This window comes from Salmo trutta, chromosome 12 (genome assembly GCF_901001165.1).
Source record: "Salmo trutta chromosome 12, fSalTru1.1, whole genome shotgun sequence".
In the NCBI taxonomy this organism is placed as follows: domain Eukaryota; kingdom Metazoa; phylum Chordata; class Actinopteri; order Salmoniformes; family Salmonidae; genus Salmo; species Salmo trutta.
Window position 1 is genome coordinate 61,550,949 of NC_042968.1, and position 130,551 is coordinate 61,681,499.

A 130,551-nucleotide genomic window follows, 5' to 3' on the forward strand; every position below is an offset into this window, starting at 1 on the left:
TCCATACCTCGTCAATGAATATCCCATAGGCCTCTACATTATGGACGCCAGAGGATAAACCCATTGGTCCTGGGGCTCTGCTGGGAGTTTACCTCCTATTTGGATTTTTTTTAATCTGCTTTACACTAAAACCATAATAAACACTGAGAACTAAAATACTGTTATTGTTGTTATTGTAATGCGAATTATTGTTATTATTAATAATGAAATAGGGTTATTCAAAAAACTTATAGGGGTTCCCCCACAGTTTCAATTTGATACTCCAGGGACCTTTTCTTTTTAGTGCGCTTATATGCCCATATAAAGACACTCATGTGACCGGCAGTCATCTGATTGGTTACTGTCTAGGAAATTAAAAATATTCAACCTGGAAGACAGCGAAACAATATTGCGCGTGCATTTCCTCCTCAACACACGACATCTTGTGATTTGTTGCTTTTACATGAAATAAGCTAACTACATTACCTTTCTGAATCTTGCTTTCGACTGCCGTTCAGGCGTTGCAAATACTGTAGATATGTACCGCACGAGTACTTCCTTGTTGACACGAATAGTATAATTGATTTCGAAGTTCTTCGATTTGAGGAAGGGGGACAATGTTTCCTGTAACATTGAGTTGTAGGATTGCCACTGCAATTATCTTGCTGTCATGCCCTCTGTTTTTAGAGGGTAAACAGCCGCCGCACATAGTATTCATTCTAGCTGACGACTTCGGCTGGAACGATGTTGGATACCACGGTTCAGAGATCAAGACGCCGAATCTGGACAAACTGTCGGCTAAAGGTGTCCGGCTGGAGAATTACTACGTTCAACCTTTATGTACACCTTCCAGGAACCAACTTATGACCGGAAGATATCAGGTGAGATCCCTGTGTGTAGGCAGTGGTGTAAAATACTTCACTAAAAACGTTTACTCCAAAACATTCCTAAAAGTCATTTTTACTCCATACTTTCCCCTGACACCCAAAAGTAGGCCTACACCTTACGTGTTGAATGCTTAGCAGAACAGGAAAATGGTCCAATTCACGCATTTATCAAGAGAACATCCCTACTGCCTCTGGTGGACCCACTAAACACAAACGCTTCGTTTGTAAATTATGTCTGAGTGTTGGAGTGTGCCCCTGCCTGTCCGTAAATAAAAATGCACTTACTTGAGACATTTTATATTAAGGTATCTTTTATTTTACTCGAGTATAACAATGGGGTACTTTTTCCACCACTTTTTGTAGGCTACACTATGTTGGAAAGGCTGAGTTACTCAAATAAAATAGTATTCGTCACACACTTCGTAACAACAGGCCCCAGTTTCTCAAAAGCATCTTAATGCTACGTTTATTGTTAGAACCTTCGTACACTCTGAAAAGGTTCCTGGAGTATCCTTTAGGGGTTCTTCAAATTGAACTGTGGGGGAACCCCTATAAGTTCTTCAAAGAAACCCTTTTAATGGATCATCGAATAACCTTTTGAGGTACATTTTTGAACTACCCTCCCCCCTGATTATTATTATTAATAATAATAATAGCACAACAACAATTACACAATATGTTAGTTCTCAGTGTTTATTATGATTTTAGTGGCAAAGCAGAATTTAAAAATCTAAATATGAGGTAAACTCCCAGCAGAACCCCAAGTCCGATGGATATATCCTCTGGGGTGTTGATGTTCTCTGTATCCATAGCCAGAATGATTTTGCAGTGCATGGTGATCGAACAGGTTTCCTGTTATATTCATCAGAGGTGTAGGGAGGGTGAAGTCTGTGAATCCAAAAATAGTAATTATACAGATGATTAACAAAACATGCACACAACAGAATTCATACCTTGGTTTTTATGGTAAACTTTTTGATAATGGTTTTCATACACATACTATGTTGACAATGTAGAGGCCTATGGGATATTCATTGACGAGGTAAGTGAGGAGGATGGTAAATGTGATCTGCATAACATACCAATTGACATACCTTTGTATGCCTCCTTGTCTGTATACCTGCAGACACAAAAGTGAGCAGTTCAGTCATCTGCACCCAATACAGCTAGCCTTCAGCATATTCTTATAGCCTACATATTCTTACCTCTTTGTTGATTGATATCCATTGAATTGTGTCCATTTTCTGTTTTAGAAAGATTTGCACAAATATGAAAAGATAGATGGTATCATCACAAAACAATATCAATTTAGATCATACAAGGAACAAACCTTACCTTAAATTGAGGAGATAATTTACATTTTTCAGTTAAGTACCTGCACCTGCTGTCCTATCAAATTCAAATCCAAATGTTTCAGTTGGGCAGTTAGGTTCCTGCAAGAACCCCCACCAACTAAGGTTCCTCGATGAACCCCACCTTCTATGGGGTTCTTGGAAGAACCTTGTGGGGGCCCGTTTTCAGTGCCAAGAACCCTAAGGTTCTTCGAAGAACTTTGAGGATCTTAGAAGAACCCGTGTTGAACTCCTAATTTTTTGAGTTTAGGAGCATTGTTACATCTCTGAGCCGTTTCCCAAAACCATCCTTACACCTCAATCACACCGACAGTGTTATTGCATTTTGGTACACCAGAAGTACATTAATTTCCAATGGAACGCTACGTTTGCCTTGCAGCATTGCTTTGCAGAGGCAGTTGCAGTGCGTTCTGTGTGGTGCATACATTGGATGTATCTAACGTATGCATCAAACTGTATGCATATTACATTTACATTTAAGTCATTTAGCAGACGCTCTTATCCAGAGCGACTTACAAATATCTCCCTGGCATATTACATCATTTATGCAGAAGCATACAAGGCATTTTTGGACTCAACTTGTGCTGTGCTCACTTGAACTGGAAGGTGGTGTGGCGGTCCTTTGTGGGCAAACTTTGTCATCAAAGTCTGGCATTCTCTGGATTTAGGGTGCTTTCAAGACAACTGGGAACTCTGGAAGAAAAACAAGGTTGAATCATGATGACGTCAGTGTTCTCAGGTCGAAGCTCTAGAAAGAGGCCTGAGTTCTGGATTTACAATTCTGAGTTGGATGACCGTTCAAAACGTAGTTTCCCAGTTTTTCCAGAGTTCCCAGTTGTCTTGAACTCACTGAAATCAAATTTTGCAGTTCCGAGTTAACAGTTGTTTTGAATGCGGCACAAATCATGCTTCATTGACGGCATGGCCAATGTTGAATGTTTATAATTTTAAGCTTGGAAAAGAGACCCTTAATCCCAGACTTGGGACCACACACCCACTCCACTGAATAGCAGGCTAGTGATTGCTTTTCAGTGCTTGCAATTAGCCACTGATTCCTTCCAAACCACTCATTGTTGAATTTGCGATTTCCAACTTGTTGTGTAATATTTAATTCCAATGGCTGATGAGCAATGATACATTTTATCTATAATTTCTCTTCGTTATTTCTCTTCATATGACAAGAATTAAAAAGAATGTGCTGGTAGATAACTGCTAGATAAGATTTTGAAAGTATGATGTTGACATGATCAGTCCAATCAAAGCTACTGTAGATATAACGTGATTTGACATTTTACCTTGAGCCTTCTTGGATGGGCAAAGCAGTTAACAGTTATGCTAACAGTCATGTACCTCTATGGCAGCACCCAAGGGGCTTGAATTTTCGAGCTCTACCGTTAGACTTGGTGGTGACGTAGTGTCCCCATGAGTGACAGAACACTCAGCCAATCACGGCACAACTAGAGAACATTACCAACACCTACGCTCCATATTTTCCGCTGGCTGCCCCACCCCAACAGACAGAACTAGGCTGAAACACCTTCATTTTGCAGCTGCCTTACTCAAGACTGATATGTGACACGTATTAATGCCAAAATAACATGCAAAACACGGCTAAAAATGTGGGGCTCAAAACAGGTGCCCTGAATGACAGGTCGCCACTGGTTAAGGAAGGATCACATGATTTTATCCTGGTCATCAGGAGGGATCAGCCAATTAATTCTACTCGTGTGCAAACATTCCATAACTGCAGGTGGCAGAAAATCGCCAAACCTTATACCTATTCGAACAACCAGTGGTAGAAAAAGTACCCAATTGTCATACTTGAGTAAAATGGCTCAAGTGAAAGTGAAAGTTTACTTGAAATACTACTTGAGTAAAAGTACTTGGTTTAAAATGTACGTAAGTATCAAAAGTAAATGCAATTGCTCAAATACTTAAGTATCAAAAGTAAAAGTATAAATGTTTTCAAATTCCTTATATTAAGCAAACCAGACGACACCATTTTCTTTTCTTTTTTTATTTTGCGTATAGCCAGGGGCACACTCGAACATCGTTTACAAACGATGCATGTGTGTTTAGTGAGTCCGCCAGATCAGAGGCAGTAGGGATGACCAGGGATGTTCTCTTGATAAGTGAGTGAATTGGACCATTTCCTGTCCTGCTAAGCATTCAAAATGTAACAAGTACTTTTGGGTTTCAGGGAAAATGTATGGAGTAACAAGTACATTTATTTTCTTTAGGAATATAGTGAAGTAATTGTTACCCCAAAAAAAGACTTAGGTACAAATACTTTAAAGTACTACTTAAGTACTTTACGCCACTGCAAACAACACACTACAGGTGGCAGTATGCACCCTTTGAGTTTGTTTGCCAACTCATAGAAGTAGTAAAATAATAAAATGGACTACTTCAAAATGGAGATGGCCTCAATGGCACTGCCAAGCTCTCGCAGACGCCATAATAGAACAGATACAATAATGCAATGCCTATCTAAGTCTGTGGCTTTGATTGTCAGATCCACACAGGCATGCAGCACCAGATCATCTGGCCGTGCCAGCCCTATTGTGTTCCTCTGGATGAGAAGCTGCTGCCACAGCTGATGAGAGAGGCAGGCTATGCCACCCACATGGTGGGAAAGTGGCATCTGGGCATGTACCGCAAAGACTGCCTGCCAACACGCAGAGGGTTCGACTCCTATTTCGGTAGGTCGTCAGCTCACACACACACACACATACACACATATAGACCACGTTGCCTCTCTTAGTTATGCTACTGGGAATACGAAACACCGGTTGGTCATCAGTGATGAAAATTACTCTTGCGTACAAGTTCACTTTTGCACACAGTCGTGTGAGTCATTCTCCATTTCACTTCACTTACATCTCATGATCTGTTTTGTCTTCATCAGGATGTGGCTAGGGCTCGCTACATGTCTATGTGTAACATCAGATTCACACCATTACACACTTGAAAACACTGAGAACAGTTCAGGTACATCAAGATTGAACCATGTACTCAATATAGGGTATTTACTGTCTTACAGTATTTCAGATATCGGACTAAACCTGTCTGTCCCGCTCTCCCCCCTGTATCTGTCTCTCCGTCCCCACCAGGCTATCTGACAGGCAGTGAGGACTACTTCAGTCACCAGCGCTGCAGTTATGTCCCTCCCCTGAACGTGACCCGCTGTGCCCTGGACCTGAGAGAGGGGGAGGAGGTTGCTACGGGATACACAGGGACCTACTCCACTCAGCTGTTTACTGACCGGGTTACCAGCATCATCGCTAAACAAAACTCCAAAAAGGTAACAGTACACACGCGCTTGCCCACACACTCTGTCTGTCCTTCTTCCTCTGTGTAGCCTTGAAAAATGAAGCGAGACTAGAATAATGTTCATGGCCGGTGTGTGTTCTCCTCCTGTCCTGTCTTGCAGCCCCTCTTCCTCTACGTGGCTCTTCAAGCGGTCCACGCCCCTCTCCAGGTTCCAGAGCGCTACGTCGCCCCCTACAGTTTCATAAAGGACCCGAACCGCAGGCTGTATGCTGGTATGGTGTCAGCTATGGACGAGGCTGTGGGCAACATCACGCTGGCACTGCAGGAGACAGGCCTCTGGGACAACACTGTACTGGTCTTCTCTACAGGTACATAACAGCAGTTAGTGTGTGTACGGTTGAGTTCAGACAGAGACATTTTATAGAGCATAGTCCCTGAACCTTCCCACGCTTTAGTCAACAGCAAACAGTGCTTTGTGCTTACCTTGAAAACCCTATGGTGTGAAAGCAGGATTAATCCAGGACCCAGGAGGACGGAGTTAGAACGGTTAGGATTATCTGCCTCATATCCTGTGAATGAATGTTTATAGGTCTGCTGATGTCTCACTTATTCAGGCCCTCTCTCTTTCCCCATCGACTGTAACATGTTGTGTTGCTGGGGTGTGAGTGTTAATCGTTCCTCCTGAATGCCAGTTGTTGTTTTCCCCCAGTGTGTACCGTTTATCTTTTAGGCTGATTTCTTTTGCTTTGTGTGTGTGTGTGTGTGTGTGTGTGTGTGTGTGTGTGTCTCCACTCTCTGTAGTTTACATGTGGTTGTGGAACACTGGGTTTTTACGAAGTGTCAGATGTGAACAGATCCCAACTCTGTGAGCAGTTAAAGACGGAGCAATCACTCTTAATATCTCCGGGCAGGACACAGAGTTTTCCATCAGCACCACAGAGCCAGTTCACATGGAGGGACAGGAGTAGCTGGGAAGTTTGGCTTTAAAGTTAGTGGTTAAAGCCTACGTTTACTCTGTTTTCTGCACCGCGCTTCACAGCCAGTTGAACTAGCTACATAGCACTTTTTGATTCACCAGAGCAGACTTGTCACCATCGTCTGTGGTGGGTAATATTTCTAGAGTTCCAGCAGGTATTATTTTCATCGCTTCAAGTGACTCGCACCCTAAACTCATACCATGCTGATAGTCTGAACAATTTCAGTAATTTCCAGAGTATCCACTAGAGGTCAGCATGTCCTTGTATCTGACCGTGGTTGGTTCTGTGGCTGGGAGCCATTAGGAAACGGAAACAGTCCTGAGTTGAGCGGCTCCCAGCAGCCACAAATCCTCAAACAAGTGTGAGCAGAGGGGAAGTCAAGATGTGCTGAGGAGGCCTACTGTTAAAGGCAATGGTGTGTAATCAAAAATCCACCAACATTGACCTAATTTACCATTGTAGAGGCCCCCTTTAACATTATGTAGGAGGAGCACTTGTCAATACATACCACTGTTCCCAGCACTGGGTTTTGGTTAATAGGAAGATGGATCCATATAACAATCAATAGATGCTTGTGTCACCCATTGATTCTATGTTGCCATGATACAGCAGAGATGCTCTTTGGTTTCCTCTAAATCTGGGCCTGTTAATGGTTTGTGTCTGAAGCTTCTAGTCAGATGCAGCTTCGAAGGTGGAGGGGGGATAACGTTTGTTTTTCTTCGGAGTAGCATGGCTTTACAGACTAATTAGAAGTTAGGAACAATGCTATAAGGGTAGGGGAGAGGTTTGTGTCTGTGGTGGGCTCAAGTATGCGGCCTGCTTCGCTAGTTCGCATCTTAACCCTTACCATTAAACTCTGCTTGTTGGGCAAAGATTGTGACTGTCTTCTGTGTTTCCCCCCCAAAAGCTTTTACATATAAAGAATGACGTTGGTGAGGGAATCAAGGTGATAAAACCTGTATATTCATGGTTCTGCTCTTTAGTGTAGAATATACTGTGAATGAATCATTACTGTTTCATGCCCCATCAAGGCTTACTGCTTGCTGAGTCACAGTGTGTCTCACCCCAGCCCTGTTCAGACATAAACACACAGTTTAGAAAGGTTTGGAGGAGCACTCAGAGATTCCTTACCGATGAAACTCTCTGTTAGCTTACTGGCGCACTGGGGTCTTACTGTAAGAGAGAGCTGGGGAGAGAGAAAGGATAGGAGCGAGAGTGTGAGAGAGAACGGGAAAGAGAGGGAGAGAGAAAGGATAGGAGCGAGAGTGTGAGAGAGAACGGGAAAGAGAGGGAGAGAGAAAGGATAGGAGAGGATGTGTGAGTAAGAGCTGGGGCAAGAGAAGGAAAGAGGGAGAAAGCTGGCATAGAGGAGGAACAGAAACAGTTTGAAAATGAATTAGTGAAGAGAGGGCTCTTATTCGAGAACAGCCTGGAAGCTGCAGAGACTACTTCCTGAACTCACATGGCACTCCTCTCTTTTTCTTCCCCTCCTTTGCTCCCTCTTTCCTCTCCCTAGCGCAGGGAGAGCCCAGGGTGAATGGTCTATTTTGTTTATACTGGACTAGCCTCTAGGGAGGATGTCTGTCTGTCTGAGAAGCATAGACAAATGTAAAGACACAGGGAGAGGGAGAGAAATTAGTTCAAATATATATATATTTTTAAATGTATTTGTAAAGCTAGAACTTAGTCATCAAACACACTTTTGTGAATGGATCAGTTCCATTAACCCTAACCCCAAGAGCCATGGCCATTGGTCGAACAACCCACAATCACTCGCAGCTTCCAGGAAGTTCCTCAATCTAAGAAACGGTGGCCATGTTTCATCTCCACTTCCCTCCTGTCTCTCTGCCTTGAGGGAGTTCCTCTATGAGCGTTGTGCTTCAGAGGTCTAACCACTGTGTTGTTCATGGGATGAATCCACTTGGCATCGCTGTTAAGCCTCAGTATACGAATCCCCTCAGAACTCCTAGATCTAGTCATGGTGGTAAGTAGTGCTTATCAAGCATGCTGTACTCTCATGAATTTAATGTATCATCTTGAATTGATGTGTCATTTGTGCATCAGTCAGTGGAAAGGGACAGAACAAACAGTGTTTTTATGAGGAGGAGTTGAAAGGTATCTTTGGTTTGGCTCTCCAGTTACTTGACAATAACACCCGTAATCTGTTCCCCGCACGTGTCATCAGTAATAAAATGGCTGCCTTGCTCTAATCAGTGGAGAAGGATTCTTACCCTCTGTCAGTAATATGCAAACTTTCTATAAAATGCATTTACGTAAACACCATAATACTCTTTTAAGTAAAATTATGTCTCGCTCTCTCGCTCTCTCGCTCTCTCTCTCTAGATAACGGGGGTCAGACTCTGGCAGGGGGTTCTAACTGGCCTCTGAGAGGCAGGAAGTGGTCACTGTGGGAGGGTGGGGTTAGGGGCGTTGGCTTCGTGACTAGCCCGCTGCTGAAACAACCTGGGACCGTCAGCCGCCAACTCATACACATCTCTGATTGGCTGCCGACACTGGTGGGCCTGGCCGGGGGATCGACCAATGGGACGAAGCCACTGGACGGCTATAATGTGTGGAACGCTATCAGGTAAGCCTGGAGTGGGGGGTGTGTATGCGCACCTTGTCATCATTTCTGAGTTGTTTATGTGAGTCTGTCCTACACTGCTCTGGCCAGACACTTCAGGAGTTTCATACGTCTCAGATATCTAAAATATTTCCTTGTGTTTGACAGCCTCCCCGTCCTCTCTCCTCTCCCCTTTCCTCCTCTCTTTTTCCCCCCCTCCCTCCCCCCTGACCGATCTGTCTCTCTCTCTGGTCTTTCAATAAGCTCTTTGTTACCGGGATGATGGGACTTCAAAAAGAAGGAAATTCCATCACTCATTTTCACACAAATTTGGAGTTGCTCCTTTTTTCCTCTCTGTCTCTCTCTCCCCCACCTCCCTCCCTCTATAGCGCCTGTCCCTCTCTTACTCTGTCACTCCTGACTTATCGTACAAGTTTTGACGACCGTCTTGAAATCAACTGTGACTTCTCAATTTTTCTGCCTTGTATTAGCTGAGTGCTGGTACATTAAGTATTTTCAAGTGACTCTTTAAAGGCGGCGGTATCCAGGACAAGACTTACATAAGCTAGCCAGGAGCTTTCCAAATCACTAAGGCTATCATTGCCTTCATTCTGCATGAGTGACACATTAGATTCGTAAACTAAAAGCAGGCACAATGAAATGGGTTAAATTGAGGCCTGCAGCAGAAACCTACAGCCTGGGGTTACCCACAAACAACTGCTCTCAGTCCAGCCCTCTCTCCTATTGGCTGTGGCTGGCCACCTGACTGTTTCATTACCTTTTGTCTGGTGTGTTTTGACTGTACGTGTCGTAGTGTGTCCTGAGCCCTGTTGGCTACTGAAACACATTCCTGTTTGTTTGTTTCTCTTTTATGGTCCCAGTCTGCTTTGAGTGCTGTGTGATTTGTATTTGTTTGTGTGTGTGTGTGTGTGTGTGTGGGTGGGTGGGTGGGGGTTCTGGATCAAAAAAGGGGTGTAGGTGGTGGGCGTAGCAGGGGGTGTGGCCAACTTTCTCCATGGAACTGTGAGATTGTTGCATATTTCATGCCATTCTACATATTGTGCAATGGTGCTGAGAGAACATTTAGCCGTTTTAAAGCTAATTTCCTGCAATTCTATACATTTTGCAATGGCTAATCCTGTGTTCCTTTGCTCAAACGTAGTAACAAAATACATACTGCTTGTTTTTGGAATTTTGAATTCTCCCTGACTGGCTTTTATTTTGGTTCTCAAAGATGATCTTATTTAATTTTAGAGTAAGGCTGTAACGTAACAAAATGTCAAACAAGGGAAGGGGTTGGAATACCTTCTGAATGCACCGCAGAGCCAATATCTTTTCTACATACTTTATATCTGTTTTTTTTTTATTTTTTTAAGTTTACACTGGAAACATTTTACCCTCCCCGAAAGCTCAGCAACATGTGAATTGAGAAAGTTATTCTTGCTGTGTATTAGCAGACGCTGCGGTCACTCTGTGGTCCCGTGTGGTCAAAGCCTGTGACTGCTTTATGAACGTAGATGTCTGCTTTAGATTTCCAGACCCTTCTGGGGTAGTCGAGAGAAGGACTGAAAGTGTGTAGTGACTGTTGTTTCTTTGTGTTCCAGTAAAGGTTACGCGTCACCCAGACTGGAGCTGCTGCACAACATTGACCCTCTCTACGTTGACATCGCGCCATGTGAGTCACCCGCTCGATCGCCACCGCGTACCGTATGTTTTACTTTTACAGTCATTATGTTCACCTTCATCCAGTACACAGTGGTTCATATTGACTGGACAACGCAACTAAAGGCACAGAACACTGAATTCCTCTTTGAATACTGTTTCAGTGTCCGTTGCAGTAGTGTAAAGTACTTAAGTAAAAATACTTGAAGGTACTACTTAAGTAGGTTTTTGGGGTTTCTGTACTTTACTTTACTATTTATATTTTTGACAATTTTTGCTTTTACTTCATCACATTCCTAAAGAAAATGCTGTACTTTTTACTCCTTACATTTTTCCTGACGCCCAAAAGTATTCGTTACATTTTGAATGCTTAGCAGGACAGAAAAATATTTAAATTCACACACTTATCATGAAAACATCCCTGGTCATCCCTACTGTCTCTGATCTGGCAGACTCACTAAACACGTGCTTAGTTTCTAAATGATATCTCAGTGTTGGAGTGTGCCCCTGGCTATCCGTAACTTAAAAAAAACAAGAAAATGGTGCTGTCTGTTTGCTTAATGTAAGGAATTTGAATTGATTTATACTTTTACTTCTGATACTTAAGTATATTTGAGCAATTACATTTACTTTTGATACTTACGTACATTTTAAACCAAATACTTTTCCTCAAGTAGTATTTTACTGGGTGACTTTCACTTTTACTTGAGTCATTTTCTATGAAGTTATCTTTACTTTTACTCAAGTCTGCCAGTTGGGTACTTGCTGGTAATGAAGTCGTCAGCACTACTTTGTTTAGTTTCAAATGATTCATATTGGACCGTTACATTATGATTTCATATTCCACACAAAACACAGCCAAGACACACTCGCTCAGAAGTGTGTGTCCCGGTGCGTGAGCAGCACTGTGCATGCACACATGTACACACACACACACACGCCACTGGACTCTTTCAATCATTAAGGTCTGCTTGGTTCACAGAAAGATGATGTCATTCTCCTGTATGGCTGCCTGATTCCCTAACACAAAGCCCAAATCCCCTTCAGTGTGTGTGTGTGATGTCTATAAAAGTTGTGATTAATGCAGTGGTGAAAAGGCTCCGCTCCAGAGGGGGGGGGACAGAGAAGTCACACAATACATTCCCTCCGAGCCAGAACGTGTGTGTGTGTGTACGCGTGTGATTTCATGTTCGTTATGCGCCTGATTCAGTCTAACCTAACCTCTGGTCTGCTTCCACTCTGACTAATACATGATATATCCGTCCATGTCATTAGTGACAGCCGCGTTCCTATTTCCCAACACTGGAATCAAATCAACGTATCATCAGGGGGGAGATTGATCACTAGAGTAGCCACATCTCGACTCTGCTGCTCAGATCTGTAGATGATGTGTTGAGCATCAGTGAGTGATCAGGTGGGAGGAGTGACAGCCTTTAGAGTCTGTCTCACTCTCTTCTGGAGACAGACACTCAGTTCCATAAGCAGGACTAGGAAGTTGAATAGATGCTGATCTAGGGTCGGTTTTGTGTTTACTCCTCCTCATGGTAAAAGTTGGGGTGTGGGAGGGACAGCTGGTCCTAAATCTGTGCCTGAGGGCAATTTATACCTGGAGCCATAAGTCATCAGACAGACTCTGACAGCAACAAGACGATAAAACATGTTCAGACTGATGTATCACCTGGGAACTTAACTGCCCTCTCTCTCTCTGACTGGCCCCCTCTCTCTCTCTGATTCAGAGGGGTTGGGTTAAATGCGTAAGGCACATTTCAGTAGAATACATTGTTGTACAACTGACTAGGTATCCCCCTTTTCCCTTTCTGTATCTCGCTTTCTGCTCCCTTTCTCTCTCTCTGCCGTTGTCTCTCGTTGCCGCTGTCTCTCTCTCTCTCTCGCTTTCTTTCTTTCTCTCTCTCTCTCTCTTTTAGTGTGTTTGAGTATGTGTTGGAGATTGGTCAGTGTGTGTTCTGTGTCTATGTGAGGGGATATAGACTTCTGTTGTGTCCAGGTCTGGTCAGCATCACATTAGTGTGTGTTTATCATTGTTGCCCTTTTGTGTGTTTTCCACTCACTCACAACCAGTACCACCTAGTACCCAGTCACCACCAGTACCACCTAGTTTTTTTGTTTACTTTGTTTTGGATGCATGAATATTACATCTAGTCCTACTCCTAGTTGTTCCAGTTTCTGCTTCTATCTTTGAGTTTATTTTCTATGCATCATGATAAGCTGTAGACCATACTATTTACCAAGAGTTTATCTGTACCACCACAAACTGATGCTAGCATCAAGACTGCACTCAATGAGCTCTATAGAGCCATGTGCAAACAAGAAAATGCTCACCCAGAGGCGGCACTCCTAGTGGCCGGTGATTTTAATACAGGAAAACTGAAATCCGTCTTACCTCATTTCTACCAGCTTGTCATCTGTGCAACTAGAGGCGAAAAAACTCTAGATCACCTTTACTCCACACACAGAGACGCATACAAAGTTACAGGCAACATCCGCACTGAGCTAAAGGCTAGAGCTGCCAATTTCAAGGAGCGGGACATTAATCCGGACACTTATAAGAAATCCCGCTATGCCTTCAGACGAACCATCAAACAGGCAAAGCTTCAATACAGGACTAAGATAGAATCCTTCTACACTGGCTCTGACACTCGTTGGATGCAGCATGGCTTGCAAACTATCACCGATTTACAAAGGGAAACCTAGCCGTGAGCTGCTCAGTGACGTGAACCTACCAGATGAGCTAAATGCATTTATGCTTGCTTCGAGGCTAGCAACACTGAACCATGCATGTGAGCACCAGCTGTTCCGGACAACTGTGTGATCACGCTCTCCGTAGCTGATGTGAGTAAAACCTTTAAACAAGTTAACGTTCACAAGGCCGCAGGGCCCGACGGATTACCAGGAAGCGTACTCCGAGTATGCGCTGATCAGTTGGCAAGTGTCTTCACTGACATTTTCTCCCTGACCCAGTCTGTAATACCTACATGTTTCAAGCAGACAACCATAGTTTCTGTGCCCAAGAACACGAAGGTAACTTGTGTAAATGACTATCGCCCCGTAGCACTCACATCTGTGGCCATTAAATGTTTTGAAGGGCTGGTCATGGCTCACATCAACACCATCATCCCAGACACCCTGGACCCACTCCAATTTGCATACCGCCCCAACAGATCCACAGATGACGCAACCCGGGGACTGGAAACTTCCCTCTTTAACTCGATCCTGTACTTCCTGACGGGCCTCCCCCAGGTGTTGAGGGTAGGTAACAATGCATCTGTCACACTGTCCCTCAACACGGGGGCCTCTCAGGGGTGTGTGCTTAGTCCCATCCTGTACTCCCTGTTCACCTATGACTATGTGGCTGCGTAAGGCTCCAACACATTTGTTAAGTTTGCCGACGACATGATGGTGGTTGGCCAGATCCCAATGATGATGACCGCCTATATGATGACCGCCACAGTCAGAGATCTGGCTGTGTGGTGCCAAGACAACAACCTCTCCCTCAATGTCAGCAAGACAAAGGAGCTGATCTTGGACTACAGGAAATGGAGGGTTGAGCACGCCCCCATTCACATCGATGGGCTGTAGTGAAACGGGTCGAGAGCTTCAAGTTACTCGGTGTCCACGTCCCTAAGGATCTATCATGGTCCAAACATACCAACACAGTCGTGAAGTGGGCACGATAATGCCTCTTCCCCCTCAGGAGGCTGAAAAGATTTGGCATGGGCCCTCAGATCCTCAAAAAGTTCTACAGCTGCACCATTGAGAGCATCCTGACTGGCTGCATCACCGTTTGTTATGGCAACTGCTTGGCATCCGACCGTCAGGCACTACACGAGGGTAGTGTGTACGGCCCAGTATATTACTGGTTCCGAGCTCCCTGCCATCCAGTACCTATATACCAGGAGGTGTCAGAAGGCCCTAAAAATTGTCTGACTCCAGCCACCCAAGTCATAGACGGCTCTCTCTGCTACCGCACTGCAAGCGTATCGCAGCGCCAAGTCTGGGACCAAAAGGCTTCTGAACAGCTTCTACCGCAACCAATTAGACTGCTGAACATTAATCAAATGTCTACCTGGACTATTTGCATTGATCCCCCTTTTTGTAACTGACACTCTTGCTCTATGCACACACACACACACACACACACACACACACACACACACACACACACACACACACACACACACACACTATATACGCTCACACACACATGCATATTGATGACTCACACATACACTCTTCACATGCGCTGCTGCTACTCTGTTTATTATCTATCCTGATTGCCTAGTCATTTTTCCCCCGACCTTCAATTACTTCAATATCACTTCAATTACCTCATACTCCTGCACATTGACTCGGTCCCGGTACTCCGAATATAGTATTTTATTAGGTTACTATTTCCTTTTTTTTCTTTTTCCTTTTTAACTCTGCATTGTTGGGAAAGTGTTTAAGTAAGCATTTAACGGTAAAGTCTACACCAGTTGCATTCGGCACGTGACAAATAAAATGTGATTTGATCAATCAATGTACACACACACACACACACAGGTTAACAATGAAATCACCAAAACAATGTAGAAACTTGAGATACTTGATGTTTGAGAAGGTGTGTGTGTGTGTGATTTGTAGGGGGGGATTCCAGGAAATGGGTCTTGTGACTGCCGGACCCCCCACCCCACCTTGAGCCACAATGGAGCACTCTCATTCTCATCTTAACCACTCAACATTAGGTGGCGCTAACCACTTCCTTCTCAGAGGGGTGTGGGGCCACTGGTCAGAGGTCAGGCTGTCTGACTGTGTTGAACAAAGGGCTGTGCAGTGGATTAGAGATCGTATTCTCTTCTTCTACACCTAGTTAGACAACAACGGGGGCTACCTTGGCTTAACTCCCTTAAATACCCCAGACTATTTTTGTCTGTCTGTCATTCAAGCATAAATGTTTCAATCACCAAACTGATTGTTGTATATCCTATCTGCTGTATGTCACAGTACATCATCGCTTTGATCTACTTTGCCAACTTAGGTCATCGCTTTCGCTGGAGAGTGTGAGTTAACCAGAAACATCCTTATTTGACTGTACTGTATGTGTATGTATGACATCATTGGAGTTGACCCCCTTTCTGGTGTTTCCGTGGAGATTTAGCAGCTCAGCTCATTGGTTCTTGGAGGTTCTACAGGAAACCAGCCAACTTTCAAACCCCTGATTGTTATTAAGAGGCTTTTATTGTTTTCAGAACAGAGATCTGGCCACCGGTTCAAGGCTAGCACTGCTTTCCTTGGCCCAGGGTTTCCCAGCCAGCCAGGCAAGGCCTCAAGCAATTGGCACATGATTGGTTTATACCTGCCTTGAGTCTAGAAATTACAACACCGAGGTGCCTGGGAGGTAGCAGCCATACTGACATAAGCACAGCCATACTGACATAAGCACAGCTATACTGACATAAGCACAGCTATACTGACATAAGCCAATTGACTTTCTGGTGTTTTTGGCTTCCTCGCTGACTGATCCTGAAGTAAATGATGGAGTTTATGATACAGAGAGGAAAGCCTTCACACCGCAACAATTCAGACTGATCCTACGACTTGTTCAGAAGAGTCATGTCAACGCAGGTAGCAGATATAAACGAGCTAGTAGCCACCATGGTGCAGTTGCGTCACCTTGCCTGAGATCTAAAGTCGCTCACAGAGTGACAAGCTATAGCTCCGTCAGTTGTCTCGTCAATCAAAACGTAGGCGGCGGGGGAAAAAAGAAGAAAATGCAGATCAGGCTGGTCCTTCATCAGGGAGTTTGAGCCTGAACTTTTTCGTCTCCATTTTGGTCGTTGATCTCCTAGGGCTTTGGAGTGAGTGGAGCAAGCTAGTTTCTTGTCGACAAAAGCATACGTATAATCCGAGGCGCACCATATTCCTGAAAAGTTAGACCATGCATTTCACTTTGAGACTTCCTACCACAATCTACCACTGTTTGCACAGCAGGAATATGGTGCGGTTTGGACAAAAGTTGGATTCAAATGTTTATTTGATAGCGAAGGGACATGTTTCACTTCACGTCTGGTAAGTAGAGTTCCTAGAGATTCTACATATGCTTTTGTTGACAGGAAATGTTTTTTGGGGGGTGAAGCCAGCTATATTGTGGTAGGGTTTTTTTCAGTCGCCACCCACCAGAACGATGCACAACTCGGGGAGTCCAACCAATACACACACTCCCGATGTTGTGCCCCAAAGCTATCAAACACTTAAACACTTCTTGAAGGATTGAATGTCTCATACTATAATAACTTCTCTGCCCCATACATTCATGTCTTAATGTATTCATTCATTAGTTAGTGGGAAGTTGGAGCCCTTGTTAACTGTAACCACAGTGACCAGCACACTTCTCCCTGTGTTGTCTCTAGCAGGACACCCCACTCTCCTTTATTCATCACATTCTAGGGATTTCTTTCTTGTCTTTCATTCCACATCCTTCTCTTTCTTGCTCTATTTGACGAAGGATTCTGTCTCCCGTTTTCACTCTCTCATTCCTCTGTCAATCTCCTACCCCCTCTTACTCTCTCCCCCTCACTTCCTCTAATTCACATTTCCCCTCTCTTTCTCTATCTGACAAGACAGATTACATCTTCCTCTTTCTCCCACTTTTCCTCTGCCGAATCCCCTCTTCCCAGTCTTTCTTTCAATCCCTCACTCCCCTCCCTCTTCCTATCTGACCGAGGGATTCCGTCTTTAAGTGGGGCAGAAAGAGTGAGGGGGTTCTCTAAATGTCTAGGCAGAGAAAGAGAGCAAGGTCCTGGATTCCGTCCAAACCCCAAATCCCTCTGACTTCCCCTCTATTCCCTCTCCCCCTGTCCACCACCTTCCTTACTTCCTCTTTCTCCCCCTGCTCTCCTCTTCCCCGTTCTCCTCTCTCTCCCCCTCTTATCTCCCCCCTACTCTCTCCATATCTCTCCCTAACCCCCTCTCCATATCTCTCCCTAGCACCCTCCTTCTCTCCCTCTCCACCTGCTTTCCTTCTCTCCCTACCTCTTCCGCCTGCTTTCTTCCTCTCCTCCTCCCTCTTCTCCACCCCCTCTCCTCCTTCCTTCCCCCGTCCAATTTGGGACTGGTCCCATTGTGCAGTTGGATCCAGATGTAGAGGCCCTGGCCGTCTGCTGCACTCTGTCGTTCCTGCGGAGAGAGGGAAATTAAGAATGAAAGAGTGTGGGGGGAGAACAGAGTGTGAGGAGGGAAAAGGAGGGAACAGAAAAGTCTAGAACAGGCTGCTCTGGTCTCCTTAGTATTCTAAGTGTTCTCCCTATATATGATTCAGGCTAATCCTTCATATTCATGTCTTCTATTATACAAGCCCATTACCCCTATGACCCTTGACCTTCTCACCAACTTTCACCTTCACTTCTAACATGGTGATAGGCTACAGGTTCAGTTTCCACCATATTGCTTAAATCCATCCTATCCTTTGGGTTGGAGATAATGGATATAGCTGGGATGATTTTGGACTTTCCGGGCCTCTGTCTGCCTGTGAAGCACTGGCATTCTGGCACCAAACCATAAAACTCTACCTCAAAATCACCCCGAACCCTTTCACATTTACTCAACCTCCGCTTGGCTGGATCCAATCAAATCTCCAATACAGCACACTTAAGAATCTGGGTGGGGGATTCAGCAGTTGTATAACTGAATGCATGTGATAACAATTAGCTTGTGAGGAAAAGCCACACATCACTCATAAGCGGATCAATAGATTTGAATGTCGCAATGCTAGTCATGTGGTCTGAGATGGGACGTGTTTTAAATGTCTGTCATGTTACAGCAGCGAGGGAGCCATGAAATGAGTTTGTGCTTGTTGCATCTCGGAGAGAGGAGAACAAGGGCTTGTGGGTAGCTACACATACAAAATGAATGTTGGGAGGGTTGTTTTTAACAGCATTAAACCGACAGGCATTCTTTTCTAAGTAGTGGAGTGTTGGCTAAAAAATAACTGGTACCCAGACTACAACAGAGCTCACTACCAGCCGCCTAATGTGGATTTACCTCAGGAGTGGGGAAGTACTGCTGATGTGGTGAATCTGATGAGGCAAACCGAGGGCCGTAGAAGCCTTTTGATCTTAACTTGAGGAGCAGTGAATCCGTTATTTGTGTAATATAAGGACTCTCTGGTTTCAATCCTTCCAAACATCAGTCTTCTCTCATTTTAATCAAAACAAGTTGCCGTTTCTGTTTTAAGTGAGCAAAGCTGGTACTCCGACTGCCCACTCTGCTCTACCCAGTAGCTGAACTTGGCATCAAAGGGAAGGGCGAATTCTTCTGAGTCCGACCCCAGAAATTGTGCAAGTCCAGAGACATCTCACACCTTGAATTCCACATTTTAGCAAACGTTCTAAGCACAAAACCCTTCTCCATTCTTGCTGCTTCATTGTTTGGCCTGCGGGGAAGAAAGAGCTCTTTCTCATTGCTCTGTTTATTTTCACACATCTTTCTATACGGTCTGCCTAGCCCTCGTCTAGCCCATTCTCAGGTATGCTGCAGGGCTCAGTGTCTCGGCCTCTCCACTTCCTATTTAGTCTCTCTACAGTGAACGTTTTGTGTCCAGCGGTCGACCACTACTACGTTTTTCAGCAATTTCCACTTTCTCTCTCTTATTATTATACTAGAGTGTTTGGGAAATATAGATTGGCTTCCATTATTGTCCATCCCCTATTTCACTTCTGTTGATTCTCCAACATCTCTCGCTCCCCTGCCCTCTCTCCCTCCTTTCCCCTCTCTCTCTCTCTCCATTCCCCTTTCTCCCGCTCTCCTTCCTCCCTCTTCCCAGGTCCAGGCAGTGCTTCCCAGAGGTTGCCTGTGTCTAACGCTCCAGTGAGTGGTGGAGGCTCCACCTCCAACCCTTGGTCCTGGTCCAACTCAGGCTTCAACGTGTCTATCCACGCTGCCATCCGCAGCATGCAGTGGAAGCTGCTGACTGGCTACCCAGGTAACTAGCTTGTCTCTGTCCGTTATGACACCTCCTAACTGACACATCACAACTGCTGGGTGTGTTTAGTCGGTGGAGGAAGTAAAGTGTGACTCCTGACTGGGTTTTAATTAGTTTCGATCTCTGTAGCATGTAGCACTATAGCATGAGGGTAGTATATTTACAGATTGTATGCGCGCAGACACGCGCACAGCCACACACACAGACACACGCACAGCCACACACACACGTCCCTGCTATATTTCATATTTCTCCACCGTCTCTCCTCCAGGCTGTGACCGATGGTTCACCCGTCCAGGCTTGGAGAACACTTCTGGAACCAACCGTTCTGGTTCTGTTAATCCTCTGAAGCCTGTGATGCTGTTTGATGTGGAGGCCGACCCAGAAGAAAGGGATGAGGTGTCTGACCAACACCCCAACGTGGTGGACAACCTCCTCAGGAGACTAGGCCACTACCTGCGGAGGTCTCAGCCAATCACCTTCCCCGATGATGACCCCAGGTGTGACCCTGGCACTGGAGCCTGGGGGCCCTGGGAATAGACACAATAGTGGGGATGACGATGAAGGAGAAGTGTAAAGTGCCAGATTCCAGCTATGAAGAGACACATGAAGAGTATTCAAGATCTCAATGATCACTTTTCCTCCGGGGGGAGGGTGGGTGGTTATGCTGCATCTGTATATGCTTGTGCTGTTGTCAGTGTGAGAGAGCCTGTCTGGTGTTTTTATTGAGTCACTTTAAAAGGTACCATTTGATGTTTTATGGTGCAACAAAACTCAAATCAGGTCATGATGTTCCTTAAATACATTTCCCTTTTAGTTGTTTTACCAGACGCTCTTATCCAGAGTGATTTACGGTAGGAATTAGGGTTAAGTGCCTCAGGGGATTTTTCACCTAGTCGGCTTGGGGATTCGAACCAGCAACCTTTCGGTTACTGGCCCAACGCTCTTAACTACTAGGCTGCCTGCCAAATAGAAGCTAGTTTTGATGTATTTCATGGGTGGTCCAAGCAGGGAATACATTTTACATTTTTAGTCATTTAGCAGACGCTCTTATCCAGAGTGACTTACAGTAGTGAATGCATACATTTCATTTCATGCATTTTTTATTGAAATTTTTTTTTGTACTGGCCCCCCGTGGGAATCGAACCCACAACCCTGGCGTTGCACACACCATGCTGGCGTTGCAAACACCATGCTCTACCAACTGAGCCACAGGGAATACACAGTACCCGTCAAAGTGAAGATGTTTCAAACGTTACATCTGACTGTGAACTTACATCAAAGAAACCTTTTCATGTCAAATAACTATTCCATTATGTGTGCAGTAAAAAAGAAGGGTTAATAAATATTTTGTAACACTTCATTAGTGCCTGAATTAATGTGACGTGTTTAGTGTCCCTGTAGTTCATTAGGTAAGTTGAGTCCGAGTCGTTACGTCAACAGGGCTTAGCTACCACATGTCGCTGATTCGTCAGAACCCTCCTAATGCTTCAGGTATTACCACCAAAGCTCCAGTCCCCTCCTGTGTTGGTGTCAAACAGGGACGTCAACAGGAAGAAACCCACGGGCTTGTTCAGCCCCATACTTAGATGGTGAGATCATGGTATCAGCAACAGCTGGGTTGTGGGTTTGGTTCCCACTTTGACTTATCCCTGAATGTATGATTTATCGTGTGAATGTGTTTCATGTAAGTGGGTTTGGATATAAATACTGGTATGTGGTAACAGCAAGATCCTTTCGCTAGTTGTATAACTTAGCTTCGTGTAATAACAAGCATATGATTGGGGTCAGTTAACTCCTGCTGTGGTTGTCTTAGGAGTTTATAAATAGGTGCTAAATGGGTTAGGAGTATTTTAGGGGTCAGAGGTTAGAAACATGAGGAATGTCCCAGATCCTGCTGGTATGGCCAGAGACATAACATCCACGCCCCAATCTCACACACACACTGTCTGTCTCACTATCGGAGAGTGGCCTTGTGTGTGTGATGTTTGGATTCACTTGAAGCTCTAACTCTGTGCTACTAGGTGTCTAAAGAGAATATGGTTCAACGAGCCAATGACATATTAACATGTGAGACCTTCTCAGCGTAATATCATGTTAATATGTGGTACACTTGTTAGTGCAGAATGACAAACCGATGTACACACATTTCCCCCAGTGACCATTTCCATCTCTAAGAAACACATTTCCTCTACAGACACTTTATGACCCCGCCCTTTGACCTCCCTCAGGCCAGCAGCATGCTGGGTAGTCACAGGAAACGCCGCCTGCGGAGGGCCGACGGCCTGGTCACCAACGTGACCGTTGACACTTGGCCTGTTATGTGAGCTGATTGACCGCAGGAGAGGGACAAACTGTACCGTTGGTGACGTTTAGAAATAACAAAAGATGACAGTTGCATGGCCTGGATTTTTACCGCATCAATACATCCTTTGTCAAAGAGTAAACGGAAGAAAGACGTCCTCAAATATTCTGTATGTCAGAAGGGAGACGCACAGCACTTTTGTGGCTAAACATTGATTTAGTTTAGAGTGTAGTCCTCCCACTTATCTCCTCAACATTCCCATTACTCCAATTTGACACAGCAGTAGCAGGCCTGTGATATCACTAACTACAGCACTAACCATAACCCCTTTTCTCTCACACACATCTCTCTCACTCCTAACTGTGCTGTTTACTCATCACTTCTTTCATCCCTTTCTCCCTTCATTCATTAAGAGCCTTTTTAACTGTACTCTACCTGCCATTGTGTGTGAGAATGGGGTATAGCGCCAGAGTGTGTGTCTGCTTTTCATAGCCGACATTCATCATTACGAACAACTGGCAGAATAAAGGTGAAGGCCTCCTGTGGTGCAGCGGTCTAACATGCTGACCACACTGCTCGCATTACAAAAATAAATGTACATGCAGTTGAAGTCGGGACCTTTACATACACTTAGGTTGGAGTCATTTAAAACTTGTTTTTCAACCACTCCACAAATGTCTTGTTAACAAACTATAGTTTTGGCAAGTCGGTTAGGACATCTACTTTGTGTATGACAAGTAATTTTTCCAACAATTGTTTACAGACAGATTATTTCACTTATAATTCACTGTATCACAATTCCAGTGGGTCAGAAGATTACATACACTAAGTTGACTTTGCCTTTAAACAGCTTGGAAAATTCCAGAAAACGATGTCATGGCTTTAGAAGCTTCTGATAGCCTAATTGACATAATTTGAGTCAATTGGAGGTGTACCTGTGGATGTATTTTAAGGCCTACCTTCAAACTCAGTCCCTCTTTGATTGACATTATGTGAAAATCAAAAGAAATCAGCCAAGACCTCCGCACGGGGGTGGGAGCATCATGTTGTGGGGGTGCTTTGCTGCAGGAGGGACTGGTGCACTTCACAAAATAGATGGCATCACGAGGATGGAAACTTATTTGGATATATTGAAGCAACATCTCAATACATCAGCCAGGAAGTTAAGCTTGGTCGCAAATGGACAATGACCCCAGTCATACTTCCAAAGTTGTGGCAAAATGGCTTAAGGACAACAAAGTCAAGTTATTGGAGTGGCCATCACAAAGCCCTGACCTCAATCCTATAGAAAATGTATGGGCAGAACTGAAAAAGCGTGTGCGAGCAAGCAGGCCTACAAACCTGACTCAGTTACACCAGCTCTGTCAGGAGGAATGGCCAAAATTCACCTAACTTATTGTGGGAAGCTCATGGAAGGCTACCGAAAACTTTTGACCCAAGTTAAACAATTTAAAGGCAATGCTACCAAATGCTAATTGAGTGTATGTAAACTTCTGACTCACTGGGAATGTGATGAAAGAAATAAAAGCTGAAATAAATCATTCTCTCTAATATTATTCTGATATTTCACATTCTGAAAATAAAGTGGTGATCCTAACTGACCTAAGACAGGGAATTTTTACTAGAGTTAAATGTCAGGAATTGTGAAAAACTGAGTTTAAATGTATTTGGCTAAGGTGTATGTAAGCTTCCCATTTCAACTGTATATGTTATTCAATCATTGCATACAAACTGCTCGCTCGCGCGTGTCTACTTAGCCAGGCGCTAAAATAGAACTTGGTTCAATTTGTGACACTTGATGCGCTGCAAGTCCCACCTCTCCCATCTCCTCATTGGTTTTTAGGAGCATATACACACGTGGGGGATTAAAAGATGAACTGAGGTCCACACTCCAGTCCAGTTGGTGGTGGTAATGCACCTTAAAGTTGGTTGCCCACTGTCATATGAAGTCCAAATAAGAAGTCTGAAAATGAACTCGGTTTAACCCTTTTATCTGTGGATTAATAACAACCCAATGTTTATCCCTGGAAAAATTAGCTAGCAACAGCAAGCTAGCTAGCTGAATTGCCATAAATGTTTAATGCTTTTCGTCCTGTCCCCAAATTAATACAGTTGGTTCAGAGTTTGTTTTGATGTTTCAACCTGCGTGTCTTGATCGCATCTGGTGTGGATGGACAAAATCAACTTGCACACACCCAGTCTAGTCAGCAAGTAAGGCACTGCATCACAGTGCTAGAGGCGTCACTACAGACCTGGGTTTGATCCCGGGCTGTGTCACAGCCGGACAGAGTGTCCTTGTCCGTACAGGAGTTGCAGCGATGGGACAAGACTGTAACTACCAATTGGAGATCATGAAATTAGGGAGAAAAGGAAGTAAAAAGTACAACAAAAAATAACAAAGATGAAGAATGTAGCAAGACAAGAGCGTTGTCGCGTTCTGCATGCTTGGGATTTTCCAAGACCGGCACGGGATTCTGTCTGCTGCTCTCACAAAGGTCACAGGTCATCTTCATGGTTCCTCTCATTACAAACCACCATACTAAAGCTAATAGCTTTGGACTGAAGAGTTGAGGTGTGACATGACATTTGAAAGTAGACTCTTTGCTCGTCCCAGACTCACATGTGAATATTGTTACAAAGAGTTCCTCTGTAGTTTGGTCTGATTTCACATTGTATTTTACATACAGTTAGTACGTTTTCCAATTCCTGGAAATTCACTAATAACCACACTGCAGCGAATAACCTTAGTCTATCTAAATCTTCTGCAGCATTAATTGTACATTTGACTCAATTTTTGCTCTGTTTTCTGATGTGAAGAGAATAGTTCATTGAAGTTGGTGACATACATTTTTTGTTCAGGTCAACTTCAAACTACAGGTAGGAATACATTTGGCAGACTTTATATGACACGTGTCAAACAAGGCAGAATCTGGCCCGTGACACATTTCTATCAGGCTCCTGCAATGATTTGTATGGAAATTACATTAAATTCTCTGGCAACAGCTCTGGTGGACATTCCTACAGTCAGCATGCCAACTGCACACTCCCTCAAAACTTGAGACGTCTCTGACATTGTGTTTTGTTACAACTGCACATTTTAGAGTGGCCTTTTGTCCCCAGCACAAGGTGCACCTGTGTAATGATCATTCTGTTAATCCATGTTATCTTGGCATATCAAGAAGCTGATTATCTCGGCAAAGGAGAAATGCTCACTAACAGGGATTTTCTGTGAAAAATGTCTGGGATCTTTGATTTCAGCTCGAGAAACATGGGACCAACACTTTACATTTTGGGTTTATATTTTTGTTCAGTGGACATTATAAAAGGACATATTTTTCATAATAAAACAATGGCCAGTTTGGGTGGCAGTTGTATGCACTGTTTTTTGTTAAAAAAAAAAACGTAATAGGCTATATCTGGGCTGTGAATTTGTTTTTTCAATATGGCCCTTGAGCTGATTGAGTTTGACACCCTTGTTATACAGGAACTAGCTATCCCCTAAACAAAAACACAAAGCCCCTCCCTCTTCTCCTCGTCATTATGAACAAGTGTTTCTCCGCAGTGTCGTCATAGTCTGTCTCCTCCCCTCAGTGTCTTTGTTTCACACTGTGCTGCTGGCTGCCTTAGGGTGTGATAAACACACGTCTCTCCAATGTGGCCTCGCTGAATCAACCCCATCTGATTCACCCTGGCACACACACTCTCTCTCTCTCTCTCTGATGTAGGCCCACCACTCAAGTTTGTTTTATCAGCTGTGGTAACGCTAAGCCAGAGATCAGACCCCCCTCCTCAGCCCCGATGCCCCTGATAGATATGACGGTGGCCCTCGTTGGCCTCGCCAGTGTCAGACTCAGATGTTTCCACGATGACTTCATGCGGAATAGAATGTGCGCCGCACCTTGATTCCATTCTGGAATGTCCACAAGGATGAAATCCACCAGCCTGGGGAAGTTCTCAGCTCTCATATAGCGAAGTCAGACTGGGAGAGGAATTCCAAAGAATATTTGTGTGTGTGTCTGTGCAGCCTGCCTGCCTGTGAAAACAGATTAGAAATCCTTTACTGACCAATGCAGGCAGGAATGTGTTGGACCTTGAGCCTCACTCGCTCGCAGGCCAGGGGAAATCCAAGCGCTCATCACACCCAACGCTCAGAAAACATTATCCTACAGATCCATCAACTGGTTTACACGCACGCACTCACACACAGGGTTGGGGAGTAACTGATAACGTAATCGGGTTCTCACACACACAGGGTTGGGGAGTAACTGATAACGTAATCTGGTTCTCACACACACAGGGTTGGGGAGTAACTGATAACGTAATCTGGTTCTCACACACACAGGGTTGGGGAGTAACTGATAACGTAATCTGGTTCTCACACACACAGGGTTGGGGAGTAACTGATAACATGTAATCTGGTTCTCACACACACAGGGTTGGGGAGTAACTGATAACGTAATCTGGTTCTCACACACACAGGGTTGGGGAGTAACTGATAACATGTAATCTGGTTCTCACACACACAGGGTCGGGGAGTAACTGATAACATGTAATCTAGTTCTCACACACACAGGGTTGGGGAGTAACTGATAACATGTAATCTGGTTCTCACACACACAGGGTTGGGGAGTAACTGATAACATGTAATCTGGTTCTCACACACACAGGGTTGGGGAGTAACTGATAACATGTAATCTGGTTCTCACACACACAGGGTTGGGGAGTAACTGATAACATGTAATCTGGTTCTCACACACACAGGGTTGGGGAGTAACTGATAACATGTAATCTGGTTCTCACACACACAGGGTTGGGGAGTAACTGATAACATGTAATCTGGTTCTCACACACACAGGGTTGGGGAGTAACTGATTACATGTAATCTGGTTCTCACACACAGGGTTGGGGAGTAACTGATTACATGTAATGGTCTGATTTCACATTGTATTACATGTAATCAGTTACAAAAAACGAATCAGTTACATTACCAGTAAAAAATATTGTCATTGGATTACAGATACTTTTGAAACACAAGATGATTACTTCTTGGATTACTTTTCAATTCAGAAAGGATGTTTGCAAAAAAATACATTGACACTTTTCTGTTTTCTCAATGACATTCAGTTAAACATTGAAAAAAGGCACAAGTTTAAGTTTGTTCCACATGAGCAAGTCTGAGCACAAGTCAGAGACCACTATGATGACACACCAAACACGTTTGATGGATTATTTTTGTCTTCTTCTTTTATTTATTTATTTATTTCACCTTTATTTAACCAGGTAGGCAAGTTGAGAACAAGTTGTCATTTACAATTGCGACCTGACCAAGATAAAGCAAAGCAGTTTGACACATACAACAACACAGAGTTACACATGGAGTAAAACAAACATACAGCCAATAATATAGTACAAAAATAAGTCTATATACAAAGTGAGCAAATGAGGTGAGATAAGGGAGGTAAAGGCAAAAAAGTCCATGGTGGCGAGGTAAATACAATATAGCAAGTAAAACACTGGAATGGTAGATTTGCAGTGGAAGAAAGTGCAAAGTAGAAATAGAAATAATGGGGTGCAAAGGAACAAAATAAATAAATACAGTAGGGGAAGAGGTAGTTGTTTGGGATAAATTATAGATGGGCTATGTACAGGTGCAGTAATCTGTGAGCTGCTCTGACCGCTGGTGCTTAAAGCTAGTGAGGGAGATAAGTGTTTCCAGTTTTAGGGAGTTTTGTAGTTTGTTCCAGTCATTGGCAGCAGAGAACTGGAAGGAGAGGCGGCCGAAGGAGGAATTGGCTTTGGGGGTGACCAGAGAGATATACCTGCTGGAGCGCGTGCTACGGGTGGGTGCTGTTATGGTGACCAGCGAGCTGAGATAAGGGGGAACTTTACCTAGCAGGGTCTTGTAGATGACCTGGAGCCAGTGGGTTTGGCGACGAGTATGAAGCGAGGGCCAGCCAACGAGAGCGTACAGGTCGCAGTGGTGGGTAGTATATGGGACTTTGGTGACAAAACGGATGGCACTGTGATAGACTGCATCCAATTTGTTGAGTAGGGTATTGGAGGCTATTTTGTAAATGACATCGCCGAAGTCGAGGATCGGTAGGATCCTTACGAGGGTATGTTTGGCAGCATGAGTGAAAGATGCTTTGTTGTGAAATAGGAAGCCAATTCTAGATTTAACTTTGGATTGGAGATGTTTGATGTGAGTCTGGAAGGAGACTTTACAGTCTAACCAGACACCTAGGTATTTGTAGTTGTCCACATATTCTAAGTCAGAACCGTCCAGAGTAGTGATGCTGGACAGGCGGGCGGGCAGGTGCAGGCAGCGATCGGTTGAAGAGCATGCATTTAGTTTAACTTGTATTTAAGAGCAGTTGGAGGCCACGGAAGGAGAGTTGTATGGCATTGAAGCTCGTCTGGAGGGTAGTTAACACAGTGTCCAAAGAAGGGCCAGAAGTATACAGAATGATGTCGTCTGCGTAGAGGTGGATCAGAGACTCACCATCAGCAAGAGCAACATCATTGATGTATACAGAGAAAAGAGTCGGCCCAAGAATTGAACCCTGTGGTACCCCCATAGAGACTGCCAGAGGCCCGGACAACAGGCCCTCCGATTTCACAAACTGAACTCTATCAGAGAAGTAGTTGGTGAACCAGGCGTGGCAATCATTTGAGAAACCAAGGCTGTTGAGTCTGCTGGTGAGGATGTGGTGATTGACAGAGTCGAAAGCCTTGGCCAGGTCAATGAATACGGCTGCACAGTATTGTTTCTTATCGATGGCGGTTAAGATATCGTTTAGGACCTTGAGCGTGGCTGAGGTGCACCCATGACCAGCTCTGAAACCAGATTGCATAGCGGAGAAGGTGCGGTGGGATTCGAAATAGTCGGTAATCTGTTTGTTTACTTGGCTTTCGAAGACTTTAGAGAGGCAGAGTAGGATAGATATAGGTCTGTAGCAGTTTGGGTCAAGAGTGTCCCCCCCTTTGAAGAGGGGGATGACTGCAGCTGCTTTCCAATCTTTGGGAATCTCAGACGACACGAAAGAGAGGTTGAACAGGCTAGTAATAGGGGTAACAACAATTTCGGCAGATAATTTTAGAAAGAAAGGGTCCAGATTGTCTAGCCCGGCTGATTTGTAGGGGTCCAGATTTTGCATCTCTTTCAGAACATCAGCTGACTGGATTTGGGAGAAGGAGAAATGGGGAAGGCTTGGGCGAGTTGCTGTGGGGGGTGCAGTGCTGTTGACCGGGGTAGGGGTAGCCAGGTGGAAAGCATGGCCAGCCGTAGAAAAATGCTTTGAAATTGAAATTCTCAATTATAGTGGATTTATCGGTGGTGACAGAGTTTCCTATCCTCAGTGCAGTGGGCAGCTGAGAGGAGGTGCTCTTATTCTCCAAGGACTTTACAGTGTCCCAGAACTTTTTTGAGTTTCTGTTGCAGGAAGCAAATTTTTGCTTGATAAAGCAAGCCTTGGCTTTTCTAACTGCCTGTGTATATTGGTTTCTAACTTCCCTGAAAAGTTGCATATCACGGGGGCTGTTCGATGCTAATGCAGAACGCCACAGGATGATTTTGTGTTGGTTAAGGGCAGTCAGGTCTGGAGAGAACCAAGGGCTATATCTGTTCCTGGTTCTAAATTTCTTGAATGGGGCATGCTTATTTAAGATGGTGAGGAAGGCATTTTTTAAAAATAACCAGGCATCCTCTACTGACGGAATGAGGTCAATATCCTTCCAGGATACCCGGGCCAGGTTGATTAGAAAGGCCTGCTCGCTGAAGTGTTTCAGGGAGCATTTGACAGTGATGAGTGGAGGTCGTTTGACCGCTGACCCATTACGGATGCAGGCAATGAGGCAGTGATCGCTGAGATCTTGTTTGAAAACAGCAGAGGTGTATTTAGAGGGCAAGTTGGTTAGGATGATATCTATGAGGGTGCCCGTGTTTACGGCTTTGGGTTGGTACCTGGTAGGTTCATTGATAATTTGTGTGAGATTGAGGGCATCAAGCTTAGCTTCTAATGCCTCTTAAATGGAAAGTAATCCAAAAGTAACTGAAAGTAATCAGATTATGTCTCTAAATTTGGCTATTCTAAAAAAATGCCATTACTGATTTCAATTTTGGACAGGTAACTAGTAACTGTAACGGATTACATTTAGAGAGTAACTTACCCAACCCAGCACACACACACACACACACACACACACACACACACACACACACACACACGCACACCATTGTGTAAAACAATAGTAATTACCAGCAGTAAGGCTTTTTTAGGAAAAGGAACTTACTCAGTGCTAGGTCGTCCAAGCCCTCCAGGTGTGTGTGTGTGTGTGTGTGTGTGTGTGTGTGTGTGTGTGTGTGTGTGTGTGTAGTCATAACAAAGACACAGAGCTCTGCTCCACTGTAAACAAACCGAGCTGGAGACAGCCCACTGCCCTTATCTCTCTGCTGTCACAAGGACTGTGTCAAGAATGCCCTTGATGTGAGTGTGTGTGTGTTAACTTCTTCATCAAAAGTTACATCAAAAGTACCACTTACATGGTGGTTTTATTTTAAGCTATTTTGAGGGTGTTGTTTTTTTTTTCATCAAAAGAAGATTTTTTTTTTTAAAAGGAAACTACTCAAAGTAGCTAACTATAAAAACCTGTCAACCATTTTACTCAGGTGATAATGGTTGTAAGTTGTGGTTTCCTCAAACCTCCTTGGTTGAATCTGCTTAGTAGTAAGTCCCTGTACCAGTAACTGTTTCCCAGCTTCATTCAAATTTCAAGAAGCACAACTAAAAGGTCCAGAGTTCCTGGCACCAGTTGTCCCTTTCTCCAGTCACAACAGCTCATTCTCCCTGCCCTCTGCCCTGTAAACTTATACACAATGTCAACTCATACACAAAAGCTGTTATTTCTTCCTATTCCTGTTTTCCAATGGGGCGCATTCACAACCCTGAACTGAGATATCTGCCATGAATGGGCTCCATCTCTCCATTCATTCTGACTAACACACCAGACCAGACCAGACAGCGAGCACTAGAGACTATGTGTGAATGGGAGATGGCACAGTACAACCATTCACATAAGTCAATTAGGTTCAACTAGGATTTCAGTGTTGCCTTTTTCACTGCAGTAATGCATGTAGTAGGGCTATGACCTCTAAATACTCTGGCTCCTCTGAAGAACGTGAAGTGTTCAACCTGAATGACATTGGCTTGTGTTGACCACACAACTACGACATGGGTGTGCACTGCATAAGATCATGTAGGAATGGAGCAGGGTTAAACCATATGGGCAGTCAGAACAGGGCATAACTCCCCTCAAACATCCTCCAGTAAATCGAGAAAAGTTTTAATGAAACGTAATGAGAGAGAGCGAGAGAGAGAGAGAGAGAGCGAGAGCGAGAGCGAGAGAGAGAGAGATTAAACGGTAACACGAGAATAACGTCACTCGCTCTCAGATGTAAGCAGACTGGTCCGGAGAAAACCGCTTGCGCCTCACTCATTCGTGGTCGAAGAGAGAAAGCGTGGGGTAGAAATACACTTGGACCAAGGAATCGTGTGGGTAGAGGCAGCACACGGCATTATCCACAAAGAAACTTGTAACGCAAAGATAGTGGTTTTCAAAAAGTTATTTCCGCCAGTTGGATTTTTTTTAAAAAAGCGCCCTTATTCATCGCTGGACGTTTTGCAAAACGTGGAAAACCTACCCGTAGGTAGGGAGAATGATTTATTTAGCTTTTGCCATTCAATCCGTTTTTCATCTATAGCCTATTCCCGTTATTCACTTACACTGATTTCATATACAATGTATTTTCAACAATGCTTAGATTAGTTTAGAGAAAATGTCATAGTAAATGTAATTGTTTTCATTTGTCTGGGAGCTGCTGGTTCGGCGTTGTGGGGAAACCAGATTGACGAATAGTTTGTCAGGCAACGTTTCACATTCTACTCTTTCATTCTTTTTCTGTATACGGATCCAATCAGCGCGGTGCCTGTTCTCGTGTTATTACAATGTTATTAGGCCTGTGTATGTTTGCCTGAGAGCTATTGCAGCGGTTTCCGTCAAATGAACTGTCAAATTTACTTTGAACAAATTACACGTCAATAATAGGACACACAGACAAGGTATATGCCTGCACAACAAAAATTCTGCCCTTACAAAAAAAAGATAGCAGTTTGAAACTGCAGGAAAGTGCAGTAACTGCAGTGGACTTTTGCATTTTAGATCGCTTTAACTGCAGTTACACTGCAAAATTACTGCAGTAGAAACACGTGTTATTTTGAAGGCAGTATTTGCAGCATACTGCAGTTATACTGCGCTCTAATCTTTTTTTCCTAAGGGAATGAACGACATTTGATTTTTTTTTTAAACAGCCTATTTATACCTGGCAAACATCCAACTCATAATGTAAACAAATGCAAATGGAGGAGTTGTTACTGAGGCAGAAGTAGCTTTTTCCTCTCTGACCTAGTGGCTGGCCAGTTTGGCTGATCTTAAATGGTCCAGAGGGAACTCCCTGAACTGTGATTTTGGTGGAATATCCCAACTAGAATGCTGACCTGTCAAACTGAAGGACTAATTCATGTCAAACTAAAAAAAAAAAGACCAAAAAGGAGAGGACAAATCTTTCCTAGAGGGGCTTTTGAGACTGAAGTGGTCAGAAATAGGCAGCTTGCTAGAGTTTTTGTTGTTGTTGTTTCTGACCCTATTCCCCCTTCCCCCCTTCAAAGCAACAACCTGAAAACATATCCCACCTGTGTGCGTGAGCGCGTGCACTTCTGTAAGCCTATGTGTGGGAGAGCCCTGGGGGGGTAAGAAATATTATATTACTGGCTAAGGTGAAGCCTTTGGACCCCTGTATTGTCAACCTCATAATAGCAGTGATATAGAGATTGTGTCCCATGAAAACCATCTCATATATGAGATCTGCTATATAGGCCAGCCTGACCTCTCCCCTTTCCTTAGTTAGCCAGCCCATAACTCTGCAGGGGGAGTTGGCTGCCAATACAATTGTCTAAAGAATCCAAACTAAAATATTGATTTGTGTGAATAGTGGATGTGGCACTGTGTTGAATGAGAATGCTTGTTGTTGTCCCAAGGCTCAAGCCATTCAAGGAGTGTCTATAGCAACAGTCGGTAGGGAATCAATAACTATTCACCTAAGGACAAATCAAATCAAATTTCATTAGTCACATGCGCCGAATACAACAGGTGTAGACCTTACAGTGAAATGCTTACTTACAAGCCCCTAACCAACAATGCAGTTTAAAAAATACAAATAAGAATAAGAAATAAAAGGAACAAGTCATTAAATAGCAGCAGTAAAATAACAATAGCGAGGCTATATAAAGGGGGTGCCGGTACAGAGCCAATGTGCGGGGGCATCGGTTAGTTGAGGTAATATGTACATGTAGTTAGAGTTATTAAAGTGACTATGCATAGATAACAACAGAGAGTAGCAGTTCTAGTCCTAGTGTTAAGTTTCTCCCTGTTACTTTTCTCTTGTCCTTTTCTATGTTTCCCGTCACAGTACTTGCATGAAATACCCAAGACACATTTAGAAAGACCGGACCTTTAAAGTAAATCGCTAAATATGCTACCATTCATTGTCACGCTATAGCCAACCCTAAATGCGTGGCAGTGGCATGCTGCAGCACAGTCATTGCGTGGTCTTGGTCAGAAGTTGCCACATCATTGAATGGGGACTCACCTGTGTCTAAGAATAAAGATGGCAGCCATTGGAAGACCGGCTGTGGAGTGGAAGACTGGCTGTGGTTAATGCTGGAGGGCCGAAGTACGCGGTGTCCCTCAGAGCTCCATGTTTGGACCAATAAAAAAACCTGGAATCAAACAGGATTCAATCATTATAGGCCTGCTGGAGAAGGCTCCACTGTTCTGCTCGGTTCAGCTCTGGCCTCAGGAAAAGGGGAAAATATCCGCTTCCTCCTACTGACTGCCTTGGCAGGCTAGGAGTGCAGCAGTTGCTTCAGGAAAGTTCTTTAATGTTGTTGTTTTTTTCTTCTTCTCCCTTTGCCTAAACAGAATGGTGAATTATCAAAGAGTGGAAAGAATCTTACCAGCCTCTGCTTTTTTTGCGGCCTGCCTGGTGCTGTGAGTGCAGTTGGCGATTCTTTTAACGTCATATAAAAAACTCCACGGACTTCGACTGGCAACCAGTTCATACAGACCACATAGTCTGCTCTCCAAACTTCAACTTTTCTGCTCTTTGATGACATTGTCTACATGTGTGTGTCATCAGTCCAGGCCCCTGACCTCAGTTTATAGCTTTCGTCAATATGTTTCCCTTTGGCATGGCGACACTTAAAGCGACTTTCAATTGGAGGGTTTGGTGCACACGTTTTTAATGCCCCCAGTGGTCGGGCCCTTTCCAATTATGCTCCAATGATTAAGTTAACATCAATATTTCAAATCAAATCCAATTTTATTTGTCACATGCGATGAATACAGCAGTGAAATGCTTACTTACAAGCCCTTAACCAACAATGCAGTTTTAAGAAGAATACAAAAAATGAAAAGTAACAAATAATTAAAGAGCAGCAGTAAAATAACAATACCGAGGCTATATGCAGGGGGTACCAGTACAGAGTATTTGGAGGCAGTTCTTAGCTGAAATCAGATCCTTTCTCTATCAGTTTGTGTGTGAAACCCGAGGCTGGACCACAGGCTCGGTGTGACAGGCCTGTGAAATTGGCTGATTAAATGGAATCTGTGGGGTCAGGGGTCAGGCTGTAGTGTGGAGGCAGGGATCCACATCTGGTGTACAGTTTGGCACAACAGGACCCCACCACTCACTACTAGAGGAGATAGGCCTTATAACATGGCTGTTTGGTTTGCATCAGATTGCCTGAAGGGGAATGAAAAAGGTTGCAGTAATACGCCGTACTCGACTTTAATTCTTATTTTACCATACTAGGGTTTGTGGTTTAGAGCTGGTGTTCTATAAGAGATGCTGTTACTCAAGCAGTAGGTTAGAGTTTCTGTTTTTTTTCAGTATTGGTCAGCCCCTTCAACCACTGTTTGCATCATACTGCTTCAAACTAACATGTTACAGATGCAGGAGGGGGATTGAGTAAAAGAAGAGAAGTTTCACTTTCACTGATTCACTGCAGCATCTGGTTTTGACATAGTCTTTGTTTTTTTCTTTTACCCCCTCTACGATATTCTTTGATGTTTGTGTGCAAGAAGCCTTTCAACAACAACCCCCAGGAACCCTCTAAGCAATCCAACACGCAAAAGGAAGATTTTTTTCAAACATCCTTTTGTTTCCCGAAGATCAGTTAATTGCCAGTAAAACCACCGTAGTGACTTTGAGGAGGGCTGCGTTGGAACACAGGCAGGCAGACCTACTGACTGACTAACTGGGTCACATTACGTTAGGAGGTTTTCCGTCACAGCCTCCCGAAAGGAGACTTTGGGATTGAATTAAAAGCAGCCGTCTGTCTGTCCGAGGGCTTTTAGAGAGAGTTGGGAGGGTTGAGAGATGCTCTCCTACGGAAGGCTCTGGATGGAAAAGTGTCACACGGTTTTAGTCAGCAGAGCACAGTGGAAAACTAGGGCGGTAGGATGTCTTTTTATTTTTGCCTAAAGTGGGTGTGTGTGTGTGTACACACACTGTGTAAATGCTTTACAGTGGTTGTATACCGGGTCATTGCTGTGTAAAGGGCCAAAGGAGTGGAAGCAGTTAAGGTGATGGAGTTTTTCCATGATGGTCGAAAGAAATAGTTTCTTTTTAGATTTCATCCTCCTCAGAGCCGTCTTCCACAGATCATAGTAATGTGTAGAACTGTATAGAATAGTGAATACCGCATTCTTTCTCTGTCTCAGCCGCTCAGTCTCTCTTCCTCTCTCTCTCTCTCTCTGTCTCTCGCTCTCTTTCTGCTCTGCTCTCTCTCTCAGTCATGCACACGGTTAAGATTAGGCAGCGTCGGAGTGAGTCTGTCTTCTCTCCTCTATTTCTCTCCCTTTCCCTGAGTGTACTTTGCTTTACACTCTTTCATACTCTGACACATTCTCCCTCCTCTCCCACCGTCCTTTGGGCTCATGTGGCTCCCAGAGATGAGGCTCTGCTGGGGGTACAACAGACACTCCCGACCCCCTCTTGGCGCCTACCGGCCCCCAGCCTGGTCCCTTTACTGGGAAACCAGCAGGGAGGGGCCCACACAATAACAAAGAACTACCCCCTCTCTCTCTCTCTCTCTCTCTCTCTCTCTCTCTCTCTCTCTCTCTCTCTCTGTCTCTCTTGTTCAATTCAATTCAAAGGGGATTTATTGGCATGAGAAACATAGGTTTACATTGCCAAAGCAGGTGAAATACACAATAAACAAAAGTGAGAAGACACAAAATAATATCAACAAAAAAACGGTTGGAAATGAACAGTAAACATTACATCACAAAGGGTTGAAAAAGATAAACACATTTCAAGTCTCTCTCGCTCTCTCTCTCTCCTCTCTCTCTCTCTCTCTTCTCGCTCGCTCTCTTTCTCTCTCTCTCTCTCTCTCTCTCTCTCTCTCTCTCTCTCTCTCTCTCTCTCTCTCTCTCTCTCTCTTCCTAAGAATAAGATATCCGGAGACTGAGTGACAGGAGGGAAGGTGGGGAGGTGGGTGAGGGAGGAGGTTAGAGGGCAGGACCGGGGAGGTTCCAGTCTGTCTGGCTGAACAAGCAGAGGCGAGTTGGGGTTTTGTCCCATTGTGTCTGTCAATGGGACAGTCTCAGGGAACTAGGGACAGACGGACATCAGCCGTTCCCAGCTGGTCTATCATAGAAATTAGATTCAGATTAGCTGTTTGTATTTCCACTATTGTGTGGGAAGTAATGTGCAGATCTCTTATTTCTGCATGTAACATGCTCAGTGTAGCCAACATGTAACATACTAGTCTGGTGATCCACTAAAAACGGTTCCCTTTTTGCCGATATGACACTTGAGGACAATGGACATTCTTTCCTTTATGGATTCCGAGTTCCTTGTAGAAGGATCCTTTCAGCCATCCTTAGGTTGCCGTGGCAGCAGACGTTCTGTCCGGGGTTTATAGATATTGATTGGCTGGAACTCAAGTGACCCGGGCCTAGGCCTCGCAGCTGTATGCTAATGATGAGAGAGAGATTACAGCCAATCAGAAACACCTGGCCCTCTGCGCCTGGTGATAAGGAGATTATCATATGGTGTGCGTCTGTTTGTGAACGATGTGCTTTGAGTTGGGTTTGGTACTGGTGTTGAAGATGACAGGCTACATGATTGTAGTGGTTCGTCAGGCTTTGTGATATGAATGTTATGTGTTTTCGTTTGGAGCTGGTTAATATCTGAAAGATAGAACTGTTCACTGTGGTACAGAAATCAACTCCCCCCTCCTGTAGAAGTCAAGTCTAACCAAGCGCTGACCAAACTCTTTTCTAGCTAACTGTTAGTTTATGACTGAACTGTCCTCTTCTGTTTAGGACCTGGCTTTCCCTGTCACCATGACTACTCCACTTCAGTTTGGATTGGCAAGCCTTCAGCAATCATTATCACCAGCAGCTAGGGCCAACGTAGCGCCACAGTCGCAAACCAACTGCCATAGCAGTCTCTGTCTTTCTTCTTCGGTCCCCCCCTCTCTCTGTTCAATTCAAATGGCTTTATTGGCATGGGAAACATATGTTAACATTGCCAAAGCGAGTGAAATAGACAATACAAAAGTGAAATGAACAATAAAAATGAATAGTTAACATTACGCTCACAGAAGATTCAAACGAATAAAGACATTTCAAATGTCATATTATGCATATATACAGTGTTGTAACAATGTGCAAATAGTTAACGTACAAAAGGGAAAATAAATAAACATAAATATGGGTTGTATTTACTAGAGGTCGACCGATTAATCGGAATGGTCGATTAATTAGGGCCGATTTCACGTTTTCATAACAATCATAAATCGGTATTTTTGGCCGATTTTTCTTTTTTTAGACCTTTATTTAACTAGGCAAGTCCGTTAAGAACACATTCTTATTTACAATGATGGCCTAGGAACGGTGGGTTAACTGCCTTGTTCATTGGCAGAACGACAGATTTTTACCTTGTCAGCTCGGGGATTCAATCTTGCAAACTTACGGTTAACTAGCCCAACGCTCTAACCACCTGCTTTACATTGCACTCCACGAGGAGCCTGCCTGTTACGCGAATGCAGTAAGAAGTCAAGGTAAGTTGCTAGCTAGCATTAAACTTATCTTATAAAAAACAATCAATCAATCATAATCTCTAGTTAACTACACATGGTTGATGATATTACTAGTTTATCTAGCCTGTCCTGTGTTGCATATAATCGCTTAGGTACATGTTGCTCCAACCATAAACATCAATGCCTTTCTTAAAATCAATACACAAGTATATATTTTTAAACCTGCATATTTTGTTAATATTGCCTGCTAACATGAATTTCTTTTAACTAGGGAAAATGTGTCACTTCTCTTGCAAACAGAGTCAGGGTATATGCAGCAGTTTGGGCCGCCTGGCTTGTTGCGAACTGTGAAGACTATTCCTTCCTAACAAAGACAGCAGACTTCGCCAAACGGGGGATGATTTAACAAAACCGCATTTGCGAAAACAGCACAATCATTGCACGACTGTACCTAACCATAAACATCAATGCCTTTCTTAAAATCAATACACAGAAGTATATATTTTTAAACCTGCATATTTAGCTAAAAAAAATCCAGGTTAGCATGCAATATTAACCAGGTGAAATTGTGCCATTTTGCGTTCATTGCACGCAGAATCAGGGTATATGCAACAGTTTGGGCCGCCTGGCTCGTTGCGAACTAATTTGCCAGAATTTTATGTAATTATGACATAGCATTGAAGGTTGTGCAATGTATCAGGAATATTTAGACTTAGGGATGCCACCCGTTAGATAAAATATGGAACGGTTCCGTATTTCACTGACAGGAAAAACGTTTTGTTTTCGAGATGATAGTTTCCGGATTCGACAATATTAATGAACTAAGGCTCGTATTTCTGTGTGTTATTATGTTATAATTAAGTCTATGATTTAATAGAGCAGTCTGACTGAGCGATGGTAGGCAGCAGCAGGCTCGTAAGCATTCATTCATAACAGCACTTTCGTGCGTTTGCCAGCAGCCCTTCGCAATGCATTGCCCTGTTTATGACTTCAAGCCTATCAACTCCCAAGATGAGGCTGGTGTGAAATGGCTAGCTAGTTAGCCGGGTGCAGACTAATAGTGTTTCAAACGTCACTCGCTCTGAGACTTGGAGTAGTTTTTCCCCTTGCTCTGCATGGGTAATGCTGCTTCGAGGGTGGCTGTTGTCGATGTGTTCCTGGTTCGAGCCCAGGTAGGAGCGAGGAGAGGGACGGAAGCTATACTGTTACACTGGCAATACTAAAGTGCCTATAAGAACATCCAACAGTCAAAGGTATATGAAATACAAATCGTATAGAGAGAAATAGTCCTATAATTCCTATAATAACTACAACCTAAAACTTCTTACCTGGGAATATTGAAGACTCATGTTAAAAGGAACCACCAGCTTTCATATGTTCTCATGTTCTGAGCAAAATTAAACGTTAGCTTTTTTACATGGCACATATTGCACTTTTACTTTCTTCTCCAACACTTTGTTTTTGCATTATTTAAACCAAATTGAACATGTTTCATTATTTATTTGAGGCTAAATTAATTGTATTCATGTATTATATTAAGTTAAAATAAGTGTTCATTCAGTATTGTTGTAATTGTCATTATTACAAATAAATAAATGTAAAAAATCGGCCGATTAATCAGTATCGGGTGTTTTGGACCTCCAATAATCGGTATCGGTATCGGCGCTGAAAAATCATAATCGGCCGACCTCTAGTATTTACACTGGTGTTTGTTCTTCACTGGTTGCCCTTTTCTTGTGGCAACAGGTCACAAATCTTGCTGCTGTGATTGTACACTGTGGTATTTCACCCAATAGATATGGGAGTTTATCAAAATTGTGTTTGTTTTCAAATTATTTGTGGTTCTGTGCAATCTGAGGGAAATATTGTGTCTCTAATATGGTCATACATTGGGCTGGGCAGGAGGTTAGGAAGTGCAGCTCAGTTTCCACCTTGTTTTTTGGGCAGTGTGCACGTAGCCTGTCTTCTCTTGAGAGCCAGGTCTGCCTACAGCAGCCTCTCTCAATAGCAAGGCTATGCTCACTGAGTCTGTACATAATCACAGTGATCAGGTATTCTTCCATTGTTTACTCTCTGTTTAGGGCCAAATAGCATTCCAGTTTGCTCTGTTTTTTGGTAAATTCTTTCCAATGTGTCAAGTAATTACCTCACAGAGCCCCAGGACAGCAACAGCAACACAATTAGACCCAACTGAGGTCTGTTTGTGTTTGTGAACAGAGCCCCAGGACCAGCAACAGCAACACAATTAGACCCAACCGAGGTCTGTTTGTGTTTGTGAACAGAGCCCCAGGACCAGCATGCTTAGGTGACTGTGACTCTAGATTCATCTCTCTGTAGGTGATGGCTTTGTTATGGAAGGTTTGGGAATCGCTTCCATTTTTCTGGATTTTGATAATTAGCAGGGATTGGTCAAATTCTGCTCTGCATGCATTCTTTGGTATTTTACATTGTACACGGAGGATGTTTTTGCAGAATTCATAGTCTCAATTTGGTGTTTGTTCCATTTTGTGAATTCTTGATGGGTGAGCGGAGCGCGGACCTCACAACCATAAAGGGCAATGGGTTCTATAACTGATTCAAGTATTTTTAGCCAGATTCTAATTTTATGTTCCTTTTGATGGCGTAGAAGGCCCTTCTTGCCTTGTCTTTTAGATCGTTCACAGCTTTGTGGGAGTTACCTGTGGTGCTGATGTTTTGGCCGAGGTAGGTATCGTTTTTTGTGTGCTCTAGGCCAACGGTGTCTAGATGGAATTTGTATTTGTGGTACTGGCAACTGGACCTTTTTTGGAACACCAGTCTTACTGAGATTTAATGTCAGGGCCCGGATCTGACAGAATCGGTGCAGAAGATCTAGGTGCTGCTATAGGCCATCCTTGGTTGGGGGATCTCTCTCTTTCTCTCTCTCCTCTTGGCCCACTAAGTTGTGCTAAAAACAGGCTGTCCTCCTTCAGACTAGTGTTAGATGATCTTTCAAGCCATATAGTGTTTCAGTGAGGTGCGAGAGCTCTAAGTCTATGAGTTAGTTCCAACTGTAAACCAGGGTCTGCTAGTTAGGTGTTGAAGGGGATCTGACTCAATAGGTGATAATGACTTACACACACTGGGCACTATTCAATCAAAGGGTCGATGTGGAAGTGTCAGGGCTAAGGTTAACCTCTTACATCTAGACGTTCCGCTAGCGGAGCACCTGCTCCAATATCCAATGATAGGCGTGGCGCGAATTACAAATTCCTCAAAAATCCAAAAACTTCCATTTTTCAAACATATGACTATTTTACACCATTTTAAAGACAAGACTCTCCTTTATCTAACCACACTGTCCGATTTCAAAAAGGCTTTACAGCGAAAACAAAACATTAGATTATGTCAGCAGAGTACCCAGCCAGAAATAATCAGACACCCATTTTTCAAGCTAGCATATAATGTCACAAAAAACAAAACCACAGCTAAATGCAGCACTAACCTTTGATGATCTTCATCAGATGACACGCCTAGGACATTATGTTATACAATACATGCATGTTTTGTTCAATCAAGTTCATATTTATATCAAAAACCCAGCTTTTTACATTAGCATGTGACGTTCAGAACTAGCATTCCCACCGAACACTTCCGGTGAATTTACTAAATTACTCACGATAAACGTTCACAAAAAACATAACAATTATTTTAAGAATTATAGATACAGAACTCCTTTATGCACTCGCTATGTCCGATTTTAAAATAGCTTTTCGGTGAAAGCACATTTTGCAATATTCTGAGTAGATAGCACGCCATCACAGGCTAGCTATTTTGACACCCACCAAGTTTGACCCTCACCAAACTCTGATTTACTATTAGAAAAGTTTGATTACCTTTCCTGTTCTTCGTCAGAATGCACTCCCAGGACTTCTACTTCAATAACAAATGTTGGTTTGGTTCAAAATAATCCATAGTTATATCCAAATAGCGGCGTTTTGTTCGTGCGTTCAAGACACTATCCAAGGGTGACGAAGGGTGACGCGCCCGACGCGTTTCATGACAAAAAAATTCTAAATATTCCATTACCGTACTTCGAAGCATGTCAACCGCTGTTTAAAATCAATTTTTAGGCTATTTTTCTCGTAAAAAAGCGATAATATTCCGACCGGGAGTCGTTGTTTTCGTTCAAAGAATAAAAACATGGGGTGGCCTCGTGCACGAGTGAACTGACACACTCTCAGTTACTAAACAAACACAGAATGAACTGACACACTCTCAGTTACTAAACAAACACAGAATGAACTGACACACTCTCAGTTACTAAACAAACACAGAATGAACTGACACACTCTCAGTTACTAAACAAACACAGAATGAACTGACACAGTTTTAGCTTCACCTCAAGCTCACCTTCCTCGCTCTCTCCTGCCTCATTCCCTGTTAACCCCTCCCCCCTTCCATTGTCTATAAACCTGCAATGCTCTACTCTACTTGAATTCAATCACTGGTCCTATCACACTTAAAGTACTGTTGAAAGGGGATTCATCAGAGAAAATGACTTTACCCCAGTCCTCAGCAGTCCAATCCCTTTACCTTTTGCAGAATATCAGTCTGTCCCTGATGTTTTTCCTGGAGAGAAGTGGCTTCTTTGCTGCCCTTCTTGACACCAGGCCATCCTCCAAAAGTCTTCGCCTCACTGTGCGTGCAGATGCACTCATACCTGCCTGCTGCCATTCCTGAGCAAGCTCTGTACTGGTGGTGCCCCGATCCCGCAGCTGAATCAACTTTAGGAGACGGTCCTGGCGCTTGCTGGACTTTCTTGGGCGCCCTGAAGCCTTCTTCACAACAATTGAACCACTCTCCTTGAAGTTCTTGATGATCCGATATATGGTTGATTTAGGTGCAATCTTACTGGCAGCAATATCCTTGCCTGTGAAGCCCTTTTTGTGCAAAGCAATGATGATGGCACATGTTTCCTTGCAGGTAACTATGGTTGACAGAGGAAGAACAATGATTCCAAGCACCACCCTCCTTTTAAAGCTTCCAATCTGTTATTCGAACTCAATCAGCATGACAGAGTGATCTCCAGCCTTGTCCTCGTCAACACTCACACCTGTGTTAACGAAAGAATCACTGACATGATGTCAGCTGGTCCTTTTGTGGCAGAGCTGAAATGCAGTGGAAATGTTTTGGGGGATTCAGTTCATTTGCATGGCAAAGAGGGACTTTGCAATTAATTGCAATTCATCTGATCCCTCTTCATAACATTCTGGAGTATATGCAAATTGCCATCATACAAACTGAGGCAGCAGACTTTGTGAAAATTAATATTTGTGTCATTCTCAAAACTTTTGGCCACGACTGTTGGAGATATATTCAGCTTTCAGCAGGGCACTAACCTAAAACACAAGGCCAAATATACACTAGAGAATGCACCTGAGTGTCTTAGTTACAGTTTGGACTTAAATCGGCAATACAATCCACTGCAAGACTTTAAAATGGCTGTCTAGCAATGATGAACAACCAACTTGACAGAGCTTGAAGAATTTTCAAAAGAATAATGTGCAAATATTGTATAATGCAGGTGTGCAATGCTCTTAGAGACGTACCCAGAAAGACTTACAGGTGTAATCACTGGCAAATGGGATTCGAACATGTATTGCAAACATTTCTAAATACATGTTTTCACTTTGGCATTATGCGGTATTGTGTGTAGATGGTGGAGAAAATAAATAAATGTAATCCATTCAGAATTCAGGCTGTAACACAACTAAATGTGGAATATGTCAAGGGGTATGAATACTTTTGAAGGCACCATATTACTTCAAATGAATGATAACAATTGGATGACTTTGGGAGATTCAGTTAGCAACAATTGGATGCCTTCCATTGCCTACTTTATTCCAATATTTTCATAATTCAGTGATATTTATTCCAGTGGTGGAAAAAGTAAAGATACCTTAATAGAAAATGACTCAAGTAAAAGCGAATGTCACCCAGTAAAATACTACTTGAGTAAAAGTCTAAAAGTATTTTGTTTAAAATATACTTAAGTATCAAAAGTAAAAGTATAAATTATTTTTTAATTCCTTATATTAAGCAAACCAGACGCCACAATTTTATTTCTTTATTTTTTCTATTTACGGATAGCCAGGGGCACATTCCAACACTCAGACATAATGTACAAACAAATAATTTGTGTTTTGTGCGTCCGCCAGATCAGAGGCAGTAGAGATGACCAGGGATGTTCTCTTGATAAGTGAGTGAATTGGACCATTTCCCTGTCCTTCTAAGCATTCAAAACGTAATGAGTACTTTTGGGTCTCAAGGAAAAATTCTGGAGTAAAAAATGCATTATTTCTTTAGGAATGTAGTGAAGTAAAAGTAAAATATAAACAGTAAAGTAAAGTACAGATACCCCCAAAAACGACTTAAGTAGTACTTTAAAGTATTTTTACTGAAGTACTTTACACCACTGATTTATTCCCACAGTAATTCATTATGGATCCATTCAGTTGTGGTTAAGAAAACAGTGCATGTGGTGGGCTGTGCGAAGAGATGGGCGAAGTTTAGAACTGCCAGGAGGATAGTTGTAATGGGCGCTGCCTAGCAACCATCAAGAGCTTATGAGCGTAGTGCGCGTGTGCCATTACAGCTACAATTCATACTAAGCCGACTAGGTCGGTTGGCGTAAAGAAAAGTAGAGGCTTTGTCGCCGGCAATACCGTTCGTATATAAAGAAAGGTCGGTGCTAAAGCATCTTGGTTTGGAAGGTGTATTTAAAGACATTACAGGCTCCATTATGGCCTTGTTAATGTAAAGCCATCAGATTCCTGGGAGGGATACAATAGAAACGGATCACAGTCAATACTCAGGAAGAACAGAAATAGTCTCGACCTGGAAAGAAGAAATGTGTTTGGTCCAATAGTGGGTGTTTTCTCCTGGGAGAGTCAGGGTTGGCCCAGGTCCATTCCAGGAGTGTTAACCTCCCATCTGTTATTATAGGACGGTTATTAGCCATGCCTCTGCGTGTGTGCGTCGATGCTAAGTCTATCAGAGAACACATTGTTGCTCAGACACACCGGTGGGATTGTCAAACGTTTGCCTCCCGACAGTACTTAGCACCTCTGAACCGTGTGTCGGCTGTCAATCTCTTTTGTGTTCACACAGCAACTTTGAAGTCGTCAGCCTCTCAGCCTTGTTAAAATACTCCAAACAAGAAGGTAGCAGTAACGTTGTCTGGCAATGTGTGTTGCTTATAGTGTCGATTCCAATGGTAGCTAGCTAACTGCGCTAACGTTGCTTTCTTTGTAGAAAGTACTTGATGATCATAGCCAGACGGCCACAGCTAGATAACTGATGACGAAGAAACTATTTCATTCACTCTCCAAAATCTTGGAGGAATTATTTTGTTTTGTGTGCGTTGCGTCTTTGCACTTAGCTAGCTCCCGTCCCATAGCCTACACTGCAAAATGAAATGTGACTGGCTCATGACATTTAGCCGTGGATGTGCGGAGAAAATGCCCTCTTTTTTTCCTTTTTGTTGTCATGTTGTTGGCCATTGACAAGCATTGCAATTCTACATGTAGGAACGGCAAGTCCGTCTCTACCGGATCGGCACGCAGCAGGTACCGCTTTTGTTCTAGCAAGAGAAGGAACGGCCTCCCACTTTGATAAGTACCTATCAGCAGTCTATCAGCAGTGAGATTCTTGGTGTGTTTCATGCTTTAGTCTCTCCCTGACTCCAGGCATCAGGGACCCATATTCACAGCACTCTTTAAATCTGCAGGCCAAATGTATTCACTAGTGTGTGTGTGTCTGCCTCTGCTGTCGTATTGTGTTGCATATTTATGCTCTGTTCTCTTGCCTTGGCTGCATGCAATCAGGAAAGTCAGCTCATTCTCTCAGTTGGAACAATGAAGTCAACAAAGTCAACTAAGCAGCACACAGGCCAGAAGCCCCCCAGTCATTGAGTTCATAACCCTCCTCTCCTATCCTGGCAAGTAGAGTAGTGTGCTGCTGGAAGGTACTGTGTCTTTGTTACAGATATTTTCCATCAGGCAGTAGCTAGGCCTGGCGGAGAGAGAGACAGGTCCTCATTGTTAAGCTGATGCTGCCCAGCCATCTGTGCAACTCCACAGCCTCTACTCTACTCAGCTATTAGAGTCATCACTGCAAGCTGATGTAATCTGTCTCTGTGTGTGGTCGCTTGTGGGCAACACACACGTGCACGCACAGACACACACGCACGCAATCACAGTGCACCATACGCAAAATACACACACCTACAGCACATGAAGGAACGCATACGTACAACTTACACACATACAACGTACACACACCATCATAAAGACAGAGGAAATTAGAGTGTGTTTAGCCTAATCGTTACTTTTGCTCAAAGTCTGTAATCAACAACGTGCATATTGCCTAAAGGTGGTTTGCGCACCTTGTATATCAACATTACAGCTGGTGTCCTGTCTAAATGGTCCAAGTTGCACAGCAGTGAGGTGAAAGTGAAGGTGTGAGCGTATTCAGGCGAACAAGGATGATTTTGCAGAGGCAACTAAATGCTCGTGGAAGTCATGATGTCATTTAAAAGGGACTGAGTTTTGCTTGGATCTGTACATGAGTTTCTGTTGAACTTCTCTCACACATCGAGTTTGTTCCTTAGTCTATGGCCCTTAGTTGGGGCAGCGAGGCAGTAGGGCTGGGCAGTAAACCGCATTTTACTATATACCAGTAGTGATGCACTGACCAGTTTGGATTTTTACTTTACCTTACATAACAGTATTGCAATGTTTAGTTTGTTAAATGTTTTATAAATGTAATATCTGAGTGATGAAACTCAAAGAATTATGGCCGTCGTCTGTTCTTAACGCCAGTAAGAGACTGCTAACAGTTGAGACATGCTAATTTGCGAGCAAGAGCTTCGGGTTCGCACTGCGCACATGTCATTTTATGCCATGAATAGTGCCTGTGAGGCAATGCTGGTGCAAAAGGTGTGGACATGTACTTTTTTTGCCATGAATCTGCAGAAAATTATTTTCATGTTGAAGTTTGATTGAACATTAGAAATCAATCAGAAGAGAGAAAGCCCCATTAAAACACTTAGCATGTTCCTGTTGCCACCCTAGAATCATGCTTTATTCATGAAGAATATTTAGACATTTTATTATTAAAAAACAAAATCATACGGTCAAAAATGTGAAAAATATTGTGATATGATATTTTGGCCACTTCGCCTAGCTCTACGAGGTAGCAACAGTATATGTTATTTTGTACAGCAGCCTAAATGTAAAGCACACATCCTGAGTTAAGAGCGATGTTGCCTCAGTCCCAGTCTCTCTCTCTCTCTCTCTCTCTCTCACTCTCTCACTCTCTCTCTCTGAGGCAGCTAGCTAGCCCTGACACCAAACGGAAGCAAAGCAGCACCACAAATCCAAAGGTTTTTCCTTTTCCTCCTCTCGTCTCTTTGAAGGGCTCCTGGCAAGGCTTTCAAAGGCCTTGGTCTCCTCTCTGGTCTCCCAACGTAATGTGTGTTAAATGTAAGACAGCTGGCCAGCAGAGTAGGAACAGAACAGAGTTTATAGCTTGGTTATTATTCTGCAGAAGTATAATTGGTTGTGTTTGTCATCTCAGTACTTCAAAATACTGAGATATACAGTCGTATCCGGGGTTAACACCCCTACTCTCGCAATAAGCGCCATGGGATGTTTTGTGACCGCAGAGAGTCAGGACAACCGTTTAATGTCTCAGCCCGAAAGACGGCACACTGCAGGGCAGTGTCCCCTTCACTGCCCTGGGGGATTAGGATCTTCTTAGACTGGAAGAGAGAGTGCCCCCTAGTGGCCCTCCAACAGCATCTGGTCTCCCATCAAGAGATCGACCAGGACCGACCCTGCTTAGCTTCAGAGGCAAGCCAGCAGTGGGATGCAGGGCGGTATGCTGCTGGCGATGTCTGCAGGCGTTTCTTATAGAGTGGAGTCAGAATAAACAACTCGAATCAAACTTCATTTAAAGCCCATTTCATACGTATCGCAATTAGCGGTAGCAACACATTTTACACAACCCTAATGGAGTCGTGTGTAAACATTCTTCACAGTGTATGTCTTCAGTGCAATGAATGTATAGCACATACCTGGAATAAACAGTCATTGAATTACCATGGATATTGCCAGTGTGTCCAAGACTTAAACATGGACACAAACTGTGCATAAAGGGTGACTATTGGTCAAGACGACCAACTGTGTTTGGTGTTGTGTAAATAGTCCCCAGCAGCTGTGATGTCCTGTAGATTTAGTGGAACGTTTAACACTACTTACACTGACAATATGTACCGTGTCTCTATGAACTCAGATACAGAGCTCTCTCAAGGTGCTATGAAAAACGTTGGGGAACACAGTTTTTCCAGTTCGGTCCACTGTAAGCGTTCATCTGATGCACAGGAAAGCAGTGAGAGTGAGCAGAGGAGTGCCAGTGTGTAGCAGATGGAGAGATAGGATACAGAAAGCATCTTCCGAGGAAGCGTTCTGTTCCTGTGATATTTTTCTCTTTGACTCTCCGCCTTTTCTCTACATTTTGATCCCTACCGCCTCCTTTCGCTTTCTCTCTCACCCCTTGGTCTTTCAAACACACATATAGCCAAGTGAGGTGTGTGTGTGTCTGTGTGTGTGTGTGTGTGTGTGTGTGTGTGCGAGAGAGAAAGAGAGTAAAGCAATACTGACCATCGCTTCTGTCATTCAGCGATTCAGTCACAGCTTGAGAAACGTTTAGGACCAGAGAGAGTTCCCCAGTAGCCCCCTCCTCCCCCACTCCATCACTTCACTTCCCCAAACAGCCCACCTCTTCCCCGAACCCCCTAACGGCTGTAAGAGAACCCCATTGGGGTGGTGTTGGCCACAGTGGACTTATTATATAGGAAATCTCAAATGACATCTTATTCCCTATACTATGTTACGCAGCCACAAATTTCTATGCACCACTATCAGGAGAGAAACAGTGTACGATTTGACTGAGCTTGTAGTAACTGTGTGACTGGTGGAGAAAATCCCCTAGGCCAGGGTCATTTACTGTAACCTGAGTGTTCAGCTCTGTTATTGGAAAATACTCTGAAAGAACCTCGAATCTACACTGTTCGGGTTCAGCTGAGCAACGATGTCAAATGGCACACGCACGCACACGAACACACACTCAGACACACACACAATGGAAACCTAGAACGCCTTCAGAGGGGACGTGTGAAGTGTATGTGTACACCCTGAGTTGCTGGTGGGCGTAACTGTCAGCCCAGCTGACTGGACAGAAAACATTACGGTATGATGATAAGAACATGATGTCTCACTCTACTTGGCATACGGTACTCTGGGTGGAGGCGCTGCCAGTAGGGTTGGTGAAGGACTGATGCCCCCACTTTGCTTCAGTAAATCTGAGTTGAAGGGGTGAATTGCACTGTCCTTTCAAACTGACAATGGTCGTCTGTGTTCTAGTGGCCCAGGGCCAAGGCAGGTGTCAAGTGTTTTAAGAAGTCCTGAGTGCTCTCCGAGGGCGATCTATTGATAACCTTGATAACCCAAAGGGTTGGGAGATATCGCACTGATAAACCTATTAGGCTGTTCACTCACCTGATTGGCTGAGAGCTGTTGTTGGTCAGATGTTACCACAAGAGCAGCTGGATTCAGTAACGGATAATAAGGCTCTCAGACCCCCCCCAAACAAACACTCCCCCCCATAGTGTCGGATGTCAATCATCTTTCTGGGAACGACTAGTTCTCCTCTGGCTCTTATCCTCTCAGAAAGCCCATAGACAACATTACTGCCTCACTATCACAATAGCAGACCTACCACACAACAAACATTATCTCGTTGGGATCAGGAGCTGGACAAAAAAATAACTACAGGGGGAAAAACGGTTGTTTATGGATTGTTCCTTTTCCTCAGGAAGCTGAGATCATGACATACTGTAGCCGTCGAGACGTTTAAGGCAGGATATTGATTATTGAACTGGGCATTAAGTAGAGTGCTCCTACTTTAAGTTGGCCATTTTGTAGCTGATGGCTGAACACAGAAGTGTTCTTTTGAATCGGATGTCAGGCGGAGGTTATTGAACCAGCCGTTAACAGAGTTGATCGTTCTCTCCAATTAAGGTGGTGTGTTCTGAAACACATGTCTTCATAGTAGGCTACTCACATTCAGAGTGCAGGAAGCTATTAATACAGCTGTTCGTCCTCCTGTTTCATCATTAACCCCAAAAAAGCAAACAGAAGCACTGTCTTTGTGAAGATGGTTGTGTACAAAACATTAAGAACACCTTCCTTATGTTGAGTTACACCCTCTCCTTTTGCCCTCAGAACAGCCTCAATTCATCCGGGCATGGACTCTACAAGGTGTCGAAAGCATTCCACATAGATGCTGGCCCATGTTGACTCCAATGATTCTCACACAAATTGTCATACTTGAGTAAAAGTAAAGATACCTTAATAGAAAATGACTCAAGTAAAAGTGAAAGTCACCCAGTAAAATACTACTTGAGTAAAAGTCTAAAAGTATTTGGTTTTAAATATACTTAAGTATCAAAAGTAAAAGGACAAGTATAAATAATTTTTAATTCCTTATATTAAGCAAAGCAGATGGCCACATTTTCTAGTTTTTTTTAATTTACAGATAGCCAGTTGCACACTCCAACACTCAGACATCATTTACAAACAAAGCATGTGTTTAGTGAGTCCGCCAGATCAGAGGCAGTAGAAATGACCAGGAATGTTCTCTTAATAAGTGTGTGAATTGGACCATTTTTCTGTCCTGCTAAGCATTCAAAATGTATCGAGTACTTTTGGGTATCAGGGAACATGTATGGAGTACAAAGTAAATACTTTTCTTTAGGAATGTAGTGAAGTAAAAGTAAAAGTTGTCAAAAATATAAATAGTGAAGTAAAGTACAGATACCCCCCAAAAATGACTTAAGTTGTACTTTAAAGTATTTTTACTTAAGTACTTTACACCACTGCAAGTTGGCTGGATGTCCTTTGGGTAGTGGAAACTTAATGATACAGGAAACTGTTGAGCGTGAAAAACTCAGCAGCGTTGCAGTTCTTTACACAAAACGGTGCGCCTGGCACCTACTACCATGCCCCGTTCAAAGGCACTTAAATATTTTGTCTTGCCCATTCAGACTCTGAATGGCACACATACATAATACATGTCTCAATTGCCTCAAGACTTAAAAATCCTTATTAACCTGTCTCCTCCCCTTCATCCACACTGCTTGAAGTGGATTTAACAAGTAACATCAATAAGGGATCATAGCTTTCACCTGGATTCATCTGGTCAGTCTATGTCATGGAAAGAGCAGGTGTTCTTAATGTTTTGTTCACTCAGTGCAAATCTCCCTGAAGTTTAAATCTGTATTTTTTTCCCTATGCACCTGGAAATAAGGTGTGTGAACAACCTAAAACTGCAGAGCAACCCTTGAAACAACCCCAGTGATTCCTTCTTCTAATCTACTCCTTCTCCCTCTGACAGTAAAGCTGTGTTCTGTAAATCAGTTGGCTCTAAATCCATGCCACTGTGTTCCTCCTGAGAACACACACAGTCATTCCACAAAATTAACATTATGACTATAACTACTGTTCCCTGAAGGAGGGAAACAAGGTATGACTACTATGACTACTATGACGCCTGACAATGCCAATGAAAACTTCTCCTCGCTGGAAGCCCTGCCTTAGGTGACAAGCGTGAGGCTCGGATTCATTTCTTCCCGTCACCGAGCCCCGTAACGGGCGGAGCAGGTCTTGTACCTTGTTTCCCTCCTTCAGGGAACAGTAATTATATTCATAACGTTACGTTCCCTTTCAGTCAGTCAACTTCGGTACAATATACTATGGGGAAACAGGATCATGCCCCAAGCCGATCCCAACGGATCCTAAATGAAAACGGCCCACGGCAGACCACTCAGACCTGCCCCCCAGATGCGTCAGTCTGGGTATTGTACACTGAGTAGCACCCACTTGGGTGACGCCTCAGCAGCTCTGAGGGCCAGAAAGCTCATCACACAATGTTGAAAATAGTAGCCAGTCGTCCTCTCTATGAGCCCTCTGCTTCAGAATTGATGTATCTCCCATTCCTCTCACGCTTCAGGCGACCCTTCAAATGATGTTCTCAGAAGATCAGGAATTGGCAGCCAGTATGGCTTTTAAGCAGACATTACGATTTTAGCCATTTCATGCCACGATTTTGCCGTCCCATACAAATGTCCGTGTCGTGGGCAAATTCTTAGGTCGTAAACGATTGTTGGAAGTCTTGGCTCGTTCAGTGTAACAGGTTCTAGGTCTGCCGATTAAGTACCACTATGTGTGGTTGTTGGCTCAGACAAAGTTCTGGCAGTGTCAGAATCTTTTGGCCTTTATCATGTAGCGTGGCTGGTGTTACGAGCCGATCCCGGTGACTGACCAATAGGAACACGGCCGGCACTGAGTATGCGCACAATAATGCGATCATTGTGAAGTCAGATTGATACCTCTTTAAGGAATACCTGGGATAGGATAAAGTAATCCTTCTAACCCCCCCCCCAAAAAAAGATTTAGATGCACTATTGTAAAGTGGTTGTTCCACTGGATATCATAAGGTGAATGCACCAATTTGTAAGTCGCTCTGGATAAGAGTGTCTGCTAAATGACTTAAATGTAAATGTAAATATAATAGTTCAATTTAAACTTTAACATGCTGTGCAAGAAGAACGAGTTCCCTAATAATCTTGCTTACATGACACATCTGAAATCAGGCTACCTGATGGGATTTTAATAAATGCACAAAATCGTAAATCAAATCACAGTGACCATGTTATTTTGGGGAATCCCATTTGATTCTGAGTTCGGAGATATAAAATTTGGATGTGAAAACTAGTTGCGCTGCTGGTGCTGGCACAGATTGGTGCTGCTGCAGTTGCGAGGCTACGTTGGCTGGAAGCGTAAAGCCAATCGCAGAATGTAACGACAGAACTGAAGCAAATCGTACAATCTGGCCAGTTTGATATCAGGATTTTAACATCGCACTGTGTGTCGTGATAATCGTAAAAGGCTGAATCCGACATACAGTCTGCAAAGGTCTTTATACACATACAGCCCTCTCGTGGAGGCCGCCCTTGCAGACTGAATGGTAGCAATAACATTCGGAGGTAAACCTCTAGCTATCAGATTGGCACTCAGGGGCCAGGCCCGTAGGAACCAAATCTCCGGCCTCGCTTGCCAAACCTGCGACAACAGGGACCCGACACAATGGGAGTTGCCACGGGTCCCCCGCCTAAAAGGCTTATGATCTCTGCAAACCAAGGCTACCTGGGCAAAAGGGGAACCACAAGAATCAATTAGCCCTTCCGGTGCTCCTTATTCAACGTGGGCTGAATCAGAACCACTCGCTGAAATTCCCTCGGGTCCCTCATCAAGAAAATTAGATGACACTGCACGCTTTCTCATGAATTCTACATCGGCCCTGCCAAAATATCCCATACCTCGGGGAGGTACCCAGGGGTGTAGCCTTCACTCCTGAGAGAGAGGGCACCACCTGGATAAAAGATCTGCACCCGAGGCAACCGGGAACATGCGTCGCCCAAAGCGAGAGCATGTGCGGCACTGTTCCCCAGCAGTAGGGAGCGAGCCAACCTTAGAAGGGAGAGAGTCTCTCCCAGTCTGTTGATGCACGCCACCGCTGACATATTGTCGGTTCTGACCAGCACAAACCAGCCCGACAAAAGCAGGTGTGAGCGCCAGATAACCTGGCTAGCACGCTATGCAGCAGTTGTTAGCTAGCCTGGTGTCGAAAGTGTACGTAGGACCTGATCACCGAGGGTGGGACCAGGTCCCTTCTGGGAAGAGAGACAAGCGGTGCTTAACCAAAGCAGACACAGGCGGTGGGGATACCCACAAAAACCTGATGGGCTTCTCTCTTCGAGTAGCCTCACGTAACTGGCGACAGAGCACACAGGAGCCGGGGGACATTCGACCTGACCAACAACCCAAACCATCTCCGCGTCCCGGGATGGACAATACTCTTCCCCATCAATTATCTTGAAAAAGAGTAGTGCAGGCACTGGAGATAGGGGGGCAGTTGTGATGTCATTGAGGTTTGTGTGCTTCTGTATGCTGTCTTTTGTATGTTTTGTATTGTTTGAAAAGAATTGCAAATCAAAATGTGTAAATTAGGAAACGTATGTGAACCATACAGGCTTCAGCACACGTCGTCCAAGGGGTGACTAATGTAAGACAGTCTCGTGTTCCAATTGTTTGTTTTAGTGGCGTGAATCGTTCCTGTTCACACCCAGGTGAAGAGAGGAAAAATTGAAGGAATGAATCCGAGCCCCACACTTATCACCTGTGGAAGGCGGGGCTTCCAGCAAAGCGCGGTTTTCATTGGTCTTGTCAGGCGTGATTGTAGATCCTTCCACCAAAATTATCTTTTTTTAAAACCGTTATTTAACTAGGCAAGTCAGTTAAGAACAAATTCTTATTTTCAATGACTGCCTTGTTCAGGGGCAGAACGACAGATTTTTACCTTGTCAGCTCGGGGATTCGATCTTGCGGATTCAAGTCCAACACTCTAACCACTAGGCTACTTGCCGTCCCAAGTATATGTTGAAATGGAACTTCCCTTGCTTAACGTAATGCTAATGTTTCTAGCATAACCTATATTATGCAATCTTGCTGCAGCTTTGGATAAATGAGGCATGCAGACCCTTTTATTAAAGGGTACGCTCTGTTGAACAGTTTCCCTATCTCTCCAGGTGTCATGGCTCTCTCTCTAAACCTCCTCCTCAGACTCCTCAGGTTGAGTGGAAAATAAAATAGCATCTCATTTTGTCAGGGAGCCGAAACTGACGGAGCTCCTGACTGGTTAACCATTGGTCTCTTTAGAGATGCTGTGGTTTCATAATATAAGCAGTTGGCATGTGCACAAGCGCAAGAGCGTGTGTGTCACTCTGTAATGCATCAATCTCTGCTGCCTCTACAGGTTCTGAAGAGAAGACTTGCATAACCAGGTCTGAAGTGAACCTGTCTCTGACTCGTCCTCAAGACTCCACACAAAAGGTTAGTACATTCTGTACACGGCGTGGTCTGAAATATACGAAACAGTAGATCTGACATCATTCTGAGTCCGATTCTGATTCCAGGATAGATGTATTGACCTCATGGAGAACCTAATTCTGAAACGTAAAGGGATAGTTTGGGATTTTGGCAATTAAGCCCTTTATCTACTTCCCCAGAGTCAGATGAACTCATGGATACCATTTTTATGTATCTGTTCGGTTCGAAGGAAGTTGCTAATGAGGCGTTAGCGCAATGACTACCGCTAACTTCCTTCATACTGGACGCAGAGACATAAAAATGGTTATCCATGAGTTCATCTGACTCTGGGGAAGTAGATAAAGAGCTCCTTGCCAAAATCCAGAACTGTCCCTTTAACATGCATAACTTGCATAACCTGCCACGTGCTGCTTTTCCCATTGTATTTTTAACAAATCAGATTAGGAGAACTAATAATACCTGTTGCATCATCATTATAATAATAATAATAGTACCCAACTGCGTCGCTAACCTTGTCCACTCAAACAAACAGAGTCATGGTTTCCTGTCTTTGTTGCTATTGTATTGGGTTCCTGGCACCTGTCCTAACCTGATGGAACGACAGCCTTGTCCCCAAGGTCCTGTTGTTCAACTGTAAGCATGTGTCAGCTGATTTGAACCCAGATTGTCTGAGTGCCACAGGACTGTGTTAGCCCTCTGAGCTAAAACCTATAGGCATTAACTTGGGGTCTTCAGGTCTCAGACAAGAATCATCTTCATGTGAATGTTACATATGCTAGGGGGATCATAACCCCAGTTCTCAGGCCAAGACTTACTGTAGCCTAATGCACTCCAGCTCTAGGGGTAGTATGTTTACAGTACTAATACTTTAGTTCTCTGTGCTTTAGTGAATTACAGTATACTGTAGTGATAGCTGGTTGAACCACTATAACCCCCATAAACCCAAAGACAATGACACCTCCAAACTCCAGCAACATCCAGTGTTTCCCCTAGGATTTGTTTCAGCAGCGGTAGCAAAGTCAGTGGGCTTGGCCAATGGCGGGGTTTTACCGCTGAGACAAAATGTTGCTGTTTTAAAGCAACTTTCCTGCAATTCTACACATTTTACTATGGGGCAAAGCGAACATTTGACCATTTTAAAGCTAGTTTACTGCAATTCTACACATTTGCCATGGGGCTGAGAGAAAATGTTTAGTTTCGAAAACAAATTTCCTGCAATTCTACACATTTTTCCATGGGGCTGAGATCATTTTCAGTTTTAAAGCTAATTTCTTGCAATTATACACATTTTGCCATGGCTTATGCCTTTCTCTTATGTTATCTGAGTGATTCAAACATTATAATAAAATCAGTGGGGACCCCATGCCATGAAATGTTTTGAATTTCAGATTCTCCCTGACTGTCTAGTTTTTATTTTAGTGATTGTAAGTTCTCATAGATGATCTTATGAAATATACTGCTCCATTATCTTTTCTACATACACTATATACACAAAAGTATGTGGACACCCATTGAAATTAGTGGATTCGGCTATTTCAGCCACACCCGTTGCTGACAGGTGTATAAAATCGAACACACAGCCATGCAAACTCCATAGATAAACATTGGCAGTAGAATGGCCTTACTGAAGAGCTCAGTGACTTTCAATGTGGTACCATCCTAGGATGACACTAGCGCCGACAGAGATGGTCGCCTCGCTTTGCGTTCTTAGGAAACTATGCAGTATTTAGTTTTTTTATGTATTATTTCTTACATTGTTACCTCAGGAAATCTTATGTCTTATTACATACAGCCGGGAAGAACTATTGAATATAAGAGCAACGTCAACTTAACAACATTACGACCAGGAATATGACTTTCCCGAAGCGGATCCTCTGTTTGGACCACCACCCAGGACAATGGATCGGATCCCAGTAGGCGACCCAAAACAACAGCGCCGCAGACGGAGCGGTCTTCTGGTCAGGCTCCGTAGACGGGCACATCGCTCACCGCTCCCGAGTATAGGGTTGCCTTCCAGAGAGACATCAGAGATTGTAACATTCTCTGTTTCACGTAAAAATGGCTCACTCAGGATATGTTATCAGAGTCGGTACAGCCATCCGGCTTCTTCACGCATCGCGCCGACAGAAACAAACATCTCTCTGGTAAGAAGAAGGGCGGTATGCCTTATGATTAACGAGTCGTGGTGTGATCATAACAACATACAGGAACTCAAGTCCTTTTGTTCACCTGACCTAGAATTCCTTACAATCAAATGCCGACCGCATTATCTACCAAGAGAATTCTCTTCGATTATAATCACAGTCGTGTATATCCCCCCCAAGCAGACACATCGACGGCCCTGAAAGAACTTCATTGGACTCTATGTAAACTGGAAACCATATATCCTAAGGCTGCATTTATTGGAGCTGGGGATTTTAACAAAGCTAATCTGAAAACGTAGCTCCATAAATTTGATCAGCACTTCGAATGCGCGATCCGGGCTGGCAGCATTCTGGATCATTGCTACTCTAACTTCCGCGACGCATACAAAGCCCTCCCTTGCACTCCTTTCGGCAAATCTGACCACGACTCCATTTTGTTGCTCCCAGCCTATAGGCAGAAACTAAAACAGGAAACGCCTGTGCTCAGGTCTGTTCAATGCTGGTCCGACCAATCGGATTCCACGCTTCAAGATTGCTTCGATCACGTGGACTGGGATATGTTCCGGATAGCCTCAGACAACAACATTGATGTATACGCTGATTCAGTGAGCGAGTTAATTAGCAAGTGCATTGGTGATGTTGTACCCACGGTGACTATTAAAACCTTCCCCAACGAGAAACCGTGGATTGATGGCAGCATTTGCGCAAAACTGAAAGCGCGAACCATTGCTTTTAATCATGGCGAGGCGACCGGATTCATGACCAAATACAAACAGTGTAGCTATTCCCTCCGCAAGGCAATCAAACAAGCTAAGTGTCACTATAGAGACAAAGTAGAGTCGCAATTCAACGGCTCAGACACGAGACGTATGTGGCAGGGTCTACAGTCAGTCACGGATTTTCAAAAAGAAAACCAGCCCCGTCGCGGACACCGACGTCTTGCTCCCAGACAAATTAAGCAACTTATTTGCTCGCTCAACACTGGGGCCCCACAAGGGTGCGTTTTCAGCCCTCTCCTGTACTCCCTGTTCACCCATGACTGCGTGGCCATGCACGCCTCCAACTCAATTATCAAGTTTGCAGACGACACTACAGTGGTAGGCTTGATTACCAACAATGACGAGGCGGCCTACAGGGAGGAGATGAGGGCCCTTGGAGTGTGGTGTCAGGAAAATAACCTCACACTCAACGTCAACCAAACAAAAGAGATGATCGTGGACTTCAGGAAACAGCAGAGGGAGCAGCCACCTATCCACATTGACGGGACAGTAGTGGAGAAGGTGGAAAGTTTTAGCCACTTTAATAATTAAAAATTAGTCACTAGTCACTTTAAACAGTGACATTTTATATAATGTTTACATACCCTACATTACTCATCTCATATGTATATACTGTACTCTATACCATCTACTGCATCTTGCCTATGCCGCACGGCCATCACTTATCCATATATTTATATGTACATATTCTTATTCATTCCTTTACACTTGAGTGTATAAGGTAGTTGTTGTGAAATTGATAGATTACTTGTTTACTGCACGGTTGGAACTAGAAGCACAAGCATTTTGCTACACTCGCATTAACATCTGCTAACCATGTGTATGTGACCAATACAATTTGATTTGATTTGATTTCCAACAAGTCAGTTCATCAAATTTCTGCCCTGCTAGAACTGCCCCGTTCAACTGTACAGTAAGTGCTGTTATTGTGAAGTGGAAACGTCTAGGAGCAACAGCGGCTCAGCTGCGAAGTAGTTGGTCACACAAGCTCACAAAACGGAACCACTGAGTTCTGAAGCACATAGCTCGGAAAAATGGTCTGTCCTCGGATGCAACACTCACTACCGAGTTCCAAACTGCCTCTTGAAGCAACGTCAGCACAAGAACTGTTGGTCGGGAGCTTTTCAAAATGGGCTTCCATGGCTGAGCAGCCGCACACAAGCCTAAGATCACCATGCACAATGCCAAGCGTCGGCTGGAGTGGTGTAAAGCTCGCTGCCATTGGACTCTGGAGCAGTGGAAACACGTTCTCTGGAGTGATGAATCACACTTCACCATCTGGCAGTCCAATGGATGAATCTGGGTTTGGCGGATGCCAGGAGAACACTACCTGCCCGAACTGTAGTGCCAAGTTTGGTGGAGGAATAATGTCTGGGGCTGTTTTTCATGGTTTGTGCTAGGCCCCTTGGTTCCAGTGAAAGGAAATCTTAACGCTACAGCATACAATGACATTCTAGACAATTCCAACTTCATGGCAGCAGTTTGGGGAAGGCCCTTTCCTGTTTCAGTATAACAATGCCCCTATGCACAAAGCGGCGTCCATACAGAAAGGGTTTGTCGAAGGCCTCCTGAGTGGGGCACCGGTCTAAGGCACTGCATCGCAGTGCTTGAGGCATCACTACAGACCCGAGTTCAATCACAGGCTGTGACCGGGAGACCCATGAGGCGGCGCACAATTGGCCCAGCGTCGTCCGGGTTAGGGGAGGGTTTGGCCTGCCCGGGATGTCCTTTTCCCATCTCACTCTAGCGACTCCTTGTGGCCGGGCGCCTGCAAGCTGACTTCAGTCGCCAGTTGCACGGTGTTTCCTCCGACACATTGGTGCGGCTGGCTTCCGGGTTAAGCGAGCAGTGTGTCAAGAAGCAGTGTGGCTTGGCAGGGTCGTGATTTTGGAGGACACATGGCACTTGACATTCGCCTCTCCCGAGTCAGTACAGGAGTTGCAGCGATGGGACAAGACTGTAACTTCCAATTGGATATCACGAAATTGGGGAGATCGGTGTGGAAGAACTTGACTGGCCTGCACAGATCCCTGACCTTAACCCAATCGAACACCTTTGGGATGAATTGGAATGCCAACTGCAAGCAAGGCCTAATCGCCCAACATCAGTGCCCGACCTCACTATTGCTCTTGTGGCTGAATGGAAGTCCCCGCAGCAATGTTCCAATATCTAGTGAAAAGTCTTCCCAGAGAGTGGAGGCTGTTATTGCAGCAAAGGGGGGGACCAGCTCCATATTAATGCCCATGATTTTGGGATGAGATGTTTGACGAGCAGGTGTCCACAGTTTTGCAGTGCGCCTCTGCTAAATGCATATAGGAGAAACACTGACATCCTCCTAACCCCCCTCATCCTCTCACCAAGTTCACGGGCTGTATTCATTATCTCCCCCCGACACAGAAGATCAGTCCAGTCTGTTTATTATGTGGAACCTGCAGGAATGAGGAAGACAACGTTTTTCCAATATGTTGGGAAAACAATGGTGTGAGTGATACTGCTCTGCTCTGGCCTGCCTGGTTGGCTGAGACCATCTGGGAAGGTCATCTCAACGAGGAAAGCCCCTGAAACAATATACACAATAATCACTGCTGATTGTCACCGGCCTGGGCAGAGAGAATAGAGAGGATAGGATAAGGGGGTTTCTGATGGTGTCAGGGGTTCAGTTCCTGTTATCTGGAACCTGTCTTGGTGCTCACTTCCTGTCTCTCTGTGTACAGGATTAAGCACACAGCCTGTAGATCTGAGGAATGTTATCGCTCGGGTTCAAAAGGTTGTTATCTTTTTAGTTTTAGTTATTATCTGTGAGATTTTTAGCGATGACATCAAATTGCTTGTGTGTGTGTGTGTCTGTGGGGGTATGTGTGTGTGTGTGTGTGTGTGTGTGTGTGTGTGTCAGACAGTAGAGTGAGAGCAGTAGAGGTATTCTCCCTGGAGCGTGACTGTCTGTAACACCGTTCCCTTTGTCTCCAGTTGAAAGCCATGTCACATCTAACTTACCCCCGAAACCAGCCAGACAATACCTACACACGTCCACATCTCTCACTTTCTCACTTTGTCTTTCTCTCCTCAGTTTCCTATTCCCTTTCTACCTCTCTCCTCATCTTTCCCCATCTCCACCCCCACACACTCTCGCAAAGGCCCAGTGCAGTCAAAAACGTGTTTCTTCTGTGTTTTATATTTCCACACTATGATGTTGGAATAATACTGTGAAATTGTGAAAATTATGATAATGCCCTTTTAGTGTAAGAGCTGTTTGAAAAGACCGCCTGAAATGTCAGCCTGTTTTGGTGGCATGGAATTTTGGCCTGCCTAGTGACGGTAAATTAGTTAATAGACCAATAGGAAATGGAGTTCCAAACCTCTCTGCCAACAACAGCTAGTTTTCAGTTTTCCCCTCCCCACTCAGACCACTCACAGACAGTCCTAGCAAAATTCTTGCTTGAGAAATTGCTTTTTGCTAACAAGCAATTTCTGTTTCAATTTGAACCATTTTAATTGAAAACAATCTCAGTAAGTTACTTAATTATGACCCAGAAATTGTGTTTTTTTTGAAGAAAAAAAAACATCTGCATTGGACCTTTATTTTGTTTAGCTGCGAGCAGGTATCAGACGCAATATCACTTGATGTTCTTATTATTATAGGAAGGCTGAGATTCTGAGCCAGTGTACAACTCCCCCACACCTCTGTGGACCAGGGAGTGCTTACTGTTGTTGATTGGAGCATAGTATCAGGTTTTCCTGAGAGGGCCTATATAACACACACACACACACACACACACACACACACACACACACACACACACACACACACACACACACACACACACACACACACACACACACACACAGTCCCTGGTCTGCCCTGAGGGCCGTTGATCTAAAGCATTAAGACAGATTTCCAGCTAGCAGCAGGTCTATAGTGTTCTGTACTGGGGAGCTCAGTGGGAGGTTCTTTAGTTACCCTCAGGTCAGTTAGTTTGAAATCAAACTGCTGTCGCCCCCTAGTCAGGACACAACCCCTCCGGAACATTACTGACTCCCTGTTGGGAAAACAGAAGCATTCACAGAGGGTTTGGCTGAGGATTGGGAGTGTAAGGACTTTCCTCTCCCCCTTTTCATTCTGGGGTCATGTGAAGGGTTAAGGAGGGCTGGAAATGGTTAAGTATAATGGGACCAGTGTTAAGGCCTAGAGAGCCTGTTGGTCAGTGGGAAGTGGGGTTTTAAGACCTTACTGAAAAAGCAGTCTTTTTCTTGTCAGTCTGTTATGTTGTTGAATAGTTTTCTGATTTCTCCTAGTCTTTGTGAGAGCTGCTGTATACTGCTGAGCATATTATCTGGGTTTGTTTGGTTGCTTTTCTTCTTTTTTGTGTGTGTGTGTGTCTTTCAAACATCTCCAAGGAGGCATGACATCACAGCAGTGTAGTCTAACTGCTCAGAGATCGCAAACAGAGGAACTGGGGAAAAACGTCCTGTTTCAAAACAGCAGACAGAGATCTTTCCACAAGATGACTGTCCAAAACAACCCTACTCCACTCCCCCTGGTGTGGCCTGGCGGTCTGTCTCTCTCTGGGGGCGTTGCTGGTTGGCCACCCACTAAGACAACGGCAGACTCTGATATGTCAGATGGTCATTTTTTTCCAACATCCTCTTAACCTCAGAGGCGCTGGGCTCCACAGGCCAGTCAATTTAGGGCCGTATAAAATCTGTTTTATTTTTTGCATGATTCCATTTAGTTTTTTTCCAATTTCATTTTCTCCAGGTTTTTTTTCTCCAGGTTTTTTTTCTCCAAGTTTCCGTTTCCCCCTGTTTCTTCAGGTTTTCGCTCTCAAAAGAACACTTTTTAAAATAAAAAAACCCCACTAAATTGGATGTTGTAAGTCCACAATAATGCTTAAACCACATTAGGAGACCACTTTTGAGGTCTGGGGGAAAAAAAGAATTGCAATTTTTGGGTGTAGTTACCCTTTAATAGCAGTGCCCACCTAGCAGAGACTGTTTAGCAGTGTTCATGTGATGGTAGAGTTTGCAAAACAAAAACCGTACATTTTAGAATAAGGCTGTAATGTAACAAAATGTGGAAAAAGTCAAGGGGTCTGAATACTTTCCGAATGCACATAGTTAACATTTAATTAAGGTTTTTGGGAAAGCCTTTCCATCTACCAGAAGACTTTTAATTAGCATCATGCTAACGGCTACACAAAGTGGTCGATGTGCGCACTGCACATACACAGACGGGGGATTCTCGTTGCCTCTTCAGAAAGTTGCAGGAAATACGAATCACTCATGCATTCTGTTCATATATTATGATAAACTTAGGCAAATTAATTCCTTTTCAATACATTTACTTGAATCCTTACTAAGATCAATACATTTTTGAATGTTGTTCCGAATATTAATGTCTGGATTCTGTGATTGCGTCCGTGTTCTCCGCATCGCAAGTTTTATAGGGCCATATCAATGTGAGAAGAAGAAGACCCACACACACCCGGACCCCCCCCTCCAAGTCTCTTTCTGTAATAGGCTTGAGTATTGAGGCCCAATACCCCCACTGTCACAAAATTCAAACACATATACAAATATACACATGAGGAAGGAAAGAGAGTGGAGGAAGAGAAGAGATAAGGAAAGGTATTGAGAACTCTGTGACAGGTGGATCCAACCACTGCCCCTCAGCTGAGAAAACAACATGTCCTTCCCTTTCCTCCTTCTCTTTTGTCTTTTTCCCACACTCCGAAACAGCTGAGACTCCCTCACCTTCAACACAGAACTGTGTTTACACCTCCTCAGTCCCTAGTACATGTAAAGATACAGTATACAGCCACGATATCTGCTAATAGCAGTACTAGACATTCACTACAGGGTCATTCCATGTCATTTCAGCAAGCCATGACACCCACCATCTCAGATAGTCCTGTAATCGTTTCTGTAGTTAGAAACAGATAAGATTAGCATTCTTGCAACATTATTTTGTTGGAATAAAATTTGATCATCCATATTGGGCATTTTAATTGATAGGATTCATATAATATTCAGTAAATATAGTACCTAACATCTGATTTGGACAAAACTTTTTTCCAACAATGAGTAAGGCATAAGAAATCCAAATAAATGGTCAACAAAACACCCAAAACAGCACCATCTAGTGGTCAGAAGCTGGTAATATCAGGATGTAGGATGAGATATTAACTTCAATGACTAATTCCTCTGAACAGGGGGAAAAACATCACCAAATTCACTGGAAATACATTACAGAGAAACAATACTCAAAGCCGCAGCTCCATACTACTTGCCAGTTGGGGTGGGAATTGTGTGGGCTGTGGGTGGCTTCTGACCATTCCTTTGACCATTCCTTTGGATTCTTCATCTCTAACTCATTGTTAGAAAAAAGTTTGATCAAAATCGGATGGTAGGTACTATATATTGAATATTATATGAATTAAAATTGACAATTTGGATGCAATCAATTAGCTTAATTTCTCAGAGATCAAATTACATTTCAACAAATAATGTTGGAGGAATAATAATCTCATCTGTTTCTAACTCCAGAAACAATTTCAGAACAATCTGTGGTGGTGGATGTCGAAATCCTCTTTCTTGTGCTTTTTGAGGTGGAACGACCCCTCACTCAGCCTAGAGGCTAGCTGACATAGGTGCTAATGGAGTTGCTGCCTGCTGAAGTTGATAGTGCTTCAGCTTGTCTTGTCAGTACAATAGCATTTCATTACACGCAGGAGTGAAGACAAGAGACCTAAGAGGTGCCAAATGGATGGACGGATGGACAGATGGATGGTTTATTTTTCAGGGGAGGTTTTGACATTCCAGTGGCTTTTCAACGCAGTCGTTATGTAAAGCAGGAATGTCTAGTAGTAAGGTGGTCAGTCAGGTAAGCTTTATGACAGTGTGTGTGTGTGTGTGTGTGTGTGTGTGTGTGTGTGTGTGTGTGTGTGTGTGTGTGTGTGTGTGTGTGTGTGTGTGTGTGTGTGTGCGTATCTTTACCATATTACGTATCTTTACCATCTGTATGTAGACTCAGATATGAAGGCGTGGAATGGCCTGCGGTATACTGTACTGGAGTGTTTGTCAAACCTCTCCTTGGGGACCCCGAGATGATTCACAGTTTAGTCGTAGCCCTGAACTAGGAGGGAACGTGGAATGGTGGAAATTACCAGTTGTGATGTCATAAATAATGGCCACAAGCTGCTTCAACCATAAACAAAATCATGCTTGTTAACAAATTATAGTATTCAAAAACCAAATTGATTGATTGCTTTTTATAAATAATGTTTTGTTGGTACATTTAACTGCCAAAAATAAGGCAATTTCCTTAGTAGATGATGTCAGAGGTTACAATGTGGGAGAAGTCAGAGCTCAGGGATGATAGACGGGTTTCCCAGTAGTAATTACCAGTTGGAGGGGTCGTTCAACTGGATTTTTCTTACCACCTTGCCACATGGTTATGAATGCGACAAAAGGCTTGATGATTAGTTGAATCAGATGCTGGCTCTGGAATAGATCAAAAACATGGAAGGGGAGAGGTTTGAGAACCACTGCTTTACTGTACTGTATAGGCTGCCTCTGTAAGTGTTGGAGAGATCACAACTGGTCCACACCACAGTGTTGTGACAGTGTAACAGGAATAGTCTCAGAGCAGAGTGGCCTGTCGTTAGTGGGATTTTTCCCTGACTGGAAACTCTATAGACTCATCAGGAATCTCAGTGAGGTGTCTTTCCATCTTCTTTCCATTTGTCTGTCCATCAGTTTCCACTGGGATTTTATGAGGGGACTCTGGATAACCTCTTCTACGCTGGCTGGAGGCTGGGGTGATTTAGAACGCGCATACACACACACACACACACTGATCTAAAACACACATGTACGTGTATTACCTGCTTGGAGTCATATTATGGAGTCAAGACAAAATGGACTCAAGTGCGTTCCATCTCAATAGTATATATGGGGTTTCTCCTCATCTCCTCCTTCATCCCAATAGTCTGATAGTCATTCACTATATAGCTATCAAAAAAGCTGTTTTTTTTATCTGCACCTTGATTCCAGGGAGCAAAGTCAGCAAACTAAATTGATCTGGTCAGTCTGCTGTCAACAAACCTGTTTTCTCTTTTTTTCTTTCTCTTCTTTAAGAGCTCATCCCTCTCTCCTACTCTGTTTAGATCTATGCTATGCTGTTGATTGATCTGTGTCAAGGATGACAAACGACCCACCGTCTGTGGCTTAGTGTGTGTGTGTGTGTGTGTGTGTGTGTGTGTGTGTGTGTGTGGGTGCGCGTGTACAGTGAGTCTCTGCTCTGAGCTCCATGCTAGCGCAGAGGGGATGCAGTGTGTGTGTGTGTGTGTGTGTGTGTGTGTGTGTGTGTGTGTGTGCGTGCTTCTATGTTCAGAGCTGAGGGTATTTCTGTCTGTGCAGTCTCCTCTGATCCTTCCAGTCTTTGATGTGAAGGCCTGCTCAGTGTCGGAGACCCACAATCTGCCAAGAGGAATCACCCTGAGAGCACCGAGTGGCCCTGCCATACACACTCCATCGGTAAAATGATACACCGTGTCAGACGTGTGTGTGTGTGTGTGTGTGTGTGTCTGGCTGTCTGTCAGTGTCAGGCTCAGCTCACCCCAAGAAAATTACACAAGTGGCAGCTACACAAAGCTATAAGGGTTGTCGGTACAGCAACATTTGATGGGCATTTTAATGGCAGCAAGGACAGCATTAAAACCAGATCAGCATTGGTGTGGTACTATAGACTGAGACCACACTGTATGGCCTTAAACAGACCATTAACCTCTCTCTAACACACACACACACACACACACACACACACACACACACACACACACACACACACACACACACACACACACACACACACAAGCAGTAGACAGATAGAGTTCTGTTTGTAGCATGTATAGACCCAGGGTCACAGAGCAGTCTTGATATTGGGCTGAAGATGAAAGCAGATGGATTATAGTAGCAGACGTTGTGAAGTGTTCTGCAGCTCTGCTCTCTCAAGTGGATCCATGCATGGTTTCTCTAACCCTTCTCCACTCCTTTCACAAAGAACCACATGTATCTGTTTTTTCATGCGATCGGTTGAAATGTTTTAGGTGGATTAGAAGGACCGCCGGCCTGACATCATCCTCATGAAGGATGCGCCTCTAAAACTGGCCAATAGGAAAAGCTTTTGCTCTGATGTCCACCCGTTGGAACATCAGGCTGGCTGAAAAGGGGCTCGCCGAACACCAGCACACAACTTAGTCAGTCCATCCTTCAGTCCGGCCACATGTCGGTCCGTCTGTCATTCCGTCCGTCCGTCCGAGTTATGTTACTGGAGGTCATTAGGTGATGTCACAGGGCTGGGAGTGTCAAAGGCCATATATGGCCATATATTGCTTATTAGCGGCAGCAGCCTGGCTAGCAGTCTGCGCATGTGTGTGTGAGAGAAGGAGCAGACAGGACACACACCCCAGAAGGAGGCCCTGTGCGGCTAGCTGCAGAGTTTGTTGTTTGAGCCCAGATTCTGGGCTGAGGTATGGTCGCCATGTGGACTAGAGGTCTTCACGGGTCCAAAAAGTTGAACCCGTTCCGAAATCGATCCATGGGTTTAGCACCCGACCCGCAATATGCATAAATGACTTATTTATAAATAGAGACCCGTTCCGAATGGACCCGATGACAGTCAGACCCGTTCCTGAAAAGGACCGTGGAAAACAGACCCGTTCAGATCCGAGAGAGAAAGAAACCTCCAACTGGACTCAAGCGATATTGGCCAAATGATCCACACTTACGTGTCTTTAAAAAGTGGCAAATAACAAATGACAAAAAAACGATTTGTTGTGTTTCAATGTGTAGCATATTCAAAATTCTATCGATTTTTACTTTCTTACAGCAACAATTGTCCACCTCGGGGTTTAGCTGTTGGAGATTTGAGCGCGAAATGTATCAGGGCATTGCCTGCATACGGGCCCAGGCATCTGCTGTATGATATGAATATATACAAAAACACATATTATATACAAAAATATATACAAAAACACATATTAAGGGAGACAAGCTTAGGCCTGGAGAGACTGAGAGAAAGATATGCTGGCGCCATGTTCTCGTCATTGACATGGATTTCTATATACTTGTCAGATAGGCTACTACTGCTGTACAGATATAGGCATGTACACTACATGACCAGAAGTATGTGGACGCCTGTTCGTCGAACATCTCATTCCAAAATCATTATGGATCAGTAAAATCAGTATGGAGTTGGTCCCCCCCTTTGCTGCTATAACAGCCTCCACTCTTCTGGGAAGGCTTTCCACTAGATGTTGGAACATTGCTGCAGGGACTTGCTTCCATTCAGCCACAAGAGCAATAGTGAGGTCGGGCACCGATGTTGGTGAAGCGTGATTCATCACTCCAGAGAACGTGTTTCCACTGCTCCAGAGTCCAATGGCAGCGACCTTTACACCACTCCAGCCGACGCTTGGCATTGCGCATGGTGATCTTAGGCTTGTGTGAGCTTGTGTGGCCTACCACTTCGCGGCTGAGCCGTTGTTGCTCCTAGACGTTTCCACTTAACAATAACAGCACTTACAGTTGACCGGGGTAGCTCTAGCAGAAATTTGATGAACTGACTTGTTGGAAAGGTGGTATCCAATGACAGTGGCATGTTGAAAGTCACTGATTTCTTCAGTACGGGCCATTCTACTTCCAATGTTTGTCTATGGAGATTGCATAGCTGTGTGCTCAATTTTACACACCTGTCAGCACCGGGTGTGGCTGAAATCAATGAATCCACTCATTTGAAGGGTTGTCCAGATACAATATGTCCAGATACATGGCCCAAAGGTTCGATTAAAGGAGTAACTCTGGTCGGCGTAAAAACATTCTTCCTCAGTTGGAGCACCCCGGGGCGCTCAGCCTTCATAGGCCTGCTGTATCAAGCCTAATAATAACCATACCACATCAAACCTTCACAAAAGTTGTTAAACTTTATTAGGGTAATATCAAAAGTAAAATAAATAAATGAAAGGTAGAAAATGGCATCAAACCTGAATAGCGAGTTGCACCACAGTCCATTTGGCCTAGGCAACGTTCTTCTCATCTCTGTCCACTACAATATTAAAACTTATTCCCGAGGACATTCCCCTTGTCGGCTACTTTTCACTATACACTTTCTCCTCTAACTTTACTCTCTCTCTCTCTCTCTCTCTCTCTCTCTCTCTCTCTCTCTCTCTCTCTCTCTGACCTCAGCAGTAGGCGCACGTGTGGTGAGCAACTGGAACCAGTTTCAGCTGGATTTAGTAAGTAAATTAACAGAAGACAGGTCCAATCCGGTCCAGTCGGTAAATACATTTTAATTGGACATAATCGAGTCCCTTGGCAATTGTATCAGACCCGACCCAGATCCGAGACAAAAGTCAGAATTTAGGACCCGGATCCGCTCAGGTCCCAGGTTGGATCTCGGAATTTAGGGCCTGTTGGACCTGTGAGGACCTTTAATGTGGACCCTCTCAGGGTTGTGGCTCCGGCGTCTGACCAATCAGTGCTGGCTGTGAGTCCAGGGGGAGGGGTTACGGGAGGAGTTACTGACTGGCGTCTCAAGTGATAGTGAGTGGTTAGGTGTGTGTGGGGGCCAGTGGTTAGGTGTGTGTGGGGTCAGTGGTTAGGTGTGTGTGGGGACCAGTGGTTAGGTGTGTGTAGGGGCCAGTGGTTAGGTGTGTGTGGGGGCCAGTGGTTAGGTGTGTGTGGGGACCAGTGGTTAGGTGTGTGTGGGGACCAGTGGTTAGGTGTGTGTAGGGGCCAGTGGTTAGGTGTGTGTGGGGGCCAGTGGTTAGGTGTGTGTGGGGGCCAGTGGTTAGGTGTGTGTGGGGACCAGTGGTTAGGTGTGTGTGGGGACCAGTGGTTAGGTGTGTGTGGGGGCCAGTGGTTAGGTGTGTGTGGTTACCAGTGGTTAGGTGTGTGTGGGTACCAGTGGTTAGGTGTGTGTGGGGGCCAGTGGTTAGGTGTGTGTGTGGGGGCCAGTGGTTAGGTGTGTGTGGGGGCCAGTGGTTAGGTGTGTGTGGGGACCAGTGGTTAGGTGTGTGTAGGGGCCAGTGGTTAGGTGTGTGTAGGGGCCAGTGGTTAGGTGTGTGTAGGGGCCAGTGGTTAGGTGTGTGGGGGGGCCAGTGGTTAGGTGTGTGTGGGGGCCAGTGGTTAGGTGTGTGTGGGGGCCAGTGGTTAGGTGTGTGTGGGGGCCAGTGGTTAGGTGTGTGTGGGGGCCAGTGGTTAGGTGTGTGTGGGGGCCAGTGGTTAGGTGTGTGTGGGGGCCAGTGGTTAGGTGTGTGTGGGGACCAGTGGTTAGGTGTGTGTGGGGGCCAGTGGTTAGGTGTGTGTGGGGGCCAGTGGTTAGGTGTGTGTGGGGGCCAGTGGTTAGGTGTGTGTGGGGGCCAGTGGTTAGGTGTGTGTGGGGGCCAGTGGTTAGGTGTGTGTGGGGGCCAGTGGTAAGGTGTGTGTGGGGACCAGTGGGGGCCAGTGGTTAGGTGTGTGTGTGGGGGCCAGTGGTTAGGTGTGTGTGGGGGCCAGTGGTTAGGTGTGTGTGGGGGCCAGTGGTTAGGTGTGTGTGGGGACCAGTGGTTAGGTGTGTGTGGGGGCCAGTGGTTAGGTGTGTGTGGGGGCCAGTGGTTAGGTGTGTGTGTGGGGACCAGTGGTTAGGTGTGTGTGGGGACCAGTGGTTAGGTGTGTGTGGGGGCCAGTGGTTAGGTGTGTGTGGGGGCCAGTGGTTAGGTGTGTGTGGGGACCAGTGGTTAGGTGTGTGTGGGGGCCAGTGGTTAGGTGTGTGTGGGGGCCAGTGGTTAGGTGTGTGTGTGGGGACCAGTGGTTAGGTGTGTGTGGGGACCAGTGGTTAGGTGTGTGTGGGGGCCAGTGGTTAGGTGTGTGTGGGGGCCAGTGGTTAGGTGTGTGTGGGGGCCAGTGGTTAGGTGTGTGTGGGGGCCAGTGGTAGAACCACCAGTACATTCTACAGCAGAGCCTCACTGAAGGAGGAGAATATGGCAAACAGATTGAATCATTTTGTTTTTCTAATCTTCTGTTTGGTTTTGTGTCAGTTGTTCCATCATGAGAGTATATACGAACATTACTTGTTGTAATGTTTAGCTTAGCTTAGCCAATGAGAGCGCTCCACACTCACCTCTACCTCGTAGTGTTTAGAAGACAGTTTCAAGTGTTATTTTTCCTGATTGGCAATGCTTCCCAAGTCTAACAAAGGGGGTGACTAACGCTATAGGATGTAAATATTATGTTCCTCTTCTGAATCGTAATGTAACTGTAGTGTTGAGCAGGTTACACAGTAGCCCTGGCAAAGGTTGGCATTCTCACAATGGAAATGTTGAACACTACAGACATTTGTCACAAAACACTGACACTACTACCATTGTTAAGTCATATACTTTATTACCAGAAGACTAGGTTGTGTGTGTGGGGGGGGGGATGTGTGTATGTGCATACATCTGTGTGTGTCCCCTGATCTTGTGTTTACGCCAGAGGTGAAGAGGGTCTCTTCCTCATCCTGACTCACACTGATGACTCCAAGTTGTTTTTCAGTAGGTCTATAATAGGCCATGGGAATGTTATACTATTGTAGTGGTTGATGTGTTTGAAGAGGCAACACGTGTTTCAGAAGTCGCTTCGCAGTACAAGAGCAGCTGAAAGTGGTTTTCAGGACATGAGTGGAGAGTGAAGACCTTGTCATGTTGCAAAAAGCATAAACTAGCCAAAGTTGCAATGCCAAAGGCCCTGCTGTGGCCCAAGAAGAACGGATAGTTACAAGCCTAACCCCAAATCATAACCTTAACCATTAGGTGGATCTGAAGAAATCTGACCCTGGGCCAGCATTTAGGGGATGTCTAGAAACACACATACTGTTGTTCCCCTGCCTGCCCTGAGTGGATGGACGGATGACGTTATTTGGGTCTTCCTGATGTGTGGATCTAACTGTATAGTCATTCTATCAATAGCATCAGAATGTGTATGTGTGAGTGTTTGACCTACAGTTATCCCCAGGGAGTGGGAGAGAGAATAGGAAGGGAGAGAGAAACAGGGAGGGAGGGAGAGAGAGAGATGCGATTGAGAGACCACCATGCACCATCCACCACCCAGAATGAGCCACTTCGTCGTCCGGGAGACGCTTACCGTTGCCGTGGCGTTACCATAGATATGCAGATCGTTTCCTGTCAATGGTAGTGTGCTGAGGGACTCCCTGCTGTTGAGACTGTGTCACACTGTGACTCAGGGAGATATTGTGTCCTCTGTAGTACAGATGAAGTGTAGCGGGGGTGGTATTGTGTACACACACACAGACACACCCTAGGGTTTGTAAGTCTAGGGTCACAGGTTCAGTGCAGCTGGCAGGGGGTCTAATTAGGTATCTGTGTGTGTGTGTGTGTGTGTGTGTGTGTGTGTGTTTGTGTGTGTGTGTTAGTGCTGAGCGATTAACCGAAACGTCAGTTATTTCCCTTTTTTAACTAATTGACCAAAGTCTGTTCAATTATTTAAATTGTAATTTCGTCCCGTTTTTTTTCTGTGAGCTCAATGAGCAGTTTCTCTAGAGATAAGTCAGATCCAGCCTGAACTGTGCGATGTATTAGGGAGTTGTAGTTTCCACCTGGCCAATATTCTACATAGTTTAGCACAGGAAATGTGGTAATTAACTATAATGACCATAATCCATTGCGTGCCTATCTGTCCAGTCTGTGTTTCTTTTATGCCTGCCACATCAGGTTAGTGTGGGGCAGACACGGAGAGGGAGAGAAGATAGCGCGATGGAGAGGGATAGAGAGCAGTTGTTTCGCATTCAACCCAAAACAGAACCAACCTCAAAAAGCACTAATCGTTCAGCACTAGTGTGTGTGTGTGTGTGCGCGTGTGTGTGTAATAATATGATCCCAACATAATCGTAGCCTACCTCTGTCTTCTGAAAGAGGGTAATAGACATCATAAACATCAGTCACTGCCATGCGTCACACTGCTGGGAAAGTTCTGCTCATGATAGCTAACGACTTGAAGCAGTGCCTGTCTGGTCTATCTGATCTGTCTCTAAGGGGAATATCGAAGTAGGCTTTTTCCTAACATTACCTTCCTACACACACTATACACTGCCTTATGATACACTAGTAGATATGTCGACTGTAAGCAAATATTACAGTTTTATCTTAGTTACAGATGCTCCGCTTGACCAGACTTTGAAATTTTGACTGTTCCAGTACTCGCATGTTCTTCATTTCGCATGTTCTTCATTTCGAGTACTTGAGTACTCGAATACAAAATAAAATACCAGTTGTGTTTTGTGTTAGGTAATCCAAGTTTATCATTTTAAAAGGCTAATTGATCATTAGAAACCCCTTTTGCAATTATGTTAGCACAGCTGAAAACTGTTCTGATTAAAGAAGCAATAAAACTGGCCTTCTTTAGACTAGTTGAGTATCTGGAGCATCAGCATTTGTGGGTTCGATTACAGGCTCAAAATGGCCAGAAACTTTCTTCTGAAACTCGTCAGTCTATTCTTGTTCTGAGAAATTAAGGCTTTTTTAAAATCATAAACTTGGATTAGCTAACACAACGTGCCATTGGAACACAGGAGTGATGGTTGCTGATAATGGGCCTATGTACACCTATGTAGATATTCCATCAAAAATCCAGCTACAATAGTCATTTACAACATTACCAATGTCTACACTGTATTTCTGATCAATTTGATGTTATTTTAATGGGCAAAATGCGATTTTCTTTAAAAAAACAAGGACATTTCTAAGTGACCCCAAATTTTTGAACGGTAGTGTGTATTCAGCCACTAAAAAAGTGCAATTTAAGATTGGTTTATTGAAATCGGAATATCAACTGGTGATATTATATCATGGAACACAATCTTCAAAAGGCAATAACCTCAGCAGTGGCACTCGTCCAAAAAGTTATACTTTGAATCATCTGTCCATAGAACATTCTTCCTTGAGTCTTGATGATCATCAAGTGTCATCAATACTCCAGTGTTTAATTGCTAAATTGTAATTATTTCACCACTATGGCCTATTTATTGCCTTACCTCCTTATCTTACCTCATTTGCACACACTGTACATAGACTTTTCTATTGCGTTATTGCCTGTAAGTTTGTTTTACTCCATGTGTAACTCTGTGTTGTTGTTTGTGTCGCACTGCTTTGCTTTATCTTGGCCAGGTCGCAGTTGTAAATGAGAACTTGTTCTCAACTGGCCTACCTGGTTAAATAAAGGTGAAAAATATATATATTTTTTAAATCATCCAGGTGCTTTTTGGCAAACTTGAGTCATCTTTTTGGATGACATGGGTCACGTTATGCCCGGCGAAAACTGAACACTTTGTTGTTGCCTCAGGACCTGAACGACTTGCCTTAAAACCTGTCTGGGCTAGGGGGCAGTATTGAGAATTTTGGAAAAAATATGTTCCCATTTTTAACTGCCTCCTACACCAACTCAGAAGCTAGAATATGCATATTATTGTTCAGGTTTGGATAGAAAACACTCTGAATTTTCTAAAACTGTTTGAATGGTGTCTGTGAGTATAACAGAACTCCTATGGCAGGCAAAAACCTGACAAGGTTTCAAGCAGGAAGTACCCTGTCTGACAAGGAGTCGTGCGTCTTGCATCTTTTTATTGAAAAGTAAGGATCTTAGCTGTAACGTGACAATTCCCAGGGCTCCAATAGGCTCTCAGAGCCCGCGAAAAACCTGAAGGTTTACGAGGGAGCCTCAGGTTGAAACAGATTATCGCCTTTTGTAAGTGGATGCTCAGAGGACCTTTGAATGAGGCGCGTGCACGAGTCGCTCCCGAGGAGAAATTTTATTCGGCTGTTTAGGCTCAATGCATACTCCCGGTCGGAATATTATCACTTCTCTACGACATAAATGGCATAAAAATTGGTTTTAAACAGCGGTTGACATGCTTCGAAGTACGGTAATGGAATATTTAGACATTTTTGACACGCCAATGCGCCATGCGCGGGACCGTGAAGAAGCATTCTAGAACTCACGAACAAAACGTCGCTGTTTGGATATAACGATGGATTATTTGGGACCAAACCAACATTTGTTATTGAAGTAGAAGTCCTGGCAGTGTATTCTGATGAAGAACAAGCAAGGTAAGAACATTTTTCTTATAGGAAATGTGATTTTGGTGGAGGCTGACCTGGGTGGGTATCTAAATAGCTAGCCCTGTAATGCCGGGCTATGTACTTAGATTATTGCAAAATGTGCTTCATCCGAAAAGCTATTTTAAAATCGGACATATCGAGTGCATAGAGGAGTAATGTATCTATAATTCTTAAAATAATTGTTATGCTTTTTGTGAACGTTTATCGTGAGTAATTTAGCAAACTGTTAGTAAATTCAACGGAAGTTTGCCGGGGGTTATGCGTTTTCTGAACGTCACATGCTAATGCAAAAAGCTGTTTTTTGATATAAATATGAACTTGATTGAACAGACATGCATGTATTGTATAACACAATGTCCTAGGTGTGTCATCTGATGAAGATCATCAAAGGTTAGTGCTGCATTTAGCTGTGGTTTGGGTTTGTGTGACATTATATGCTAGCTTGAAAAATGTCTGTCTGATTTTTTCTGGCTGGGCACTCTGCTGACATAATCTAATGTTTTGCTTTCGTTGTAAAGCCTTTTTGAAATCGGACAGTGGGGTTAGATTAACGAGATTCTTGTCTTTAAATAGCTGTAAAATAGTCATATGTTTGAGAAATTGAAGTAATAGTATTTCTAACGATTCAAAAATCGCGCCACTGGAATTTCAGTAGCTGTTACGTAGGTGGGACGAAATCGTCCCACATACCCCAGAGAGGTTAACCCTTTGACACCTACCAACACACAGGTGTGATCATTCTACAGTGGTCCCTGCAGCGTACGCTCAAACCGGTGGGATTAGAATGCTTATTTAGAACACCCAGTTGCGATTGACGCAACAGTCAGCATTGGAGCTGGCAACACTTTTTTTCACAGAAACATTTTGCACAAACAGTCCTTACAACGTTATGTCCTGAACGTGACTCTTTTTTGGGGGGAGGGATGCAATGTTCAGACATTCACAGAAGTAGTGACAGCATAACACAATCATCCAAACTGTAAAATGTAGGCTACATTAGTCCTAGCGCTAACTGAGGAAAGAGTGACCTAACACAAGCGGTCATATTTAGCTAACATTTGCTTGACAGAAATCAGAATATGAATTAATTAATAGAAATGACTATTGACAATTCATCACATCGCGGGTGAGCTCACCATTGATCATATAATTGAGTAAAACACTTTCGAAAAATCGAAATAAATCAGACGATGGGTAGTTTGTGCGCGCCGCCATATTTGTTTTTTAGAGGTCAACTAAAGATAAGAAGAGGAGGCAAGATGAGTTTGGTTTGTTTGCAGTATGCATGTTGAAGGGGGTGTGTCGTCTACCATCATTCACTTCCCTTCATTCACTTCCGGAAGTTAACTCGAAAGAGGAGCAAACTATCCCTTCAGTTCGATAGATTTTATAGGCATTTATTTCTGTAGGCCTAACGGGAGCTTGTGTGCGTGCTCAAGCAGCGTTTGTAGAGGGAGCGGTCGGAACTTAGGGAGGAGAACTGTGTGACGCTTGGTTTCGTTTCTGTTGTGACCCGCAAATGCACATGTACAAATGGAACACTAGAATCAAACCAAATTAACGTTGTCTTCATTTTTTACTAATTTAATCGGGACACATTTTCAATTGCCCATTCGGGCAGCCACAAGGCACATTCCACCAAATAGTTTGACAGTATTTGAAAAATATTTGATCTCTGGTTAAAGATCGAGTTTTGACATAGAGTAATTGACTACTCATGCCCATCCCTAGACTAGACATGCCCAGACTTGTCCACTTCTCCTCTCATCACTTTTCTGTCTGTTTCTGTTTCTCTCTGACCCTCTGTCCATCTGTCTCTGTCTCTGTTTCTCTGTTTCTCTCTCTCTGTCCCTCTGTCTCTGTCTCTCTGTCTCTGTTTCTCTGTTTCTCTCTCTCTGTCCCTCTGTCTCTGTCTCTCTGTCTCTGTTTCTCTGTTTCTCTCTCTCTGTCCCTCTGTCTCTGTCTCTCTGTCTCTGTTTCTCTGTTTCTCTCTCTCTGTCCCTCTGTCTCTCTGTCTGTCTCTCTGTTTCTCTCTCTGTCGTTGTCTCTCTGTTTCTCTCTCTGTCCCTCTGTCTCTCTGTCTCTGTCAATTCAATGCTCTATCTGTCTCTTCTATCTATCCCCTCCAACAAACACACAAACACACACACACTGCAATCAGGCACCCCTGCCGGTTGGAGTCAAAGGCCAAGTGGCCTAAGCTTCAAAGCAGGTCAATTGATTCTGCTCTGTGTACCTACCTCCAGCTGCTTCAGAACCTTTCTGCTTTTTAAGTGTTTTTAAACAACATCCATATGTGTGTGTGTGTGTGTGTGTGTGTGTGTGTGTGTGTGTGTGTGTGTGTGTGTGTGTGTGTGTGTGTGTGTGTGTGCGTGCGTGCGCCAATGAGGAATTAGTCTTTGCAACTGACCGGCAAACGTTTGACCTCTGTCCCAGAGTGTCTCAGTGCATGACTGAGCCAGAATCCTTCCTCTTGGTGCTGTTTGAACTGGAGTCTGTGGAACATCACAGGTGTCAGAACATCTACGGGTTTTTGTTTCAAGAGACTGACTCAACTAGGAACTAGAACGACCTGGCGTGTGTGTGTGTGTGTGTGTGTGTGTGTGTGTGTGTGTGTGTTTGTGTGTTTGTGTGTTTGTGTGTGTGTGTGTGTGTGTGTGTGTGTGTGTGTGTGTGTGTGTGTGTGTGTGTGTGTGTGTGTGTGTGTGTGTGTGTGTGTGTGTGTGTGTGTGTTGAAAAGTAGAAAGAGTTACTGGAAAGGTTGTTTTGCGTCAAGACAGTGACTAATCCAGTCCGGGTTGAGGTCGTTGGGACTGTTTGCGTGTGTTTAGTTAATAAGCACATTTGTGATTTAATAAAAGTCATTCTAATCCTACGCCTGTTCTTATGACCTCACCAGACTTGGAAACGCACCACGCGACACACAGTCGCTAGCCACCCACAGATCTGGGTCATTCTGTCTCTTTAGTGGAAGAAGAGAGGAGACTGAAACTGAGGGAGGAAAGCCAGGGGGCTGTTGATATTTCAACAGGATAACAGAGTTCAAAATGTCAGTATGCTGTCATTGTATTATCTCCCTAGCTCACGCATAATGAATTAAACACACACACTAAGCCCCCCTAAAGGGAGTGTGACCTCATAGCGGAGCAGACTAACCCTCTCCATGGGGGCCGTGTGACCGAAACCAACAGGAGGTTCAGAGCGTAGGCAGCACACGCGTCACCACTAGGGCTGTGGCGGTCACCAAGTTTCATCAGCCGGTGATTGTCAAGCAAATAACTGTCAGTCTCAGGGTAATTGACCATTAATTAACATAAACCCATTTAGCATCTCTTGGCATTTCCTGGCTTCCACACATAGCCTACTAGTTATTTGGTCACTTTAGTTGTGATACAAACCTTATCAAAACATATAGGCCTATGTACTAGGCTACATGAGGCGAGCGACTATTCGAAAAGAAAAAAAAATACATTGTTTCTTGCCTTAGGCTGGGCATCATTCATAAGTGATAATATATATATATATATATATATATATATATATATATATATATATATATATATATATATAAAGTGATAGGCTAATATTGTCAACCATCAGACTATTCTTGATTTAATCTTGTCTTTACATATACTAAATAATATATGTGGGAAATTTGTTAGGATTTAGAATGGACTATTATCATAAACCTGTCATCTATGCACTTAAATAGCAAATGAAGGACGCTTTTCCCGTGATTCATGTTCATACCAGCCAGGTAGGCTATACTCCTGTTGTAAAGATAAGCAATGTGCTCAATATTTGCTTAAGTTGAGAAATAAATGTAGCGGGTCTATTATGTACCACAGGAGAACCAGGAAATGAAGAGCGACACCACGGCTGTCTTTTAGGCTTTTATGTTGATCTGCAATAGTATTATGAAAAGACAGGACAGGAACACATCAGTCTCCAATGCACCACCTGACAAGCTGTTCTACACAGGAGCATGAAGAAAGGTAAAACACATATCCTGTCTCACATCCCCAATACATCGCTAGGTGCTTTCAGTGTTGACAGTACCAAAATACAACAACTCATGTACAAAAACACTGCAACACAAACAAGTTACAACGTGAAATCGCCTCTATCCCATTCAGACCTTAGAGGAGCAAACTACATCTCCCATAATGCAACGCCAGCATCAGTCGGCAGCTCAGCTAACCGTCTGCATCACAGAAAGGCATGCTAGCTAGCAACACTTTTAGCACTCTGTAAACTATATTAATAACAACAATACAACTCTGAAAGTTACGTTTCAATAGTCTCACATTCCCTTATAACAATATCTACAGCATTAACCTTGGGATGTTTTATTTATTTCACGTTATGGACTTCTACAAAGGAGTAATCTGCAACACATACCTTTCTCTCTCAGTGTTTTCTCAGACTGAGGAGAACGGGAGCTACGGGTAGTACCAGGGTGTTAGTAGGTGACGCAAGCACCCAGATCAAATAAAATACATTTAATGAAACAAAACCCGAAGATGTTAACATCATTCAGCTACTGTAGCTGCCTACCTAACATCACCAGGCAGCACCAGTAGCGCAACAATTAAAAATAGACACCAAAAGTAAAGTTCCTGGCGATCATAGCGATCTGACTCCCCCCTTCTGTCTGAACTTGGAATATTCCTGTTCGCGGGCTTGGGCCACTGACCCTCAACCTGGTTGTTCTGTTCTGCATTGTGTACTATTCTAATAATTTGAAGTTTGATGGAATAACCATTTTAACTCTACTACATAAATAGTAGGCCAAGCCTAAAGAAAGCTGATGGGATCCTCCTCTTTTTAATAGAGGCCATCACTCTATTTTCTTGCACAAATGCATAGCCTATAGAAATGTTGTAGCAACATGAGCTCATGGACTCTCATGAAGTGATTGATTGGATCTTCGAATACATTTGCATTGATGTCAGAGAGATTAGAGGGACAATAGAGTGCTGAGTACCAGGCAGTTATCAAGTTTGGTAGGCTACTAATGACCATCAGTAACATCAGAGCTTGGAGAAGCCTAACTACTCCACGAGCAGCCTCACTCCTTACCCTGCTCCCCAGACTGGATGACTGCCTGGCCCCATGTCCCCCACGCCGGGCCTCCCTCCCACACCCCACACACTGTCCAGGAACGGGCTGAGGGATTCCCATGAGCTGGTGAGGAAGGGAAGGTGGAAGCAAGGGAGAGAGGGAGGGAGGGAGAGAGGGAAGGTAGTGGTTCAGAGAACAGAGTAAAAAGGTCTGTGTGTGTGACCATCTCTCCGGTCACAATGCTTCACAATACCAGACCCAGTTTTACTACACTGATGTGCTCAGGAGTCTGAACTCATGACTGGAGTTGTTTGATGGAAAACGCAGCGCTAGTTAGTGAGCCTGCTGAGAAGGTAGAACCTTATGTAAGTGGTGTCCTTTTCAGCACACTCAGGAAAGTGTTTACGACTTCAAAATAAATAAAAATCCCCGTCCTGTGTGTGTGTGTGTGTGTGTGTGTGTGTGTGTGTGTGTGTGTGTGTGTGTGTGTGTGTGTGTGGCGGTGTTGGAGGCGGCGGTAGCAGCGGCGGTCTGGACCGTCTTGTTGGCCATGACGCCCATGGCGAACTCGGCCTGGGCCTTCTCAAAGCTGGCCCCTGTGGTGCGGTACATGCCATGGACCTGGAGGGATAAGAGGGAGAGGAGGGACAGAGGAGGAAAGAGGGAGAGCAACGAAGAGAGAGGAGGAGAGGCGATTATTGAAATGAGGTCTATGAATACCCCAAGTGTTCGTCATCTCAAAGATGACGCCTGATGTTCTGATGCCTTTGAGTCTAATCTTCACAAACCTGGTGAAAGGCAGAGTTGCATTAACACCTTTACGATTATGATGAGGGATTTTGTGTGTGTGCGTGTGTGCGTGTGTGTGTGTGTGTGTGTGTGTGCGTGCGTGTGATAAGGTGCGTCCTCCTCTGACCCTTTAAAAGTTCCACCCAGATAAAGTTATGAACTCAGCTCTTGCTCCAGATTCAACATTCCCATATTCACTCCTGGGAAAGGCCGAAATGTCACCTGGAAGGATCCACTCAGCTGTCAGATGAGTTATGAGAGAGTGAGGGATTCCCAGTAGACCCAGATACTTCATGGAGATCCAGAGGCCCAGTGAGAGACACAACCTCAGCCTGACCTGAGTAGGAGGCCATTAACACGTGACCTAGCCGTTGGTCTCATCAACTGTTCAATACAACGTGTGGTTTCTAAGCCAGCAGCTTTTACATTCTAGTAATTTACTGCTGCATTGATGTTCTGTAGCATGATCTCCTTGCTGTGCTTTATTACATGAATATGGTGGTTCACATGGACTGCTAAGCTGCCTTATGTTAGTGTCTATGTGCCAAGTTGGACTGTAAATGAACATGTGTTTTTAGGTAAACTAACAGTTAGATAATAGAAGACAAATGTTTGTGAAAAGGCCTGGCTTTTGAAGTAATGCCAGTGGGATTGGGTATATCATTTCTCTGACTGATGTTGCTCTGGGTTATCTCTCCAAGGTCTGTTGTAGTGCTGAGTGATTAACCGAAATGTTGGTTATTTGTCGGTTTTAAACAACTAATTGACCAACGTCGGTTTATTCCATCCAGTTCGGGTTTTTTACTGTGCGCTTTTCTGTAGAGATAAATCACGTCAAGCCTGAACTGTGTGATGTAATGGGAAGTTGTAGTTTCCAACAGGCCAATATTCTGCAGAAAGCCGGGTAATGAACTACAATGACCATAATCCATTGCGAACCCACTTAAACTTGTCCGGTCTGTGAGGAGCAGATAAGGAGACTGAGGAGAGAATGATAGAAAGCAGTTGCTTCACGAGCCTGAAAATACATGATCTAACTGATTGATAGTTGCTATTCAGCAGTCATAAAAGTATGCCTTATTTACTTTGAAGAACTACTAAAATAGTGATTTTTGGCAGACAGCATAGGCAGCAGCTCTATAGGCATGAGATGATGACTTGGACTGAAATAATAAAGTCATCAAATAAAAACCTATATTTTATTAAAGTAAAGTGAATACATTATAGTTAATAAGTGATACGCAGAAAGGGACAGTCACTACCATCACGGGACTTGTTTTATTTGGTTATTGTTTTATTCAGTGTTGTTACAGCATTCAACACACATAATGCTGTAAATAACCAAACCCGAAACAGAACCGACCTCAAAAAAACACCAATCCCTCAGCTCTCGTCTGTTGGCGTGCTTTATTTATTGTCTATTTGTTTTAAAGGCCATGCTGTGAAACCAAGCCGTGTGGGTCAGCTATCTAGTTCCTGTTTAGAGATGGTGTGTGGACTGGCCGAGTTGTGAAATGATGTCACGGCTTGTTATCCCACAGCCTTCTAGTGACGGTAGGGAATGGTAGAGCTTATGACATGTTCATGTAACTGGGCTATATGCTGGTAGTGTTTTTGTAGCTTTTATGTGATGGTGACACTGGGGTTTTGTGAGTTCTGTAGTGCTGGTGTTTATACAATGGCTGTGTCAGCAGGGTTATCTCATGCAGGCTGATTCTAGATCTGTTATGTGTTAGGTCCGCGGTGGTTGGAAAGCCAGGCTGCTATCAGCTGGTAACTGACCATAGGTCAGCGGCACGGGCTGTTTCATCTGAGACTGCCGTTTGTTTTTTCCCCTCCGTCTGCATCCATTTGTCAAAGAATCCATCATCCCTTCTTTCCACATCTCTCCTTTCTGACCCCGTGAGTCACGGAGCTCCGCGGGGGGAAACCAAAACAGAGAGCAGAGCAGCCGGGTTCCTCCGGGCTCTCAGACATGAACACACTCAGAAAGGAGAGGAGGCCCCACTTCAAACGAACACTGACACACATCTAGACATCTGTGTGACCAGGCCTCCTCTCTCTCGACCTCCTCCTCTCTTCCTCTCTTCCTCTCCAGGTCTGGCTTTGTTTAAGCCTGACAAGGAGGTTGTTGACTCATTTAAAATCAAGCCCCCTGTCTGTATGTTTTATTCACCATGCGCTACGCCACTGACTCTTAGAGCAGGGGGTGTCGAACTCAATCAGCACCAGGGCCATATTGGAAGAAAAAAAACAACGAATTCGTGTGCCAGACATAGCCGGGGAAAAAAACGTGTCCACAAACTGTGACCCAAACTGGCCGTTGTTTTATTTGAAAAAAAATATCCCTTTACAATAAGATTCTGTATGTAGCATTTTTTTTATACATATTAAAACAAAAGAAGAGATCAATGCTATTTGTCCAGCCTTTGCTGCTATGCTTGCAGGTGTGCGTAATATGCTGCGACCCGAATCGAAAGGTATTTAACGCCAAGTAACAAAAACTTGGCTAGGTTGTTTAAACTTCAAACCTATTTTTCATTTTTCATTTCGCACTGCACGCATCGCCAGTACGGTTGAATGCCGCGTTGCTGTGTGGTTCACTCTAAGGTCTTGTAGTGGAGTAGCCAGCCGAGGCTACTGCTCAAATGTTGCTGTGTGGCCTACATGCTTCTCCTTTAGCGTGGTGATTTGTCGCAACATTTTAGTGTCCTAGCTAGGACGGTGGCATGTGCCTGTGTTCACTTCTCCTCCGCGTCGCACGCTAAACCCGACACATGAAAGCAGCTCAATTGACATTGAGTTCACCCGTGCGGTCACGACAGGCTGTCATTTCATAAAGTAGATGACTCAACTGGCGACTCTTTTTATACTCGCTTGTGTGTCTTATTGTCCTTTAGTAGTAATTTATACTGGCGTGTGAATCCTTTAAATTATAACTTATTGACAATCAAGATAACCTGTTGGAACATGGCCATTTAGCCCGCAACACATTTAAATGTTCGGTCTGGTAGAAGATTCATTCAGTGCCATTAGTGATGATATTAATTATCCAGTGCACTGGCTGAGTTGTGTTTGTGTGTGGGGTCTGGGGGGAGGGGTGGGTGTGTGGCAATACACTGCCGTTTGGCGTGCAGCACGTTGGCAGCGCTTGCTGTGACTTGTAGTGCAGCGCCTAAATGAATTGACAACCCAAATCGTTGCGCGGGCGGGATAGAAATGTGTCACAGGCCCGATGCGGCCCGCGGGCCTTGTGTTTGACACAACATGTCTTAGAGTATGGTTGGTTGTTTAAAACTGCTGTGTTGGCCCATGACCCAGTTTTGTGTTTGCTGATTAAAGTTACATTTTATGCGAGTTGGGAGGAGTTAAACACTACTTCTGAAACATTCGATGCCAACACTGTTAATACAGCTTGTCACAGCTATTAGTTTTACCATGGTCTGTCATAAATTATGATCACATCCTCACTTTCTTTTCCCTTCTCTCTCTCTCTCTCGCTAGGTGTGTAGTTGGTGAGAAGCCAGCTGGCTGGCCCTGGAGACACTCCTTCACTACGATGTAGAGTCCAGAAGAGAGAGAACGAGAGAGAGAAAGACGAAAGCGATACTGTTTACACGCTTACGCACAAGACGGGATAGAGAGAGAGCAAGTGAAAGCGGGTGAGTAAGACAGTGGGAAGGACGGAAAGAAAAGATCGAGTGACAGAGCAGAAAGAAGGAACAAGATCAACAGCAGTGCCAGAAGGACACCAGGAGGAGATAAGAACAGAGAAGAGAGGGACACTGTGAATCATTGACCTCAGGCCCTGCCTCCAAACCAGCCTCTCCCACCCTCCTCCTCCTCCTTCCTCCTTTCCCTGCGCTGGAACAGTTCACTCTCTCCCACACCTCTGTCACAACAGGAACCCATTCTCTGCTCTCTCCCTCTACCCTTTTCCCTCTTCCTGAAGACCCCTGAGGACTTGAACCTTCACCTTTGTTCCTACCTGTGTGACCCCTGGATGACAGTCCACCTCTCCCGGAATCAACCCCATCGAACTTAACTGAACAGACAACACCAGGAACACTTCAGAAGCACTGCAAACGTCACCACCACCATGTGTCACGTGATCGTGACCTGTCGCTCCATGCTGTGGACTCTACTCAGCATCGTGGTCGCCTTCGGCGAGCTCATCGCCTTCATGAGCACCGATTGGCTGGTGGGCTTCCCCCGGATACCGGACGCCGTCTTCGGCCCTCACGGCGCCACTGCAGCCGGCGAGGCCTACCGGCCCACTCTGGGCATCTACGGCCGCTGCATCAAGCTGCCCCACCTGCAGCGCGGCGTGCTGTGCGGGCCGTACGCCGTGCACTTTGGGGAGATCGCCAGCGGGTTCTGGCAGGCGGCGTCCATCTTCCTGGCGGCGGGGATCCTGCTGCTGTGTGCCGTGGCCTTCATCTCCGTCTTCACCATGTGCTTCCAGAGCATCATGAAGAAGAGCATCTTCAACGTGTGTGGACTGCTGCAGGCCATCGCAGGTGAGAGAAAAGCACAGGCCCTCTTGCTCCAGTGTTGCTGTGCGAACTGTTGTGTTGCCTGTGGGTTGGTTGTAGTTTTCACTATGCAGTGTAGTAGTTAGACACAGCTGGCTGACTGTCGAACCCCTGGAATGTCGGGAGCGAGGGGCTTGTGAAGGGGTGGGTGCCTTTTGACCAGCCAACATTCAGCCCCATCTATCTAACCTTTAGTGCTGCTGTCCCATCTCTAACCTTCAGAGTTTAAACATTTACTAGAGCAATCAGACCCCGCTGACCACACACACACACACAGTCCCCCGAGAGTGTATTAACTATCACTCTCAGCTGGCTCTCTGTGTGCTCTAGGTGACCATTAACCCTATAGGTCGGGTATCCGGGTATCCGGGAAGCACAGCAACCTTGCACCTCCCTCTCGAGGTCGTTGCCATGAGCGACAAGGTACCAAATATTTGTCATCTTGAGTCAGCCTGGGGTGACGTCATGTGACCTGTGTGGCGTCTGTGTGTGTTTGTATCTGTATGAATCTTGGAGTCACTGTGACCTGCCGTGAATTATGGGAGGAAGTCATAGGAGAGGGTGAGGTCATTCCGACTGAATCTCCCTGAGCGTTCATCCCTCTCTCCTATCCTCCCCTGTACTCGTTCCTTAAACGGTCAGGGACGGTGTAAATGACAGGGGACCGAGTAGGTCAGGGTGAAGTCGCCCTACAGACACATATCTACTGTAAGATCAATCTGATGTCTTTTCCCCACTATTTGGTCACGATGACAACTTTCTGGCACGAAATGAATTGAGGTGATTGTGGACAGTTACCACCTAACAATGTAACCCACATTCAGACCTAGTGGAAGTGGCAAACACAGTCCAGTGTTATTGTAGCTGTTATTGAGCCGTAGTCAGAGGACTTCCACAACTGGACTGATTAGAAATGCAGAGCGGCTCGTTATGGGTCCGTGTGGGTCGCTGGGAGGAAGAGGATGAGGAGAGGGGGCGAGGGGGGAACCAGAAATAGCAGGGAGACGTTTCCTTCATGCCCCCAGCGCTCGGCCCCCTGTCTGAGTTGGGTCATTAACCCAAAGGAAAGATGAATCGACTTTGAACGTTATATTGCTTTTGTGCATCTCTGAGTGATGTTCTATCGATTCCCGGGGTCATTTCGTGTTTTCATGTGTATCTGAGTTATTGCTGTTCAAGCAGGTAGAAATACAGCCGGTTTGAGCTAGAACTGCTGGCTACACTGGAAGTGAATAGGAACACAGCATTTAGTTTACGAAAACGTCCATCACACATGTCAGATTTCAATGTCATAACTCGGGAGGACGTGATCTCTCGAATGAGCCATCGATCATATTTTTTTGCGATACTCCTACATTGAGAAACGTGTCATTTAGCAGAGGGTCCACTACATTTCTCCTATTTGTCTGCCTCGTCAGTCCAGGGGGCATTACATAGTGCCATTGCGTGGTCGTTGTGAATGTAACACTCTACTCTGCGAGGCACATCGGTCTGCAGGTTGAACGTGGTGAGATAGTGCAGTTTGTTTAGGTGATTTTACTTCACATGCTGATGTTGTCTTTGGTATTATTGAGTGTAGCTAAGTGTTCTACCTAGATAGATAGCCCATAGAGAGAGCATTGCGTTGTGGGTTTTGAGCTGCAACAGAATTTCACAATGTTTTTTAACGGGTTGCTACAAACCTTATTAGTATAACGACAAAATGAAACATATATTCACCAAAAATATTGTTATCACATGTTAGTGTTATTTAACACTGTAAATTCTAGGTGGTTTTGGGTGGATTTTTCCTTTAATGCCCTGGCTACAGGAAGAGATAAGGACCAAAACACACAGCAACACCATATCAAGCAGTCGGTCTGTGTTGCCGTTTTTCTGTTGGTGTTTTTCCTTCAGATTTCTTTCCTATTGACAGTGATACCTCCACTTGTGTCCTAGACCAGAGGGATGGAAAACGCGGTCATTTCTCAGCCAGCATTCTGTGATATCACTTTATCATCTCTCTCTCTCTGTATCTCTCTCTGTATATCTCTCTCTCTCTCTCTCTCTCTCTGTATATCTCTCTCTCTGTATCTCTCTCTCTCTCTCTGTATATATCTCTCTCTCTGTATATATCTCTCTCTCTGTATCTCTCTCTCTGTATATCTCTCTCTCTGTATATATCTCTCTCTGCATCTCTCTCTCTCTCTCTCTCTCTGTATATCTCTCTCTCTGTATATCTCTCTCTGTGTATCTCTCTCTCTCTGTATATATCTCTCTCTGTATCTCTCTCTCTCTGTATATATCTCTCTCTCTGTATATATCTCTCTGTATCTCTCTCTCTCTCTCTGTATATATCTCTCTCTCTGTATATATCTCTCTCTGTATATATCTCTCTCTCTCTGTATCTCTCTCTCAGTATCTCTCTCTCTCTGTATATATCTCTCTCTCTGCATCTCTCTCTGTATATCTCTCTCTGAGTATCTCTGTATCTCTCTCTGTATCTATCTGTATCTCTCTCTGTATTTCTCTCATTATATTTCTCTCTCTCTGTATCTCTCTCTCTTTTTGTATCTCTCTCTCTCTCTGTATCTCTCTCTCTGTATATCGCACTCTCTGTCTCTCTCTGTATCTCTCTCTCTCAGTATCTCTGTATCTCTCTCAGTATCTCTCTCTATCTCTCTCTGTATCTCTATCTCTATATCTCTCTCTTTCTCTCTCTGTATCTCTTTCTCTGTATCCCTCTCTGTATCTCTCTCTCTCTCACTCTCTCTATATGTCTCTCTCTCTCTCTCTCTCTCTCTCTCTCTCTCTCTATCTCTCTCTCTCTCTCTCTGTATCTCTCTCTCTCTGTATCTCTCTCTCTTTGTCTCTCTGTATATATCTCTCTATATCTCTCTCTCTGTATCTCTCTGTGTGTCTCTCTCTCTCAGTATCTCTGTATCGCTCTGTATCTCTCTCTCTTTGTCTCTCTGTATATCTCTCTCTCTCAGTATCTCTGTATCTCTCTCTGTATCTCTCTCTCTCTCTCAGTATCTCTGTATCTCTCTCTGTATCTCTCTTTCTCTCTCTGTATCTCTCTCTTTCTCTCTCTGTATATCTCTGTATCTCTCTCTCTGTATCGCTCTCTCTCTCTCAGTATCTCTGTATCTCTCTCTGTATCTCTCTTTCTCTCTCTGTATCTCTCTCTTTCTCTCTCTGTATATCTCTGTATCTCTCTCTCTGTATCGCTCTCTCTGTATCTCTCTCTCTCTCTCACTCTCTCTCTATATATATATATATATATCTGTCTCCTTTCCACTAGTTTGACTTTCCTCCAATCATTATTTCCACTAAGTGTGCAGACCGACTGTACCGTAATGTGACCAAGACTGGGATCAGGTGGCAGATGTTTTTTGGTGAAAGGCTTGACCTCAGAGGGAGAGATTGTGGTTGTGTAGCCAGCGGTGGTCACGTCATCCCACCTGGAGTCATTAGACTGGTCCTGACTCTATTCACCTAATTTTCACACACATTGATGTCATACTGGGAAGGTTGTGTGTCTCTGATCGAAATCTATTGGAGATGTAACATAACTAGAAAGGTTTGGGCGAGATCCAGATTGTCAGACCATAATACCGACCTTGTGCCATAATGGGATGTTCAGTAATACTGGCACTGAACACAAGGGGCGCTATTTTCAAACCCCACTGATTTTCTGTATTTCGAAGGTTAGCAATGCTAGCAAAAATGAAAGTATTTGCAGGACCAACATCCCAGCTCATAAAGTTATCTTCTTAGTGATCCGTTAACGGGATTGATTTGACAACACCCAGTGAAATAGCAGCTTGCCAAATTCAAAAACAGAAATACTCATAATAATCATTCATAAATCATACAAGTGTTATACACCGGTTTAAAGATGAACTTCTTGTTAATCCAGCCACAGTGTCAGATTTCAAAAAGTCTTTACGGCATAAGCAAACCATGCTATTATCTGAGGACAGCATCCCATCAAACATACACATGAAAATCATAATTCAACCCGCCAGGCACAACACAAAAATCTGAAATAACATATAATTCATGCCTTAGCTTTGAAGACCTTCTTCTGTTGGCACTCCAATATGTCCATTAAACATCACAAATGGTCCTTTTGTTCGATTAATTCTGTCGTTATATCCCCAAAATGTCCATTTATTTGGCGTGTTTGATTCTGAAAATACACCGGTTCCAACTCTCGCAACATGACTACAAAGTATCTAATAAGTTACCTGTAAACTTGATCCAGACATTTCAAACAACTTTCCTAATACAACTTTAGGTATTTTTTAACGTAAATAATCGATAAAATTTAAGACGGGATAAACTGTGTTCAATACAGGACGAAAACAAAGTGGAGCGTGCTTTCAGGTCACGTGCCTCTATCAAACAGTACACTTCACTCGACCCTCATTCTGGACAGCCCTAGTTCTTCATTTCTCAAAGGAAAAACATCAACCAATTTCTAAAGACTGTTGACATCCAGTGGAAGCGATACGAACTGCAAGCAAGTGCCTTAGAAATCTAGATTCCCATTGAAAACCCATTGAAAAGAGTGACCTCAAAAAAACAAAATCCTGGATTGTTTGTCCTCGGGGTTTCGCCTGCCAAATAAGTTATGTTATACTCACAGACATCATTCAAACAGTTTTAGAAACTTCAGAGTGTTTTCTATCCAAATCTACTAATAATATGCATATCCTAGCTTCTGGGCCTGAGTAACAGGCAGTTTACTTTGGGCACACTTTTCATCCGGACGTGAAAATACCGCCCCCTAGTCCAAAGAAGTTATACAATTAACAAAGAAATGCTACTCGCAGTTTGCTGTACGCAGAAAACAAATATTAGACAGCAAAGCTCTTGATCCAGGAGGGGATTCTCTGCCGTTACCTAGCGAAGCTTGATTTTGGAAGAAGCTAACCATTTAGCTAGATAGCTAACTAACTAGCTACTAAATTAGGAAACCAAATGCACAAATGCAGAGCATTTAGCACATTTTAGACTGTCAACTTAACAGTTCTAAGATATCTAGCTGGTAAACATTTAGTTGTGAATTCCATACTGTAACTAGATCACCTGGCGTGTGCTGCACAACAGTGAGTGACTCACAAGGCTCCTGTCTCTCCTCGTTGTGTGCTTGTAAACAAACACCATGTGACTTGGGGAAATCCGGTGAAATGAAGAACGTGGTCTTTATCGCCTAACGTATTGCGCAAGTTGACTGCAGGTATTTTCTTAAAAAGTAGCTACAAATATTACAACTTATTTTTGTATTTTTTATTCTAAGAAATAGTTTCAACGGTATAGTACTCTCACACCGGTGACCTTTGACCTGGGTGCTAGGGTTGGGCTGAGTGATGGCGGACGAGGAAATACAATATGATAAAGTGTGACTGACTGTTACAGGTCAGATGATAATGACTGTATTGGAACAGGCTGATCATGACGACTAGTCTAGATGTTTCTACTGTTGAGCAAACAGAGAAAGCCAAAGTACAATACTGGCCTGGACTGACTGGAACTCACATCTCATTACCCAATCAAATGTCTGAGATGTTGACCGATCACGAGCAGTGTTTACAAAAGAGCTGTGTGGGTGCAAGGAAGAGAGGGGGAGGGGGGAAAGAGATAGAGAGCCAGAGCGAGTTTACAACAGAGGTGTGGGCGAGAGGAAGCGAGAGGGAGGGGGAAAGAGATAGAGGGGGAGAGTCAGGTGAAAGGCAATGTGTTGTAGATAAAGACTGATAGAAATGAATGGAAGGTCCGGTCTACGGTCACGGTGCATATTACTGTAATCCTGAATCAGGTCTTCCTACCAACGGAACAGCAACAGCTCCAGTATGACTGTGTGGAAAGAATCAGGATATCATATCTGTCCCTATTATTGCCTGTTCTCGTATTACACTACAGTCCCCAGTGGAGCAGTGGAGCAAAAACACCGAGAAACACAAAACTCCCCCAGGTTTCCCACAGGAAAAAAAACCATGTCTAACTGCTGAAACCATTTTCTTAACTCTAGCAGGCAACGGTGGCCAACCGTCCTCCTGCAGGGGATACTAGGTATGCAGGATTTTGATCCAGCACTGCTCTAAGACACCTGATTCAGCTGATGAAGGTTCCCGAGGAGCAGCGGATGAGTAGAGTCAGTGTAGTTATTGAAGAGAGTGTCTTTAGGAGGTGTAGTTATTGACAGTGTAGTTATTGAAGAGAGTGTCTTTAGGAGGTGTAGTTATTGACAGTGTAGTTATTGAAGAGAGTGTCTTTAGGAGGTGTAGTTATTGACAGTGTAGTTATTGAAGAGAGTGTCTTTAGGAGGTGTAGTTATTGACAGTGTAGTTATTGAAGAGAGTGTCTTTAGGAGGTGTAGTTATTGACAGTGTAGTTATTGAAGAGAGTGTCTTTAGGAGGTGTAGTTATTGACAGTGTAGTTATTGAAGAGAGTGTCTTTAGGAGAGTGAGGAGACCCAGTTTTTCACACTCTTGGCTCACAGTTCTACCTGGCAATCACAGCAGCCTGGAAGTTTCCAGTAAGAGTCCCAACCTCCTCCTTCCCTCTCTCCCTTTTCTTCCCCTTTTCCTGGAAAGCTACACTCTAATATTTGTGGAGAGTTAAATGTGTGGAGAGGCAAGAAATATGAGAAAGACTACACAAATTCTTGCATCTCTCTCTCTCCCACCCTCTGTCCCACTCTCACTGCCTCTCTACCTCAGGCTCTGTCCCACTCTCACTGCCTCTCTACCTCAGGCTCTGTCCCACTCTCACTGCCTCTCTACCTCAGGCTCTGTCCCACTCTCACTACCTCAGGCTCTGTCCCACTCTCACTACCTCAGGCTCTGTCCCACTCTCACTACCTCAGGCTCTGTCCCACTCTCACTGCCTCTCTACCTCAGGCTCTGTCCCACTCTCACTGCCTCTCTACCTCAGGCTCTGTCCCACTCTCACTGCCTCTCTACCTCAGGCTCTGTCCCACTCTCACTGCCTCTCTACCTCAAGCTCTGTCCCACTCTCACTGCCTCTCTACCTCAGGCTCTGTCCCACTCTCCCTCCCTCTCTACCTCAGGCTCTGCCCACTCTCCCTCCCTCTCTACCTCAGGCTCTGTCCCACTCTCCCTCCCTCTCTACCTCAGGCTCTGTCCCACTCTCACTCCCTCTCTACCTCAGGCTCTGTCCCACTCTCACTGCCTCTCTACCTCAGGCTCTGTCCCACTCTCACTCCCTCTCTACCTCAGGCTCTGTCCCACTCTCACTGCCTCAGGCTCTGTCCCACTCTCCCCACTCTCCCTCCCTCTCTACCCCAGGCTCTGTCCCACTCTCCCTCCCTCTCTACCTCAGGCTCTGTCCCACTCTCCCTCCCTCTCTACCTCAGGCTCTGTCCCACTCTCACTGCCTCAGGCTCTGTCCCACTCTCCCCACTCTCCCTCCCTCTCTACCTCAGGCTCTGTCCCACTCTCCCTCCCTCTCTACCTCAGGCTCTGTCCCACTCTCACTGCCTCTCTACCTCAGGCTCTGTCCCACTCTCACTGCCTCTCTACCTCAGGCTCTGTCCCACTCTCACTGCCTCTCTACCTCAGGCTCTGTCCCACTCTCCCTCCCTCTCTACCTCAGGCTCTGTCCCACTCTCACTGCCTCAGGCTCTGTCCCACTCTCCCCACTCTCCCTCCCTCTCTACCTCAGGCTCTGTCCCACTCTCCCTCCCTCTCTACCTCAGGCTCTGTCCCACTCTCACTGCCTCTCTACCTCAGGCTCTGTCCCACTCTCACTGCCTCTCTACCTCAGGCTCTGTCCCACTCTCACTGCCTCTCTACCTCAGGCTCTGTCCCACTCTCCCTCCCTCTCTACCTCAGGCTCTGTCCCACTCTCCCTCCCTCTCTACCTCAGGCTCTGTCCCACTCTCCCTCCCTCTCTACCTCAGGCTCTGTCCCACTCTCACTGCCTCAGGCTCTGTCCCACTCTCCCCACTCTCCCTCCCTCTCTACCTCAGGCTCTGTCCCACTCTCCCTCCCTCTCTACCTCAGGCTCTGTCCCACTCTCACTGCCTCTCTACCTCAGGCTCTGTCCCACTCTCCCTCCCTCTCTACCTCAGGCTCTGTCCCACTCTCCCTCCCTCTCTACCTCAGGCTCTGTCCCACTCTCCCTCCCTCTCTACCTCAGGCTCTGTCCCACTCTCACTGCCTCAGGCTCTGTCCCACTCTCCCCACTCTCCCTCCCTCTCTACCTCAGGCTCTGTCCCACTCTCCCTCCCTCTCTACCTCAGGCTCTGTCCCACTCTCACTGCCTCTCTACCTCAGGCTCTGTCCCACTCTCCCTCCCTCTCTACCTCAGGCTCTGTCCCACTCTCACTGCCTCTCTACCTCAGGCTCTGTCCCACTCTCCCTCCCTCTCTACCTCAGGCTCTGTCCCACTCTCACTGCCTCTCTACCTCAGGCTCTGTCCCACTCTCACTGCCTCTCTACCTCAGGCTCTGTCCCACTCTCACTGCCTCAGGCTCTGTCCCACTCTCACTGCCTCTCCACCTCAGGCTCTCTTCCACTCTCACTCAGTTTTACATTTTTACATTTTAGTCATTTATCAGACGCTCTTATCCAGAGCGACTTACAGTAGTGAATACATACATTTCATGCATTTTTATATATTTTTTTTGTACTGGCCCCCCGTGGGAATCGAACCCACAACCCTGGCGTTGCACACACCATGCTGGCGTTGCACACACCATGCTCTACCAACTGAACCACAGGGAAGACCACTCCCTCTACCTCAGGCTCTGTCGCGGTACGTTCACACCATTTCCTGGAGTTGAGAGGATGTGAACGCCCCGGTTTTCTGGGAACCAGGAGTAGAACGGCCGGGTGGAAGAGAGGAGGGGTGGAGGAGTGTAGGTCAGTTGAGGAGTACCCCCAGCAGCACACATTGTTGTTGTTGCCCCGGATAGACTCACCTGATTCAACTCATTGAGGCCTTGATGATTAGTTGACAGGTTGACTCCGGTGAGCTTGTCCAGGTCTACGACAACAACACAATGTGCTGTTGGGGGTATTCAAGGACTGGAGTTAGGAAACACTGGTTCGACACAGAGAGGGGTGAAAAAGGATGCAGGGGTGTGGGGGTAGGGGGGTAGTGTGGGGGTAGAGGGGTAGTAGAATTGAAACCATACCTCCAGTCCGTCACCAGAGCTGCTCTGGCTGTCAAGGCAACGCAGCAACATGTGGAAGCAATTTATGACCTACTTTTCATTTCCGCATTTAATACGATTTTGGTCTGCTCTGAGGGAGATGGAGAAAGAGAGAGAGAGGAAAGCTGGTGTCGGCATTTCACTTTTTTTTCATCTCCTGGCGAAGCGAGTGACTGGGGCAGACAGAGGGAGGGAGTGAGGCAGGGAAGGAGGCTTAGAGTGCTGGTCCGATATAGAGGTGCAGGAGACCTAAGAGGCCATTTATGGCCCCTCTCTCTTTCTATCTCTCTCCATACCCCCTCTCTCCATCTCTCTCCCTCCCTCCCTACCCTCCCTCCCTCCCTCCATCGCTCTCTCTCTGGCCTTTCATTTTAATCGTATTATTCTAACTGTTTCCTACTGAGATGCAGACGGCTGCAGACCCTCAGGCTGCCTGAGTGATCCGCTCCCACGGTAGGGAGGGGAGAGGAGCAGGAGAGGCATGCAAGACAAGTCTTGAAATCTCTGCACTAGTGGCCTTACGGTAGTGAAATGTGCCTGTAGACATATCGTAGTTACACCGTTCCCAATCTAGACTCCAGTGGACATCCAGTATTACTATTGTAGTTCCATTTAACAGAGCTCCCAGTAGTAGACTTCTAGTAGTAGACTTGTGATATCGTAGTTCCAGTCCCAGCTGCCAACTGCGTGACGGAACGTCTCCTGGTGTGTGTCAAAGGAACCAGTAACAGGATCACTGCCTTTTCCTACAACGTCATTCTGGATGGAGATGGTCTGCGCAAGGATACAGAGATATTGAACACAAGACACTACAGGGACCTGCACCGTCTCAACTTCACTGGTCAAGTGTGGGATTTGGGCAAACGTTTCAACTGCTACTTCAGTCCAGGCTTCGATTAGGCTCTCCTCTAGGTTCTGGTGTTGTACAGGGGGGTTGTAACAGAATCCGTGTTCTGTTAAAAGTGGAATATTGTACAGTGCAGGGGTGTTGTAACTAGAGGTCGACCGATTATGATTTTTCAACGCCGATACCGATTATTGGGGGACCGAAGCAGCCGATACCGATTAATCGGCCAATTTTTATTTATTTATTTGTAATAATGACAATTACAACAATACTGAATGAACACTTATTTTAACTTAATATAATACATCAATAAAATCAATTTAGCCTCAAATAAATAATGAAACATGTTCAATTTGGTTTAAATAATGCAAAAACACAGTGTTGGAGAAGAAAGTAAAAGTGCAATATGTGCCATGTAAAAAAGCTAACGTTTAAGTTTGCTCAGAACATGAGAACATATGAAAGCTGGTGGTTCCTTTTAACATGAGTCTTCAATATTCCCAGGTAAGAAGTTTTAGGTTGTAGTTATTATAGGAATTATAGGACTATTTCTCTCTATACGATTTGTATTTCATATTCCTTTGACTATTGGATGTTCTTATAGGCACTTTAGTATTGCCAGTGTAACAGTATAGCTTCCGTCCCTCTCCTCGCTCCTACCTGGGCTCGAACCAGGAACACATCGACAACAGCCACCCTCGAAGCAGCGTTACCCATGCAGAGCAAGGGGAAAAACTACTCCAAGTCTCAGAGCGAGTGACGTTTGAAACGCTATTAGCGCGCACCCGCTAACTAGCTAGTCATTTCACATCGGTTACACCAGCCTAATCTTGGGAGTTGATAGGCTTGAAGTCATAAACAGCGCAATGCTTGAAGCATTGCAAAGAGCTGCTGGCAAAATGCACGAAAGTGCTGTTTGAATGAATGCTTACGAGCCTGCTGGTGCCTACCACCGCTCAGTCAGACTATCAAATCACAGACTTAATTATAATATAATAAACACACAGAAATACGAGCCTTAGGTCATTAATATGGTCGAATCCGGAAACTATCATCTCGAAAACAGTGAAATACGAAACCGTTCCGTATTTTATCGAACGGGCGACAACCCTAAGTCTAAATATTCCTGTTACATTGCACAACCTTCAATGTTATGTCATAATTACATAAAATTCTGGCAAATTAGTTCGCAACGAGCCAGGCGGCCCAAACTGTTGCATATACCCTGACTCTGCGTGCAATGAACGCAAGAGAAGTGACACAATTTCACCTGGTTAATATTGCCTGCTAACCTGGATTTCTTTTAGCTAAATATGCAGGTTTAAAAATATATACTTGTGTATTGATTTTAAGAAAGACATTGATGTTTATGGTTAGGTACATGTTGGAGCAATGACAGTCCTTTTTCGCGAATGCGCACCGCATCCATTATATGCAACGCAGGACAGGCTAGATAAACTAGTAATATCATCAACCATGTGTAGTTAACTAGTGATTATGATTGATTGATTGTTTTTTATAAGATAAGTTGGCTTCTTACTGCATTCGCATAACAGGCAGGCTCCTCGTGGAGTGCAATGTAAAGCAGGTGGTTAGAGCGTTGGACTAGTTAACCGTAAGGTTGCAAGATTGAATCCCCAAGCTGACAAGGTAAAAATCTGTCGTTCTGCCCCTGAACAAGGCAGTTAACCCACCGTTCCTAGGCCGTCATTGTAAATAAGAATTTGTTCTTAACTGACTTACCTAATTAAATAAAGGTATAATAAAATATATATATCGGCAAATGGGTGTCCAAAAATACCGATTACCGATTGTTATGAAAGCTTGAAATCGGCCCTAATTCCGATTAATCGGTCGACCTCTAGTTGTAACAGAATCCGTGTTCTGTTAAAAGTGGAATATTGTACAGTGCAGGGGTGTTGTAACAGAATCCGTGTTCTGTTAAAAGTGGAATATTGTACAGTGCAGGGGTGTTGTAACAGAATCCGTGTTCTGTTAAAAGTGGAATATTGTACAGTGCAGGGGTGTTGTAACAGAATCCGTGTTCTGTTAAAAGTGGAATATTGTACAGTGCAGGGGTGTTGTAACAGAATCCGTGTTCTGTTAAAAGTGGAATATTGTACAGTGCAGGGGTGTTGTAACAGAATCCGTGTTCTGTTAAAAGTGGAATATTGTACAGTGCAGGGGTGTTGTAACAGAATCGGTGTGGTGTTAGAAGTCGGTCCCGCCCCCACAGGAAGTGGCTCCATCCTCCAACAGCGGGAGATACAGGAATCTGAGACGGGGTTAGTCGGTCGGTCACTTCAGTGACTTGGCGGGAGGAAACCCCTCTGGCTACCTTTTCCTGTTGTTCCTGCTGTAAACCCCTACATACCCCCCACCCACCCCCAGGGATCCAGAGCTGACAGCAGGGTCATATTGTGCCATAACCCCAGGGTTACATTGTGCTGTAACCTCAGGGTCGCGATGCGGGGGGCATATTTGGGGAAAGATGGGCATCAGGCCTTTTTGTTGCAATGAGAGTTGACACTGGCCAGGTGTACTGTTAGAATGGAATGGAGTAGGAGTCCCATCTGAAAGGGATGGTGAAGGAAATCATTTTAGCCCAGTATAATATTTTTGACCAACGGGAAATCAGAATGCTAACGTGTTATTGAAACAGGAAGTGTTTTGATACCAGAGAATGTAGCTGTTAGCTGTTCTGTGGATGGACTTTGGAGAATGCGCTGTTGTCATTCCACGCTTCTCGGCAGCTAAATTTCAATCAGTCACACACATATGTTTGCTGTTTCTAGGTCTATTTAATGCTTTATATTGTTACTGATGAACTAACGCTGCCTCTCTCTCTCCCTCCTCTGTGGTCCAGGTCTTTTTCTGATCCTGGGTCTGATGCTATACCCTGCAGGCTGGGGTTCAGACAAGGTGCAGCTGTACTGTGGTCAGGACGCGGCTCCCTACCGGTCGGGGCTGTGCACCATGGGCTGGGCCTTCTACACAGCCATGGGGGGCACCGTGCTCACCTTCGTCTGTGCTGTGTTCTCCGCCCAGGCCGAGATCGCCACGTCCTCAGACAAGGTGCAGGAGGAGATTGAGGAGGGCAAGAGCCTTATCTGCCTGCTCTGAGGCTGACGAGGAGGAATGCCATGTCCTTCCCCCCTCGTCTCCACTCTGGGGCCCAGCTGTCAATCAAACGGAGCCCACCCCCCCCCCCCCCATATTGTTTACCACTAAGACTGACTCTCTGACCTTTGACCCTGTATTGTTGTTATTGTTGATGTGGGAGAAATCTACAGTGCCAAGCTTTTCACAAATGTGTTTCAGTGTATTTCCACTCTTCGCCACCAGAGGTGCTGTCTGTCTGTGTTCTGTGTGTTATTATTTGTAATGTGTGCCAGTACCAGCTACCCTGACACCAGTAAGTTTGTATTGTAAATAAGTGTGCATATACTGTACATAGTGATGATGATGATGATGATGATCTGAGAATGGTGGTCCTCTCAGCTCTGTTCAGGCTGTGTTTTAAATGATGTCACTCTCGCCTTGGATCCTGGTGTGATGATGTCACTACCTGAAGATCCGCCTACCTGGTGCTAGTCTTCTGTTATAACTTAAAATTCCAGATCGAAGTTGCCCCTAGCTACAGATCTAGGATCAGATTTCCCAACCCCAAATCATAACCTGAACCTAATGGGGAGGATCAAATAATATCTGACCCTGGACCAGCGGTTAGAGGGAACTTCTACAAGTGCCAACTTAAGCCAGGTGTGAGTAACTCTACAAGGGAACCACTACTCAGTCAAGTAAACTACTCTCAGACATGGCCTTAGTTTAGCATGGAATCATGATGTCCTTAAAAGCTTTCAGAATGTACTGTCAATTGAAATGACCAATGTATGTCTTCTTGGACCCTTGAAATGTATTGATGGGACACCTACACCAGCCATGGTTCACACGGACTGCATGAGCTTGCTAAGAGAGAGCTGTGGTGTGTTTGTGTGTGTGTTTGTTATTGTGTGTGAGAGACTGCTTGGTTCCTTTTTCAAATATTGAGATGATTTTGCCCCCCCCCCCCCCCATCTCTGATGACCCTAGCCTGGTCTCGTTGAGGTCCTCCTCAGCCGACTCCCTATAATCTATGGACAAAGACTTGGACAACAACACACTAGTATTCAGATGAGTGTCTTGTTTCAGGGAGGACTCTTATTCCTGCGACACCAAGGGAGGACTGTTATTCCGGCAACACCAGCCACAGCGCTGGAAAGAAACTGTTGAAACGTGCGTTGTTGTATGCTCATCCCACTTTCCCAGCTCCTCAGTCTGTCTCTGTCAAACCAATAAAAACAGAAAGAAAAAGAAAAGGTGTTCTGGGTATGAGTTTTTCTCCAGCAAAGTTCATATCTGTGGGGCTCTATGTAATGAATTGTCTGGAAGGATGGGTGAGGGAGGGGGAGGGGGAGTGAGGAAGGGAGGGAAAGAAGTGGTGAGAGTCTTCGCTCACTATTGCCAGCTCCAACCTACCCCCTCACCACACTCCAGACCGCCAGTGTGTATGTGCATGAGTCTCACACACACCCCCCCCCCCCCCCCCCCCCCCCAGTTGATGACTTCCAGATTGGACAGCGTTTCCATGTCACTTGACAAATCTCCCTGTTTCTCCAGAGGGCTGCAGTATGAGACTCCAAGCCCCTCGTCTACTGTCAGCAAGTCAGCTTAGCCTGGGTCTACCCCTCTATTGACTGCGACATAGAGAAAGCGAGAGTCCATGCTTATTTCATTTTGTGTGGGGGAGGTAACCTGATAACAGAGTTGTGAAGGCAGCTCCGCTTCCTTAATAAGCCATAATGAGTGTAACACTAGGTGACCCCTGACCCCAGAGTTGCTGACGCAGTACTGTAGGTCAGTAGTTGGGGTTTAGAATAGGAGCTTTAGAAACGGCCTTCTAAGACCTGGAGAATCGCAGACCGATAAGAATAACAAAATGACACACACACACAGCCCAACAACACACAAACAAACTCTTCCCACACATCATGTGTTTGCCCTACTGGTCTTGATAGTTGAACAGTGAAAGAGAGGTGTGTGTGTGTGTGTGTGTGTGTGTGTGTGTGTGTGTGTGTGTGTGTGTGTGTGTGTGTGTGTGTGTGTGTGTGTGTGTGTGTGTGTGTGTGTGTGTGTGTGTGTGTGTGTGTGTGTGTGTGTGTGTGTGTGTGTGTGTGTGTGTGTGTGAGAGAGAGAGAGAATAAGAGCATCCCTGTTGGCTGCCATGTCGCTCATCGTGTTCACAAACACACACACACAGAGAGAGAGCAGTTGATGACTTCCAGATTGGACAGCGTTTCCATGTCACTTGACAAATCTCCCTGTTTCTCCAGAGGGCTGCAGTATGAGACTCCAAGCCCCTCGTCTACTGTCAGCAAGTCAGCTTAGCCTGGGTCTACCCCTCTATTGACTGAGACATAGAGAAAGCGAGAGTCCATGCTTATTTCATTTTGTGTGGGGGAGGTAACCTGATAACAGAGTTCGCACGCACATGCACGCACGCACAATCTGTAAGAGGATTTGTACAACGTTGAGTTTGTTTCAATCAGTTCAGATGAATAAACACTGCCATCTTCTGGCCGTGTGGATAAATAACAGCAGGAAAATCATTCAAATCATCTGGGTGGGACAGGAAATGGCACTGGACCTATCATTTGAATGAACAAAAGACAAGACAAGTTTCATTCACATCTCTTACTACAAATGGGTCCACATAACAAACATTGTACAATAAACATGCATTACTTATATATCCTTTACTGAAAATATACTAATTGAAAACAATGGAAGGACTCTTTGGTCAGTAAGACATCTACAATGAACATTGTGGGATAAATACAACGTGATTCTCTCTAAATTGTCTCTCCTTTAACCCCTTTAACAAAGGAGTTTTCTTTTCCAACCTACCCTTCCTCCTTTTACCATCCTCTCCCTCCCTTCTCCTGCTACCTTTCCCCATAAATGTGAGCTACTTCTCAGACTAGTTATGTAGACCTCTTCTAAAGAAATCTCCACTAAGATCACTCAGTCGGTCTCAGTCCCTTCATCTCTCTGGGATGAAGGTAAACAAATAGAAGGGGAGGAAAAAACGGAGTAATTGCCCACTAACCACACACGGCTTGAATCAACGTTGTTTCCACGTCAGTTCAACGGAATGACGTTGAACCGACGTGGAATAGACGTTGAATTGACGTCTGTCCCCAGTGGGTGTGGTCAAATAAGCTCCCACTTTGCCGCTACATTGTGGGATAAATCCAGTCTGATTCTCTCTACCTTTTCTCCTCTCTAACCCCTCAATGAAAGAGTACTCATTCGCTCTATAATTCGTCCTCTCTTCTGCCTCTTTCTGCCTCTTTCTCCTCCTGTCTCTCCAGTAGAGTGGTTACTTCATTGTGTATTCTGATACCGCCCTCATGCTCCTGGATCACTCCCTCCATCTTCTTCAGAGAGTCACGCATCTCTCTCTCAAAACTCTCTCTGTCATCTCTCTCTGACGACAGAGAGAGTTTTGAGAGTATTTCCTCTCCTCTCCCCCTCTGGATCTTTCCCTCCATCTCTCTGACCTGGGCCTCTGCCTCCTGGTAGGTTTGACTTCTGTAGAAGCTCTCTCTGTTTACTACCACTGTCTCCTCTACCTGCACCAGCAGCTCTGGGACCTGAGTGCCAAGGGCCCTGTCCTTAATGTTGAGGACATGGTACCTGCTCCCACACTTCTGTACAAGCTGCTGGATGTCCCTGACTACCTGCTTGGAGAAACTCCACAATGCTCTGCTCTTTCAGGTCATCATGGGTGAACAGAATCACAGTGTGTTCCCAACAACCCTCCCCAAACAGCTCCTCCATTCTCTCCAGCACCCCTATATCCTCCCCTTTGGAGTGCTCCACTGGTAGGAACAGAAGGAAGGTGTGGGATACTGTATACTGGTTGTTGGGGTGGGATTGGCATGAGGTGTGTGGGGGGGGGGGGGGGTCTGTGAGTGGCTTTTGAACATCCTTATTGGATTCCTCGTGTCTTGCTCGTTGTTAGGAATAATTATTGTCCAAATCGGATGTTAGGTACAATATTTATTGAAGATTATATGAACGCTTTAAATAAAAATGGCCAATTGGGGGGGTCAATCAATTAGCTTCATTTCTCAGAGATCAAATTATGTTTCAACAAAATAATGTTTCAGAAATGCTAATCTCATCTGTTTCTAACTACAGAAAGGATTTTAGAACAATCTGAGATGGTGGTTGTCAGAAATCCTCTTTCTTGTGCTTTGTTTTTAGGGGGAATGACGCTGCAGTTGGAATCTGAAGTTCTCTACTTGGCTGTTCGAGTCCTGCAGGTCCTTTCCCAGTGCATCCACTAGTCTCTTACTCTTCTCGTCCCCTTTGGTAGTGTCCTCTAGTAGTCTCTCTTTCTCTCTGACTTGCTGGGTTTACAGTCCATTCAGAAAGTACTCAGAACCCTTCACTTTTTCAAAATGTTGCACCGTTACAGCCGTATTCTACAATTTATTAAAATAGTTTTTCCCCCCTCATCAATCTACACACAATAACCCATAACGACAAAGCAAAAACAGGTTGTTTGAATTTTTAGCAAATGTATTTAAATAAAAAACTTAAATATCACATTTACATAAGTATTCAGACCCTTTACTCAGTACTTAGTTGAAGCACCTTTGGCAGCGATTACAGCCACGAGTCTTCTTGGGTATGACGCTACAAGCTTGGCACACCTGTATTTGGGGAGTTTCTCCCATTCTTCTCTGCAAATCCTCTCAAGCTCTGTCAGGTTGGATGGGGAGCGTCGCTGCACAGCTATTTTCAGGTCTCCCCAGAGATGTTGGATCGGGTTCAAGTCCGGGCTCTGGCTGGGCCACTTCAGAGACCTGTCCCCAAGCCGCTCCTGCATCATATTGGAATGTGTTCATCACGTTTATTAATGTTGTACATCAAGGGAAAGGGATATGGGCAGTCTTAGAATGACTGAATGTTTCACAAAGCCTCTACTTCGTTATGGCATCATACTGCAACACTGGTCGGTTCTTTGTTTTGTGTTATTGGTTATCAATAATCAGAACAGACATATATACATTATTACTCACCATATAACCTAGCTAATCGTTCCGTTATCCAAGATGGCGATCCATGAATAATGATCATGTAAAACAGAATGCAGGCTATTAGTTATCATTGTCACACTCGTTAAATTCCATTTCTGATAAATTACATCATTCGATCAAATACCATGCATAAAATTGGAATGACTGTTCATCAAATTGACTACTAATTTGCATCAAGGGAAAGGGGTGTAAGCAGTGTGACTGTGAGCAGTCAGAGTGACTGAAATGCTTCATACTAGGACATCAAGCTGATTCTATATTCATTTTGAAGTGTTTAATGTTGAGTTCTAAGGCAGAGATCGTGTTGGAGGAGGCAGGGCTATGTAAATGCAGGACATCTAGATATTATCTAGATATGTATCATAAATGGAACAATTGGGAAGAGTGCTGATAAGTGTAGAGTACTCAGGAGCCTTGAAGAATGTATGCACTCACTGCTGTTTACAAGGCCACTCCTTCTGTATGGTATCAGACTGAAACACTCTCGTCTATCGGTTTTGTCTTATTGGTTGTCAATAAACAAAGCAGCCAAATAAGTAATCACTCACCAAAGTCCAATCGTGATCCTTCATTATCCAAGATGGAGAGTCATGAGTAATGATAAAAAAAAAATTAACGGATTAGTTATTATTAGTACCTTCAAATCATTGATTATCCAATCAAATTCCAGGATGATGTGATATGCATCAAAGGGGTCATGAGTGTTCGTCACATGCACTACTAATCAGAAGGAAGGGACGTGACCAGTTACGCTGGAATGGTTCAAGCGCTTTAGTTTAGGACATCAAGCTCAAAGCTCAGAGTGATTATCATACGCATTATTACGAGTTGGTCAGAATCCATCTAGTCCAATCTCTAACTCTTACTATGAACTCCTAACTACATGAGGAAGTAGCAGTGTGCTGTACAGGGAAACAGACTGGTTGTTATTGTTGCTTAGGTGTATATTAACATGTACTGTAGTTACAGAGCCCTTACCACTAGTAACCTCTAAACCCACTGCAGCCTCCTCCTTCTGTTCTCCATGGATGACCTGACATCTGTACCGTCCTACGTCTGACCTCCTGAAGTCTCTCAGCCTCAGGGACACGTTGCCTCCCTCCAGCTCCGGCACGGTCAGACCGACTCTGCCCTCGTAGCCACTCCTCTCTGTCACCTGGCCATTCTTATACAGGTAAATGCACTCTGTCCCTTTAAACCACCGGATCGTCATGACAACAGCACTGGTCTTGGGGGAGAGGTGACAGTGGAGGGTGACATCGTCACCAGGACCAACCCTCTCACTGTCTTCAGCGGTGGTAAGTTTAAAGTCAGCTGTTCAGAGAGAGAGAAAACATTTCTGGCTTAATGTCATCATCTTTGTCAGGTACACAAATACTATCAGTACATTCATGCAACAAAATAAAGAAAGATAGGCATAAAATGACAGGGACAATATTAACCTCTAAAATACAAACCCACTATCCCAGGCAGACTTATTTATCTGACGGAAATGATACATATAGGATAGCAGAACGTGAATACACTATGGGAATTGAAAGGTAATGTTTGGAGGGAGAGGTCACTGTGGAGCGCGCAGCGTCAACTCCTGATCTTACATGCACATTTCATCCAATGACATTTTTACACATAAAACTCATTTCACTTTACATAATTGGTTTAGTATTTTTGTCAGAGGAACGTGTACGAAAAGCTCAAAATGAATTCGAGCACGGTGACTTACTATGAACTCTGGACATTTTACCTGCAATCAAAAGAGAAAACATTTATATTTACACAACTCCACCATTTATTCATCAGATACTTTATATGTATTGTTCTCGAGCTAAAAAGATACATCTATTCCTCCTCCAGTCCTAATGGTTTTAAAACAGGAGTGTTGTTGTGTCTAGTTTAGACTAGAATATACCGAGATCTCTCCATACCTTTACATGTCTTCACGTCTTTAAATCCAACACTGCCTCACTATTCATGAAAAATATACTGTACACAAACACATTTTACAGACATATATTCACAACCTTTTCGTTGAATACTCCGCAGGTCAGGCCTATACAGGAAATCTACAGACTTTCACTTAAACCAGATACAGCCTCACATAAAGTCATTCTTCTCTTCTGTATCACGCCTCTCTCCTCCATGCATGTCCAATAGAGAACTGTAGATAACATGAAGGCGGTTATCAATGGAACTCCTGTACTTATTTATAACCGCATTATGATACTGTTGAGACCCATGAACAACTGAGCAATTCAGCAACATTCAGTCCAGTTTATTACTAATCGGATATTAAAGTGTGATTGGTTCTGCAGGCTTGGCTCTGAACATTCTAGTTCCAAAGTGCATGATAATGGCAAAATGACCAACTCAACTGAGGATAAACTTTGATCATAGATCCCCATTCTAAACTAAACTGTTACCTGCTGTAAGCAATTGAGCAACATTTAGTGTGTGTGTTTTGTGAAGGCAGCTCCGCTTCCTTATTAAGCCATGATGAGTGTAACACTAGGTGACCCCTGACCCCAGAGTGTTGCTGACACAGTACTATAGGTCAGTAGGTGTGGTTTAGGAGGTCAAATCAGGCCTTCTAAGACTCGGAGAAACACAGACAGGAGTCACAGAACGCACACGTGCGGCGCCAAGGAACATAAAGTAACATCTCTGTTTCTAGACGCACAGGTTAGACGGCATACAAACATAAAACTCTCTTCCCAGATTATCTTCCCACACAAGATGTGTTTGCACAACTGGTCCCGAGAACCGTAAAAGAGGAGCCATGAATGTGTGTGTGTGTGTGTATATATAGCGGACAGAGAGGACACACATCCTAATGGGCTCCAGATTACCTTTATTCATCCACTGGTTAGAAATGGAGCACAATATTATCACTGTGAGGTGGAACAGGAATCCTGCATGCAGTTTGCCACGAGGCAATATGATCTCCGGTCATCTTTGTTTCTCTCTCTCTCGTCGCTGTCATTGCCAAGTACCTCAACGTTGAGTGCAGACTACCACTTTATTTTTTTTAAATGAACCTCTGACCCCTTCAAGACGCTATGCGTCAATACTTAAAAAATGTCAATTCTTAAACCCTTACCATGTAGCTCTGTCATTGTGTGCCTTTGTTTGTTTGTTGAAATCAATACTTTTACAACGTTAATCAAATACAACCACCGACTGTTTCCTTGTTGAGATTAAATTGGCACGTGAGCATTCACAACGAATTTCCATTTTAGAGCAGCAGCAATGAGGTGGTTGTATTTCATTATTTGATCACCGTTTTAAGTATGAATCTCAGCAACCAACGCAATGCAACAGAGGACAAACAACTACACAGCGAGTGTTGAAGATGAGATATTTGAAGTATCTGTGCATAGTAACGCAAATGAGTCAAGGATCATAAAATCTTTTTTTCTTTAAAATCTAGTCTGGGCTTACACCAGTATCCGGGCTTAAATCAGCTCTCTCAAGCCCAGAAAGCTGATTCATGTTCACCAGCTCTGCAAGGGTTATAATCAGTTTTATAATGCTGTTCTACACATTTTATCTGAAATGTTGCCGTTTTAAAGCTAATTTCCTGCAATTCTACACTTTTTGCCATTGGGGCAGAGATTTTAGCTGGCACTAGGATTCTTCTTAACCTCATTGCACTGTGATCTTGCAGTCATCTTTGCAGGACTGCCACTCCTAGGGAGAGTAGCAACAGTGCTGAACTTTCTCCATGTATAGACAATTTGTCTTACCGTGGACTGATGAACATCAAGGCTTTTAGAGATACTTTTGTAACCCTTTCCAGCTTTACGCAAGTCAACAATTCTTAAGTCTTCTGAGAGCTCTTTTGTTCGAGGCATGGTTCACATCAGGCACTGCTTCTTGTGAATAGCAAACTCAAATTTTGTGAGTTTTTTATAGGGCAGGGCAGCTCTAACCATCTTCAATCTTGTCTAATTGATTGGACTCCAGGTTAGCGGACTCCTGACTCCAATTATCTTTTGGAGAAGTCATTAGCCTAGGGGTTCACATACTTTTCCCAACCTGCACTGTGAATGTTTAAATGATGTATTCAATATAGACAAGAAAAATACAATAATTTGTGTGTTATTAGTTTAAGCACACTGTTTGTCTATTGTTGTGACTTAGATGAAGATCAGATCAAATTTGATGACCAATGCCGAAATCCAGGTAATCACATTCTCTGTATGTATGTACATAAATAAATATATATACTTACCCCAGAAATATATGGGGGATTGGAAATGATGCAGACAATTACATTGATGGAAGCAACAATCTGTAATATTAAAGCTGATCCACCCCCTAAATTGTGTGTATATATATATATATATATATAAGAAAATGTACCTCTATTCATGAGTTTTTGCACTGCTGGGATGGTTTATATAGGCTACACTGCATTACACACTGCAATGGTGTTCCCAACCATGAGCCCCGGCCTGCTCTCCTTTTGCTACCCTTTTGTACTATGTTAGCTAAACATAAGGCTAATACGGCATTGAATTTATTACCTGAAAGAGGTAGTCTAGGACATATACTGTATATATTAAACCTGAACAGGATTACCTACTGTAGTAGGATGCCATTTGAATGGAATTGATGGAGAGAAAGAAGGGCTGCGAGAGAGTGCACTGATTTAAAGCAATGATATTTGAGCGATAGGCTGTTTAAAAATTATTTTTTTGAACTCTGCAGCTGCAATTTAAAATAATCTTTCCAATTAAAAAATAAGGAGACCCCCCCCCCCCCCCCCCCCCCAAAGCCAGATGGATATACAGTATGTAAATTAGACTGGCATTCAGTCCTTATACTACTGTATCATAGGCTATGCTGCAGCAAATGTAGGCCTACCTGTCACTAGAAAAACAGTTACCATGATGAGATGATCGGTCTATATGCATTGTGAACTGTGCTCCATACTGAGATGGGCCGTCTGTCCCCAGCCTGATCATTGATGATTTATCATGCAGATAGCGGAGGACATAGAGGAGCCAGATTAAGACGTGTATATCATTTAAACAGTTCCGTTTTATGTCATGCTGTTCATATAAATAACGTTTCCTAATTTACCGGTTTCTCAGTTGTTTTTTTCCTGGAAAAGGGAGTGGGTTTGGGCGAGCAATCTCTGTAACCCAGTTCCGCAACTTAACCCTAGTCTTCATGCACTCCCTAAATACCTGTCAGTGAAGAGCTTGGTGTGTTGTGTTAAAAATCAGAGCTCGAATTCAGGGGGTATGTGAGGGTAGTGTGGCTTTTGTTACAGAAAATGGAGAAAGTCATAGGCCCCTTGTTAGCTTAGGATTTTGATCTATAAACAAGGCTTTAGTCTACAATGCTTTATGCTAAAAACAAGCTGCAAATGTCTACGATATTCAGAGGCTACCTTCTATAGGAGACACAACATTGACTTTGCTTAGTATGTTGTTTATTGGCCTATTGAAATGTCTAACTTGAAATCAGTCAGGAGCAAGCCAGGTTGCCAAGAAAGAACAAAAATGAATTATTATTATTATTTCAAGGCTGTAGCCTGTCATTTAAGAAACCTATAGTGAAGTATGTTATAAACGAAACATGTAAAGTGTTGGTCGCATAGTTCATGAGCTGAAATAAAAGATCAGAGAAATTTTACATATGCACAAAAAGCTTATTTCTCTCAAATTTTGTGCACAAATTTGTTTACATCCCTGTTAGTGAGCATTTCTCATTTGCCAAGATAATCCATCCACCTGACAGGTGTGGCATATCAAGAAACTGATTAAACAGCGTAATCATTACACAGGTGCACCTCGTGCTGGGGACAATTAAAGGCCAGTCTAAAATGTTTTGTCACAACACAATGCCACAGATGTGTACAGTTGGCATGCTGACTGCAGGGATGTCCCCCAGAGCCGTTGCAAGAGAATGTAATGTTAATTTCTCTACCATAAGCCGCCTGCAAAGTCATTTTAGAGAATTTGGCAGTATGTCTAACCGGCCTCACAACTGCAGACCACGTGTATTGTGTTGTGCGGGCGAGTGGTTTTCTGATGTCAATGTTGTGAACAGAGTGCCCCATGGTGGCAGTGAGGTTATGGTATGGGCAGGTATAGGCTACGGACAATAAACACAATTGCATTTTATCGATGGCAATTTGAATGCACAGATACCGTGACGAGATCCTGAGGCCCATTGCCGTGCCATTCATCCACCTCCATCACCTCATGTTTCAGCATGATAATGCACTGCCCCATGTCGCAAGGATCTGTACACAATTCAATGGCCTGCATACTCAGACATGCCGGAAATGGAGCATGTTTGGTATGCTCTGAATCGACGTGTACAACGGTGTGTTCCAGTTCTCGGCAATATCCAGCAACTTTATGCAGCCTTTGAAGAGGAGTGGGACAACAATCCACATGCCACAATCAACAGCCGGATCAACTATGTGAAGGAAATGTGCTGCGCTGCATGAGGCAAATGGTGGTCACACACACCAGATACTGACTGGTTCTCTGATCCACATCTGTAAATCCACAACCTTCTGGCTACTTTGGCTTCTAATGCTTACAAAAGAAATGACAGTTTCTAAAACGGCATATCTAAGGCTCTAGTGTCTGTCCTAGGAGTAAGAGTAAAAACGGTAGGTTCTCTGCTATCCACTTTGATTTCATTATTATTTTGGGTATAGGGGAGGGTCGGGTAAAAATATATTTTACTGAAGAGAAAATCAGACTTTCTCCAGGTATCCCTTATCATAAGGCTCAGTCCCTAACAGGATTACAAATGAAGATAGTTGCCTAGCGAAACACCATATTTGGTGATCAACTAACGTATTTTGTTATAGCGCTTGCCGAGCTGGTGAGTGAGTTTGACTCAGCTTCCTGGGCGTTAAGAGAGGTCGCATCGTACAGATGATACTGGTTCAGTCTGCGATCAACTCTGTGGAGGAGTTGAGGTACTTGCCAATCTGTCCCAGTCTCGCTCTGTCCTTTTGTTTGTTTCCCCAAGTCTGTACCTCTCATCTGTTAAAGACTAAAAAAAATAAAAAAGTGTCAATCAAAAAGATAAATTATGATGGATTATGATCCACAACAAGCTGATCAACTACGTTCAGAACTCTCCTCCAGTTCCTTTGATTTCTACTGACCTCTTCTGGTCTACAACTAGTAGTGCAGCTTCGAACACCTTTCCAGAAAAACACCATTCAGAACAAAGGAGGCTGTGGAGTTAACTTTAGAATTTTATTTAGCGTTAATACAATATACAAAACAAACTACTCAACATGCAACTTGAAGGAGAGACAGAGCTTCTGTACAGTAAAATGAAATTCAGGGCACCAGCCGTCAAACTTTACAAAATATACAAACATCCCTTAAAGACTGCTCACTTTCTTTAAATAACTTCAATTTATACCATTGTCAGAAATGAGCGAGACCAATTTCATATTCATTCTCAGTGTTTTCTACTACATACTTGTGTCATTGATTCAAAAGTACAAGTTAAAGCCACAGCCCATCTCAAAACAAGTTCAGGACACTTAACTCTCTCACATTTAGCAGTTGATGCATTTTTTTTCTCTCCATTGTTTTCAAGCCAACAAATTATTAACAGGAACATTCAGGTGCCATTCATTTAGATTTTCAAAAGAGGAAGAACAACAAAGTAGCTCAGCACACAAACTTTCACAGGCATAAACTCAAGACACTAACAAACCACAAAAGAGATGACTATCAGTCTAAAAGGAAAACAAGAAGGTATATATTTTAAAAAAGGAGCATAAAAAAATGGCTGAAAAACACAACAGGTATCCTGCAGCAACAGAAAGGAAGATGTCACCTGTCTCTGCCCTGCCCACAATAGTATTCAAATGAACAGCCAGTTATCCTTGTTAAGGCTTCACGAGCTTCTACACCTGCATTACCTGCTGTTTGGGGTTTTAGGCTGGGTTTCTGTACAGCACTTTGAGATATCAGATGATGTAAGAAGGGCTATATAAATACATTTGATTTGATTGAAACACACGTGCATCCACCCTTCTCTAACGACCCCCCAGCCCCTCTTCATGTCGCACTCAAAAGGGTGAAAGTCACAGGCAGGCTCACGGTTTACACTCAAAACAAGGAAGTTAGAGCTTATGCAGGACCTTCTCGCCAACATGATAATGAATAAAATACAACTAAGAGGACGACACACAGAACAAAAAGATAAACAAGCCACTCTTGGGATCAGAAGGCCTAAAACACTTGTGGGTGGGTGGGGGAATTGCTTTTCACTCAATCATACAACGAATACTCAGGCTATCAGCGTCGACACCTACATACAGCATAGACCAATGATATTACTGGGAGATTTCGCCTGTTCTTGGGGCGTTTGGAGAAACAGGGATTACTGGACCGGTTCAGTTAAATGCACAGCATTTTTAACGTCAAAACAAGACAATCAGTTCACTCACAAACCCTAGCCTTCTATAATACAGAGGCCGAGACCAGAGCGGTGTCCTGTAGATCAGCGAGCTTGGTCATGCACGTAAAGAGCACTGCATATCTTGATATTATCCTAAGGAATGTTAACTGTAACTGAGGTACTGTGTATATCCCCGCTAGAAAACCAAGGCTGGAGACGAGCAGTTGTTAGCATACAGCTCAGCTAGCATACATTTTCAGGTCTGAGAGCATTGGGCTTTTGGGGGAGTGGGTGGATATGTATACAGACGTCCGTGTGTGATGCGGTGTCTATTAAGTGCAACGTTACCACTAAAGCAAGGGACAAGGATAGAGGCTATGACATTTAGGTCGCTGTCATCTGGCTCTTTGTTTATATTATAAGGTGTTTTGAGTACAAATGATGTTATCAAAAGGCCAGACTTAAAAGCTACCACAAGGCTGTGAGACAGAACGTGGGAAAAAAAATCGAACCAAGACGCCAAACCTGATTTCTGAGAGACTTCCTTGTTTAGAAAACGGATGGGTTTACACTCACTTCTTGAGATGAATCAGTCTAGACGATTCTCGAGGTGACAACGTTGTGGAATGCGCAGCACTCATCAACACTACCAGGTCTCACCACCAGAGGGCAGACTGACCACTGACTGGTGGCCATATCCGCCGGACCGGCGCAGGGTTCAGAACAAGTGTTTTGTTTTCATTAAGGGTTAAACATTTCTAACGGTACTTGGATAAATCCAGTGAATAAATGAGTCGTGTACGTTTATGGATAGCTACAGCCATTAGAGTCTTGGTGAAGGGAATTGACTTGCATCAGAGGGAGTGACAGAAACTGGATGTGGAATGTACACAACGTATAGAGAGACACTAATATTCATATGCACACACACGCACACTTCAAGGAAAATTTGCAAACACTTGTATGGTGACATGACTAAGTGGTGTGGGGTCAGACAGACACAGAGACAGGAGTGTATTAATAAAGCCACTAGGGTGGGCGGAGTTACAGCCCTCGGGGCAAGAGAGAGGCGGGGATTGATGGATGAGACCAGAAGGATAAGAAGGTGATGTCATAAACCTCTAGATTCCACAGGATGTAGATCTGCGCCGGGAGCTGGACGGAACTGAATGAAACCACTTAAACACAAGCCTCTCATGTCTACTTCCATCTACTATGACATCATTGGGCTCATCCTTCCAGGCCTCATCCATAGAGAATGATAGAGGCCTCTATTGGCCAAGAGCCCGTTTTAGCATGGGCAGCGCCATTGAGTGCTTCCGCCATTTTAAGCCAGGGGAGGGGGGGGTTCTACTAAGCTATATGGAATTGTTTTAAGAGGTCATACCAAGGATGATTTTGCTATTTGATTTTTAAACGTGAAGACCCCTTGAAGTATAATTTTTATTGAATGTTTTGAGCCTTAGTGCTCTTAGCCCATACAAACGCATTGAATATCATTCATTACATGAAACAACAGTCCCACCCAAAAAATCTAAAGGAAGTTTGTTGTGTCTGTCCTATATCAGAGATGTTAGAAAGATCAGGAAATATGTTCTTTTTTATTACATGCATCTAACCCCTTATTTCTGGCACTAAACAATCTCCATATATACCACCATAAATATTTTAAACTTGTACCGGGGGACCTTTAGACGAGTCTTGTGAGGCCTGTGGGCGTCCTAGAGAAAAACAACCGGCATGTTCGTGATCATGAGAGTACCGCTTTTCCACAGAGGGGTATTAGTGTGTAGCCCAAACTGTTCAGAAATTACAGACAGAAGTTGGCAGATCGGCTGTATCGACCTCAAGACGAGTCCCGTAGAGCAAAAAAATAAACATTGTGTTTGTGAGAGTCCCATCTTTCCATAGATAGTTTTCTAGGCCAAACCATTCAGACGCTACGGACGATTTTGTGAGCTGAACCATTTTTCAGGACGTCTCTTGGTCTGACAAACACCGCTCTAGCTCCGTCACCTTTCACCGCAGATGCGGAAGTGTGGCATGGGCGCATGCGGTGGACTGAGACGCAGCCAATACACGATCTCCCTAACTTAAACTGACACATTTTTACGGGGATTCTTTTGTTACGCTTGTTATGTTAATGCTAATTACATTTCCGTGGGGGCGCGGACAGCGACATAAGGGGGTTAAAGAAAACAAAAAGTAGTCAACTGGGTCGGTATTTTCTTTTAATGGGTTGTAGCCTCAATGGCACTGCCCCATGCTGTCACAGACGACTACAACGCCACAGATGCAGAGACGAGCCCTCTACCTCTCTCTATGGTCTCATCCTAGTCATGCGAGTAGAGCTAGGTTAGGAGGGCAGGGAAGCTTGAGCTTGGCTCGGGGAGGGGGGGGGGGCTGGATTGGACAGAGTGAAGAAATAGGGCGAGCTCCAGGGGCCAATCAGATCTGTTGCTTGAAGGCGCCGCTGGCGGCGTTGGAGGCGGCGGTAGCAGCGGCAGTCTGGACCGTCTTGTTGGCCATGACGCCCGTGGCGAACTCGGCCTGGGCCTTCTCAAAGCTGGCCCCTGTGGTGCGGTACATGCCATGGACCTGGAGGGATAAGAGGGAGAGGAGGAGAGAGGGAAAGAGGGAGAGCAACGAAGAGAGAGGAGGAGAGGCGATTATTGAAATGAGGTCTATGAATACCCCAAGTGTTCGTCATCTCAAAGATGATGCCTGATGTTCTGATGCCTTTGAGTCTAATCTTCACAAACCTGGTGAAAGGCAGAGTTGCATTCACACCTTTATGATTATGATGAGGGATTGTGTGTGTGTGTGTGTGTGTGTGTGTGTGTGTGTGTGTGTGTTTGTGGGGGTACCTTTTTGAACATGATGAGCGACATGGCAGCCAGGGCGGTGAAAAGAGCAGCGATGAGGATCATGATGATGCCAACAGGGATGCTCTTATTCAGACCAGTCAGAGCGGAGATCCACCCGCTGTTGGAGAGAGGACAACCAGAGAGAGGATACTAGGTACTGAATCTCTATCCATAAACAGGGTGAATAACATCGTTTCCGGGTGATGTCAGAGAACCGTGTGGCCACGTCACTTCCTGTTAATGTCTGTGACAGTGACTGTCCTCACCTGGCGCCCCAGCCGGTGATGCCGACGGACTGCATCACGTGAACGCCAAACTGACAGATGTACACGAAGAAGAATACAAAGAAACGGAACGAGCTGTCACTCCTGGAGAGAGAAAGACACTGCCGTTTAATGAACGGAATCCGAGTGTGTGTACATATGCGTATTTTGGGTACATGTGTGTATGTCTGTGTGTCTCTGTGTGTGTGTGCGCGCGCGCGCGCTTGTTTGTACACCCACCTGAAAGCTCCATAGAGGGGTCTGTACCAGCAGACGAAGGAGCAGGGGGTGAAGATCATGAACCAGAGCATGGCCAGACCGAAGTCCACCCCCTTGGTCGCATCCACACAGAACCAGGCCAGACAGCCAAACATGTTGGCGAACAGCGTCCCCGTGTGGACTTGAGGGGAACGACAAACACAATACCTCTGATTAGTTTCAATTAAAACGTTGCAGATAGAAATGTAACAGAGCAGATAGAAATGCCAGTTGAGTAGAATAGAGATGTGCATCAGCTCTCTAAGTTAAATTTCTATGTGAAAGAGAGAGAGAGTACTTGAGACAGGTCCTATGCCGCATCCCATTCCATCTCTATCTGAAAGGGAGGCCCTGATAGGCCACGTCAGGGTCCTGCCAAGTCACGCTAACGAAGAACAGGAGGTTAGGAATAGGAGGACAAAGAAAGATGGCTGCTTAATAATTGAACAGCACGGAGCCTGGTGGTGCGCGTACGCACAGTCAATTAAATAATTCACACACTGAGCAGAACTCTACTTTGGGGCTGTAATAATGGCAGGCCTCTGGGCATTGTGGAGAGTCTGGTGTGCTGCAGTCTGCAGTCACTTTGGCATATAGCTAGATCGGCAGGATTCTGCACCATACTGAGGCATCTAACACTCACACTCTGGGTAAGAGAGAATACATAACGTGTAGGTAGAGGAGAGGGTGAGTGAGGGGGGGTGAGAGCCACAATGAGGGTAGAGCGAGGACGAGTGAGAGATAAGAGAGAGTCACCTGACTCGGCCGCATAACCGCACATGACCTAACCATGTGGTGATGGAATTGCAAGCTGTGCTATTGGCCCATGTCTAACACATTTCCTTTAGAATCCCTCTCAATGGCCTTTTCATATTTAACAGACTGGCTGTCAAAAAAAAAAAAAAAAGTATTTTCCGAAGCTGACGACAAAACTCAAGACAAAGGTTCAGGCATATTGAAAGAACAATTCTAAAGTGTACATTTACCATACTAGTGTCCGTTTTCCGACGTTACAAGCACTGAGCGGGATGGGTGAGGGTGGGGAGGGGGCAGATGACTTGACAAGAGGTCACTCACACATCCAGATGTAGTACATGATCTTGACAGTCTTCTGGAACTCCACAGGGATGTCCACTGTGATGTCGTGGTAGAAACATGGGCCCACGGGGAACTTCTCCGGGAGAGGAGGCCAGTTGTTTTTCCTACCTGAGCCAGAGAGAAAGGAGCAACGCTTGAATGATTCTGCCAAACGTTGCGTGAAGGTTTGGGCCTGACAAAGCTTCTAGGTAGTTTGAGCGCAAGACCATTGATTGAATGTTGTGTGAAGGTTGGTTGAAGGTTGGTGCCAACCTCCTGATGTGCTGAGCGACTGCATCTCTCTCTCGCGGCGGTCTAGCTCGGCGGCCTTCCTCTCTAGCTCTTCCTGTCTCCTCAGCAGCTCTGTAGCCGCCCACGCCTGCTCCTACACACACACACACACACACACATCAAACAGTGCCCACTAACACTAAACAAACAAGTGATATACAGTACAGAGAGATGTTTTAGATGTTATCCAGGCTAGATCACACTCCACATGGCAGACGAGGTGGATTTGACCGAAAACAGTGAACGTCAAGTCAACTTGAAACTGACATTGAGGCAGCTGACTTTTTGTTTTAGTAATGTGTGCGTGCGTGCGTGCGTGGCAGACTACTGTACCAGCACACAGCACAGTCCCAGTAGTCGTCTCTACCTCCTCTCTTTCCATGCGATTCAGAATAATTTACACTCCACTTTTAATTTGACTAAAGGCAAATCGCTGTGCAGGCTTCGCTAGTGTGTGTGTGTGTGTGTGTGTGTGTGTGTGCCCGTCCCACCTCTAGCAAGCAACAACTGCAGGTGAAGCAATGGCTGTATTTGATGTCACTAGCCAAACTACTGACAAAAATGCTGCCAATGCAACTTCTTTATTCATTTATTTAACTAGGCATGTCAGTTAAGAACAACTTCTCATTTACAACGACGACCTACCCCGGCCAAACCTGGACGACGCTGGGCCAATTGTGCGCCGCCTTATGGGACTCCCAATCACGGCCGGTTGTGATACAGCCTGGAATTGAACCAGGGTCTGCAGTGACGCCTCTAGCACTGACCTGCAGTGCCTTAGACCGCTGCGCCACTCGGGAGGCCCCAATCGTTAAAAAGGTAGGAAGATTTTTCAATAGGGCAAGGGACAGGATAGTAGTCACATGCCTTATTGCCAACTTCCTAGTTGCGCCCTGGGTTGAAGATGACAATGGTTAAGACAAAGGGATTCTAATATCCCATAGTTCCATTGTTGCAAGGAGTTATGCTAGTTTGCAGCGGCGCTGGTAGTTAGCAACGGCGCTGGTCCCAGATTTGCGACGGCGTCATAAGCTGTATATCCGATCTAGGTTGCAGTATCCTGATATAATCTGTGTGTGTGTGTGTGTGTGTGTGTGTGTGTGTGTGTGTGTGCCCAAACATAAAAGAAGGTATATGCGTCAGTAGAGGTAGAAAAAGAGGAAGTAGAATAAGGAATAGTCTTCCTGTGCTACCTGTCTGCTGAGGTCTCTCTATCGCTCTCTTTTCAGCTGCAAACACGAAGTTACACATGTCCCTCAGAAAGCCGAGGCGTGGAGCCCACGTTCATGAAGTGTCTCTGTGGCTTAGAAGCATCTCAACACGGTCACAAACAGCTTTATCTGGAGCACGCCACGCTCTGTGGGAGAGCCTGCTGACAAACCCACCAGAGCAGGGTGTGTGTGCATGGTGTTTCTATGGAAACGCAACGCTACATTGAGCCCTCTTTCTTCAGAGGGGGGGGAATAGCACGGAGTGAAAGGGTAGAACAGGATGTGAGACACGTGTGGGGTACCTGTGACTGCGAGTATGCAGGAGGTTCTTCAGTAGGCTTCATGATGGCTGGTTGTGTGTTGGTGGTGGGGGCCGGTACTTTAGGCGCTGGGCCAGGGTGGACCTGGGAGAGAAAGAAATGTGCTACATCTTTTAACAATCCCACGCTGGCTGTGTCTCAAACCATACCCTATTCCCTATGTAGTGCACTACTTTTGACAAGAAAGATGTGTAGCTTGGGTCAAAACAACGTAGTGTACTGAAGGGGGAAATAAGGTGTCAACAGCGAAGCAGACACCTTCCGGAATCAGCATCTTCAACCGTTCTTCCGGAATAGAAGCTTTTGAGGCGGAACGTAAAAACATAATTAACACCTATCATCTGGAACTACGTCACCATCAGTCCTTATCAGTGATTCTGTTTTGCTCTCAATTCAATTCAAGGGGCTTTATTGGCATGGGAAATATATGTTCACATTGCCAAAGCAAGTGAGGTAGATAATACACAAAAGTGAAATAAACAATAAAAATGAACAGTAAACATTGCACTCACAGAAGTTCCACAAGAATAAAGACATTACAAATGTCATATTATGTATATATACGGTGTTGTAACAATGTACAAATGGTTAAAGTACAAAAGGGAAAATAAATAAGCATAAATATGGGTTGTATTTACAATGGTGTTTGTTCTTCACTGGTTGCCATTTTCTTGTGGCAAAAGGTCACAAATCTTGCTGCTGTGATGGAACACTGTGGTATTTCACCCAATAGATATGGGAGTTTATCAAAATCAGGTTTGTTTTTTAATTCTTTGTGGATCTGTGTAATCGGAGGGATATTGTGTCTCTAATATGGTCATACATTTGACAGGAGGTTAGGAAGTGCTGCTCAGTTTCCACCTCATTGTGTGGGCAGTGTGCACATAGCCTGTCTTCTCTTGAGAGCCAGGTCTGCCTACGGCGGCCTTTCTCAATAGCAAGGCTATGCTCACTGAGTCTGTACATAGACTGCTCTCATCAATGGTGTCTCTCACACCTACCCGCCACCTCTCCTCTCACACTGTGCAGTGCAGCCCTCGAAGTGACTTATCAACTGTACGCAGGATTTTCCTCTGTGTTGATCTCACCAACCCCCATTGTCTCACCTCTGAGAAGCAGAGCTTCCATCCCGTAGGTCTGATATCTGATTGGAGGTTAACTTTACAGTAATGCTATTGGTCAACAACTCAGACTGAATCCAAACAACTCAAATGCTTATAAGAGGGTCTTAGATTCATTGTTCTTTCTATTACATGTTGCTGACTTGCTGTGGTGAGATCCCTTTCTCTCCCATGAGCAATTAATAAAATGTTATTTAACTAGGCACGTCAGTTAAGAACAAATTCTTATTTACAATGATGGCCTACCGGGGAACAGTGGGTTAACAGACTTTTACCTGGTCAGCTCGGGGATTCGATCCAGCAACCTTTTGGTTACTGGCCCAACGATCTAACCACTAGGCTACCTTGGGCCATGGTACAAGCCAGGGTTTTGTCGTCCCTTGCTTTCGTTCTCTGATCATGCTTAGAATAATGCCTTGTAATGATTTGCAAGTTAAGCTATATGCCTTGTATGTGAATCCGTTCATTTAGCAAAGTACTTAAATAGACTTTTATTTAGAATTCCATTCTCAGACATTTTTCCATTGCCTATTACTGTAACTCCACCCTAGCGTTCCGTTACTGTAACTCCACCCTAGAGTTCCGTTACTGTAACTCCACCCTAGCGTTCCGTTACTGTAACTCCACCCTAGCGTTCCGTTACTGTAACTCCACCCTAGCGTTCCGTTACTGTAACTCCACCCTAGCGTTCCGTTACTGTAACTCCACCCTAGCGTTCCGTTACTGTAACGCAACCCTAGTGTTCTTCCATATTGCTAAAATCATCTTTATGGAGTCAGATACACATTTTAGTAGGCTAATTACGAGTCGCATGTGAGGTTTTACAGTATCCCCCACACACACACACGTCAAATATTACTACACTACACTGTACTCACCGGCTTGGCATCTGTGAAGGGGTTGTACTCTTCCAACCCCGGAGGAGCATTCTGTGTGACTTGGGTCACCGACGGATCCTGAGAGGAGAGGGAACGAGAGAAACTCAGTCTTCATTACATATGGCACACCGTTCTATAGTAAGGATGAGGAGCCTTGAGAGAGTCCGTCAACAGGCTACACTCCCATGTAGTAACCCAAGTCGAAATAATAGGCACTCAAATTGACTAGCCTATATGCTGCGTTGCCGTGGTGATGAATGAACTCGGAAGCCAGTCCAGTGTGACCTGAACGGATCTGTAGTGAATGCTAGCCTAGCCTACATGCATATAGCAACTTCTTTCAGCCCATTCTATGATGTCTGCTTACGAATCAAGTGCAACAAAACTCAAGGGCAGCACCACCACGAGACTCATTTGCCTAACCCGGCCTCTGGTTTTCAAAAGCCAACATGAAGTCAGACAGACAAGTACTTTTCATCTGAAGAAGAGAATACCTCCACAGACAGAAAGACCCTAACAGCAGGCTACCCTTCACTGTCAACCCTTCATGGTCTATAATCTAGGGGCCGATAAAATGCTTTTTTTTTTTTTGCCTAGTTGTGTTTTTTTCCCTGAATTCCGTTTTTTCAGGTTTTCACTCTCAAAAACAACTTAAAAATATATATAATTTTAAAAATACTAAACGTCCACAATAATGTTTAAACCAAGTTTAAGATCTGGAGGAGAAAAAAAGTTGAACTGAGCACCACCAAGAGACTCATTTGGTTCACGGCGTTTCTGTAGCACACATGTAATTGCAGTTTGCTAAACAAATCGCCAATGTATTGATGCAAATAATCATGATATCAGGTAGGCATACTTTGTAGTTAACATTTAATTGACAATATTTTTGGGAAAGCTTTTCCACCTACCAGAAGACTTAACATTATTAGCATCCTATAGGGAGGAGGTCAGAGACCTGGCCGTGTGGTGCCAGGACAACCTCTCCCTCAACGTGATCAAGACAAAGGAGATGATTGTGGACTACAGGAAGATGGAGCACGCCCCCATTATCATCGACAGGGCTGCAGTGGAGCAGGTTGAGAGCTTCAAGTTCCTCGGTGTCCACATCACCAACAAACTAACATGGTCCAAACACACCAAGACAGTCGTGAAGAGGACACAACAAAGCCTATTCCCCCTCAGGAGACTGAAAACATTTGGCATGGGTCCTCAGATACTCAAAAGGTTCCACAGCTGCACCATCGAGAGCATCCTGACTGGTTGCATCACTGCCTGGTATGGCAACTGCTCGGCCTCCGACCGCAAGGCACTTAAGAGGGCAGTGTGTACGCCCACTGGGCCAAGCTTCCTTCCATCCAGGAACTCTATACCAGGCGGTGTCAGAGGAAGGCCCTAAAAATGGTCAAAGACTCCAGCCACCCTAGTCATAGACTGTTCTCTCTGCTACCGCACTGCAAGCGGTACCAGAGCGCCAAGTCTAGGTCCAAAAGGCTTCTTAACAGCTTCTACCCCCAAGCCATAAGACTCCTGAACAGCTAATCAAAGGCTACCCAGAACCCTCTTTTACATTGCTGCTACTCTCTGTTTATAATCTATGCAGTCATTTTAACTCTACCTACATGTACAATTACCTCAATTACCTCGACTAACCGGTGCCCCCGCAAATTGACTCTGTACTGATTGTTAAAATGTGTTTTAATGTCCGCGTTCTCTGCTTCGTGGATTTTATTAGGCCTCAATACTCTGAAACTGGCAAAGACGAGATGATTCCAATCATTTTCACCGCCACACAGAGCTATAAATAGGGCTGAGCCCACGAGTTAAAGAGAACACTTTCCTCTGCTAGGACAAAGGACTCGCTGTGCTGAAGTACAGACACCGGCTAGGCTATTTGTTTTATTTAAAATCAACCTTTATTCAAGCTATGCAGATTCTAGGTTGGTATCAGCGAGTACAAATCTCCGTTTCATAGGCCACTTTCCAATCTCCATGTGAATCCGGGAGGCTACGAGTAAGCTATTTGAAAGTGTAGGCCTATATGCGCACCTCCCGGGACTGACGCAACGTTTAACTAGTGTGTGTCGACGGTGTCTACAGGACACCGTAATTCTCCGTCTCTGAAACGGAGAATTAAGGTGTGGCTTGCAGTGGTGTAGCCCATCATCGCCGTGTGTGTGTACTGTGCACATGGATACGTGTGTGTGGGGTGCATTTCAGGTGGCTAGCTCACCATGACAAGTTCACGCATGCAGCATCAACTCAGACGGTACTTCGGTTCAGTGCAGCCCAAGAAGGCCTGTCCAATAAATCCAGTATAGTAGTCCAGCGTAGACCAGTATAGTCCAGTTACAGCCAGTACGCTCCAGTATCAGTCAGTACGTCCCAGTCCAACCCTTCTCCTCTCTCCTTGGCTGTGAGGTTCTGACTGAGAGAGGCTCATGTCTGTGTGTAACAGGAGGCAGGCTGTGCCTTGTCCCGAGGACAGGCATGTCATCAATACTTCAGAGTGCATCGTGATGCAACTTTAATATGGTCCTGATGCACAGCCAGATTGACATACAGTGCTCACGTACAAGCTCGGTACACCCCACGGAACTACACAACGACAGGATAGGCTACATTACGATATAGATTGGGCCAATAATGCGCTAGGCCTACCTGTTGAGTTTATGTGAACAACAAAACTCGCTCTGTTAATATTAGAGATAAAGGAGGGGGCTCCACTAGAAGCTGCTAGTAGATCTATTGCTCTGGAGGGGGAAAAAGCGTCTCGCAAAGAGAAAACAGCAACGTTGAAAGACAAACGTGTGTGTGTGTTAGATAGGCCTACAAGTTCTCTCCCTCCACAACCATTTCGCTGTGACACAGACACAGCTGTGTGTACTGAATGTCCGGTAGATAGGTTTTATGAACGCAATTGATTTGATAAGAGACTACCAGGAAGGAACAGAAAGTAAGTCAGGGGAAAGCAGCTGATGTAACACTAAGCACCGGCTGTCGCCATGACAGCACCATATGATTTCATGAACTATTGAAGAGAGCCCGGAGTTGCAATGCATGAATCATTAGGCTACTGGCCACAGGGCTGAAACGGGGAGTCAACTAACAATGCCATAACTAGGGCCTTAAAAAAAAAACAGTTACATTTTTTTCCCAAATTCCGTTTTCTCTCATAATCACACAAGAAATACATACAAGAGTTGGATGTTCTAAGTCCCCAAAATGCTTAAACTACATCAGGAGACCAAGTCTGAGGTCCGGGGAAAAAAATGTAATACATTTTTGGGTGTCGATACCCTTCAATTCACATGAGCACCAGCAAGGGACTTGTTTGGTTGGCAGTGTTTGTGTAGCACACATGTAGCAGTTTGCTAAACAAATTGCCACTGAATTCATGCAAATAATCATGATACCAGGTAGGCATAGGCTACTTTGTAGTTAACATTTCATTTAGAAGGTATTTGGGAAAGCCTTTCCAACTACCGGAAGATGCTTATCATTATCCGTGTGGCTCAGTTGGTAGAGCATGGTGTTTGCAACGCCAGGGTTGTGGGTTCGATTCCCACAGGGGACCAGTACGGAGAAAAAATAAATGTATGAAATGAAATGTATGCATTCACTACTGTAAGTCGCTCTGGATAAGAGCGTCTGCTAAATGACTAAAATGTAAATGTAGCATCATCACTAACGGCTAGGTTACACAAAGTGGTAGACAATCGCTCAAACACAGACATGGGCATTCCTGCGTTGCATCTTCAGAAAGTTTAAGGAAAATACGGTTCACTGATGCATTTTGTTAATGTTTTATGATAATCCTGGGCATATTCATTTTCTAATAACTTCAATACATTTAGTTGATTTCCTACTAAGTTCAATACATTTTGGAATATTGTTGAATTTCGTTTGAATGTCTGGATTCCATGATCCCGTCCACATTGCAGATTTTATAGGGCTCTACTTAAACAAACAGTTTCAGAAATATTCCCCCCCCCCCGATAGGTTAACCTAGACCCAATACAGGGGATACAGAGATCCGGTCATTGAGGACTGCAGTGTCTGCTGGTTTTCATACATGCCTTTCAATCACTTTCAGAGAAACTAGCTGTGTGCTGTGCACTCTTGTAATTTATTGATCCATGAAGTGACAGGGAGGGGCCAAAGAAAACAACAGGGCAGCAACCCACTAGGACCGGAGTCAGGACCGGAGTCAGGACCGGAGTCAGGACCGGAGTCAGGACCGGAGTCAGGACCGGAGTCAGGACCGGAGTCAGGACCGGAGTCAGGACCGGAGTCAGGACCGGAGTCAGGACCGGAGTCAGGACCGGAGTCAGGCAGACACCCATGTCCTTTTTCCAAGAGACTGAAGTAACAGACTGAACGACTTCAGATGGTTACACTACAGCCTTCAAGCTCTGAAACCTGACGGTTCTAATATCTGACCAATCTTGTTTGTTCTCACACACACACACACACACACACACACACACACGTAGGGTTCCTCGGAGACCTGCAGCAGTACAGACGTAACAGAGAGGGACTAATCGTGTATAGCCCGATAAATAATTACGTGGCGCGGTGGTCAGCGGCAGCTCTAGTGTTGAGTTACACACACATTTCTATACAGCACAGTCAGGCTAGCTGTTCATTCACTCACTAACAATAAAACCCATGCTTACGATCAATTATCGATAATCCTTACACATAAGCATCAACCTACAGACCGAGCCACATCATCCAAACAGCAAGGAGGAGGGGACCCATTTTCCTGAGGGCAACTCCGCAGCTTCCTGGAGTGATAGAGCAGTGGTTAAAGGACCAGAAAGGGCAAAGGTGTGCATGTCAGAGGGAGAGAGCCAGCGAGCAACCTTGCAGTGAGAAAACTATTATTGAATTGATATAGAGAGAGACAGAGCGAGAAAGAGAAAGGATAAAGAGAGAATGAAGGAAGAAGCTTGCGTCTAAAACAAGGAACACCAACGAGCCTGGAAAGTAGCCTAACCTAAACAACACAAAGCAGAGCTTAGTTTATGAGGATCAAAGACAGTTTCTCCCCGGTGAGCCACTGTCTACAAAGACACATTCTAAGTAATACCATTTTCATAATGAAAGCAATGCAACATGTCATTTTACAACCGCCGCAGCAGCTGGTACCAAAGCGTGGTTTCCTGGAAAGAAAATGTGGTGGGATCACAGAATATGATGTGACATTATGACAGAACATCAAATGACTGTTGGCATCCGTCACATCATGTTGTTTTGAAGAAATGGCTGAGACTGGAATAGAGTATTTCACCTGTCAATCACAATGTGGCCTGTCCTGGATTCCAAGACAACAGCTGGGACGATGGATGTCCCAAAGAGTGGGATTATCATTCCCAGAACCACTGACAACAAAAGCCCCTCTCCCCGCAATGCTTCCATTCACCCGCTCTTCAAATTCCTTGGATTATTTATTTCAAATAAATCACACACACATTGCCATAGCATGAGGATTGTGCTCAGACTTCTAATCTGTAGACTTATTTACAGGGTAAATGAACATGGTAAAGATATAATCTAGCTGATTTGTCTATATAAAAATCGGCAGGACAGAATGGTGGCGTCAGGGATCCAGGACAGGCCACATTGTGAGTGAACTCTAATATTAAGGAAGTCTCGAGGTTCTGCTTGCCTGAGTTAGAATACCTCATGATAAGCTGTAGACCATACTACTTACCAAGAAAGTTATCAACATTTTTCGTAGGAGTCTATTTACTACCACAAACCGATGCTGGCACTGAGGCCGCACTCATCAAGCTGTATAGGGTCACAAGCGACCAATGAAACGCTCAACAAGGTGCGGCGCTCCTAGTGGCCAGTGACTTTAACGCAGGAAAATTTAAATCCGTTTTACCTAATTTCTACTCGCATGTCACCTGTGAAACTAGAGGTGAAAAAAACTCTAGACCCAAACACAGAGATGCATACACAGATTTCCCTCGCCCTCCATTTGGCAAATCTGACCATAGCTCTTATTCTTGCTTACATTCAAAAACTCTAAACAGGAAGTACCAGTGATGCGCTCTATACGGAAGTGGTCCAATGAAGCAGATGCTAAGCTACAGGACTTTTTCGGTAGCACAGACTGGAATATGTTCTGGGATTCATCTGATGGCATTGAGGAGTTTACCACATCAGTCACCGGCATCATTAATAAGTGCATCAACGACATCATCCTCACAGTGACCATACGTACATATCCCAACCAGAAGCCATGGATTACAGGTAACAGCCGCACTGAACTAAAGGCTAGAGCTGCCGCTTTCAAGGAGCTGGACACTAATCCAGATGCTTATAAGAAATCCAGCTACGCCCTCTGACAAACCATCAAACATGCAAAGCGTCAATACAGGACCAAGAACACATCCTACTACACTGGCTCTGGCGCTCGTCGGATGTAGCAGGGCTTGCAAACTATCACGTATTACAAAGGGAAACCCAGCCGCGAGCTGTCCAGTGACACGATTTAACTATCTGCATTGATCCTTTTTTAAACTCATTTGACTCATCACATACAATACGGCTACTGTTTATTATCTATCCTCTTGCCCAGTCACTTTATCCCTACCCATATGCACATATCTACCTCAATTACCTTGTACCCCTGCACATCAACTCGGTACTGGTACACCGTGTTTATAGCCAAGTTATATTTACTCATTGTGTAATAATTGTGTTATTATATTTTTTCTATTTTTCTTCTCCATGCATTGATGGGAAGGGCCCGTAAGTAAGAATTCCACTGTTAGTCTACACCTGTTGTTTACAAAACATGTGACAAATTTTGATTTTGAAGATTAACCTGCATTGTGTCAGTCGGGAAAGGGTGTATTTTGGACATGTATAAAGCTACATTGTTGCCCCATAACTATACAATTTGTCAGTGCCACAGTCCACTACAAGCAACAATTCGGTCTGATGAAGTCTCATCATGTAGGCCCTGGGCTAGCTGCCTACCAACCTCAATGTCAATGAGTTGTCCTCCTTAAATGGAAAAACTCACATGTAAACGTTAGTGAATGAATCATCAAGAGATGAGGCAACAGTTAACGTTACCTTTGTGTGAGTAATGTCAGACCCTATACGCTGCCTCTGTCTACCTAGTTAACTATCAGATGTTAAACTTCAGGTGTCAAGACGCACCCAAAGAGATGGGTGACAAGTCATAAAATACCTAACGTTTGCTAGAAGTAGCAACTAGAAAAATGATGCCTGGCTGAACAGGACACAAAGTGATAACTCCACAATTGAATGGCAATAAGCGACATCATCAGCTAGCTTGCTAGTTAGCTATAGTTTGTAAATCAATTGCTTGATACAACTTTCTCTTTGTTCAAAGTAACGACTTGCTGACGTTAAACGTTTGTTAGCAAGTGCTACAGTTAAGCAATAATGCACGAGGGGGTGTGGTATATTGGCCATATACCACCAACCCCCGAGGTGCCTTATTGCCATCATAAACTGCTTTCCAACGTAATTAGAGCAGTTTGTCATACCCGCGGCTGTCAGCCAATCAGCATTCAGGGCTCGAACCACGTTTATAATGAACGTTCGCTAGTTAGCTTGGGCGTAAGTTATTCATTACGCCGCTTCTGTTACAAAACGTTTTGAAGCAAACGAAACCGGGAGGGATCTACCTGCATTTTCTCAATAGAAACTCTCGTTTTAAATGCAAAAGCAACTGTTTCAACTAATGATTACACCGCTGGCGTAACTGCTATCATGCCAAAGGTAACGACTTGACACTGTCATCGCTAGAAAGCGAGCTAAATTCAATTAAACATATAACTGACATTAGCAGGCTAACAAATTAGCATAGACAAATGACAGACCTGTGAGTTAGCTATTTCACTTACCTGAAAAGGGTTATTGAATTCAGGGTCCGCGAACGGGTTGTGGTCGAAATCTGACATTCTACTTTGATGACGTCTTCAATTGTTAAAAACTGATTTAGTCTCGTTAAAAAAAAAATCAGCTGTACTTCAAAACAATGGCTGCAGCCAGCACCAGCTAGTCTGGACGCGGCTTGCTCTGAGCATCAGCAGCAAAATGGCAGGATCTCGGAAGTGATGTCTGCTTTGCTTGCCCCTGTAAAATGTGATCAACATCAATGAGTACGGTTACATGTACATAATAATATAATTATTGTGGATTGTCAGATTAAAATAATAGTTCGTGTACATGCTTTGCAAGAAGACGGATTTCCCTATTAATAATGCTGTTTACATGGACACATCTGAAATCAGACCACTTGATCAAAATAAACATTCCACCACAGCGACCATGTTATTTTTTGCAAAGCCTATTTGATTCGGAGGTCGGACACCCCTTCAAATTAGTGGATTCGGCTATATCAGCCACACCCATTGCTGACAATTGTATAAAATAGAGCACACAGCCATGCAATATCCATAGACAAACATTGGCAGTAGAATGGCCTTAATGAAGAGCTAAGTGACTTTCAACTGGGGCTGTTTTTCATGGTTCGGGCTAGGCCCCTTAGTTCCAGTGAAGGGAAATCTTAACGCTACAGCAATGAATGACATTCTAGACGATTCTGTGCTTTCAACTTTGTGGCAACAGTTTGGGGAAGGCCCTTTCCAGTTTCAGCATGACAATGCCCCCATGCACAAAGCAAGGTCCATACAGAAACAAGTTAATGGTTTGTTCAGATCGGTTTGGAAGAACTTGACTGGCCAGCACAGAGCCCTGACACTTTTGTGCATTCATTTTGTGAATTGTTTGCCCTTTAATTGTACTTTTGTATTTTGATCAATTATTCATTACATACATGGAACAAAAATCTAAAAGTGTTGGTTCCATGTTTCATGAGCTGAAATTTTTTCCCCCTTTTCCATACGCACAAAAAGCTTATATTCACAAATTTGTTTGCATCCCTATTAATGAGCGTTTCTCCTTTGCCAAAATAATCTATCCACCTGACAGGTGTGGCATATCAAGAAGCTGATTAAACAGCATGATCATTACACAGGTGCACCTTGTGCTAGGGACAAAAAGCCAATTTAAAATGTGCATTTTCGTCAAACAACACAATGCCACAGATGTTTCAAGTTGAGGGAGTGTGCAATTGGCATACTGACTGCAGGAATGTCCACCAGAGCATCAGATACGTGGTCTACACACACTGAGACAAAGGGGTGCTGTTTCGCACGCTCAATGCTTTATCTTAGATTGATGCATCTTTCTGTCATCTTTCTGTCGTTGTGCGTCTCGGTCAAATAAATGATAAATATTTCAATATTATATTTGGAAAAGCAAGGAGGTAGTGGGGGGGCGCCCATTACGGTGACACCTATTACCGGCAATAAATCCTAGACAATAGTGCAGCTCTAGCGCCCACTACCGGCTGCTTAGGCTAATAAGAGGGAGGCATGCACAACCGGTGCTGGCACATGTGCAGATCAAATACACAGCTAGAATGCTGATTCATCTGTTTACATGTCCTAATAATTCTAAAGATTGCTCAGAAAATCAGGTGCTTTAATCAGCGTACGCTTGCTTTGTTTCTGACCTTTTACGCCGATTAAGATAAGCAGAGTAAAGTGGTTTAATGACTATTGCCATGCTCTGCCTACTGCCATAATCAGTTTAATATCGAATTATTAGTGTGCATGTAAACATACTCAATCACTGGCCAGCTAATCATTGAGTCATCATAATTGTAGGGTTATTTTGAGGGCTACATGGAGTATTCTTCAGGGAATTATTAAATGCATTAAACAGTGGTAATGAAATATAACAAAATAGTCATCTCTATATGAGCAATGTACTGTATCTTTGATGACGCAATCCCAATACCAATTTTTTCTAATTTCCTTCATCTGCACTGATCTGGAAACATGGGACAGGAAGTCTAATATCAAATTACCATCATCTGTTCAGTTCTCTCAGAAGGAAACAAGGAAGCGATTTCCAATCTATCTAGATGCAGCCTGGTCACAAGAGAAGGGTGACCACAGGCTATCTCCAAGAAAGTCCTAGCTAGCCTCAAGCAAGAGGAAAC

At 44.4% G+C, this 130,551-nt stretch overlaps 3 protein-coding genes across 7 annotated transcripts; 2 read left to right on the plus strand and 1 right to left on the minus strand.

Annotated features, from left to right (window-relative positions):
* Positions 1–596: 596 nt before the first annotated feature.
* arsb (arylsulfatase B) lies at positions 597–20,449 on the plus strand. The gene is made up of 8 exons (XM_029769024.1): positions 597–860; positions 4,734–4,920; positions 5,332–5,522; positions 5,652–5,859; positions 8,812–9,055; positions 10,636–10,706; positions 19,512–19,670; positions 19,942–20,449. The coding sequence occupies exons 1-8, from the start codon at positions 597–599 to the stop codon at positions 20,208–20,210; spliced, it is 1,593 nt and encodes a 530-aa protein (XP_029624884.1). The 3' UTR covers positions 20,211–20,449.
* Positions 20,450–31,401: 10,952 nt separating this feature from the next.
* LOC115203931 (LHFPL tetraspan subfamily member 2a protein) lies at positions 31,402–100,010 on the plus strand. Of its 4 annotated transcripts, XM_029769028.1 has the most exons (5): positions 31,402–31,681; positions 55,101–55,177; positions 69,342–69,391; positions 84,605–85,620; positions 98,519–100,010. In XM_029769028.1, the coding sequence occupies exons 4-5, from the start codon at positions 85,200–85,202 to the stop codon at positions 98,773–98,775; spliced, it is 678 nt and encodes a 225-aa protein (XP_029624888.1). In that variant the 5' UTR covers positions 31,402–31,681; positions 55,101–55,177; positions 69,342–69,391; positions 84,605–85,199; the 3' UTR covers positions 98,776–100,010. The 4 variants fall into 4 exon arrangements, with proteins under 4 accessions (XP_029624888.1, XP_029624885.1, XP_029624886.1 ...); XM_029769025.1 differs by lacking the exon at positions 69,342–69,391; XM_029769026.1 differs by lacking the exons at positions 31,402–31,681; positions 69,342–69,391 and adding an exon at positions 35,453–35,548.
* Positions 100,011–111,020: 11,010 nt separating this feature from the next.
* On the minus strand, positions 111,021–128,575 carry LOC115203932 (secretory carrier-associated membrane protein 1). 2 transcript variants are annotated; one of them, XM_029769030.1, is made up of 9 exons: positions 128,384–128,575; positions 120,486–120,563; positions 118,469–118,570; positions 116,938–117,049; positions 116,665–116,793; positions 115,570–115,729; positions 115,333–115,434; positions 115,067–115,184; positions 111,021–114,797 (listed from the first exon to the last, which is right to left on the minus strand). In XM_029769030.1, exons 1-9 carry the CDS (start codon positions 128,438–128,440, stop codon positions 114,648–114,650), a joined length of 1,008 nt encoding a protein of 335 aa, XP_029624890.1. In that variant the 5' UTR covers positions 128,441–128,575; the 3' UTR covers positions 111,021–114,647. The 2 variants fall into 2 exon arrangements, with proteins under 2 accessions (XP_029624890.1, XP_029624891.1); XM_029769031.1 differs by lacking the exon at positions 128,384–128,575 and adding an exon at positions 122,719–123,016.
* Positions 128,576–130,551: the final 1,976 nt, after the last annotated feature.

Bases quoted from the DNA above. Each gene is read 5' to 3' on its own strand.
- arsb (XM_029769024.1), top strand. From the start codon at position 597: ATGTTTCCTGTAACATTGAGTTGTAGGATTGCCACTGCAATTATCTTG. The intron at 9,056-10,635 runs GTAAGCCTGGAG...TTTGTGTTCCAG, and splicing joins AATGTGTGGAACGCTATCAG to TAAAGGTTACGCGTCACCCA. The intron at 10,707-19,511 runs GTGAGTCACCCG...CCCTCTTCCCAG, and splicing joins CTACGTTGACATCGCGCCAT to GTCCAGGCAGTGCTTCCCAG.
- LOC115203931 (XM_029769028.1), top strand. From the start codon at position 85,200: ATGTGTCACGTGATCGTGACCTGTCGCTCCATGCTGTGGACTCTACTC. The intron at 85,621-98,518 runs GTGAGAGAAAAG...TCTGTGGTCCAG, and splicing joins ACTGCTGCAGGCCATCGCAG to GTCTTTTTCTGATCCTGGGT.
- LOC115203932 (XM_029769030.1), bottom strand. From the start codon at position 128,440: ATGTCAGATTTCGACCACAACCCGTTCGCGGACCCTGAATTCAATAAC. The intron at 115,730-116,664 runs GTGAGTGACCTC...GTTCCCCTCAAG, and splicing joins CATGTACTACATCTGGATGT to TCCACACGGGGACGCTGTTC. The intron at 115,185-115,332 runs GTGAGGACAGTC...TCTCTCCAACAG, and splicing joins ATCACCGGCTGGGGCGCCAG to CGGGTGGATCTCCGCTCTGA.